General features: G+C 47.0%; 11 protein-coding genes across 27 annotated transcripts; 2 read left to right on the top strand and 9 right to left on the bottom strand.

Annotated features, from left to right (window-relative positions):
• Positions 1 to 15,057: 15,057 nt before the first annotated feature.
• rce1a (Ras converting CAAX endopeptidase 1a) lies at positions 15,058 to 20,820 on the bottom strand. Its single transcript, XM_067261361.1, has 8 exons — positions 20,551 to 20,820; positions 20,133 to 20,235; positions 19,758 to 19,841; positions 19,497 to 19,575; positions 19,065 to 19,232; positions 18,853 to 18,924; positions 18,658 to 18,720; positions 15,058 to 18,328 (listed from the first exon to the last, which is right to left on the bottom strand). Exons 1-8 carry the CDS (start codon positions 20,715 to 20,717, stop codon positions 18,102 to 18,104), a joined length of 963 nt encoding a protein of 320 aa, XP_067117462.1. The 5' UTR covers positions 20,718 to 20,820; the 3' UTR covers positions 15,058 to 18,101.
• peli3 (pellino E3 ubiquitin protein ligase family member 3) lies at positions 20,544 to 35,758 on the top strand. Of its 3 annotated transcripts, XM_067261358.1 has the most exons (9): positions 20,544 to 20,743; positions 21,429 to 21,682; positions 22,174 to 22,310; positions 28,106 to 28,306; positions 29,483 to 29,612; positions 29,913 to 30,014; positions 31,891 to 32,130; positions 34,719 to 34,907; positions 35,159 to 35,758. In XM_067261358.1, exons 3-9 carry the CDS (start codon positions 22,300 to 22,302, stop codon positions 35,756 to 35,758), a joined length of 1,473 nt encoding a protein of 490 aa, XP_067117459.1. In that variant the 5' UTR covers positions 20,544 to 20,743; positions 21,429 to 21,682; positions 22,174 to 22,299. The 3 variants fall into 3 exon arrangements, with proteins under 3 accessions (XP_067117459.1, XP_067117460.1, XP_067117461.1); XM_067261359.1 differs by lacking the exon at positions 22,174 to 22,310; XM_067261360.1 differs by lacking the exons at positions 20,544 to 20,743; positions 21,429 to 21,682; positions 22,174 to 22,310 and adding an exon at positions 20,797 to 20,951.
• Positions 35,759 to 37,718: 1,960 nt separating this feature from the next.
• Positions 37,719 to 44,367, bottom strand: rab1ba (zRAB1B, member RAS oncogene family a). Of its 3 annotated transcripts, none has more exons than XR_010879521.1 (6): positions 42,883 to 43,057; positions 42,686 to 42,781; positions 42,447 to 42,542; positions 42,176 to 42,307; positions 37,871 to 41,898; positions 37,719 to 37,835 (listed from the first exon to the last, which is right to left on the bottom strand). XR_010879521.1 is itself a non-coding variant. In XM_067261706.1 (6 exons), the coding sequence occupies exons 1-6, from the start codon at positions 44,096 to 44,098 to the stop codon at positions 41,704 to 41,706; spliced, it is 606 nt and encodes a 201-aa protein (XP_067117807.1). In that variant the 5' UTR covers positions 44,099 to 44,367; the 3' UTR covers positions 37,719 to 41,703. The 3 variants fall into 3 exon arrangements, 2 of the variants coding, with proteins under 2 accessions (XP_067117807.1, XP_067117806.1); XM_067261706.1 differs by adding an exon at positions 44,085 to 44,367 and having other exon boundaries at positions 37,719 to 41,898; positions 42,883 to 42,955; XM_067261705.1 differs by having other exon boundaries at positions 37,719 to 41,898.
• A 283-nt stretch (positions 44,368 to 44,650) lies between these two features.
• Positions 44,651 to 50,699, bottom strand: si:ch73-40a2.1 (tyrosine-protein kinase Mer). 4 transcript variants are annotated; one of them, XM_067261704.1, is made up of 15 exons: positions 50,568 to 50,699; positions 50,225 to 50,286; positions 49,150 to 49,765; positions 48,867 to 49,022; positions 48,384 to 48,710; positions 48,088 to 48,250; positions 47,653 to 47,744; positions 47,388 to 47,498; positions 47,187 to 47,267; positions 47,004 to 47,096; positions 46,767 to 46,888; positions 46,528 to 46,637; positions 46,092 to 46,251; positions 45,839 to 45,972; positions 44,651 to 45,294 (listed from the first exon to the last, which is right to left on the bottom strand). In XM_067261704.1, exons 1-15 carry the CDS (start codon positions 50,662 to 50,664, stop codon positions 44,958 to 44,960), a joined length of 2,661 nt encoding a protein of 886 aa, XP_067117805.1. In that variant the 5' UTR covers positions 50,665 to 50,699; the 3' UTR covers positions 44,651 to 44,957. The 4 variants fall into 4 exon arrangements, 3 of the variants coding, with proteins under 3 accessions (XP_067117805.1, XP_067117803.1, XP_067117804.1); XM_067261702.1 differs by having other exon boundaries at positions 46,528 to 46,888; XM_067261703.1 differs by having other exon boundaries at positions 46,528 to 46,888; positions 48,489 to 48,710.
• A 1,024-nt stretch (positions 50,700 to 51,723) lies between these two features.
• Positions 51,724 to 82,099, bottom strand: ehbp1l1a (EH domain binding protein 1-like 1a). Of its 7 annotated transcripts, XM_067261528.1 has the most exons (30): positions 81,780 to 82,097; positions 78,092 to 78,149; positions 77,620 to 77,715; positions 77,456 to 77,509; positions 77,054 to 77,232; positions 76,852 to 76,970; positions 76,309 to 76,368; positions 72,295 to 72,354; positions 72,063 to 72,183; positions 70,514 to 71,029; positions 65,643 to 70,310; positions 65,451 to 65,519; positions 64,998 to 65,273; positions 61,070 to 64,686; positions 60,883 to 60,955; positions 60,368 to 60,550; positions 60,042 to 60,142; positions 59,579 to 59,780; positions 56,570 to 59,134; positions 56,182 to 56,278; positions 55,921 to 56,087; positions 55,769 to 55,817; positions 55,163 to 55,672; positions 55,013 to 55,064; positions 54,534 to 54,589; positions 54,287 to 54,398; positions 53,987 to 54,086; positions 53,811 to 53,884; positions 53,292 to 53,406; positions 51,724 to 53,191 (listed from the first exon to the last, which is right to left on the bottom strand). In XM_067261528.1, the coding sequence occupies exons 1-30, from the start codon at positions 81,881 to 81,883 to the stop codon at positions 53,098 to 53,100; spliced, it is 14,547 nt and encodes a 4,848-aa protein (XP_067117629.1). In that variant the 5' UTR covers positions 81,884 to 82,097; the 3' UTR covers positions 51,724 to 53,097. The 7 variants fall into 7 exon arrangements, with proteins under 7 accessions (XP_067117629.1, XP_067117628.1, XP_067117630.1 ...); XM_067261527.1 differs by having other exon boundaries at positions 59,579 to 60,142; positions 81,780 to 82,099; XM_067261529.1 differs by lacking the exons at positions 64,998 to 65,273; positions 65,451 to 65,519 and having other exon boundaries at positions 59,579 to 60,142; positions 81,780 to 82,099.
• Positions 82,100 to 85,809: 3,710 nt separating this feature from the next.
• On the bottom strand, positions 85,810 to 87,683 carry kcnk7 (potassium channel, subfamily K, member 7). The gene is made up of 3 exons (XM_067261855.1): positions 87,290 to 87,683; positions 86,710 to 87,105; positions 85,810 to 86,535 (listed from the first exon to the last, which is right to left on the bottom strand). The coding sequence occupies exons 1-3, from the start codon at positions 87,681 to 87,683 to the stop codon at positions 86,201 to 86,203; spliced, it is 1,125 nt and encodes a 374-aa protein (XP_067117956.1). The 3' UTR covers positions 85,810 to 86,200.
• Positions 87,684 to 87,835: 152 nt separating this feature from the next.
• taf6l (TAF6-like RNA polymerase II, p300/CBP-associated factor (PCAF)-associated factor) lies at positions 87,836 to 91,957 on the bottom strand. Its single transcript, XM_067261547.1, has 12 exons — positions 91,872 to 91,957; positions 91,259 to 91,449; positions 91,086 to 91,172; positions 90,818 to 90,968; positions 90,659 to 90,709; positions 90,473 to 90,567; positions 90,092 to 90,166; positions 89,768 to 89,988; positions 89,502 to 89,634; positions 89,264 to 89,392; positions 88,689 to 89,167; positions 87,836 to 88,520 (listed from the first exon to the last, which is right to left on the bottom strand). The coding sequence occupies exons 2-12, from the start codon at positions 91,403 to 91,405 to the stop codon at positions 88,181 to 88,183; spliced, it is 1,908 nt and encodes a 635-aa protein (XP_067117648.1). The 5' UTR covers positions 91,406 to 91,449; positions 91,872 to 91,957; the 3' UTR covers positions 87,836 to 88,180.
• An 806-nt stretch (positions 91,958 to 92,763) lies between these two features.
• On the bottom strand, positions 92,764 to 94,388 carry cth1 (cysteine three histidine 1). The gene is made up of 2 exons (XM_067261782.1): positions 94,217 to 94,388; positions 92,764 to 93,994 (listed from the first exon to the last, which is right to left on the bottom strand). The coding sequence occupies exons 1-2, from the start codon at positions 94,223 to 94,225 to the stop codon at positions 93,047 to 93,049; spliced, it is 957 nt and encodes a 318-aa protein (XP_067117883.1). The 5' UTR covers positions 94,226 to 94,388; the 3' UTR covers positions 92,764 to 93,046.
• A 2,259-nt stretch (positions 94,389 to 96,647) lies between these two features.
• mta2 (metastasis associated 1 family, member 2) lies at positions 96,648 to 111,708 on the bottom strand. Of its 2 annotated transcripts, XM_067261427.1 has the most exons (19): positions 111,364 to 111,708; positions 106,883 to 106,950; positions 106,277 to 106,294; positions 105,942 to 106,035; positions 102,603 to 102,720; positions 102,128 to 102,191; positions 101,877 to 101,994; positions 101,414 to 101,516; positions 100,619 to 100,718; positions 100,274 to 100,462; positions 99,989 to 100,063; positions 99,756 to 99,814; positions 99,226 to 99,326; positions 98,845 to 98,984; positions 98,513 to 98,741; positions 98,302 to 98,391; positions 98,072 to 98,190; positions 97,498 to 97,640; positions 96,648 to 97,354 (listed from the first exon to the last, which is right to left on the bottom strand). In XM_067261427.1, the coding sequence occupies exons 1-19, from the start codon at positions 111,389 to 111,391 to the stop codon at positions 97,207 to 97,209; spliced, it is 2,004 nt and encodes a 667-aa protein (XP_067117528.1). In that variant the 5' UTR covers positions 111,392 to 111,708; the 3' UTR covers positions 96,648 to 97,206. The 2 variants fall into 2 exon arrangements, with proteins under 2 accessions (XP_067117528.1, XP_067117529.1); XM_067261428.1 differs by lacking the exon at positions 106,277 to 106,294.
• Positions 111,709 to 113,208: 1,500 nt separating this feature from the next.
• On the bottom strand, positions 113,209 to 133,213 carry eml3 (EMAP like 3). The gene is made up of 24 exons (XM_067261293.1): positions 132,849 to 133,213; positions 124,287 to 124,463; positions 124,072 to 124,183; positions 123,371 to 123,892; positions 121,381 to 121,497; positions 121,135 to 121,163; positions 119,329 to 119,364; positions 119,071 to 119,191; positions 118,571 to 118,720; positions 118,361 to 118,430; positions 118,145 to 118,255; positions 117,777 to 117,872; positions 116,719 to 116,853; positions 116,459 to 116,597; positions 116,105 to 116,256; positions 115,885 to 116,010; positions 115,653 to 115,784; positions 115,444 to 115,511; positions 115,174 to 115,262; positions 114,948 to 115,045; positions 114,692 to 114,779; positions 114,484 to 114,582; positions 114,189 to 114,319; positions 113,209 to 114,041 (listed from the first exon to the last, which is right to left on the bottom strand). The coding sequence occupies exons 1-24, from the start codon at positions 132,871 to 132,873 to the stop codon at positions 113,823 to 113,825; spliced, it is 3,042 nt and encodes a 1,013-aa protein (XP_067117394.1). The 5' UTR covers positions 132,874 to 133,213; the 3' UTR covers positions 113,209 to 113,822.
• A 188-nt stretch (positions 133,214 to 133,401) lies between these two features.
• Positions 133,402 to 136,559, top strand: ecsit (ECSIT signaling integrator). Of its 3 annotated transcripts, none has more exons than XM_067261497.1 (8): positions 133,402 to 133,499; positions 133,850 to 134,020; positions 134,172 to 134,583; positions 134,724 to 134,947; positions 135,073 to 135,130; positions 135,247 to 135,395; positions 135,589 to 135,694; positions 135,929 to 136,559. In XM_067261497.1, the coding sequence occupies exons 2-8, from the start codon at positions 133,871 to 133,873 to the stop codon at positions 136,237 to 136,239; spliced, it is 1,410 nt and encodes a 469-aa protein (XP_067117598.1). In that variant the 5' UTR covers positions 133,402 to 133,499; positions 133,850 to 133,870; the 3' UTR covers positions 136,240 to 136,559. The 3 variants fall into 3 exon arrangements, with proteins under 3 accessions (XP_067117598.1, XP_067117597.1, XP_067117596.1); XM_067261496.1 differs by having other exon boundaries at positions 133,429 to 133,590; XM_067261495.1 differs by lacking the exon at positions 133,402 to 133,499 and having other exon boundaries at positions 133,844 to 134,020.
• Positions 136,560 to 138,332: the final 1,773 nt, after the last annotated feature.

The following is a 138,332-nucleotide window of genomic DNA, read 5'->3' as shown; positions in this document are numbered from 1 at the left end:
AGTTTGAAGTTTTGGGTGGTCTCAAGGTTGGATATTTATTTCCACAGACGTATAAATACTTAGCTTTTACATCAACTTTACAGCAGGGAGGGGTGGCTCTAACTGCGTCACTGCAGAACTTCGAAACTGTTAATTTGACTGCTGACGCAGCCTCCTTCAGAAAATAGGAAACAAACTGCTGAGCTATTCAATTTGTTCAATAAGTCCATCCTACTGTCAAACTAAACAACAACACTGCTGAATGTATCAATCATTTGCATATGGCGGTGAATGTGGAGCGGAGTTGCCGTCCACAGGGGAAGCCAAACATCTCCTGATGAACATACGCTGGATCAAAGAGATGTTCCAGGATATCAAGGACTGTCACTGACGTCCCGACACTCATTAAAGCCACCTCGGGGACACTCAACTCATCCTCTACAGAAAGACCAGCTCAAACGTTATATGGAAGTTCCAAATATCAGGGTACACTGTGACAATGATGACTATTTAACTATCACTACCACAGTAGCATCTAACTACTACTTCAGTATGACCAATCTTCTGAATCACAGCGATCTACCGACCGCTGTTCCCTGACTGGAACAAACCTGGTTTCACAATGCTGGGTTTGTTGACTCTGATCTGATGCCATCAACGTGTGTGATGAAAAATCAACCTGAAGCCCCCTCCACACACACACACACACACACACACACACACACACACACACGGGTTGTACGCCGCTGTATCACCATGGCAACAGGGTGGCCATTCCTCTACACCTGCCCTGCAACTGCTGGAGAGCTGTAAGGAGGAGGAGGAAAACGTGTTTTTCTCTCTCGCTGCCTACTTAATAGGATACTGTTATACAGGCAGGGGGCCCTAACAGCAGGTGAGAAGTATATCTCGATGACACACCACCATATGTAGACCTGGACCTTCAGAGAGAAGATTTGCTGTAAGATGTGGCCTTTCTGAGCAGGGGAGGAGTGCTGTCAGTTAAGTAGGAAGAGAGAAGGGTGGAGGAACGGATGGTTGGAGGGTTAGTGGGATGGTCATAGGGTTAGTGGGTTAGAGGGATGGTTAGGGGGATGGTCATAGGGTTAGTGGGTTAGAGGGATGGTTAGGGGGATGGTCATAGGGTTAGTGGGTTAGGGGGATGGTCATAGGGTTAGTGGGTTAGAGGGATGGTTAGGGGGATGGTCATAGGGTTAGTGGGTTAGAGGGATGGTCATAGGGTTAGTGGGTTAGAGGGATGGTCATAGGGTTAGTGGGTTAGAGGGACGGTTAGAGGGATGGTCATAGGGTTAGTGGGTTAGAGGGACGGTTAGAGGGATGGTCATAGGGTTAGAGGGATGGTCATAGGGTTAGTGGGTTAGAGGGATGGTCATAGGGTTAGTGGGTTAGAGGGATGGTCATAGGGTTAGTGGGTTAGAGGGATGGTTAGAGGGATGGTCATAGGGTTAGTGGGTTAGAGGGATGGTCATAGGGTTAGTGGGTTAGAGGGATGGTCATAGGGTTAGTGGGTTAGAGGGATGGTCATAGGGTTAGTGGGTTAGAGGGATGGTCATAGGGTTAGTGGGTTAGAGGGACGGTTCGGAGGCTTCATATCATCAGTCTCCTCCTACCATTCCGTGGACATCATCTGGAACAGATGTTGATCCCCAGCGACCCCAACCCTGCCCAATTCCCCAACCGCCCACCCCCTCCGCCCCTTTCCAGAGGGCTCAGGTCTGGATGACGAAGAATGTCACATGCTGTTGGTGCGGAGGGACGTCTCCAGCTCTACATTCCCCTCTACAGGGGGCCCTGCCAGTCTGGAAGAAGAGGAGGGGTGGTGATAGTTAAGAGATAGGAAGGCTGTAGGAGGGGGGAGGGGCTGATGGTTAAGGGACAGGAAGTGGAGGAGTAGAGAGAGGGAGGTGAGGGGAAGAGTGAAAAGTGAGAAAGTGGAAAGTTACAGAGGTGGAGGAGATTGGGTAAGATGGAAGGCAGATAAGAGATTGGCACAAAAGTGGTTGCACTGTGGAGAGGTAGAGAGAGGGGGAAGGTGAAGAGGTGGAGAGAGAGAAAGTGGAGAGAGGAAATGTGGAGAGGTAGAGGGGGAGATGGAGAATGGGGAGGGTTGCTTGTATAATCATATATCTCTCTCTCACACACACACACACACACACACACAGGGCCTTTGTAATGGAAATGGGAAAACTCTCACACACACCACAAGGCCTTTGTAATGGAAAAAAAATCCTCAACAATGTCCGAGACTTTTGATATACATCAGCCATTGTAGTAGAGAGGAAATTAAATATTGCTTTAGAATAAGCTGCAGCCAAAACCAAGGCTGATTGAGCTGCTGTTTATTCTAGATTGAGGTGAGGAATATAAATTGTGGAGAATTGATGAGGGAGATGAATTACTGAGGAGAGGCAAAGCTCATTACTGACACCGATTTCCAAACACGTGCACATTTACCCTCTCCCCCGCACCCTCCCCCCCCCCCCCTCTCTCCCTCTCTCTCTCTCTCTCTCTCTCTCTCTCTCTCTCTCATGCACGCAGCAGAGTTGTGAGTTCTCAACATTGTCAGGTCAACAATATGGTGTTTCATAAAGATAGCCTCCCATGAATCTTATCACAGGCAGTCACTCTCGCAGACAGTCAGGGAGGTGTGCAGAATGAGGAACACAAGAGATTGAGAGAAAACAATACCATCTGTGATGGGGTCTGTCCGTGCCTCCCAGCGCCCTTACTCACCCCTCATCTCCTACAGTCCTTATCACCACATTTTTCTGAAGGGTCATTGATTTTGTACACCAACACTGGCAGTGAGCCAAATACCTGCCTCGTCTGACAACAGACTTCAGTCTTGTTTTGTTTTTCCATTAAGTGTTTTTTTCTGCTAGTGTCTGTGTGTCAGAAGTGTTGATAGTAAAACAAAAGGCCCATGGCAGGTGATCAACTTCATCTGTACACTATGTGTACAAGGGCTGCATAAAACTGTTTGATTTCATTTCACCAAATTATAATATGAATATTTGTTTTGATTGTTATTCAGCACTGGACATTATCTCTAGGCTAAAGGAGTTTCAATACTAGAGAGCTTATAGTTGTGTAGAAGCTGTGCATAGCAAATGAACAAAAACGAAACAAAGTGATAAACGAATCCATCGAAAAACGAGTGTGACTGAACCAATAAACAAAGCAGACAATGGTGAATATCCAAGGACTCCTGCTTTGCTCTTAAACCTATGCTGCATGTCTGCATTCCATGTCCATTGGAAAATCCACATCAGACTTCATTCACGTTCCTTTGATAGCAACTTTACATCAGGGCTTCGAGCGTGTTTGATTGAGTCAGGAGATTTTCACAAGATATTGAATTGCTCCAAAGCCAAGTGTGCTCAAAGGCATTTCTCTGTTCAAGAACTGTTTTGATATGTTCCTACTTAGGCATTTCCTTGTGATGTTCACTGGACTGAAGATCACCAGACCCCTGAATGACCTAATATTCTTCAAAACCAACTATTTAACTGAACTCATGTTTGAATTATAGGCTTTGTCTGCAGTGTAAAAAGCTGTACTAGGAGCAGTCTGGCCTGGGGAAACTAGATTCGAGTTTCTAGATTCTGTACTTATCTTTCGTCGCTCACTATGAACTGAAGAACAAAGGGATAGTCCTTGTAATCTGAAAGATGTTGGTTAAAAATCAATAGCGTGGGGTGTTACTGTTATCCAATTGTCAAAACTGGAACAAAGGACATTTCCAATGACGGTGCATAACACACACAGCACACGTTCACACACTCGACATGCTCTCAAACACACTGCATGCTCACAAACACAAAGACAGAACACACAAACACAAGCACTTTCTAAAAAAAAAAACGACACACCATAGTAATACAAACCATTCAATATCCAAGGAAAGGGCACAGAACGTGTGTGTGTGTGTGTGTGTGTGTGTGTGTGTGTGTGTGTGTGTGTGTGTGTGTGTGTGTGTGTGTGTGTGTGTGTGTGTGTGTGTGTGTGTGTGTGTGTGTGTGTGTGTGTGTGTGTGTGTGTGTGTGTGTGTGTGTGTGGAATCAGGTGGCTGAGCGGTTAGGGAATTGGGCTAGCAATCTGAAGGTTGCCGGTTCGATTCCTGGCTGTATCAAATTACTTTGTGTCCTTGGGCAAGGCACTTAACCCTACTTGCCTCGGGGGGAATGTCCCTGTACTTACTGTAAGTCGCTCTGGATAAGAGTGTCTGCTAAATGACTAAATGTAATGTAAATGTAAATGTGTGTGTACGGTGAACTTCACACTTTTTCGCGCATGGGGAAGTAGACCAGAGGGCCACAACAGCTTATGTAACATCGCTCCCTATGGTAGGTTGTCCGGGGGATGGGTTGGACTCGGTAAAGATTGATTCTCTCTGTAATGACACTGTTTAGGTTTGAACGTGATAAAGATGGTCGTGCTGAGCGGGTTGCAGAGACGGTCTCGTGCGGAGAGAGGAGCCGTCGGCTCTGATAACAAGGTGGAGGATAAACGAACGACAGCACACAGCCTTCCCAGCGCTCTGTGTGTGTGTGTGTGTGTGTGTTTGTGTGTACCTCTGTGTAAGTATGTTTGAGTGAGTGTGTGTTCTGAGTTGTCTCCCATCTCTATTATAATTCACAGTGTCCCTGTTAATTACAACCCAGGTAAGAAGACTGAAAGGGAGTAGGGAGGAAGGAGAGAAGCAGAGAGAAAACAGAGAAATGAAACTGAAAGAGGAATACAGATCTCCTTGACTCCAACACTTAAAGGAGTACATTAAGGTTAATCGGCACTGCAAATCAAAAGAGGAATTGAACATGGTCATTAACACATTTCCTGAGGCGCAGTAGGGGACCTCTGTGGCTTTCCAAAGGGGGATGGTGCAGCTCTGACACGGAGGAGCGAGAACATATTCTAGTAGGAAAGAAAAACAGAGGGGAAGGAGATCCACACAACAAGAAGTAGAGAGCGACAGATGAGTAATTGCCTGAGCTTTCAAAGGCCAAATTACTCCTGGCACGTTGGGGGACGGGGGGGCGATGCACGGTTCTCTCTGCTGAGGAACACAGGGCTCACCGAGACTGGGCCCCTCGCAGCCCCTTCCCTCTCCCGCGCTGCGGCCGTGATGAATGGCTTCAGGTGGGGGAGACCCCAGCGGAGATAAACGGCCTTCAGAGATAAACAACCACAACCGTTTGTCTGCTGCTGAGGCGGATGAAGAGCCTCCGGAAGCTGTGTGTGTGTATGTTGGTGTGTGTGTGTGTGTGTGTACGCGTGTGTGTGTGTCTTGGAAGAAGAAGGAGAGCGAGAGACAGGGACAAGGGAATAAGGAGTTGTTTTTTTTATATCTCAAGAAACATGTATCCCCTCAATATGCTGATTAACCCCCAACAGTACAGCTCCCCCTTTGCCAAGCTTGTGTTGGGAGTTTGTCCTCCTACCTCCAGGAGGAGGTGATGGTGAAAACAGAGAACAGTGACCCAAGAGAACGGTGAGGAAGTCTCTTGTAAAAAATTTCGTCTGTCATCTACCCAGAGGGAACCAGAGGAGGGGAGAACCACATAAGGGTCTTTAGGAGACCGTGAGGAGACTGCTCCAGGAGGCGCAACGGACCGCATGGTCAGGGCATTTACGGAAAACAAACTCCCAAGGCTGAGGAGAGGGATGTGTTGCATGAACAGTAAACCCTGCTAATTAAAGACCACTGTTACCCATGTGACCCATCCGATTTGGATGAGAGGGTCGGCTAAAACCACACAACTATCACACGAGACAAACGTGTTGTAAACTGTAGCCTCAAGCTTCTGCAAAAACCATGCAATCAAGCATTAGTTAATGACTTCAAATGGGACACCATATGGGTGAGTACTTGTTAAGGTAAACACTTAACAGCAGTTTCAACCTCTTAGGACTGTTTGTTAAAAACAAACAAGCAAAAAGCTACTTCGAATCCTTTAAGGTTTCTCAGGCGTTTCTCTATGAAAGTAAAACTCTCTCTAATAAGATGCAAGAAGTGCTTCACATGCTTTCTCATATGTTGTTTAAATTGACACACACACACACTCCATTCATGGGCAGCCCACTCAGACTCCTGGTTGAATTGACAAGCTAATACATTTACATTTAGTCATTTAGCAGACGCTCTTATCCAGAGCGACTTACAGTAAGTACATACAGTAATACAGAGAAATAGCGGGGGAGGGACAATTATTTCTCTCATATGTTGTCTGCTGTGTGTGAGTGTGAATGGGAATGAAAGACAGGAGAGAGAGAGAGAGCTTTTAGTGTTAAACTATGGACTTGTAACTGGAAAAATCACAAACCCTTTCATTTTCATCTCCATGCTTTATACCGAACAATCTTTTCAGCACACTTTTTCTCAGACACAGCACACAGCTCAGAAAACACACACGCCTACACACATGCAGGTACACCTTGACGTGCTGCCCTTGCTCCAAGTGTGTCTGTGTGTACATTTCCGTGTGTGTACATAAGAGCGTGTGCATCTGTGCTTGTCGATGTTTGTGAGTGAGTGTGTGTGTGTTTGTTTGAGTGTACTGCGTTCGTCTGCTGCGAGATGGACCCTCCACCAAGACGTGTACAAAGCGAAGAAGAATCCTAATTTCCTTTCCTGGATCCATGACTACACCAACTGCTCCAGTCAGAACACAACAGCCTGAAAGCATTTGTGATTAATGACGCCCATGCAAAAAAAAACACACAATAATAAATCTTCACCAAGGAACGGCTGAAGGCTACCTAATTTGAGTGGCTGTGAAGAGCTCTCCAAAACCCATAGTCCCAGTCCTATTTTCAGCCTGTAGACCCGAGCTCCTGAAAGACAACTTGAGCTTGAATGACAGCAAGTTGTTCCACACATCCATGAAAAGAGCCATGAATACCCAACGTATGTGACGAGAGCCACAAGTAGGCTGACGTGTGTGTGTGCGAGAGTGTGTGTGTGTGCGAGAGTGTGTTTGTGTTCAGGAGCTTATTTGGTCAGTCACGATGGCTTCGAGAAACAAACGGAAAAAGGACATCATGCCGCTTTGTTAATCGTCAAAACAACCCACGCAGAACGACGGTTCGACAACGCACTCCAGAACACCAAGGGCGCTCCTTTGCAAAGCCTGAGGAGAATATCCAGCCCTATAGGCCGCTGACCATAACCAAACACACCGTTTATCCCACTACAACTACACAACCGACTGTTCTGTCAGTACATGAGTGTTGTGTGTTACAGCAGCATAGGACGAATCACCAGCAGGGTCATTTCAGACAGTGTCAGGGACAGAGCCCTGACGAGGAGGCTGAACATGAGGTCAGTCCTCTGAAGGTTGCAGTAGAACGTGCCCTCACAGTGGAGGTCGAGAGTTGACCGCTCGTTTTCAGCAGGCGGGCGATCTCTGTGTCCTGTCCTCTCGCCCCAAACTCGGTAAACAATCCTCGTTGGCGCGGCAACGTGGATGGCTGACATAAAACCGCTGAGGGACGAGGTTAGGTAGGTGTTCGGCGTGTCGAGTTAATAGTATAGCCACTGTGTTTGCATTTACTGTCCTGTGTATTCATTGTTTTGCTCTGTGCGTTTGTTGGCACTTGAATTTGAACTGCATGTTTCACACTTTTTGGATTTTGCGTTTGTATTTTGTCACAGGGAAAGGTGGTTTCTGCAGGGGGTTGTTCCCCAGTAGGCCTACATGCATTCAGCCAGCGCCGTCTAGAAATCTTCAACTTTGGCGTCCAGCGCCGTAATAAAAGCACACGTCAGGTCGTCCCTCTCGTGGTTAACGTTCCCGGCCTCGTGGCTCATGTTACTGCCTCGTGAAGATGTCAAGGCCGAGCCGTCCTCAGTGTGTATACACGAGCCCTCCAGGGAACGCTGGAATGAGCCTCTCCGAGACCCCCTCGACCCCGACATCCCCTCCCTTCGTCCTCCTCCGCGGCCCCGAAGCGCTCCCGGCAAACCGTGACAACAGGAAGCGGAGGAGAAGTGCTTCCTGTTGACGGAGGGGGCGGGTCTGCGCTGGGAAGGGGAGGAGGGGTGTCAGGGGGAGAGACCACCAGGGTCATGTTACGGCAAACACTGCATAGCTTCCCTATAAATTGAATTAGAGTTGGGAAGGGGGGGGGGGGGGGGTTATGTCTAGAAGCGCATCAGAGCTGGCCTGCTCACTGGGAGCCCACACAGTGCTCTTTGTTAGTCTCCTGGCCGGGCGTTGACTGGTGTGTCTATCACAGGTCCTGGCTGACATATGGGAAAGGCTCCACTCTTAACAGCTCCATCTCCTCATCTTACTTCCACTGCACCTCGGGGTTCTCACAATTACCGTCATCTACAGTCGAAACTTTAAACAGTTTTTGTTCCGCCAGTGTAACCTGGACCTCTCGTCTAGGCGAGGGGGGGTGTGAGGGGCTTGCTTCTGCTGGCCAACCATGACCAAAAAGAAGGTTTTCCTTCTTTTTGAGAAGGTTCCCAGATTCACTAAGCAAAGCCTTTAAGTGGCCTTAAGCATGAACCTGAGGGAGGAGAGACAGACCAGACATTCCAGAGGGGTATTTGGTCCTTGTTGCCCTCTCCTGTAAAACAACCTGTGACCTTTAGAGACATTCAGCTGAGATGAACCTGAAGTGCCTCTCTCTCTCCTTCTGTCTCTCCACTCTCTCTGTACACAAACACTCTCTCTCCAAGCCCTATGTACACAAACATAGGCTCTCTTTCTCCCTCTCTCTGTACACAAACACTCTCTCTCCAATCTCTCCCTCTCTAAACTCACAAACGCTCCACCTCTCTCTATTTACACTCTTAGTGCCCAAACACTCTCTCTTGCCCTCTCTCTCTCCCTCTCGCTCGCTTTCTGCCTCCACACTATTAGTACACAAACACTCGCTCTTGCTCTCTCTGTCTCTCTTTAGTTCCCTCCCTTTCAAACCGTCACGTTCTGCGGTCGGGCCTGCGGAGAGCAGTCCCCTACAGAGTGGCACGCAGACAGGACGTGTGAGCGAAAGAGAGACGGGGTGGGGGGGGGGGGGCGGGGGGTGAGACAGAGAGAGTCAGTCCGTGCCGTCATGCAGTCATGGAGAGAAGGATTGGGATAGAGGTGTGGGTTAACCAAACTACCCCTGCGGTTGCAGAGAGCCAGGCGATGTGTGGTCCAATCAGCTGACCGACAGGCATCGGGACAAACTGCGGAGAGGACTCACGCGGAGCGGTAACACGCTTCAGCTCTCATCCAGAGAGTTTTCACCCGTCGGCGTACACCGTCGGGGTCGTGAGAAACGAAAGTGCCGTGGGGGACATCAGTCCCACTGGTTAGGTGTGATACAAAGAATCAACCAAAGCGAGAATCGTGACACACAGTCCAAGTTTGTCTCTGTCAGTGGTTGAGCTATGTGTGATGTCATCTATTCATCTCGCATGAATAGAGAAAAGATGTTATCCAAAGAGAGATACAGCACAGGAGACACCCTGCGCTCCGCAGTCAAACACTCAACCACCGAGCTACACACCCATCTAGTCCATGTCATCTGATGTAGACTGCAACACCGCAAAAGCCAAAAGGATGGGTAAACTGGCAAGCTGAAATGAACCCAGCGTCGGACGGAGGGGAGAACTGATTTGTTGCATGGGAAGACATCTGTGCTTGCATGCCCAAGATGTCTTAATTCCCCCCGGTGTCTGGTCCGTCGGCGGGCTCCGGCGCTTCCTCAGGATGGAGGTGGCCGGGTCAGCTCAGCCTGGATCCATCTCCCAGTCCTGGATCTGGTTACACAGCGAGCAGGTGTTGCAATGCTCATTAGTCATGATGTCAGAGACACCTTGTGATGGTGCGTGTGACGCTCTGCTCCTCACTGCGACAGAGAGAGAGAAAGAGAAAGAGAGAGAGTGAGAGTGACAGGGAGATAGAGAACGAGAGAGAGTGACAGGAGAGAGAGAGAGAGAGAGAGAGAGAGAGAGAGAGAGAGAGAGAGAGAGAGAGAGAGAGAGAGAGAGAGAGAGAGAGAGAGAGAGAGAGAGAGAGAGAGAGAATGTGTCTGTGGTTTTTATAGTTTATTTCCCCAAGCGTAGCCGACACACCAGATGTGTGTGTGTGTGTGTGTGTGTGTGTGTGGCAGGCCCAGTAGACCCATGTCTCCTTCCCAGCACACTGGTGTGACCTACATAGGGCCTCTAGAGGAGACGTGCCGTGTCATCCTTCAAAACAAACAGTAACACCACAGCTCAGGCAATATCCTTCCATGAGATGACTTATTGATAAGAAACCACACACACAGTCATGTGGGAACTTCAACAACAACCCTTCCAGCTCCCCTGAGAATCAAGGTGTTTGCCATTGGATACGAATTGGTTGGTCCAGCGCGCCAAGCTGTCAGTCTACAAGTGTTGCATAGTAACTACCTGGCTATGTTTCCTGGGTTTTCATTTGAACCAGGTGGTGACATTTTCGGATATGGAACATTAACGTTCATAAATTATTCTGACGCTTGCGACTGCAGCACAAAACACTTTTACGGATGTTTGGCAACAAACAGACGATAAGTGTCTTTGAGATGGAAAGCAAGGGAATTGTAATAATCTATTCACTCACACACCTGCATACAGACAAACATGCATACAAACACCTTTAGAAACATGCACCTTCGTGCCTCTAAAGCTAATTGTCTAAACCCGTTTCTGCTCGCTCTGCTCGTGATGGCAGATGGGAATCTCTCCACGACTGACAAAATAATAATCTAGGCCAGATACCTCCCTACTTCCCAGCCCGCTGAGGTATGGAGAAGAAGCCTTCTCTTTCCTCTTCGTCTCTTTCATTCCATGTCTCTTTCCAACTCTTGCTCCATCCATCCGTCTCTCTCCCTTGCTCTTCTGGACTTTAATTTCACTCTGATTGCCTCCATCCTCGGCAGAGTGAGGGAGGAAGCGACACACTTCAGCGGTAGAAGAGCTGCAACTAGCAGGTGTGCACGATTCAAGAGGCTGCAGGGGAGTTTGGGCGCTGTGCGAGTCCAGATACTGCAGTGTGTGTGCGTATGTATGCGGCTGTGTGGGTGTATGTGGGGGTGTGTGGGTGTGCAAGAGGAAAAAGGCGAAAAGTATAAAAGGTGGTGCAGTCATCAACCCATCCACCCACACAAGTCTTCCAGCTTCTGAGGAAACCATTAACTGCACAATACAGTCTTTCTGACACCGTTGTTAAGTTGTAAGATTCAGAAAACATGAACCTCATAGTAATCATGACCAGAGGATGTGAATTAATAGCAAGAAACTGAATCTCACCGAGTTGATAGAACAGTCCCTCTGAGCTGTGTCAATCCTTATGGACTGTGACAAGTGACTGGGTTGAGGTGAAATGCAGGAACCACAAAAACAACCTTACAGTATATGCAAAGGCAGGAGGAAAGCCTCAAGTCAAACATCAAATCAAAACCATTTCCCAGGACCAGCCCAGCCTATACAGAAGATGTATTGATTAGTAATCAGTCATAATCGATGTGAAACCTCAGAAGAACATTAGCATGTCAGTTCAGGTGGATTAACATTCTGCATGTCATACTTAACACAAAAATCCCTATACCAATCCAACATACCCACATGAATTCTCACTCAGTCACATCCACAGGATATAATGAGCTTTAATTCCCTGACAATTCGGCAAAAGCTAGGACTTCGAGTTCAATACCACACGTGCATCTTGAAAAGAACATAGGCCTATATGCAGGGCCGTGGTAACCTGTTCTAAGTGGGGGTTCAAGCGGGGTGTGGTAACAGGGCTTAGTTTGTAAAATTAGGTGCCGGAGCCCATAATGACCACGGGGGGCCACGACTCGAGCCATGCAATACATTTTGGACGGCCTTTTAATACAAACACGCGTAAATAGGCTACTTTTAATAATTGTTTTCAGGGATGTCCTACTCGCGCACAGTGTTATAGGCTCTGCAGAAGACGAACCTTTTTTAGCTGCCAAATCAAACTGTAAATAAGGAAATCCATCCGACTTACCCTTTTAGACAAGGTGAAATCTTGGATTGTATTTGTCCAGGAGGGCCCAAAGAACAGCCTGCTTGTCGTTGCGCAGCCAAAGTTAACTCCTACTCAAATAGCTATGGGTGGGAGGTTTGGTGAATCTTAAATTGCTTCGCAGTCCAGACAGTGAGAATGATTCCTTCTCCACCTCCTCGTCTGACGAGTTGTCATCCCACTCACCCAGCTCCAACCCATCTTCTCTCTCTCCTGCATCCACAACCGCAGCAGCTCCCCATTACCTTGGCTCCCTGGTTGCTCCTCAGCCGAACTTTGAGGCTTGTTTCTGCTCTGTTTAGGCCTTGGAGATTCAGGCCCTGGAGATTCTGAATGCTTCGTGTCTGCCAAATAAATTGAAATGATTACTCTGTTGTTAGAATTTTGTGATTTTCGGTCTTGACTGACATGGAACGGCGAACTACGAATGATTTCAATTAGCGCTTTCAAACTGCAAATCAAGATCAGCCGTTGCCCGTTGGCTACATGGGTGCATTTACGTCAACAAAGTACACTAACTACAACACAACCGTGTTTTAAACCATACATGGTTTTATTTATTTGTGTATATATTTCAAATCTTAAACATTGGCAAAATTGTAGGCTTAGGCTAAGTGAATTTGGAGGTGCGCGCCGGGGTCCCGGAATGCAAGAGCTATTTACATTTAGTCATTTAGCAGACGCTCTTATCCAGAGCGACTTACAGTAAGTACAGGGACATTCCCCCTGAGGCAAGTAGAGTGAAGTGCCTTGCCCAAGGACACAACGTCATTTGACACGGCCAGGAACCGAACTGGCAACCTTCATATTACTAGCCCGATTCCCTAACCGATCAGCCACATGACTCCCTATCAAAAGCTATCAAACTCAAAGTTCCTGCACAAGTTATCCACTATTAACCACTAACTGAATTCAAAATGTAATTAGAAAACGACCATTACCAACCAAGATGAAATGTTTACTTTTTACATGTGGTGAACGTGCAGGTGGCAGGTGCACCTCGGCCAGCACCCTTACCTCCCACGTCCTTGCATAGGCCTGTATAGACTCATCACGATCACCAGATAGGCCTAGTCAACATCATTAAGAAGGGTGTGAAGGTGAAAAATCTGCTTGCTACAGATAATAATCTTTTCTAACCCTCCTTCCCACAACCACAGCAGGTATTTTTCCAGTCGTGTGGGCCAAGGATTTGAGACCTTTTTATGTCAGGCTTTTCTAAGCGATCAGAGCCAATTAATGAAAGCTGAAAATTCTTCACGATTTGCAGAAAGGGGTGACAGAGATAGGGAGAGAGAGAGAAATAGATGGACTGTTATGGACAAGGTGAGGGTCAGAACACCAAAGGAATGAACAGAAGACATGAAGAAATGTGAATGATAGAATCATAACACTGTGGAGGATGGAGGAAGCCAGGTCGAGCAGTAAATAAATGCAATTGTATAGGCCTACAATTGAAACAAAAAACTGCTAGAAAAAAGCATGGGCCACATCATTTAGAAAAGTGCCATGACCACACAACTTTGTCATATTCATCCTTTAGAAATTGAATGACAATTGGCAAATTGAATGACAAACCATTTGTAGACTGATGAAATATAACCGTTTTGGGCTGCATTTGTGATCTTGTGGTCTAAACACTACTAGTCTAATAACACATTGATTTGTGTGGCCCAGATGACAGAAAGATATGCTTTTTCATTATTCAAGGGAATTGTATTCCAATCAGGACAAATTATTCTGGCTCCTGGAGTTACAACTTCTGACTGTGATCCTTGGCTTTTATTTTGACAATACCACCCATTCAGTAAGATACCACAATTCCACGATTTCTGGTTCCTGCTGGCACAATAATAAATAAGGATTTAAAGCAATGATCATGTGGTGTTTATATATCTGTGTCGTCGTCCCCCTCCACACACAGACACACAAACACACACGAGTGATTGTGAGTTCCAAATGTGTCCACAATCAATACTTCTTCCTTTCTTTCCCCAGCAAGTGTTTTCATCTCACCTGCAGAGTCCATTAACATAGAGATAGGTTGAGGACATCTTTATTGCTTAACACACTGCTGCACCCCAGGAGAAGTATCAAGCTGAAGGGCACCCGCCCCCATGTGGATGTAGACTAACGCACATTATATTGCACTGAGAACCTCTCCTGTGTGTTGACTTGAATAGCAGGGGCTAGATTTCTTATTACCAATGCAGGGGCAAATCTGTGAGGCACAGATTATAATGACCCTTAATGATGTTTGGAAGAGTGAAAATACTCATATCAGGTTAAGGTGTATTGTGAAAATTGGCATTTGGAGTTCCCTACAATTTAAAATAACATTGGACTCCACAATAATGTGTTAATTTAGCTTGCATCCAAAGTGATGTACAGGATGGATGCAAACCTGATCTGCAGTAAAGTGTTCTACCACTGAGCTATACCCATCCCCATGCTCTACCACTGAGCTATACCCATCCCCATGCTCTACCACTGAGCTATACCCATCCCCATGTTCTACCACTGAGCTATAACCATCCCCATGCTCTACCACTGAGCTATAACCATCCCCATGCTCTACCACTGAGCTATAAGCATCCCCATGTTCTACCACTGAGCTATAACCATCCCCATGCTCTACCACTGAGCTATACCCATCCCTTAACAGTAAGTTGGAAACATTCCTTTATTGCAATGCTTAGTAGAATCTGGGGACAGACAAATTGACATGTACAAATTGTCAGAATATGTACTGTTGGAATGACGAAAACCACAGTGCATGTGGATTGACTGTTCTTTTCACCGGTCTACATCTAGCAAGCAAGCGCCCTCAATACAGTGGTATTGACATGTAGGTAAGAAGAAAATGAGAAGACAAAGCCAGAGATCCATGGGGAGTTCTTAATCGGATTATCTTTAATCTGCAGAGAATCTTTCTAGTTTATTACCGAAACATTCCCACTTCCCCTGAAGTAAACATGTAAGAAACAGGTGGCAGGATTTAAAGCGAATAAAATGAATAAAAGCCGACACATAACATTAGTGCCAATTCATAAAACTTTCTCGTTTATTTACAAATTCATGACATTTTGTGATGTGATTCAAAGAATCCTGTAAAAGATTGTCATAAAAACACTGTCTGTTCAGTTGGTAAATCTCCAAAAAGTTGCATTGCACAAGATGTAGCAGAGACAAAACACGTGCATGCAATATTTTTACATTCAATGTAACCAAAATAGATTTGATTACAAAATATAGTATTCGATATAAACATCTGAATAATCCTATTTAACAAGCAGATTCATCTCATCTCGAAAATCTACAATTTAAATATTTTTCTCCTTTAGAGTGGTTTTACTAAAATAGCAGAACAATGCTGCTGGTCATATGGCTAGCAAAAATATAAATATTTTTTTTGTTACTCTACCATTGTATTTTTCACTTTCAAATACAAGTGTAGTATAGATCTACATTAGAGCTTAACAGATGTGAATGTTTGGCTTGAACGTTTTGGAGGACAGAAAAGTGTTTCTCTTTTCAGCAGAAGCAACTTGGGTTATCTTCTGAAATGCTCTGCAAACGTAGCATAGCAGCCTTTTCGCATTTCAAGTCAATGACAGGACAATAACAGTAGGAAGTGAGCCAGAAACAAGATGTCAAGTGACAAGTGACAAGTTTGAAGAAGAGTTCTTTCCAGATAAATCGGTGGTGTCTCCAGGAGGGGACAGAATTATGAGGGGGATTGTTCATATTCAACAATTGTCGATGGGTTTGCACCGCCCTAACAAATCCACACCGCTCAACTACAAGGGTGATTAGCTGTAAGACACCAGACAGGTAGTGATGGAGGAGAAAGAGTGTTTGTAATCTCTCCTCCTTCAGCAGAAAGGTGCACACCCACAGCAGCTGATGGCTCCACCTAAAATGGCGCCCAGGAGTCGACACGAGTGGCAGGAAACAGTTGGATGAACAGAAGATGTGAGTTACACTGACGGAAGGCTAATCAGGATCTTCAGAGAGAACACTCAAGAGACTGAAATTGTGGAGGATTGAATGTTTGCTGCTCAACATCCATCTTTTGTATCGGGATGGGACGTAATCTAGTCAAACGAGGGAGAAAAGACGAGGAAACGTTGATTGGTTTCAAAGTGATGAATGGCCAATGTCAGGAAACTAATAAACTGACTGATGAGCTCCTGAATGCTCAATGTTAAAACACTCTCCAGCTAAAGTACTTTGGCGCCCCCTATCATACTTTTTAGATAGGTACAGTACTGTCTCAGTAAGATGTCATTCTTGAAATTCCCCCCAAAAAGGGCCAAATACTATACCTATTACATATAATTTAACTAAACATTTGAAATACTGGCACAGCACTTCTACTGATGCCAACTCTTGGCAATAAACACGTGCATTCCTCACAACAATGGGCATTGTTTTCTATCTAAATTTCAGCTCTGCACTGAAGAAATTCCCTGATTTGGTCCATTTCCATCAGTAAAGTTATTGCTAAAGATGTCATTGTCCCTCCTTCAAAATAGACATATATGGACACTGGCAAACAGTGAGAATTCATGATGATAACTCAAAGTAACAAAACCGTTAAACATTTGCATACTGTTCAAGCAATGACTCGACCTACTTTGACATCACATTCACATACATTCAGTGAGAGTCAACCAATCTAGTTTCAACCTACACTTCACTTGTGGTCAATAGCTATTTTTACAAGTTCTAGTTCATATGTTCTTAAGCAAGAAAAGAGCTGTCATCTTTCCCTGACATGGGTTGTGTTAAAACTGAAGATCTTACATGTGAAGCACAACTACAAATGATCCATTTACCCTGCAACACTGAGTGCGACAGACTCCAACTCATTAACCAAATAAATAACAAATCCTCTATAGCAAGTCTGCCCTAAACGAGACAAAACGTCCTATCCAGTGAGATCAGTGGGCAGACAAGCAGAAGTTCTCTGTGACCGCGAGAGCACACTGGGAACACGGGTCTCACCGAGTTCAGCTCGACGCGCGCACGAGCGCCGAACGCGACGGAGACGAACACGTTCGCGGCGTCCGTACGGCGTCGCGTAGCAGCATGCGAGAGTAGTGGTTGCGGCGCGTCCTCCCCACACGCGTGTGGACCTGCACCTGAGCGTTAGGGATTCACATTGGCAGCGCGCCCCTTTCTTTCGCCTTTCACATTTCCCCTCCAAAAGCTCTCGTCAAAAGGCAGCTAAAGCGAAAAGGAGTATTGCGGAATGGAGATCTGTAGGTCATGGATTTGATATAGCACCCTCTGCCTTGTGTGTCAAATGCACTTTCTTGCAAGAACGTACACTGCTCAGGGCATAACATGAACGGAACGCATGGCGCAGTGAACAGGTAACAGTAATGTTGGATTTGTGATTACAGGCCACTATCTGCATATTATTTGGAACAGTTCAAAGGAATGAGAAACTCTTGACGGTAGCTTAAGAACGTAGTCGAGTAATGTGACATAAGCAACCACTTGGCATTGCAGGTAGGTGAGCAAGGCTGTGAGGCCAGCTTGCGGAACCGACTGAAAAAGATGAGAATTGTGCTGCCTGGGAGGAGAAATGATCCAGAGGTAAAAGAATAAACATCGATATGTACAGTGTATGCATGCCCACTATAAGGCCTAGAAACCTCCACCTAACTGCACCAGAAAACACCATGAGTATAGAAACATGCAGATGGATATAAATAACTTGTTGTTTCAGCATTAAACACATTTCTATAAAACACAGACTTATTTGACTATGGGTTTACACTAACACCTTGGCCTGATAATATAACCCCCTGTTGAGCACTAAGACCACACGTTGACTTACTAAGAGGTCAATGTGACCTGAACATGGGACATGGCCACCTGATACACCTACACAGCAGCAGTCAGCTAGAACTCACGCAGTCCTGACTGTCCATAGCTAACCTGACAACACAAACCCCAGAGGACGCCCCCTATTCCTAATCCCATTTGGACCGCCCCTCCATTCAGGCCAGGTGAATGTGGTGGAACCTTCCATTGCATGTAAAGGACTTGTCACGTCATTTCAAGTTTGGCTCAGGAGCAGGGGGAGCCCGAGGAGGCCGACAGGGTGCAGACAGGGGTGGGGAGGCCGTAGAAGAGGGGGTCGGTCATCGGGAAGAGGAGGAGGAGGAAGAAGAGGACGCCTAAGACGTAGCAGCTGAGCACGGTGAGGCGGTGTTGGTGCTCCAGGGCCGTGCCCAAGGCGGGGAAGCCCATGTAGTTACAGAAGGAGTGACACAGCACGGGGCCCACCAGGTGACCTGAGGACACAGGAGGATGGGTGTTTAGCACCGCACACTGGGGGACAACACAAAACAGGACTGGGTCCTACGCAGAGGGACAGCTAGTTAGCATAGCACACTGGGGGACAACACGAAACAGAACTAGTTCCTACGCAGAGGGACAGCTAGTTAGCATAGCACACTGGGGGACAACACGAAACAGAACTAGGTCCTACGCAGAGGGACAGCTAGTTAGCATAGCACACTGAAGGACAACACGAAACAGAACTAGGTCCTACGCAGAGGGACAGCTAGTTAGCATAGCACACTGGAGGACAACACAAAACACGGAAGGGAGACACCCTGACCTGTTCTGATGAAGATGAAGGCGGTATAGGCTCCGAAGACGGCCGTGTAGGAGAACTGGAACGCTGCAATGTCAAACACAAAGTCAGTCGGCAGTCCTTCAGACGGCTCTCAGCTGTGAGACACCAAGGGCTGAGACCTAAATGCCCAGACGGCGTACACAGACGACGTAGACGTTAAGACGGTTACTTCCGTACCAGCAGACAGAAAGATCCCAGACACGGTTCCTTGCCTGAAGCGTAGCAGCTCTATCACGTGATGAAAGTGGGCTGCAAAACAAAACACAACAAACATCAACACACTGACATACCCGAAGCGCAAACAACTCCATCTGAAGGAGGAAATCCGTTTTGCAACTTTTCATTTGAGCCTCAGCTGCACTGTGCTGGATTAGGACGGACAGACTCACCCACTCCGAAGAAGAGTGGGCAGGTGAAGATGGCGGTGGAGGGGCCGGCGCAGGGCACCAGCATGGGCAGCATGCAGGCTCGGAACACCAGCTCCTCCGTGAGAGGAGCCACCACCTGGTTCCTCAGCCAGCGCATGTCACTCAGACACAGGGCCCAGAAACAAGGGTCTGTAGGGGAGCAGGGAGGAGAGCCGGGGAGAGGGAGGCGGGCAGGAGGAGGAAGGAAGGAAGAAGAGCAGGAGAAGAGCCCGAGGGAGGAGAGCAGGAAGAGGAAGGGAGAGAGAAAGAGAGAAGAAACGGAGAAACCAGATGGGGCTTATTAGTACACGTGTGTGTTTGTACACGTGTGTGTGTCTGTGTGTGTGTGTGTGTGTGTGTGTGTGTGTGTGTGTGTGTGTGTGTGTGTGTGTGTGTTTATATGTGTACAGTTACCCAAGACCACTCGTATCCCATCCATGAAGCCCCAGGGACAGTCCATAACCAGCTGGATAAGAGGCCCAAGAAACAGCACCTAGCGACACAAACAACAATACTGTTCTCAGGATGTACATATTGTAGCTGTGAAAAGAGTTCATGGCAACAATCCATCTATATCTCCAGCACCTCATGTCACACGTATTTATTATGCTGTACAGTATATCAATCTACTATATTAACCTATCTATCTGAGTACTACTGTGGTGTGTGTGTTACCATGGTGAGCAGAAGAGGCAGCACGATGGCAGGGAGAAGACCCTCAAAGCGGACCCCCATCAGGGCCAGTAATGATGGGGCAGGCTGGAGAGGGAGGGACACATTTCAGTCATGTTCATGTTTACCTTGGCATTATGTCAGAGATTTCTATTTATATCAAAACGTTCAGAGCTTCTTATATACAACTGTATATAGAAATAGGCTCCCATCGTTGATGCCCTATAGCACAGATCAGTAGACAGGCTGAGAACATCACGTCTACATGGCAAACAGGAAGTGATCGCGCAATGAGTGCATAGTCTATCTGGAGATGAGAACCGAAACTCTGCAGTGGCACAATGTTCCGTTCATGATGTCACTGGCACTCATACTCACACTGATGCCCGTGTATTCCTTCCATGCCCATACAAAGACTGGCGACAGAGCGGATACGATCAGGACACTTGTGAAGCGCCGTTTTATCACGGCCGGGTGGTCCCTGCACGAGCACACACAGACACAGTTGCACGTGATGGATCACAGGCACACGTGTCAGTGTGGAAATTTGTAAACAAACCCCCCTTTACTGGGGATATCGATGAAATACGGCTAGTTAGGTTAGTTTGGTTAACCTAGCAATGCAATGCATTTAGTTAGCCAACTAATATATCTTAATGTCGTTCTGGTAACCTGAGCCAGTAAGTGCTAGAGCATGCCGCTTCCGTATTAGCTAGGCAAGCTAGAAAGCTTAAAATAGCCTGCTAAGCCAAGAAAGGGTAAGAATGGCCAAGAAAGTATGGTTTAAAAGGCTTACCTTGGCAGGTCACTTCTCCATACGTATAAACTCCCAACATAGGAGCAGGCGAGCAGCAAACAGGACAGAATTGATACCCAGCACAATCCGTCAGGAGGCACAAACTCGCCATTGCTGCTCATCGGCTTGGACACAAGATTTGGCGTTAAATCGTCATCCTCTACCATGGCGGAGGGTCTACACGAAGATATTAGTTAGTGTTGTGTTGAATCTTGGAACTCTTAGTGAAAACTGTTCTTTAAGCAAGCTGTGCAAAATTATTTGACGCTGCCAGTCGCTGTGTTTCGACGTCATTGCGTGGCGTCAGGCGCACACCTACACCTTAAAATGCTACTGGCTGTTTTTGTTGTTGTTGCCAACGCCATTATAATTGTTTGCAAAAGCGTTATTGCTCTAGTGTGGTAAAAATATATAATTTTAGTTATCATGCATAGTTTGTTTATGTATTCATACCATGTGTAGGATACATGTGGGCTACTGATATTATGCTGCTTTTATTGGCCTAATTTAAAATACTTTTAATTTATATAAGCTAGCTACATCTCAATTCTGCATGTCTGTCCACTCCAGTGACAGTTTACTAACAACTACGATACAACTGTTACACACCCTGGTGATGCCTTTGTATGAATAGATAGTATATTGTTGGATATTCATATCCCACTGTTTGGTACCTGATTATCTTTCCTTACAGTAGCCCAGTACTGTACGGAAACAAAGCGTCACGGGCGTGGGCGGGATCATGTAGGCGGAGCCAGTACGTTGTAGGAATCTGAAGGCGGGCTTACGCAAGAATCACGGAATCCTGACCAACCGCGGCGAAGCATTCATGTGGCCAACAGTAGATTAGTGTGACTCCACTGTTTTTTTTTTTTTAGGGAGAGCGCTAGAGAGAAATGGGCGTGACAACGGGGTGTCTGGACCACGACTAGTCTCCTGTAGGAATGAGCATCTCGCAGTCTCCAATGTACCCTATGACAACGGAGAGGCGATGCAGACTGATCGGTCATATGGTTGTTCCCTCAAACTTGCCTTCGCAGGTGGTGTTTTAACAGAACGGAGCCCGATTTTGAGGCCATACGGGGATTGACAACTCAAGGGAATTACAACCTCAGTCGGCAAACATCAGCGGGTATTTATTGATCTGTCTACCTGTCCAATTATTGTCCAAAACTGTTGGTGCTGAACACGCAAGAGAGTGATCTTGGTCTGGCTTGTCTGTGTTTTTATTCTTCGTACATTGCAGTCATGTCAAGAATAGGCTGCAATAAGTCTGTGCGTGTGCTTGCGTTTGTGATGATGTCTTAAATTGTAGTATTTATTTTCTGTGCAGTGGATTCCCTTGTGTAGCCTAGCCTACTCCCCTGCCTCGCACGTTGTGCTGTGGAGGTGAAAAGCTTTAGAAAAACAACTATTATTCAGTAGGCCCTATGTACATTGAAATATGCTGTTATGCTAATTAAGCACATAAACACGCTATAAACACTGCTCTATAAATGCCTGCCATAATAGCATTTTGATCCCATAGTTTTATCGGCATTAAACGGAATTATAAAGCTGTTATTTAAACACGTTATTTATACCAATATGGAATATGTTATTTCTCCATGTGGTATGTTGTAGGCAATCTGACAAGGCCTATATCGACTGCGTCTTCTTGGATAGCGATCAAGCAACCGCCTCTACACTGGCACTGGGAGACGCAATCCGCTGCAATCTGCAAGTTGAAGTCATAGGGCAGAAACAGCCATGATTATGCTGTAAGCAGTCAAGCGATAAGACAAATTTAGCACTATATACAATTGTATCTTGTTGGATGCTGCTTTTCTGTGATAAAAAAAAATGTATTCTGTCATACTAACTGGTTTTATTTGGGGAGGCAGTTGATACCCGTGTTGACGTGGATGATGATGATGAGGGTAGATGGCTCAAACTCCAGCATAGGCCTACTTTGAGCTCAGGATATCAAACGTCAAGTGCTTACTGGCCTATTTGTCAGTTTGGGTATTTTTTAGGGGTCAGAAAATACTAGATTGCGGAACGACAAGAGGTCAATAAGATTTAGTGTTGTCATTTTAAGAGGCAATTCTTAAAAAATGATTTGTGTCAAGATATGTCAGTGGTCTGAACAAACATAAGAAGACGAGAGACTCCTTAACATCGTCTGTCTTGCCCTGCGTTCTCTGTGCTGGGGACTTGCTGTGCTTGTAAAGGGCCATGCTGGGATTACTACTGGGTTCTCTCTGACTATTACCCGCCTACTGGGAACCTGTCTGTTTTGTTTTCATCTATCTCTCTCTCTCTCATGCATGCGCGTGCTCCCGCTCTCTCTCTCTCTCTCTCTCTCCTAGTACATAACACCAAAGAGCAAACAGAGAATAATAATGACAACTACTCTCCTCACAAACCCAAAAAAAACAAATACGAATCTCACTCAGAACTGATAATGAAGAGAATTATTAAAGGGGCTGTCTGCAGTTTCACAGCTTAAGCCTGCACGATGGATGCTTACTCATACAGGCCTCTGGGCATCTGTGACACAAGGGTTACAGGGAGGAAGACAGGAAAGGAGGGATGGAGAGGAAGATGGAGGGAGACGGAAGGCAAGAAAGAGTGATAATAATGAAGCGAGATAAATAATAAAAGAGCAAAGGAAGAGACGCAGGGAAAGAGAAATGAAGATGAGTCAGACTGTTTCTTGGAGTGTGTGTGGTAACGGATCCTGTGAGGTAACAAAGCAGCCCACCTGTGTGTCTTCTATAGTGCCAAAGGGGTCAACCGGTGAGGAGGGGGTGGCACTGACAGGAAGTGGTTCATCCATTTTAAAGTGTTTGTACAGTGTCCTAGGCCTGCATGGCATACATTTTACATTTAGTCATTTAGCAGATGCTCTTATCCAGAGCGACTTACAGTAAGTACAGGGACATTCTCCCCGAGGCAAGTAGGGTGAAGTGTCTTGCCCAAGGACACAACGTCATTTTGCATGGCCGGGAATCAAACCAACAACCTTCTGATTAATAGCCCGACTCCCTCACCGCTCAGCCACCTGACCCCGCATACACAGAACAAGCACGCCTCTTACTGAGACAAATATTGAATAAATAGTATAGTGCAATAGTATAGTGTTATGAAAGAGTTGCCTTCTGAAATCTTCTCAAACCACTTGAAGGTTTTTCATTTGTCCTCTCTCCATCCTCCCTCTGTCCCCTCCATCCTTTCTACATCCTCTCCAATCATTCTCCCTCCATCCTCTCCAATCATCCTCCCTCCACCTCCCCTCCATCGTCTCTCCATCCTCCCTCCATTCTCACTACATCTATCCTCTCTCCATCCATCCTACACCCTCTAAACCAGGCGTTCTCAAACCTTTTGGGGCCAGGGACCCCTTACAGGGGTGAACATTTTCCAAGGACCCCCCCATAATCATAACACCCATTCAGCATGCCCTTTGTGCTCTTAACTGGACACAATATGCTTGTTTTATTGGTGCAAATGGTCCCCATCTGTAGATTATAATATATTTTTTACTTTTTAATGATCCAGCACAATTTTCCAATGTTATAATGTAAATGATTTCACAGACCCCTTGGCTATGGTTCACGGACCCCACTTTGAGAACCACTGCTTTAAACTCTTGCCTTCCACTTAGTCCAACCAGACAGGTACAGCAAGGCCAGACAGGACTGCAGGATACTCACTCCATCACTGTAGCCCGACCACACACACACACACACACAAACACGCACACACATCGTTGTTCACAGACACGCAGGTGGGCTGTGCCATGGGAGCTACGAGGCTCTGTCTGTTCTAATAATAAGGTCACATTCAACCATAGTGGACCTCTCTGTCCAATAAGGGGCTAGAAATAGCCATGTGCAACTTGAAAAGAAAGAAGCTTTTACATATAGAGTCCTGTTTCCAGGTCAGGAACTGGATCTGAAATAGCTCTATCTAGAATCAGAGGGTTCACTTTAGAACAAAAGGTACTATACAGCGCAGTTTCATGAAGATCACAATGGTTGTTTTACAAAAGTTTGTGGGTAGCATTGGCAGGGACAAATATATAGGCAACCAATTGTGTGGTATTGTATAGTGTAGACATACATTTTTAACACTGACCTGATAGAATATAGACTGTAACACATTCATTACTGCTTTCCTTAGTTAAAACATATTCTGATGTAGCATCTTGAGGCTCTGTTGTACTTGCCTGCTTGTTTTGTGTCTAAGAGACTATATTCTATGGAGCTCTGTACAGTATGTGATCAGTGACATTCAGCACAAGATTAAAAAGAGACTCCTAGATAACAATAACACTGACTACTACAGGCAAGTGGGATACAAACAATAATTCAGACATGATGATTTGTCCCAAACTGTAATTGAATGAGCACCTCCAGCCATCTAGTTTATACTCAAGCATCTGAAAACTGGAGTGCAGATTACAAGAAATCCTTAAATGGTTGAAAATGGGGAAAAAAATGATGATCATGTTGTCAGGAACTCATAATTTATTCTGGAGACCATTTCCTGGCGTGTATATTTAGCTCTCTGTTCTTTTGTGGCACTGGATAGAGATGTTGCCTCTCTTTCTTTCTCTCTCCCCCTCACTCTTTCTTTCTTTGTTCCTCTCCTCACCCACACGCTCCACACACACGCTCCACACACACACACACACACACCCTTCCCCTGCAGTAGCAGAAGAGAGAATGGAGAGAGTGGATAGAGGGATAGAAGGATGGAGCGTGGTTCACGTGGAGGGTAGTGGAGGATGATGAATTTTGTTAGTAAAAACAACAGCATTATATATGAAACTGTGGACTTTGTGGTGCTGTCTGATATTGGCCATTTAACCTGTAAAATGCCACTATGATCGCCTTTGCTCTGTAAAATATGTTTTATTCCTGCTAGCCCTACCATGCAGTATATATATATAGAATGTGTGTGTGTGTGTGTGTGTGTGTGTGTGATATATATAATTCATTTCTCTTTGTCTTCCTTTGTCACAGCATCTTTTCTTTGTCTCTCCCTCCTCTCTCTCACCATGTCTCTATCTTTAACCCCCTTCCAATCTCCACCCTTCTTTCTATCTATCTATTGTCCCCTCCCTCCCTTCATCCCCCTCTCCACCCCCAGGATGTGACTGTGGGTTGATTAGAAAGTGCGTGGCCCAGAACAGGCAATCCATCACCCTGCCGAGCCCCTGCACAGGACGCGCATGCGCACACACAGTTACACTCACAGCGTACACCCCAGGCCCCTCGCCCCGCCCCACTCTCTGTCTGCCTCCTCCCAGCCCCTCTCTCCTCTTCCTGGTCAGTCTCTTGTTGCCTGCATGTCGTCTCTGCTGGAGGCTTCTTGTGTCTCCTCTAGGTCCGTCACATATCTGCAATGTCTGCATCGTCTCTCTCTCTCTACACCTCTTCTTTTCCTCCAAGCCCTCTCTTTTTCCTCCCTCTCCCCCTCCCACTCCTCTCCTCCCTCTTCTGTCCTCCCACTCCCACATCCACCCATGCCACTATGTTTTCTATTTCTGTCCCCTCCTCCTCCTCCTCCTCCACTCGTGAGGCCCTCCCTTCCCTGCCTCTCTCCCTCCTCCACTCGTGAGGCCCTCCCTTCCCTGCCTCTCTCCCTCCTCCACTCGTGAGGCCCCCCCTTCCCTGCCTCTCTCCCTCTTCCACTCGTGAGGCCCTCCCTTCCCTGCCTCTCTCCCTCCTCCACTCGTGAGGCCCTCCCTTCCCTGCCTCTCTCCCTCCTCCACTCGCTCCCCAGTGTCCACTCTCCCTCCTCCACCACTCCACATCCAGCCAGAAAAGCAGAGCAGACGTAATGAAATGGCGACTGCCTGCATGAACCGAGAGTCTGGCCACCCATCATGTAGTCATGAGGGGATATTCTCCTCTTTGGGACTCTATTAAAGGGCCCCCATTGCATGAAGTCTAATGTTCACATCATGATCCAATTGCCTGCTGGGAAAGGTAGTTCATATGCTGTTGGTCTGAGTACTCATTTGGAAGAGCTTTGAAGGCAGTCTGGTACAACCCCAAGGTTGTCTGGGGTCTGAGCCATAATGTGTTCACTAGGGAAAGAGGGCTTGGATTTGGGTGTTGTTTCAGATCCTATTATAAATGTTTGTGTTGTTTCCAAAGCTATTACCTTATTCTCCAAAGAAGGAACAAAGCATTTACTCTGGGTCTGTGATGTCATTTCAGTTCTTGCTACAGTGTAGGTGTCCTCGCCCACTCTTTATTAATAATAGGGTTTTGAATTAAACATTGGCAGGAAACCTAGCTTAATCTCTTTGCCAACAGAGACAGGCTTTTTAGAGATTTGTTTTTCCTTGTGTAAAATTGCTCATGTCAAAACATCGACCTGAAAACTCTCTCTATATACAACACACCATTCCTCAAGGATAAATGAACATTTCTTCTACTCTTTCATCATATATTTTATATATCTACAGCTTGTTAAATTAGGTCTTCAAGCGCCCACCTTAAACCCATGTGATATTATGCAATTGCTTTAGATTCTCATAAAATCATATTTTAGTCCAATTTGTTTAATGCCAACGGTTTTAATTTGACGGGCCTTTCCCAGCCGAAAGCCTGAAATGCCACAGCCATAAACCTTTAGTAGAAATGAAAACCAATATTGTTGAACTCGCTTCACCCGGGGTCTGGACACGGCATTCAGGGAAAGGTTGCAGCCCCCCTGGGGTTCGTTAAGAATCTCCGACACGACAGCTTGTCGATTGATGGTTATCTGGTTGTTAACTTTAAAAGCTTTGGTGAAGTGTGCTCCATTGTTTGTTCCTTTCTGGATGCTACAAGACTACCGTCATGTTTGCCAGCAGATGTAAGGCCTCAATCGGTTAACCTAGGAACAATGATCACCGTTAGGTCCATCAGAAACACAGTACTGTTACAAACAGGAGCCATCGATTCAGGCGTCTGTATTTTTGCCTCTGTGAAAACACAGTATGTACTCTTCTACGTACTGAATCTCATGTATACTGTCCTTGTGCTTTGTTGACTGGAACTGCAGAGAAGATGCGAGCGCTTCAGTCACGTAAAGGGGGACGCCAATTATAGCTGAGTAATGGCAACGGTAGACCAACCTGACTGCACACACACTGGTGAGGGGAGCGATTGTGTGGATCACTCCTGGATTTGATTGCTGTTCTATTTTAGGGGGTGCGCAGGTCTAAGGATAGCAGGGAGACACTAATTCAAAGCTCAGCTTGTTGTTGGTTTTATTTTCATGACTCGGCAGCTCGTAGTAACGACGAAGGGAGCATCACAGTCAATATGCTAATCCTATCTCCACGCCTACTGTACTGTTGTCGATCTGACTACAGGGTTGTTTGGTGTTCAGAGGAGAATTTGTGAGTGCATACAGCTGTTAACAATGGACTGTACTTTTTCGATCACTTTGGATTTGGTCCTTGATGCTTTCTCTCCTTCCCTCCATCACTCTCTCTCCCCTCTCTTTCACTCTCTCTTCCCTCTCTTTCTCTCCCTCTCTCTCCCCCCTCCCCCTCCCCCCCCCCCAGCTGTGAGCCCCCGTTGTGGCCGGTGGGCATGGTTTTGGAGGGCAGCTCGGAGGCCCTGTGTCCCCCCCCATCTCTGGAACTGCGACCGTCTTGCAACAAGAGCCAGCCCTCCCCCCCGCTGGGCTCGGCCTCCCAGCCCCATGAAGGCCTCTTCCCGGGGGACAAGGAGCCAGTCAAGTACGGGGAGCTCATCGTCTTAGGGTGAGACTCACTGGGGCTGGCTGGCGCTTAAATGCTTTTTGCATATCCTATGTGTGTGAGAGTGTGTGTGTATGTGTGTGGGGGGGGGGGGGGGGGATTGTGTGTCAGACTGCGCAGCAACAAACCAAGTGCCCTAAAGGAACAATAGCATTAAAGTAGGATCTGAAAATCTAAACCCTTGTGTGTAGAATAAAGCAGACCGGATGATCTACTGCACCTTTAAAAAGCCTTTGTCATGTATTTAAACCACAGACTTGAAACCATTGTCATATATTGCACCATGCCATTTTTGCACCTATGTCATATTTGCACTAAGCACCCTATTTGTATTTGTATTTATATTGTACATTATAGCTATTTTATACTTTACAGCTAGTTTATTTTACATACCTTTCCCCTTAGTATTAGTTAATTAGACTTTGCACCTTGTATAGTATAGTTAGACTTGTTTATTTAAGATGTACTCCTATATGTTGAATGTATGCACCTTCCTGACAAAGTAAATTCCTTGTCTGTGCAAACTTTCATGGCAATTAAAACCCCTCCTGATTCTGATATCCTTTAGCAGGAAGTCCACAACACTCCTTGCCCAAACGACACAGGCTCTAAGACCCTGAAGCTCAGGGATGTAAAGCTATCCTTCAGTTCCAGCAACCCCATGCAAAATTGTTCATTTGACTCCTTAACAAAGATGTCAGTCTGACACTGACCCACCGGGGAACCAGGCAAAAAAAAAAAAAAACTGAACCGCCACGAGAGAGATGAGGAGAGAGACGTCTCAGCGCGTGTAGACGCTGAGACGTGGAGAGAGAATCCCTGTGGTATCTAATTCACTCTTTCCCGTATTGATCTATCCGGAGATGGGTTATGAAAATGGCTTCGCTCTCCATCGATGTGATTAAGAGGGAGAGAGAGAGGGGGAGAGCATATTGCTGCAGACATTTTTATGGCCTCATCCAATCATGACATTTGCAGGAGACAGAAGGAAGCCAGTGATCATATATTGGATATGATCTTCTACTCAGAGCCCAATGTGGCATGGCAATCAAATCCTTTGGTCCAGGCTTAAAAGAGTAATTTAAAACCCAAGGTCTTTATAATAAACACAAATGTCATTAACGAGGCAAAATGCTGTATTCCCCCCTTCCCCCCCCCCCCCCCCGATCATGTGATCAGGCACAATGGTTCTCTGACCAATGGGGATAAAGGTCGCCGAAGAAGTCGCCTGGCGCTCTACAAGAGACCCAAAGCTAACGGGGTCAAACCTGACGTCATCCACAATGTTTCCACCCCTCTGGTGTCAAAGGTCAGTGGTCATATCCAACAGTATCACAACTGGTGGCATTTCTATAGATATACATTTTGAAACAGACAAAAGGTTTCAAGACCCTCACTAAAAATAAGTCGTTATTAAACTGGTATTTATAGTCTTCAACCAAACAAATGCAAAATGTTTCATCTTTTGTGAATTGGGTTGTGTATGTATACGTATTACAATAGATGTAGTAGGCTATTCATTAGTCGTTTTTAAACTGGCTGGATCTGAGCATGCTCTGTTGTGAGTGTGAGGGGTTCTTTGTCACCTGTTTTTTGTGTGTTTCCACAGGCTCTCAGCAACAAAAGTCAGCACAGCATCTCCTACACATTGTCCAGAAGTCACTCTGTCATCGTGGAGTACACACATGACACCAACACAGACATGTTCCAGGTCAGTATCATCCTACACAGGGCACGTCCTGCAACTCCTCGCTCCTGCATAGCGATGGTGTAGAAAGGAAGGAACTCGAGTTGGTCTGGCTGCAGACAGCTTTTTTTCGCAGTTATTTTTCTTATGACCTACCCACACCACAAACACACGCCTCACCTTGGGAACATGGCGGACAGTTTGTCACGCACAACACACACACACACACACATTCATACAAACCAACTCACCTTCCTCCTCTCTCACACAAACACCTACAACACACCCCCCAAGTTGATGTCCCAGCTGCTGAAAAATGTCATTTGTTAGCTGACGCCTCAGAGCTCCCAGTACTGCCAAGTCATGAGACGACTGGGATGGAGAGAGAGACATAGACAGAGAGAGGGAGAGGGAGAGAGAGACAGAGACACAGAGAAAGACAGAGAGGGAGAGACACAGAGAGAGAGAGAGAGAGAGAGAGAGAGACAGACAGACAGACAGACAGACAGACAGTCAGAAGAGAGAGAGAGAGAAATAAAACAAGACAGAGAGAATAAGACAGAGTGGGGGAGAGATTGGGAGTCAGGTAGAGCAGACAGTCTATTCCAGCTATCTATCTCTCATCCCTTTGATGAATGTAAGGCCCAACTACTGCAGACAGAAGACATGATGGAGGTTCTGTGCTGCGGTCCCTGTCTGTCTGTTTTCCTGCCTGTCTGTCTATTTTCCTGTCTGTCTGTTTATTTTCCTGTCTGTCTGTCTATTTTCCTGTCTGTCTATTTTCCTGTCTGTCTGTCTGTCTATTTTCCTGTCTGTCTGTCTGTCTGCTCTCCAACTCAACTGGCTGTCATGTCAATTCATCTATTTGGGTGCAAATAGTCCATCCCTTTTCACAAAGACAAATGTGGCAGGTGCTGGCATTGACCCTCAAGCAGGTCATGGTAATTTTTCATTTTCTGTAACAGAAAGTAATTGAAAAGACATGTTCATTTGAATGTTGGCACCCCTTAAATCAACTAGCATAGACAATCCCCTTGAAAGATGTAAAACCTTTTCACCCATCTCACAGGCAGGTAATGGATGGGAACAATAGCTGGTTGACTCCATCCTCAATCATCTACTATGGACATCAGCATTTCAATTGTTCTAGCCAAGGTAGCTAACAGTTTGGCTGAAGGCAAACGCACGTCTGTCGATTCTCTGCATACTTAGCACACAACCGCAACAACAACAAAAACATGTTTACAAACAGGGCAAATCAATATTAAACTTACCCAAGTACAACACAGAACGTTTCACGGCTAAGTTGTTGGTGTGAATCCAATATATTGTTTTCTGATGCTTTCGTTTGGTATAGGCACTTTCTTCGAGTTCATCTTCGATTAAGTTCAATTCGAGTAATTTCATTTCCATCATGCAACGAGTCTAGTAGATATTGATGGTTGAGGGTCTTACCAGCAGCCAGGTTTGTTAACAACAGTGGTTTAAAATAATTAGTTTGATTAGCATCTGCCATAGTAGCAAGCGTACAGTAGGACTAAACAAACATACCATGCTGCTTTGTTTATGGGTGGTAGTGACCGAAACTAACGAGGGCCAAAATAGATAAACACACACGCCCCCAAAACCAGACAAAAACATGCCTTAACAAGCATACGTTCCTGACAAATTGAGTGCTCAGTGATTAAAAAAAGAATAATAATTATATTGAGTTAAACTTTAACTTTCGTAACATGAAAACAAGGAAGGTGTTTTATTTGCGTCCGAGTGCAGTTTGAATATTAACAAACTTGCGGACCTTTTAACCAGGTCCTGTCTCAAATGACTTCCATCTCGACTCCACTTTACGCTGCTCTACTCTGTTATCCTCTACTGACACCCCCTCCCTTGCTCCCCACAGATCGGGCGCTCCACGGAGAGCATGATAGACTTTGTGGTGACGGATACAGCAGGCAGCAGCGGGGGCGGTGGGGGGCAAGGCCAGGGGGCGGCCGGAGAGGGGGGAGGAGGAGGAGGAGGACAGTCAGCCCAGAGTACCATCTCCCGCTATGCTTGCCGCATCATGTGTGAGCGCAGCGCCCCCTACACAGCACGCATCTACGCTGCCGGCTTCGACTCCTCCAAGAATATCTTCCTGGGGGTGAGTATAGAGCGCACGTGTGTGTCGGGTGGGGGGGTCTTTAGGGTGGAAGTGTGTGTGTGTGTGTGTGTGTGTGTGTGTGTGTATGTGTGCGTAGGTGCATGCACGTGTTTGTGGCAGTGAACAGCTTCCGGAGTGAGGGAGTGATCAGTTGCCCTGACAACTGGGGCAGTGACAACCCTGGGGCCAAGACACCCAGGCGATGATGTAATATCTGTGATGAACGTCACAACGTGTGACATGACATACTGTGTGTGTATGTGTGTGTGTGTGTGTGTGCGTGTGTGTGTGTTTGGGAGTGTTACCAGTTGACGAGGGGGGACTGCATGGTGATTGTATAAGCATGAATCATGCTCCTGGAATTGCTTGTACTGCAGTTTGAAGATAGGAGTAGTTAAGATCTGTGGACGTATAGTGACAGTTACACATGTACATTACATTTGACAGTATTATTCATTTAGCAATCGACCTGATCCAAATATACTCATAGTGCAAACACTGTAAAACGTCCAGCAGAAAATCAAAGACCAGCGGCGCATATAGTTTTATCAGTATTCAGTGGTCATAAATGTCAATATTTATAAGGCACAGTGCAAAACCACATTTCAGCTACCAGGCACGGCAAAACAACAATATCTCAACTGCATATGAAACGGAAATACATGGTGATGTTGCAGAGCTGCATACTCAGTCTCTGCGAGGTGAGCTGAGTTTTAAACACCTCAACAGTCACCCCCAATCTCTGTACCTCCTCCACCCCCCACCCCCCCCCACCCCCCGGGGAACCACACACTCATCTGCTCGAGTGTTTGTCCTCGTCTCTGGGAACTGGCTAGGTAACCGGCTGGAACGTTGCCCAGGCCCAGAGCAGACCAGACACCAAGACTCTCTTTGTTTAGAGAGATAAGACTATCAGCGGTCATTATCAAAAGTCACACGTCAGGGACTGCTGCTAGACTCTGCTTGGTCAGAGGCTCCAGAGGCCAGCGAGCTGTTTGGAAATGGATTAGAAACACAACAGAGACACACACATGCAGCCAGACCGCACAGACGCCGGAGGGGAAAAGGGAATTGTGGATTCAAGCTGTGGCAGCCTGTCGTCTGTGTTTGGTCGTGTACATGCGTCACGTGTGCGTGACGGTGTGTAGACGATGTGCGTGTCGCGGGCGGCGCGCCTTTGCGTGCGTGCGCGTTTTGTCAATTCTCCGAGCCGCCCGACGCTTTGTAAAGGAAAGACTGTACGAAGTGAGCAGTGCACAATGGAGCAGGCTGGCGTCTGTTTGCTCACCCATTGACACGTGAAGTAAGCTTTTGATACATGCTGGCATGCAGGCTCTCCTTCATCCCTAACCCCCCTCCCACACACACACACGTCACCCTCCATTTCCACAACCTGGAGGGTTACGCTGGCAGGGGGGGGGGGGGCGAGGCAGGAGTCCAGAGACTCTCCTCATCGATGTGAGTCAGGGACTCCAGGTCAAGGACAGACACAGTGTTCCAGACCTGCTAGTTCCCCTCACCTCCCTCTCCCCACGGCTCCTGATTAAAACGGTCACGGTGGCCATATTGTATTAGATCACAGGACTTTCATTTGTAATGATTTTTTAGGGTGGTGGTAGGGAGCTTGGCTGGCGGTGAGAGCTAATGCCAGCTGTGACCAAGGAGAAAATACGACTGTAGTGCTCTGAAACACGCAAGTCTGGAGGCTCATGACACTTCGTAAGGAAAGATGTCCCTCATGCATTATACATGACCCCAGGGAGAGGGGATGACACAAGCGGGGCACAGTGAGTCATACACACAGATAACGTCATGTCCCATGCAAGGCACCGAGGCCTGTGTCAACCTAGCAAGCCTCCCCATCCAGCTAAAAATACTGAGAGAGAGACAGAGAGAGGGGGGGGGGGGGAGAATGACCCAGCGAGAGAGGGAGAAAGAGAGAGAATGGCAGGAAAAGAGCGAGAGAGGACAGTAGGAGGAGGAGGACGATGACAGATCCTAGCTGCTGAGCTGTTGTCAGAGCGACGCCGGAGTGAATAACCTCAGCAGGGCTCCGGTGAACTGGCACACACAGAATGTCCTTGGCAGATCGCAGAGGCAGGCTGTGCAGCCCACTGTTGTTGTGGAGGTGTGCGGAAAGCACAAGAACAACGAGAGATCGTTTTCCAAACGTTAGGTGTAGCGCGGGCTTATACAACGTTGTGGTTGTTGCCGATCGTGACCGCTTAGAAGTCCACAGGTACATTCTGGGAATGTTGCATCGAAACTGCGCCTCAAGAGGGGCTTACACACTGCGTGTGAGAGTGTGTGTGTGATTCTGTGTGTGTGAGCATCTCAATGCTTTAGCTTGTATAGTACTCAAGTTTAGCCAGTATAGTAATCAGTTATACACTGCAGGGGCTAAATTTAGCATTGCGAAAAAAAAGCCCTGTTAGCTGTTTTATTCTCCCATCTCTCTCTCTCCTTTCTCCTTCTTTCTTTCTTTCTCCTCCTCCCTCTCTCTCCTTCTCCCTCTCTCTCTCTTTATTGGCCTCTCCATCACTTCCCTTGATACTAGTCTGCTTATGTGTGGGGGGCGGGTCTCTTAGGAGAGAGCTGCCAAATGGCGGACGTCGGACGGCTTGATGGACGGATTGACCACCAATGGCGTGCTGGTGATGCACCCGGCAGGCGACTTTGTCCAGGAGCCGGCACCGGGGGTGTGGCGGGAGATCTCCGTGTGCGGGAACGTGTTCGCCCTGCGGGAGACCCGCTCGGCCCAGCAGAGGGGGAAACTGGTGAGGAGGAGGAGAGGAGGTGGGGGTGTTTCGGAGCTAGAGTCTTGCTCGTCTGCTATTGGACAGGATGCCATCATGTGGAAAGGCAAACTTTGGAAAGCAGCTGTCAGTGCAGAAAAAAAGGACCGGAAACTAAAACGATTTCTTTTCGCTAAGTAATTGTGTCTATCTCTCTTGTCCTCCCCCCCACTCTAATACACTCTTCCTTTAAATCGGTCTCTCTCGCCCAATCTCCCCCCCCCCCCCACCAGGTGGAGAACGAGTCCAACACCCTCCAGGACGGCTCCCTCATTGACCTGTGCGGGGCCACCCTGCTGTGGCGCACCCCGGCGGGCCTCCGGCGCACGCCCACCCTCAAGCAGCTGGAGTCCCTGCGCCAGGAGCTGAACGCGGCGCGGCCGCAGTGCCCCGTGGGCTTCAACACCCTGGCCTTCCCCAGCCTGGCTCAGCGGGAGATCGTGGACAAGAAGCAGCCCTGGGTCTACGTCAACTGCGGCCACGTCCACGGCTACCACAACTGGGGCTACCGCAAGGAGAAGGGCCCGGCGGGGCCCGGCGGGACGGCGCCAGCCAGCACCGGGGAGAGGGAGTGCCCCATGTGCCGGCGCGTGGGCCCCTACGTGCCCCTGTGGCTGGGCTGCGAGGGCGGGCTGTATCTGGACGCCGGCCCCCCGACCCACGCCTTCTGCCCCTGCGGCCACGTGTGCTCTGATAAGACAGTGCAGGGGTGGAGCCAGATCCCGCTGCCGCACGGGACGCACGCCTTCCACGCCGCCTGCCCCTTCTGCGGCACCTGGCTGACCGGCGAGCAGGGCCACATCAAACTCATCTTCCAGGGCCCCGTCGACTGAGGGGGAGGCGTTGGTTGTGTGGTGTCGGGGGGTGGTTGTGAGGTGGGGGAGGTGTTTCGGGGGTGGTTGGCTGAGGTGTGTGAAGTGGGGCCTCAGAAAGACAAAGACTGACTGTCGATGAGAGAAATAATTGAAGGCCTAAGGAGAAAAACACTGTTGGACAATTTAACTTGTGGGGAAAGTAAAAAAAAGATGAAGTGGGTTGAGTGGTATTTGAGCTGTACTGTGGGGCGGGAGGTGGGGGTGTAAATAAATGCTGTTGAAATGAAACCTTGAGCAGTGTTTGGTGGTCCTTGGAGTTCTGTGGGGCTCCAGTCTGAAGAGCGCAGTGTAATTCAATATCCGAACGCCACCCAAACCTGTGATTCAGCTGCTTCGGGCATGCACGTGCCCCAGAACCTACTGGAACGCACCGTGTCTGGTGCCTGCTCGTCAGGGTGAGATGGATTTCAAGGTCACAGGTGAGGAGTAGAGGACCCACGCTCAGGGGGGAGGGGTTGTGAAACATGGCCCCTGGACTCCTGCACCTGAAACTCAGCTAGTCCTTCTTGACCCCTGTGTGTGAGCACCCCTCTCACTCTTCCTCTCTGTCTCTCCTCCCTCCCAGGCTCAGGACAATGTGTGCATGTGTGTGTGTGTACACCCTGAGGAGTGTCTGACGAACGCCCCAACTACCAGTCTGCAGCAGCACCATGCTATAAATAACTCAAGGTCACCGGCAGCCACCATGCAACTGGGGAGGGGGGAGATGGAGGGGGAGTATAGAAGAGAGAGACAGGAAGAGAGAGGAGAGGAGAGAGAGGCAGGGGAGAGAGCTAAAGGGTATAGAGGGGAGAGACAGGAAGAGAGGCAGCGAAAAGGTTATTGAGGGCAGTTATTGAGAAACAGAAGGGGAGGAAAAGAGGAGGGAGTGGAGGAAGAGAGACAGGAGAGGACGGAGGGGAAACAGAAGACAGGATGATCGAGAGACAAGGGGAAGGTTCTAGAGGGAGACGACAGGAAGGCATAGAGAGGGACGAAGGGTAACAAGGGCAGACCAGAGGCGGAAGCCGCTTACAGGTCAGGTCGTTGAGAATTCCGCATTTTAAGCAGAATATTTCGCTCACTCCAATCTGGTGGCCTCATTCTGAACTCACTGTAGTCTAAATCTGAACAGAGCAAAGTCTGATTCCAATCCAAACACCTACAAGCCAGGCTTCCGGGGTTCTTACGACCTAATCATGAAGGTGTCATAAAAGTCTTTGCTGCATTTCAGTGTGTGAGGCTGTTGTGAGGTTTACAGTCACTTTGTTTGGTGGTGAGAGTCTAACTGCCGACTCTGCATCCCCAGCCCTCCCAGGGATGTCTGCAGTACTTTATATTAGCCCGGAAAATAGCCTGCATTTCCCTGCACCATAAACTCACCTCCACAGCAATATTCAGTGTGAATGACTGTGCTCTCCGATCTCCATTCTGCGCGTCCTCCATCAACGTAATGTATTCTGATGCAGAGTGAGAGAGACTGCTTCAGCGGAGAGCAGGGATGCTCAATGGGAATGTTTATTTATGGGTGTATGGGGAGATGAGATGGGTTACGTACCAAGGACAGAGGAGAGAGATGACAGGCTGCTAAGCAGTGGGGGCTGGGGGAGGCAGGAGGGAGTTGGTGACCTCATGTGGTCCCTCCAGCAGGCAGGCAGGCAGAGGTGTTTGAGTCAGGTTTGAGGCGTGTCAACTTTGAGGTGAGTGTAGCAGGTTTGAGGTATGTGAGTCAGGTTTACGGAGGTGTGTGTGTGTCAGGTTTTAGGTGTGTGTCAGGTTTAAGGTATGTGAGCGAGGTTTACGGAGGTGTGTCAGGTTTGAGGTGTGTGAGTCAGGTTTGAGGTGTGTGTGTGCCTAGTCTTTACACACCCAAGTAGACATGCTCACACACATTCAGTCTGATGAGACCCTTGAAATACACACCACACTTACAAAAAGACAAGCTTCGAAACGTTGACATTGATATTTTTTATTTGTTTTATTATATATATATTTATAGTATGTACAGAAAAAAAACAACCCCAAGATGACCAAACTCAGCAGTGAGACGGAGCACCTCTCTGGACGAGCGAGGAACAGAAAGAGCAGGACCTCTCTGGACGAGCGAGGAACAGAAAGAGTAGGTGAACGACAGGTGAGCTCAGCAGCCAGGAGCTCGGTGTTAACAAACGCCTGTAAGTGTGTGTGTCTTTATTAAGCCATGGGACAGCTACACGTGTGCAAATGACATACAAACCCCCCCCCCCCCACACACACCCCTCCTTTTTTTCTCCAAATGAATACGAACAAAAAGTAGGGGAAAGAAAGAACAGACTCAAGCAAAGTTTCATCATAATCACATTCATAAGTAAGTCCCCCCCCCCCCCCCTTTGAAGTCCCACCCACAAAACCTCCGTGCCCCAAAGTCCTCTTCTGGGCCAGACACACTATTACCACAGTATAGTTCAATGAATATATTAAAATCAGTAGAATATCAAGACTTCTTGAACAGAAAGAACATTCAGAATAAATGCAGAATGGGATCCACACTCTCAGGTGCAAAACTTACACTCAGTGTGTCTGAGCTGGTGTGAGTGTTTGTGTGTCTTAGTGTGGACAGTTCCAAACAACCGCTTCGTTCGCCATTACTCACGTGAGATCCGAGGGAATGCCGGAAAAGCCGACATGTATTCATAAGCCCAGGAATGTTACACACTCTAACCCCGCCCCCCTACAGCAAACACCCCACACACACACCCCCCCCCCCCCTCCACTACTGTTCCCGCCCCTACCCAAGCAGTCAGCTGAGAACTCTGGCCCAAACACATCCAGACTCATCACACCTAACCGACTTAAAATTCCAGTCCCCTTCAGTCTTCCGTCACAAGGTTGCAAAGGGACGAGGCTGGGACTACATCTGTGGGGACACTTCCACAACACACAATGGATATATAGCGCAAAGACGACCAAGATCTAGCGTCACCTTTACATCCACATCCGATACTTATTTGTTCCCTCACACACAGGACCGGGCGGAGCGTTTGCGGCATCACACCCCTGGGAGTGTCCGCAGACTGGGGTCCGGCCGCATGGGGGGGGCAGCAACCCTTCGTCGGTTGTCTTTGGACGGTCAGTCTCGGAGGCTGAAATTGCACTTTGCTCACACACACACAGGCACAGCCTGAGGCCTTCAGCACCTGAAGCACAGCTGCTGAAATAAAAGTTCTGCGTCATCTCCCGACAGCCGGACCAGGAACCCCTCCCAAAGTCGGAACGAGATTTTCTGTATAAGCGGAGAGGAGCGGTTAGTGGAGATTGTGTGGATCCATCACAGTTAGGGCGACGGTTTGGGCCGGAGGCGGATGCAAGGGAGTTCATATCCGGTCTTGGAACCGTGACCAGTCAGTCCCTGTACACCACTAAAAAAACACCTTGAGGAACTCGAAGCTGCAGTGAAGGCCCTACTTCAGAGCCGAACACCACAACCTTTCCAACTGACTCTTAGAGCAGACCTCAGGTCTGGTGAGGGACTCCCCCTTGTACATAGATATGAACAGACACAGGTTCAGAACTACAATCACACACTCAAAACGCCCAACCCCAACCAAGCTGTCCATGCCAATAGGGAGGGAGACAGGCAACAAGCAGGTTCCGAGCCACATTAAGACAGGCCAAGCAAAGTGCACTCCTGCGGACTGAGGCTCGAAACCATCTGGACTACAACATCCTTCAGTTAGCCTTTACCTCCTCTGTTGTAAACTGTGTAAAACCAAAACCGACCTCGAAAACCAAAGCTATTGGGGCCATTGACCTTCAAGACGCAAAACCGAAGATTTGAGCAGAGAGAAGCTAGGGTAGCTCGTCTTTTCTCTGTAGTGTATTGACCCCATGCTATGAGGTGAGGGGGTAGGAGTTTTCGACCACATTCCTGTCAGGTTCCATAGGATAGCTATGGAGAAACAACACAAGACTAGGGTTGGGCTGGGGGAAGCTATGGTCGAGGGGGCCTAGACAGGACTAACACAGATAAAACACACTCTAGACTCCAAAAACGGCAGCTAATGCATTATGTTTCAACAGCTTGACAGTTGAAGAGCTCTAATCCACTAATCTAATATGATTGAGACAGCTCACCCTTCTGAAGACAGAAGCGTGACACACGAGTTACACTTAATCCACCATGTCGACTGAAGTGAGATCTAAAACACGTACTGCAATGCAGGACACACATGACAACAGCTGGGGGGGGGGGGGGGGGGGGGTCTCAACACCGTGACTGTGAATGATCACGGGTCAATAAATGCTGAGGACAGATGTCATGAGGACTCTTGCAAGGGAAGGAAGGGAACAGTAGCTTTCACCCCCGGTCAACCCTCAACCTAGTTCAGACCACACATTGAAATCCCAAACCCAACTTATAATCGGACAGCATTAAGCAATTTGTACAAGCTTTTTCTCGATTAGAAAACAAAATCAACATGAAATAAAAATATCAAATAAAATTATAATAAAACTGTAAAAGTATATTAAGATGAACACAGAATATTGCCAATATCTTGTGTGTCTGGTTAATTCATAGTTGAATATCGGCTTCCCAGCCTAACACCTCACCTCCCCACCCCACCCTGTGTCTACAGTATAACTACATCATGCTCCTATCAGTGTGTGTGTGTGTGTGTGTGTGCATGTGTGTTTATTGAAGAACCATCATACTGTAATATATAGTGTCATTTCTGGACAGAAAGACAATCTTGTTTTGTTTTTCTCTCCATTTTACATGTGAAATCTCTATCTTATGAACTGATGTAGACAAAAAAAAACAAGCCAACACCATATATTACAGCACTTAAAACCACCGTTCTGGTTTCCTCTTGGCTTCTCCCAGTGTGACCCCCCCCCTCGCTCCCAGATGGATGAATGGATGGAGTGTTGAAGTGATTCCAAGTCCAACCAGAAGCTCTCCTGTGCTACCAGGAGATCTGAGCTTTACTCTCGCCTTTCCCTGACCTCAAAAGCAGACCGGCTGTGTGTGTCTCTAATGCTGATTTCACTTAAAATAATGTGTGTGTGTAAGAGAGAGTGGGGAAGAGGGGGAAGGGGAGGACTGAAAGTGGGCATCCCTGCACCCTCATCAATAATGGCTGTGGTGAGTCACTGTTCTCCTGGCTCTATCTGGCATGGTGAGGCCTCTACAACTCCACTGTCTGCACCGCACCGCGTTGGCTGTTCATATTCCACAGCGGAAGAGTAAATAATTGTTACTACTGCATTCACAACGGTGAATGGTGACTCACACACACACACGTGACTCATTCTCTCTCCCTCCCTCCCTCCCTCTCTCCAGGGCATAGCCAGGTCCGATATGAAGACAGCCAACTGGATTATTTCTAAGATGCTGGGTGTTGTTGCTATATGGATGGTGAAGACATTGATTCTGCAATGGCAGACAGTGCCTAAAGGAAATAGAAGGGGGGGAGGGGAGACGGCAAAAAAATGTGTGTGTGTGTGTTACAGGTTGAGAAGGAATCAGAATCGAAACCTCCCATCATCCTGTTCCTCTCTACTGATCTCATATTTACTGTAGGTTCATCCTCTTTGCTCTGCAAACCCCAACCCCCATCTTGGCTCTTTCTCTTTCCAATCCTTCTCCAGTCCCTCCATTTCTTCCTCTACTTCTCCCTCTATCCATCCACTCGTCCCTCCCGCTAGCCCCTGCCTGGATGTCGGTTTTCCGAGTGATCGGAGAGGAGGATGGGGTGTGAAGGTGTGTGTTCAGTTATCCATCTATGCAGCTGGGTGGCTAGTGAACAGGGAGGAGTGTTTGTGGGGGGTGAGTAGAGATAGGAGTGAGGGGGAGGGAGTGGGGCTCCACTTTACACCCAGGACTGGTTGTGGGGAGAAGGGGGGGGGGGGGGGGGTTCCAGGGTTGCTGGAGGCAGGGTCCTTTAACAGCAGCCCCCTCCAGACTGTCGGACGGGGGTGCTCTCGATCTTCAGGTTGGGCTTGTCGCCACCGGCCGTGGCGCCGGGACCCATGCGCTTCTTGATCTCGGCGGCCATGGTCATAAAGGCCTGCTCCACGTTGGTGGCGTTCTTGGCACTCGTCTCCAGGAAAGGGATGGCCAGGGAGTCAGCAAACTCCTGCAGGGACACACACACACACGATGAGGTCACACGTCGACTGCTTGTAGTTTGCTGTAGAAATTCACCGTCTGAATCGAGAGCCAAGCTCAACACAAAAAAATCACGCCAAGAGGTGATACAAAGTTCGCCAACGTTAAATAACGATAGCGTAAGGATGACATCGCATTAACAAGCCAGAGTCCCATTTTTCCCCTCATCAAGACACTGTTACATATTCAATGCCTTTTACTGAATGTATCCTACGCTGTCCGACATCCCTCTGAAGCAGACATACCTTGGCTGTTGTGTAGTCCACCACCTTCTTGGTGGTGAGGTCACACTTGTTGCCCACCAATAGCTTGTTGACATTTTCGCTGGCGTAGCGATCGATCTCCTGCAGCCACTGCTTCACATTGTTGTATGACTCCTGCGGCACGCATCACAGAGGAAGGTTAGCGACCCCCCAGAAACAAGGAATTCCCAGCCTCGGGGAGGGATCCCTATTGGCTGGACGCGCCAGTCACCAGGACGACGAGAGAGGACTCTGGTCTCATGATGAAGCCTACCTGGTCTGTGACGTCGTACACCACGATGATGCCGTGGGCGCCCCTGTAGTAACTAGAGGTGATGGTGCGGAACCTCTCCTGGCCGGCCGTGTCCCACTGCACACCACACACAGGGCAAAAACACAGAATGGATCCAAATCGGACCCGTTTCTGCCTGTCCATGGATTGAGGCAGCCCCTCGGTGGGTTACCTTCTAGTCGCGTAGCCTACGGTGTGTGTGTGAGTGCGCGTCCACTTACAATCTGCAGTTTGATGGTCTTGCCATCCAGCTCAATGGTCCGGATTTTGAAGTCCACCCCGATGGTGCTGATGTAGCTCTCTGTGTAGGTGTCATCCTGAAGTGGAGAAGGACGAATGATATAGCACGACATCGGGTCTTTCACAGCACCACGAGCCAACCGACCCCTAAAATAGGTTCCCAACAGGCTTCACTTACTGCAAATCGTAGCAGGAGGCAGGATTTTCCGACACCAGAGTCACCGATGAGCAGGAGCTTAAAAAGGTAGTCACTGTAGTAAAAGCATGCAGCATTAGACCAAGGATTGGACATTCTCATTTATGAAGGCTTTGAAGGGATCGACTCATCATGGCTGTGCTGCTCTGTGGTTTGTATTACTTGTTGACTAAGTCCTGGGGAATACACAGTATTTAACTGATATGTGGTACTCTTAGAAATCTATTTCGAGTGGAGAAATACTGTTGAGTAACACTTTCGCGGCAACATTAACAGAAGATCATGTCATGAACTTAATTTGACAAACTGCACAGTGGTGGCGCAATGGCCGAGTTATTCTTGTGTCACCTGAAATCAAGACGTGTCATGTATAACTGCCAAACACTATCACTGTGTCACAACAACATACAGAGCAGTGTGTCGTATATAGGCCTATGTGGAAATACCCGATCTAAACTGCGCATGCATCGCGTACACTTTATTGTGATGTGGCGATGTGTCTCGCAATCACAAGCATATTCGCGAAAAAAACCACTTCCACAAGGCGATTTAACCACTTATATTAGATGTATATGGTTAACAAGTACAATGTTGTGATGACTGGCACAATATAAAGCAGTTAACTATCTCAAATAAACTACCCCTAGCAGGGTAACAATTATATTGCTGTCTAGCTAGCTAGACTTCCGTTGTTAGCTTGCGAGCTAGGCTAGGCTAATCGCTGCGCCGGTGGTGTGACGTTCCAGCACTACGTCCTATTTTCTCCGGTCGCCAGAGCACCGTGCTTGAGATCCGGTGACAAGCGCGTGTTTTCTCATTTTAGGGCCACAAGTCAGTGACAGATGCTAGCCATCTGATTTAAGTGCAATGACAACATGAACAAACGCCAAATTGTGGCTTTAGGTAAAATGGAGTCAAATTAGCAGTGCCTTTCAACCTGGCTAATGTGGTGGCATGAGCAGGCAATCAGCTGACGTTGGCTGTATAAACACATCTCGAGACTGTCTGTCACATTTCAAAGCAAAAGGCTTGGAACCTGTCCGCGCCCTGCTACTACTACAGTAGCGACCTAGCTAGCAATCCGACTGAAAATATAGGCGCTTGTTTCGACATGTCACAATCAGAAATGCAAAATAAAACGGTTACACTAATCACGATTTAGTCGGGGTGGTGGCTTTACTCACTATTCGGGATTCATGATTTGACGTTGGGGATGTGTTTTTTCAGTCGGCGAATTGTCTGTTCCTTCCTTCTCTCCTACAGCAGGCAAAAGATGACTTGAGAGTCTAGATGTCCGAGGCACTTGGATGTAAATTTGAGTTTTTTCTACTCCCCTTTGTCAAGCTGGTGTATCCTAACGTTGTGGTGTTACAGAAACTTTAAAGACATTCCTATTTTCTTCAAATTTGACTAATCAATTTTCCTTTCCTTTTTTCTTTCTGTGTCCGCTCCTCGCTAGAAGTATAAGATGGCTGCGCAGGTGCGGCAGTGACATCAAATGACGTGTCACTACGGACAAATCTAGAAGTGGATAGATGTTGGGATTTGTAGTTCGAGTTCATCAGTCAGATTGAGTTTACTATATTTGAAGTCAATCTAAACGGCCAACCGATTTGTAAAAATATATAAATTACATAATTCAGAAAAAAATATTGAATACATTCCCACATACATAGGCACACTAACATGCGTGTGCAAGCATTCACTGTAATTGGGGTATATTCTGCATTGAGTTGATAACAGATTTGAATCATATCGTGTTTAATTGTAGAGGGATTACAATAAATCATAACATATGTTTCCCATGTTGTAATTAATAATACTATTTCCTATAGAAAGGTCTACTAGAAGCAGGTGAAGCACAGCTGAACTCATACCCTCATCCAAGACCTATGTGGAATATCTTAGGTATTTATTCAACATTAGTTTGGAACGTGCAACCTTACACCATTATCTTTACAATCACAATTAACCATTTTCCTATCATATGTGTGGGGTATTGTCAGACATGTTTAAAAAACAACAAAAATGTATTTTTTTTTTATCAGTACAGCCTCCTATTCCCCCTTCTTGACAGCTTGCCCAGTCTGAAGCAGGTAGCCATCCTCCCCCTCTTCTTCCGTATTTTTCTTCTTCTCTTCATTGAGTAGAACTTTGGCAGACGTAGGGGTAGGCAGGTAAACATTCCCCCTCGCAGCATCATCTAGATTGGGGTTGTCTCCCTGGGCGCCCCCCTGGCAGGCTGCCTCCAGGCCCTGGTTGATGTAGTGGGCTTCCTGGCAGGCCTCCAGGACCGGCAGAGCACACAGAAGGACCTTCAGCCTCTCCCCCAGCTCCCTGAAACCAGGCCTCAGTGTAACGTCCCGCTGCCAACAGCTCTGCATCACCTCGTATCTGACAGGGAGAGAGACGTGTGTGTGTGTGTGTGTGGGGGGGGGGGGGGGGTAGATAGAGGGGGGGGGGTCGTAGAGTCGGCAATTGAAAATGGAAGAGGTTGAAAGACAATGAGAGAGAGGGAGAGAGAAAGGACATATGATTACAATGACACCTCTGTCCATGCCCTGTGTCCTCCAACCCCTGGTCACAGTGTCAATACAGCTCACATTGACTCAATTAGAAACTAGGCAATTCATATTTGGGGAGCAACCAGGAGTACATTATGTACGAACATCTCAGGTCGTCAACAACTCTGTAAGAGCAACCGACTGGAAATGAAGAGTTTTCACTCTGTAAAATGTAACACATCACATCTAGGCCAACTTTATGTTATGTAATGCTTTTAGTTTTGTGATGATATAACAACCCTCAAAGGCGAGAATGATAGTTTTGACTGTTCTTAACAGTCCCTCCTAACCCTACACCTCTCACTGCGCGCCAACACAAAGACTCTCTTGCATGAATTCATCTATAATAGAGTTGGAGTGAGGTGAGCACTGACAGCTTGGCGTCACAGTCTGGCTGTTTGAGCCTGTGTTCTGCCTCCAGATACTCCAGGAGTTCATGGTTGTGGATTCCTGGATAAGGAGTCCTTCCCCTGGATACAATCTCCCACATGGTGACCCCAAAGGACCACTGAGGATGACAAAGAGCAGGCAGACGGAAGATGAAAGAGACACACATGGATTGTTGGCATACACATACAGTCATTGACTTGTGCATTGGATAGCCCTTCGATAAGGCTTTGCCCTTACCACATCACTCTTGCTGGTGTAGATGGACTCTGACAGGCTCTCTAGGGCCATCCACTTGACTGGCATTCGGACAGCCACTTTCTGCCTGTAGTAGTTGTTGCTGTAGATGTTCTTGGAGAGACCGAAGTCAGCCACACATACATGTAAGTCGTCTCCCAACCTGTGACAGAATGTGGTTGAACTCGACTGTAATGTTAGCGCCTTAGCTTTGCAGCTTTATTACTGTGGCCTTGAAAACCCCCTTTCTTTTTCTGAGTCAATCTGTTGGGTTCAGAGATTTGCTCACTTCCTTCCGATACTGCCCTTAGCTGAATACAAATGGTGTTAGGACAGAGATGCAGTCTTCTTCTGAACAAGGAGGCTTTGATGTGTGATGCTGCCTGTTGCTGCGCAGTTCATTTTGATTGGCCTCACTGTCTCCCCCTGCTGGACTCACATGCAGTTGCGTGCAGCCAGGTCTCTGTGCAGGAGGCCATGGGAACTGAGATACTCCATCCCTGCAGCAATGTCAATCATGAAGCGTAAGAGACTCTGGTAGGGTACAAACTGGGGGGAACAGGAGAGGTCAATATCAAGATTTACTTTGACAATGACAATGTATCGACCATGTGTTTTTGCAAAGGTGAGAGACAGAGAGTGGGTGTGTGCATGTGCGCGTGCGTGTGTGTGTATCACCATGGGAATGGCCCCGAAGCGAGTAGCGACAAGGAAACGTCGCAGGTCTCCATGCTTCATGAAGGGCAAGATCACCAAAGGCACCGGCAGAGGGGAGTCCTGCTCCCGCTCCAAAGTGACCCCTGCAGGACAAAGACAGCAGTTACGCCCCATCTCGCCAAACACGAGTACTGCATAAGGGGGCTGAGGTTTAGGAAGTGCCAAGAAAAGTATTGAGGTGAATGAAGGGACTCTTACCAAGAAGTTTGACCACATTTTCATGATCAAAATGCTTCATAATTTCTGCTTCCTTCAGAAACTCCTCCAAATCGTCTTGGCTGTATATTCCAACTGCAGCAGCATGAAATGATGTCAGCGAACAATGGCAGAAGGACACTTTACAGAGACCTAAGGGATATATTTTATATAGTAACATATGACCTTTCATGGTCTTCACTGCTACTTTGATGTTGATCCCTTCCTCTGGGGAGAAGAGGCCTTCGTAGACAGTCCCAAATTCCCCTGGAAGAAGAGCAGAAAAACAGCATCTTTAATCAGCATCTTTTTAAATCTGGAGTTTCCAGGTGTAAGAAAATGAGTACATGAGCTCGTACTGAGTGAGAATTGTGAACAAAATCGTACCCTTCCCCAGCTCCTTGCCCAGGGTCAATTTGTTTCGATGCACTACGGAATCCTTCAGGCTGGTCAGGAGTCTGTCACTGACACTCTCCAGAAACTGAACTGCCTCAGGCTCTGCCCGGAACAAGAGTCAGGAGACGAAAGGGGTTGGGGTGATGGAACAGGTGTGAAACCAGAAACCGTGTTTTGTTTATCAACCTATGATAGTCACTTCCTGTCATTCGCATACAGCGCCGATTATTAATGACAGATTCGCTTTTTAAATCACCTCTGGTGGTGGGCTCCGGAAGGTCAAGGTGAACGTCCTCATCGCGACGATATGTTACACCTGAGTGAAGAGGCAGGAAGACTGGATCCTGCCTGCCAAAACAGAGCTTATGTTATTATTAATGGGAGTCAGGTGGCTGAGCGGTTAGGGAATCGGGCTAGTAATCTGAAGGTTGCCAGTTCGATTCCCGGCCGTGCCAATTGACGTTGTGTCCTTGGGCAAGGCACTTCACCCTACTTGCCTCGGGGGCAGGGACATTAGCTCTGGATAAGTCTGCTAAATGTAAATGTAAATTAATGGTATTGAATTGAACAGGATTAGGGTTACATTAGTTTACTCCAACATGTTCCCTAACGAGATAAAGCTGAGAGGTGGAACGCACCACTACAACTATCTACCCTAAGGCTTATAAACAATGTGATCTTTCAGATTTACCTGTGCTGGATGTTTTTACGGCGCAGAGTACACACAGCTGTCAAGACCAGGGCCAATAGGAGAAGGCCTCCCACTAGTCCGCCCACAATCCCCCAGGTAGAAAGGTCTTCCTGCTGATGCTCAAGGGGCCGAGGGTCACCAGTGACCTTCACTTCAGGAAAAACTTTCACAAGACATGACAGAAACTTAAGCCTTAGTTTCTGTTTCCTCTGAAATCATTTTGATGCTACAAGTGTGTTTGACGGTAAGCAAGTGTTGACTTCACCAGTAGGAACTGATTCATTAGCCTGACTCACATCTGTGAATGACCACGGTTGCAAGATTTGCTTCCAAGGACTGGTGGTCCGAGACTGCGTTCCACGCCCTCACTGACAGCTGGTAGTCATAGTTTGGGTTCACACCTGTGAGGTTGACTTCTGTGGTCGTCAATCGGGTTGAGGCCGATAGAGATGAATCCACGCATTTTTTCCACAGACCGTTTGTATCGCCCTCCCTCTCCTGACAGTGCACATCGTACATCACTTCCTGTCTCCCTCCTGTGTCGTGGGGAGGGCCCCAGCGTAGAGACAGCGTGGAGTTTTTCAGGCGCTGAACTGTCACATTCACTGGGGCGGAGGGACTTCCTGGGGAGCGACGATATATTTGTAACTCATGCCAGTGGTATCATCACACACAGAATCGAGTTAACCAGCTGATAAAGAAATTCACAAAACTGTTTCTACTAATGGTTTCATCCAGCTTTTTAGGACAGAGTATATATGGTGCTTGAGGTTTCTTACGTGTGCATCCCATGTTGTATGGGTCACTAGGCAACCGGATGTAGCCCTGGTCACAGACACACTCCACAGCACCCGCCCTGGTTGTTGAACTATTGGGTGGGCATAGACGACATTCTCCACTCTCATTGGTTGGCTTGTGGTAGCCAGCTCCACATGCTAAAATTGTTAGATTACAAAATAACTTAGCATACCTCAGATGCATTTACAGTACTTGAGCAGTTCTTTCAATATTGCAGTCAGAGATTTTCAATCTCACAATCTTTATTGTGAGATGTCTACAAACCTTGGCAGGTGGCCCCCACCCTCTGATGACCAGGGGGACAGATGCACCCCCCTTCCAGCGGCCCCCACACCCCATCCTCCTGGCAGTGCCTCTCACAGGGGGCCTCCTTCACAGCCCCCTCCACACAGACACCAGTCTGGGGCCCCGAAGCAGCCGAGGCCCCCTCAAACCGGACCAGGTCATGCACAAACCCTGGACATCTTTTATAGTACAGTCTAACAGAAGCTATGAAGACACAGTTTCCCGAAAAGGAGAACCTAAGATAGAAGCCGCGCTGTGAGAGCTGCCCAAGGTTCAAACCAACCCTGCGGTCAAAGTACTCTGGTAAATGCTTTGGCTCCAATGTGTCGGGAAATGCCTTCGACGTCACAAGGCTCAAAACATTCCGACCACTTTGAAAGCCGGACAGAGCTTGGGTTGTTTCAAGCATGTGGATCTGAAGGGGACTCGACTGATTGAGAGGCTCCTCTTCCTGGGCAAATGTGATGTCCAATAGCAAGCGGTGGGCATCCTTCTTATCAATCCATTTGGTTAGTAATGACCTGCTGCGTGCAGTAGTGCAGGCCTGATACATGGGGGCACTCTCTGAACCCACCTGATACGTAATCTCAGTCCACTGATGTAAGAAGATGGTAGATTAGTTGACTAAAGCAGTGGTCTTCAACCCTGGTCCTCAGGGCCCACTATCCTGTGTGTTCTGGATGTTTCCCCTGCTCCAGCACATCTGATTCAAATGAATGGGTTGTAATCAAGCTCCCTAGAAGCCTGATAATGCCCAGTTCATTTGAATCAGGTGTGTTGGAGCAGGAAAACATCTAGAACATACTGGACAGTGGGCCCTAAGGACCAGGGCTGAGGACCACTGCACTAGAATACTGGACATCACAAGATGGAGGACAATGAGAACAAATCGCTCCGAAACATGGAATGACTCGCAGAAGCTATGTTGCCAGTTGCTATGCTATTTGTTCATCTTTTATCCTAAATACCAAACAAAGACCTTGTAACTGTTTATTTTGGTCTTAAAAAGGGAGTAAGATTTACTTTTACTTTACTTTTAATGTATTTTACTTACTGCAGCTGAGGGGTTAGATTTCCATCCTGGTTTGTCCAGTTTCATAGAGTTGAACAGTTCCACTAGGAGAGAAAGGAGATTAAGGGAGGCATGGGCAAGAATTATATTTTTTTTGTGGGGGGTGATGTTATAAAATAAAAAGATCAGAGCACCATCAAAACCCAGTAATTGTTATGATAAAATGTAGGAAATCAGATAGGATCCTTGTTTGAAATCTAGCATAATTTAAAGAATTTAATTTAGAACAAAAATACACAGGCAGATACAGTTAACCTCTGTACATAAAACACCAATGACAAATCAGCCAATTATTGCAAACAACGTATATGAACATCTGGTTTACCTTCCTCTGATGTCTCTTGAGCGATGGAATACACAATGTATAACCATGACAAAAGTACAGTACACCTGACAGACAAAATTAACCACAAAATCGTCATTGTTCCCAACCGCGTTCAGACCTGTCAGTGTTCGGCATTGATTCAATGACAAAACATTACTGTTGAAAAAAGGAGGAAGGTTTTTGTTTTATTTTTGTTCCTGTTTCTGGACCTAATTCCAGTGACGTTGCCTCGCCTGCTATACTGAACCTACCCTCCTGAAGTAGCAGGAAGCCTTGAAAAAAAGGAATGTCGCTGCCCCAGTGTAATTACCCTCCAAGAACAACACTCACTCCAGACCTGATAAATTGATACAACCCTACATCAAATAGTTTCGTTAAACAGTTTTATATTCCTATAATATATGAGTCAGTTTTGTTTTATTTTTGATAACCCATATTTTAGATAATCTTTTAATGAAATATAATACATGTGAAATATATAATGGTTTAACTTAAAGGTATAAAGGTTTTCAAGTTCAAAACCATGCAATTTATATAGCAAACATCTATGGAGCAGGTGAAAGGATTAGAACACACACAATTATTACAAACTATTGGTCAATACACCCAACTTCTCTTTTCTATTTTTTGCTCGAGTCACAAGAATAAAAAAAGATTCTAAATACACTTGAGAGACAAGCAAAGTGTATATTGTGCAACTTTTTCCACTCGTTGAAAGTAAATTGTTGGTGCAGCATTTGTCATATCTCTAATTGAAAATATTGAAATGATCTTGTTTTGTTTTTATTTTTTTGTGTTGTGTTTTTAGGGACTACATATTCTCTACACTTGTATCAAGAGGAGTTTGCTCTTTTTTTCTTTTTACAAAAATCGAATCTATTTTTATATAGAGGAAAAAAATACCTTACCTATGCAGCAGACCCTTTCCAAAAGCATCACACAGGAGGATTTGAACCTGCAACCTCTTGATCTGCAGTGAAGTTCCCTTGCTCTGAACTACCTGACCTAAACAGTTAGGGATCTCCAAGACTGTGTTGTTGCTCTCATACAGTTCTGTTTAGTAGCTTTGCAATAGCTAGCCCACTAAAGAGTGAATGAACAACTGGAGTCATGATGTTTTGACAGTAAGGATATACTGTATAAAGTGAAGCATATCTAAGTCACAAATTATTCTCTTTATTCTCCAAACTTTACAAATAGTGCAAATTCAACAATAAAACAATTACAACTTTCCCCCAAAAGGCAGTTAACAAACTCAAACTCACACACACTCAAAACACCCTGGGAGTGATAAACATTACCACAGTAATAAGAGTAACAGGGCTGGGTATACAGGCTGGGAAATAACTTCAAACTATCTAAAACCAAAACAACATTACGTCTCACAGAATATGCCTAAACTAGAAGAAGTAGTAGAAGTATCATGGTTCCTCTGACCATTATTTCTCATACTGTTTTATTGTTCCTCAAAATGAAACTGCATTTAATGTTAGGAACTGATAAAGTTATTTGATCCAGTATTAAAATACTGTAGAAATTCAGAAGTATTGATATTTCAGTAATGATAAACCTCTTCTATTCTGGTTAAAGGTTTTTTATACCACAGTGGCATATTAGTAACATTGGACATCTACACTATACACTGTAACATTTAGAGTGTATAGTGTTTCTTATTCATACTGCATCATAACTTTTGTTATGACCTGTTTAAGTTACACAATACAAGGACAGGTTTAAATGCAAGATATCTGGGGAATATCGATAAATAAAACCAATAAATTAAATGCATTTTTTTCCGCTTGGCTGACTTTTGTAACTGCCTTTTTTCCCATTTCACCAAGTATCTCCTACTGTCTGCACAGTTCGACATACTGTAAAAAATCTTGAAACCTATAGCATTCCTTAGGCACATGTGTCCTTGTCTTTCTCAAGGGAAATTATCTACTCATGTGAGTAATTCTTTGGTATATTTGGCACATTAGGACTGTAATACCCTTGCCATTACATTCAGTGTAAAATGTTTCAGTTGAATACCTCAGTCAGCATACTGTAATAGTTCTTATACTTCAGTAAGGTGACCGGGCCTCATTTGCCTGTTTGAACCAACTCTATGCAGTCATAGATTATGTAACCCCATTTTATTGTAGTGTACTCACACACTCACACACACTCACACTTCATGCATTCACAATAAAGAGTATGTAACAACAGACACTTCAGAAAATATTAAATCCACACACACACAAACTCAAATAGTGTCAAGTGATTGATCAACAGTCAGAGACAGGCTTCAAAAGGGGATTCAACCACATGAGCAAGTGAGCATGTTTTGCCTCAGAACAGTAAGTATATTTCCTCAGAACAGTAAGTGTATTGCTCATTATACAGTAACAATACCTACACATGCTGCTACAGTCGTATGCTCTTGGAGTGTCAGTTGTACTCCATTCTGGCATCACTAGATAACCTAAACACACACACACACACGGAGTGGACCAGGGGACCATTCCCATTGCTGACACCAGTGGAATCACTGCACCACACACTTCTCCTTGCGCTTGTCTGCGTACTTCCTCCTCCTCTGCTCAAGGCCTCTCTCCAGTCTCTCATCCTCCTCCAGAGCCCTGAGTGCAGAGGGAGAGACCCGCTGTCACAAACTGTGCATGTGTGTGTGTGCATGTGCGTGCATGTGCGTGTCTGCGCGGGCGTATGAGGGTGTCTCACCCTCTCTCCTTGGCGTCGATGTCGTGAAGCAGCTCGTCTCTCTGGTTGACCAGGGACACCAGCTCCTGCAGCAGCAGCTGCTCCCTGTGCTGGTGGGCCTGCGTCTTCTGCCACTCTGGAGGGAACCACGCAGACCAGAGCGAGGAAACAGGACAGAGGGATATGAGATGGAACTCGTGAGCCGTGGTCGAGAGCAGAGGGGGATGAAGGGAAAGTGCTTTGTTTGATATTGGAATCCTCGGCAGTTATGTTTTTCAATAGATTTAGCCTTCCTCTTATATTTCTACTGTTTCTATATGAAACACCAATATAGAGTGTCATGTCTTGACATAGAAGAAAAAAACGGAAATGCTGTCCTGTAGAATCGGTTCTGTATCTGCCTGATTTAGGCAATAAATGTTACAAAAGTAGTGGTTGGAAAGAATAACATGAACACCCAGTCAACATTACTAAATAATCTTGGTTCCTGTTTTGGGGGAGAAGTTGCGAAGGAATATGAATAGCGTTCTTCGAACTTACCCTCCACAGCCATCATGTCTCGCAGTTCTTTGTTTAGCATCTCAAACTTCCTTTCCAGGTCCTGCTCCTCCAGCCTGCATAGGACCAGGTACATGGGTTAGATTTGAGAGAGTGTGTGTGCGTGTGTATATATGTGTATGTGCGTGCGTATATATGTGTATGTGTGCGCGTCTTACAGTAGCTGAAGGTGGTCCTGCCTCCTGATGAGGGCGTTTTTCTTGTTGACCAGCGTGAACCACTCCTGGATTAACCTCTCCTCGTCCACCTTGTCACTGCCTGTGGTAGCAGAGCCCACAGGAATACTATTTTACTCTACCAGCTCCACAACATACACTGTACCAATACAGCACATATTCAGGGCCTTAGTTCCCTCTCTCTCTCTCTCTCTTCTCTCTCTCTCTCTCTCTCTCTCTCTCTCTCTCTCTCTCTCTCTCTCTCTCTCTCTCTCTCTCTCCTTTCTTCCCTCTTTCCCGCACCTGTCTCCATCAGTCGCCTGAGTTTCCTCTCCACCACGTCTGCTCTGCTGTCGATGTGCTTCTGTTCCGCCTCCAGAGCCGACATTTCGCTCAGGACGTACTCGCTGGAGTCCTGTCAGTACAGTGACAAACGCACACTCACACACAAACCAAAGCTATATCCAAGGACTTCTAGAGCTGAGGGTGCTGTAGTTCTGTGTTAAAGTAGACCGGAACCAACTCATTTGTGGTTATGATGAAGACTGACCTGGCCATCCTCTGCCATTCTGGTCTCCTCACCAGATGCCCCCAGCTCTTTGCCTTCTGGGAAGATCACAAATGTAAACAAACTCAAAACTGGAGTCAGGAACAACCTTCAAAACAACACAGAACCCGCTTGGGCTCACCGTATAAAGCGTGTACCACTAAATAAAATACAACGCAACTCGCTAATGGGGATTATGGGAATTCATTTTAACTGGCTATTACAGAACATGAACATCTGCCAAAGTAAATTCCTTGTCTGTGCAAACTTTCATGGCGATTAAAACCCATTATGATTTATGATTTCTAATGACCGGAATGGTTTAGGTAATTTCTCAAAGGAATACAAGGGAGTTGAGTCATACTGCAATGGTTTCGATGAGGACTCCTGAGAATTACCATCATTACTCAATTCATTACTCATCATCAATACTGGAATATGGTACTTTTACTCTCAGGTACAGTAACACATAATTAACTTGCCTGTCTCTGATTTTCTCATAGCACCAGCACTCTCCTCTTGACCCGACGCAGCCTGGAAAGACAACACAGGAATAACAAGCGATAAGGCCGAGATATAGAGAGAACTTTAGACCAGGTTATGAGATGGAAGTAGAGAAAGATGTTTCCTACCTCTGCAGGATCACACTCCTCTGGAGAACTACTTCTCCTCTGAGACCGTCGTTTCTTCACTAGGTCTGCGTCCTTTACATGGGAGAATCCAGACTTGGACAGGAAGTGAGTGCGAGGTGGTGCCACTGGGGCCTGGGCACTCCCTGCACCTGCTGCACGTTTAGTTCTGGGAGGCGGGACCATGTCTCTATTGGTCTTCGAATCTGCTTCATCCTCTGCCGCAGCACTCCCATTGGTGTCCAGGGTTATCCCCTCCTCCTGGAGCTTCTGGGCGTAGTAGCGGGTGGCCGCCTCTGTGTCGACGCCCTGCCGGCTCTCTCCGGCCACGGCGTAGCTCGACTCGCTGCTGTTCTTCTCGATGTGGAGGACGCTCAGCTCCTGGCCCATGAAATACGTGCGGATCTGGTTGAGGTAGGTCATCACGATAAGGCGGTCAGGCACCGCCAGGAGAACCATGTCAGAGGGCTCCATCAGCCGAGAGATGCCCACCTCGGCAAAGCCATCGAAGGCCTGGGTGGGGGAGGAGATCGGGTGATTACAGAAGGACATGTTCTGTGGGGGCTCATGTAAAATATGATGGAATGGCACACATGCAGAGATAATCACCTTCTTGTTGTTGCGCTTGATGTCATATGGGTCAAGCATTTCAAAGTCTCTAAAGAATGAGAAGGAAATTTTACATTTAACCCATGAGCAAATGTTTAAACAAACACAGAATGCTCAATAATATTTTTTCAGAAAGCTGATGTTTTTCATACATCTTGTCTGGGTGGAAGTGGTGGAGGATTGCGCAGAAGGCCAGACCATTCCTCCAGGACGTGCTGAAGTTGGTGATCTTGACCCCCTTATGACCCTGGGTGACTTCCTGGCACCACTCCAGCAGAGACTGGCTGGAGGTGACCAGGCCTGGGCTGAACTCCAGTGCCTGAGGAAGCAACAACACATTCACTGGGTAATAACCACTCATCACTGACCATCACTCAGTCAACCATCTTATCTGTAAACTATTAGCAACGTACATCTGAGGTAGCAGCACTGTCTTGACGCTGTGGTGTTGACATCTGACCAGGCAATGGCGCAGCAAGACCCGAGGACTCTTCGGAAGCATCCTGTTGCCTTTAGAAAAGCAAAAAACACAGCAGATTTGTCGAGAAATATTAGCCTTCCCAGTTCAACAATGGTCAAGGAATAAAGTGTGGTCAAAATGAGCCTGAACATGATGAACTTCCATGAGCAACAGAGTGATCGCCATGAGTAAAATGGAAAGTTCTATGTTAGAATAGCGAGAATGAACAGAAATGCAAAAAAAAAAGGCATACAAGGTTTAAATGTACAAGGTCCAAAAAACACACTTCAGAGTTAGGTTAACCTACCTCTGTATTCCACATTATTTTCTACTTAACTTACCCTTTCTCCTCTAAGTCACTGGTAGCTACTGCTATTGACATAAAGCCAAAGTCCACCTCTTCTTCAACCCCCATCTCTTTACTCGAGTCTGTGTCCGTCTGTTCTGGCTCTCTGGCTCTGTCTACATGCAGCCAGTCCTCCTGTCCCGAGGCAGGAGTGGAGGCACATGTTGTTTCTGGGATGGCCTCATCTTTTTCACTGTCCTCAGTAACAAAGCTCTCAGTATCTGCAAAGGTCCAGCTCTCTGTGCTCTCCTCTAGTGCCCTCTTACCGGCCGTGACTTCAACTGAGTCTGTTGTCGGAGAAATGGTGGCGTTCGCTTGTTCTTCGGGAACATCCTGTGGGTCTACTTCCTGTTTCAACCCCGATGGGACTTGTACTGTAACAAACCCGTCATCAGACGCCTCAGTACTCGTCTCCATTGACGCTGAACTCATGACTTCCTGACTGGTTGGTTCTTCATCCTTCTGAGGCGGGATTAGCTTGCTCTCAGGTGCATCACTTTGAGTAGAGATGGGAGAATCCAATGGAGGAATCAAATCAGAGAAGGACTTAAGGCTTGTCCTAGGACAGGGCACAGGGGAGAGAGAGGGGTAAGGTTCATCCCCCAGTGTCCTATCCTGGTCTGACATTTTTGATGTTGAGTCTAGCGGACATAAAGATAGGGGGCTGGGAGCATTGAAGTCGTCAGGGAAAGATCCACTCAGACGTTTCCTTCCCCTTGGTTTTGGAACAGGAAGACCCGCTGGTCCACCTGCCGGGTGTGCACTCTCACTGCCATCAATCTGGACCCTGCTCCTTTTCCTGCGTAGGGGTACAACCAGCTCGTCGGGTGTCGAAGGGTCTCCAGGGGACAACGGAGGGAGGCTGCTGCTCCTGTCGCCATGTTGAGGGGGATCCAGCCCTCTGGAGGCTGAGGTTGCAGGTGAGCGTCCCCTCTCCCTGGGGGGCCTGGTGGCTTCATCAGCAGTCGTAGAGGCATCGGACAGAACGGGAGAGGTGACGTCTAGAGGTGGGAAATCATCGTTGGGGAAAGTGCCACTGAGGCGCTTCTTCACTCGAGGCATCGGGACTGGTAGGAGCTGTTCGACCTCCATCTTTACACGCGAGGCAGCGTCTTCTGCTGAGGCCACAGTTGGCTCATCTTCAACTGTCTCAAAGGTAGCCATTTCGGTAGAAGTCTGAGACTGTTTTACTTGAGAGTCCCTGAGTGGGTTATTTATATGGACAGGAGCTGTGGACTCAGCATTCAGAGCTTCTACAGTTGTGGCCTCTTCAGCACCATCTGATTCTCTTGATTTTGCTGAAGGACCTTGGGTTTTCTTGCACCTTGATGGGCCTATCATTCTGATGATTGAGAGTGGGGCAGTCTCCCCAACCCCTGAATCACTGTCTGTCTCTGTTTGGACAGGCTCAATAAGGAGATCATCTTGTGTCTTTGTTTCGCATGTGGTGGGAACTTCCTCTGCGGCAGACCGGCCAGAGATATCTTCCAGGTCATCAGATATCTGTGTTGGTTCAGGAGTGGCCTTTGATGCTCTCCTTGAGCGCACAGGAGGAACAAGCTCTGTTCCTGCCTCAGATGTCTTGTTGTCTTCGAGATGGGCTTTCTGAGAAGGTTCAGGGGTGAGACTCACCCTCCTCCTGGGAGGCTTGGGTGGAATCAGACCCATGGCTACTTGGACAGGTTTGTTCATCTCCTGAGGAGGCTCAGGACAGCTGGAGACTTCGGAAGCCGTTACGCCATGGGCCGGAACAGTGTCAGCGATGGTGTTCTCCTGGGAAGTTAAACTTCCTGGTTCATCCGCTTTCTGTTTGGGAGGCTCCGGTGTCAGGCTATCTTTTCTCCTCAGAGGCCTGTGTGGTGGGTCTGAGGATGGCAGCACAGATTCATCAGCTTTCTGTGGGGCTTCCGAAGGAACACTGCCATCTCTTTTCTTTACACGACAAGGAGGGACGAGAGAGTCGTCTCTCTGTGTTGAGTCTCTACCGCTGTCCCGTCTCCTCACCGGCCGGGATGGGACCACCTTGGTGTTGGCTTGAGCTACAGCACTTCCTGTCTCTAGAGGGAGACTGCCATCTCTTTTCCTCATCCTGGGAGGAAGGACCAACTCAGTAGTTGACTGTGCACGGACTGACTGGCCAGCGGCACCAATTTGTGCATCAGCACTCTGTTGAGGCTCGGGAGGAAGACTGGCGTCTCTGTTCTTTGTACGGCGAGGAGGAACCATATCGAGTGATGCACCGTGAGGATTTGTGTTGCGATCCGGAGTGAGGCTGTCTTTCCTCCTCAAAGGACGCAGTGGAACCATCGTTGTAGTAGGATTTGCAGTCTTTTCACCTTGATCACTGGCTTTCAGTGGAAGTTCTGGAGGAACATCCCGTTGTGGCTTCCTGCCTCGCTGAGGGTGTACAACGTCTGCGTGTGGTTCAATTGAGAGGACCTGGTCTTCAGATGATTTGTCTGAGATCATTTCTCTTGGCACTGAAGACGTCTCTACCAGTGACTTGTCTGTGGAGGGCTGAGTGGCATTAGGAGAGGCCTCTGTGCTTGTGTGTTGGGGGCTTAAGGATGAAAAAGAATCACATCAAACACAAATCTTAAATCTTAAAGAATTCCCAATCCATAAACGGCAACTATCATACGTGATTATAAACCCAAGTCCGTACCCAGGGGACGGGCTACAGAAGAAATCTCCCAGCAGGAAAGCGATCTAACTGCAAAACTCTTCATAATTCTCATAGCGTTTTCTCTCTTAACAAACATGCACACTCACCAACTCCCCACACTGCAACTACACTAAGCACACAGACATTGACCTGCACTGTGGCCCAGATAAGTGCCTTAGAATCACCAAGCAGCTTAGGGCTATTAAGACAGACACTAGATACAAGACAGTGAGCATTGATGAGCAAATCCAGAAACAAAGTTATGAATGTATAACACATTTGTACTCCACGCCGTGCAGCCACACAGTTCTTAGTAGGGTTTTATCCCCGGAGACTCACCCTTTGTCCAGAGAAGCTGATAGTTCTGCTCCCATTTCATCCTTCAAATTCTCTAATGGCCTCTCTGCTACCAAACCTTCAACACAACCTGACATCTGTCTCAAATCCTGCCCTGTGACTGCTGGTTTCTCTCCTACATGATCCCACGAGCCAGCCGAAGTCTCCTCTTCCTTTGCTACACCAAAGTCTTCTTTTGAGATCTCTGAAAGGTCAGCCGCAGTTAGTGGGGGCCATTTCTTCATACTACCCGGGCCTACTGCTCCAACAAAACCATCATCACTGTATGTGGTTGGTGATGGAGACTCAGATCGATCTCCTGCTAGAGTCCACATATAGGGTTCAGCAGTTGTGGGAAGATCAATGGCTATATTGGTTTGAACCAAGCCTTCACGGTGAGCTGACTCCACAGAGATTGCATCCGGAATGAGGGGAGAGGGATCTGGGAGAGTGGTAGAGGTACTACCTAAGTGGATCTCTGTTTCCACAGAGGATGAAAGGGCCTGGTTTGCCCCTTCAGCTGGAACGGAGCTGGAAGGCCCCAAAATGGACGCTACTGTTTCATAACTACAAGAGAGGGATACTAAAGTCAGGAATTGAAATCCTTAACAGGCATGCTATATGCTACAGTGTAGCATGTAAGGTTTCAATACTACAGATGATTCACACATCTGTCAGGAATTTAGAACTACTGATTACGTTATTAATGCAATGAAATACAAACAAGTAAGAAAAATGGAATTAACTGGTGAGTCTCTGAGGGGATCAACTTCACACCAATGGCCAACTCACCCTCTGTGGAAGACACCTACAATGGCCTGCACAAGGCCTGAGGGCTCCTTCTCTGTCTCTGAGTCCTCAGCTTCCAGCACTTCCCACTCTAAAACTAGCTCTGACTCTGTGCTCTCCCAAGACTTCTGCTTGGGATGGAATTCTTCTTCCGAAAGCTTCTCTCTATGATGGTTGCTGGGGACACTGATATCATATAAGCATATGCATATTGAGGACAATGTCTCCACAGATTCCATGCCACACTAATAACAGCGGATTAAATGCACTGCAGTCAAATATTGATACTGTAGATTACTCATGATGTTCTCATGTTCCTCAATTGAGTCTGCATTATTTGATCTAAACTATCTGAGCTTCACACACATCACCAACCAAACCATGCATTCTAAGATGTGTCTAGATCTACTATGCTATCGTTTATGTTAACCAGCAAATAAAGTGAGACAAAAAGGACCACCCTTATGTATCCAATTTCACTGCAACCCATGCATGGAGGCCTAGGCGTATTCACTTACCCCTTATCTACAGCAAGATCTGCCATTTCTCTCTCACCATCTTTCAACTTTTCTTCTACACGCAAAGTTTTCTCTACAAACCAAATAAATGAGTATGATCCAATGCAATTTTGAGGAATTACACAGTTTCAGAAATGACTTTAAGGTAATAGGAGCCAGCCTTAAAGCAATGGAAATCAGAGCTTACCATCTCCAGAATCTGAACCGCACGGGAGATCATTAAGGTGACCAGGTTTGCTTGTTTCCTTGGGGAGTGACGGTGGCAGAAGGGCAGCCATTGCTTTCGGTGGAGATATGGATGGTAATCCAGGGATACGACTCTCAGCTGGACATGAGGGTGCCATTGCTACCATATTCTTTATTTTTTCAATGTGTTCTGCTGACACGGATGTAATAAAGGCTTTCTTCTTTCTCTCTGGCTTCTCAAAGAAGGGCTTAGTAATTACTACCTCTGTATTCTTCTGATCGGAACTAACCATTCTCGCTGATGGGAATCCAGGAATAGCTGAAACATATGGGGCAGATGCAAGTAAACTTGTGATGTTTGGGGATCTATTTTTAATTGGAGCTGAAGGGAAACCAGGCATAAGAGTTTCTCTTGGGCATGATGGTACCATGAGCAACATACTGCTCATTGCATCACTAAAGGGTCTTTCCTGAGCTTGACAGACTGGTGATATGATGTCTAATTGCTTTGTCTGTGGCTTTACCCACAAAGGGTTTGATTCTAGTAGGCAATCTTCTCTTGGGCCTTTAGAAGTGGATGGGAAACCAGGAAGGCAGGAGGTTTTGTTGTTGTAGGGGACCAGACTCAGCATGTTTGGCTCCCTAGCTTTGGGATTAGGTGCAGAGGGGAAGCCAGGAGACCTGGCAGCTTCTGGACAAGACGACACCAAGGCCACCATTTCTTTCATGATTTCCCTGTCTTGTTTTGGACTGCCTACTGCAAAAACTGTTTTCTTCTTTTTCTTCTGAAGTTCTTCCCACAGTGGGTTTGGGTCAACAAGCCAATCCAAATGTTCCTCAGTGGTTGCAATGCCTGGGAGACTTGAAACTTTGGGGCATAAAGGTACCAGACTCATCATCTTGTGTTGTGGTGCGGAGGGGAAGCCAGGAATCTTTGCAGCATGTGGGCAAGATGGTACTAATGCAAACATGTTTTTGGAAGTATCTATGCCAAGTTCTGCTTCATGAATAACAAACTTTTTCTCCTTTTGTGGTCGCTCTATCAATGAACCGTGTTCAGTGACCCATTCTGCTTGCTTATCATATTTAAGCGATGGAAACCCTGGGATATTAGAGACTTGGGGGCAGAGTGGGAGCAGATTGACTATATTCGGTCCATAATACACAACTTTAGGATTTGGAACAGATGGGAAACCAGGTATACATGACAGTTTTGGACAGGATGGCACCAGAGCCAGCATTGGTGTCGTCATGTTTGCGTCTTTTTCAGATTTTTCTATCATTAGTGTCCTCTTCTTTGGTTTGTTATTCCACAACGGTTCAGTTTCTGTAAGCCATTCTGTCCTCTTAGTTTGATCAGATGATGGGCAGCCTGGAATAGTTGAGCATTTTGGAAGAGAAAGTGAAAAATTAATCATACTTGGCATTGTCCCAAAATATACCACTCTGGGTAGTGGGACAGATGGAAAACCAGGGGTCCGGGCTGCTTTTGGACAAGTTGGTACAAGGGAAACCATTCCTTTCATATCACGATTGCCTTTTTCAAATCCATCGATAATTAATATCCGCTTTTCCTTCATTTCTTTCTTCCATAATGGCTGACAGTCTGTTTGCCAGTCTTTACTGTTAGCTTCCTGAGTGGATGGGAAACCAGCCATACTGGAGACTTTGGGGCATGATGGAAGAAGGTTGGCAAGATTTGGTGCATAGTAGACTACTTTGGGTTGTGGCACCGAGGGAAAACCTGGAATACGAGCATGTTTAGGACAGGATGGCACTATAGCCATCATTGCTTTTACTTCATCTTTGTCTTGATCTGATCTTCCGTAGATTACAACTGACTTGACCTTCCTACGTTTCTCCCACAATGGATGAATACTAATAAACCAGTCTCTTTTAGAAGCCTCCAATGATGAGGCAAAGCCTGGAATACAAGAGGATTTTGGGCAAGATGATAGTAGGCTTAGCATACTTGGTTCACAGCGAACCAGTTTGGGTTTGGGTACAGACGGGAATCCGGGTATACGAGCCTCTTTTGGACAGGAAGGTACCAAGAGCACCATAACTTTCATCTGATCTTTCACCCTCACATCTGGTGTGTATGCAGTCACCATGGGCCTCTTCTTCAATTGCTTCTCCCATAGTGGTTCCTGATATGGCAGCCATGTATTCTTACTATCTCCATCAATGGATGGCATACCTGATATACTGGACACTCTTGGGCATGAGGACAACATATTAACCATACTAGGTCCATAGTAAATGTGTTTTGGTTCTGGTGCTGAGGGGAAGCCAGGAGTCCTGGCTTCTTTTGGACAGGATGGCACCAGAGCTGACATTCCATTCATTTCACCTTTATCTTTATTTGATATGTCCATAAATTTTATATTTTCCTTTGTCTGCTTCTCCCACAGGGGTGTATGAGTCATAAGCCAGTCTTGTCTATCAACAGCCTCAGTAGATGGGAAACCAGATATACTTGAGACCTTTGGGCAGGACGAGAGAAACGATCCCATATCTGGACTTTTTTCAAAATACTCTGCTTTGGGGTGAGGCATGGAGGGGAAACCAGCAGCCCTTGCTTTTTTTGGACAAGCTGGTACCATAGATACCATGCCTCTTGTCATCTCTCCTCCTTGGTAGCTGTCTATTGAGACGGTGCTTTTGTCTTTGACTTGTTTTTCCCAAAGTGACGCTTGGTCTTTTGTCCATTCTTTTGTATAATTTCCCTCAGTGGATTGAAAACCTGCTATACTTGAAACTTTGGGGATAGACAACAGAAGATCAACCATACTTGATTCTATCTCAGTCCTGCGCCGGGGCAAGGAGGGGAAGCCTGGAATGCTGGCAGCTTGAGGGCATGTTGGCGCTAAGGCAACCATTTCCTTCATAGCTTCCTTATAATATTTTAAGCCCTCTCTGTTGAAAAAAAGCTTTTCCTTTGGAGGTGCCTCCCATATAGGTTCTTGACTTATATACCAGTCTTTTCTACTAGCATCAGCAGTAGATGGCCAACCAAGCAGACCAGAATATTGGGGGCAGGATGGTAAAAGGTTTACCATACTTGGACTAAAGTGAACAGCTTTTGAATGAGGTGTTGAGAGAAAGCTGGGACTCCTGGTCTCATTATGGCATGATGACTTTGTATCCACCACGTGCTTCATGAACTCTCTATCTTCCATTATTTTGTCCAAATGGGATGTGGATGCAATGACCTCTGTTTCTCCGACGGTGTATGGATTGTTCCTGATTGTTTCATTATCTGAACACTCTCCATCGTAAAGTCTTGGGTAAGATGGCAGTTCATTTTCCATATAAAGCTCATGCTCTATTTTCTCTTCCCTAAGCTTTGGTTGCTGTGCAGATGGAAATCCAGGTATAGTGGCAGCATTGGGACAAGATGGAACCATGTCTGAAATTCCTTTCATTGTCTCCCTTTCTTGCAGTGATATATCCATTGCCAGTTCTAGAGCCTCCTTTGGAGGCCTCTCCCATAATACGGTCTTGTCCACCAGTGCATCCTTTAAGTGAGCCTTTGTGGTAGTTTCCCTGGAGGGAAACCCTGGTGATGTAGCAACACCTGGACACGATGGCAGCAGAGGAACCATGTTTTCAGGTCTGAGAAGAGGGGAAACTCCAGTCAGTCTAAGGTGACTTACAGCAACCAAAAAAAGCGATAGGACTGTGTCCACATTCTACAGCCAAAAACATTCATTCCACCCACAAGCATCAGCACGGAAGTTGATGCTTGATCCGTGAAGAAAGACTAAAGCGTCACTCGTTGCATGCTTTTGAGTCCAACAATATTACAACTGTACTATGATCAACAATCTGCGAATGCTGGAGCAAAACTATAAAACCATGCAGATTAAAGTAACTAAACCGGCATCACACAAGCAAACAGTGATTCTGGGGTTTCCCACACTTACCCCCCACCAGTGCGTGTGAGTGCATCCACTGTTTCCACTAATCCAGTAACCACCTTCGTCTCCCTAGCCAATATCGTTTCCTTTTTGTCAACATCGAAACCAGATTCTGACACAAATACTTTATCTACTGTAACATCCATGGGTGGTTCCCTAAAGGACACTATTGATTGACCGTCAACTAGGTTCAGATTGGTTTCCTTTGAATCTTTCTTAACAGCTCCTGTCATATCATACAATACTAGCTGTCCTTCTTGGGTTGGAGATGGATGTGAGGGACTGAAAGAGAGTAACATGAACAGAGGAACGCCATGAATATGATGAATCACAAAGTAGAAACTCAACATGCGTAAGGCAGTGATTAGAAATCCCAACACTGTCAGTCAGGTGTTGATCAGTACAAAACAGCCCAAAAAGCCAACAGCTACCATACATTTGCAAACCAACTTAACCCACCTCTCTCTGACAGTCAAGAATAATGGCATATCTGTGGGCATAGAGTGCCACATTCTGCAGTATAAGTGTCTGAAAATAGAGTCCAAAAGCAAATGTTTTAAACACTATACATTGACTGCAGGGAGAGACATGTCAGACAAATGCCATAATGCAGCTTCTAAGTTGTCTGCTATCCTTGTCCCACTAACTCACCCTTTTTCTAGAATGCCCACATCTTGAGCCTCATTTTGTGTCCAAAAGACCCCTTCCACTCTGAGCCCCTCCATCACTGAACCATCTTTTGATCCTTGTACTTCCTCTTTCACCACTATTTTGATGTCACTGCTTTGATGAGCTTTTCCTCCACTGTGGTGAGACATTTGGGTTTGTACAGATGACAGTTCAGAGACTGGGGTCTTGCTTGGGCTGGGCAGCAACATTGCCTCCATCCTTTTCTTGACATCATCTGGCACATCTTGGTTGGAATTAAAAGATCCTACTGATGCTTCTTTGAGGGACTTTTCTCTAACTGGCATCTCCTCTATCGACCACTGTCGAATCAGAGCCTCTCTTCTACGGTCTGTGACTGCTGCAGAGACTTTAGAACCATTCGAGCGGCATGATTTGACTGAAGCTGTAATACATTCATTTGTTCTGTGTTTTGGGGCTGATGGAAATCCAGGTATCCTGGCTTTCCTTGGACATGTTGGTTCTAAAGCCATCATGCGTTTACTCAAGTTTTTATCAGATCTTATAATATAAATAATTGGGGGTGTATGTATTGTTACAGCACTCTCTTTCAATGGTTTCTCCAGTAATGGTTTATTCCCCAATGGCCAACCCTTTACTCGACTCTCTACTGTAAGAGTATTTGTGGATGGAAGCCCCAGAACAGAAGACAACATAGGACATGTTGGTACAATATCTACCATACTTGTAAGCTTTTTTACATTAAGTTGTGACAGAGAAGGAAATCCTGGAAAGAGAGCAACAATTGGACATGATGGTACAAGAGACACCATAGCATTTCTCACGAGTTTGTGTCTGTAACAACTCTGTCCCTGAGATAGGGAAAATATCTGAGTCCTAGCTAATGTCTTGAGTGGTTTTTCCCATAATACACTCTTAACTGTGGGCCAGTGCTCTACTCTGACATCAGACCATGATGACTGTCTCGAAGGAAAACCAATGATGCAGGAATTTTCAGGGCAAGTTGGTGACAGACAAGTCAAAAATGGCTCTTTCTGAACAGTACTGACACAAACCACTTTAGATGGAAAACCAGGGATGGTGGCATGTCTTGGACAGGATGGCACCATACTCAGCATTATTTCTTTGTCTCTCAATGACATCTCAATTGGGTGAAACTGAGAAACAATCCCCTTTCTTTTAGTCAGTGGTTTATTCCACAATGACTGCCTGTCTACATGCCAACCAACCTTTGACATTTCCACAGGGTCTCTGGATGGTAAACCTGGAACTGTTGTATGCTTTGGACAGGTGGGTAAAATATTTAGCATACTAGGGGCTTTCTCAAGTCCAAAAATAATCTGAGGTCTCTGTCTAGACTTTGAAGGAAAGCCTGGAATAGTAGCATTTCTAGGGCAGGGTGGCAACATTGAAACCATAATTCTAACCATTGCTTTTTCTTTGAAAGATTGACTCGCCTGAATAACAACTTTTGCTCTTTTCTTTAATGGTCTCAACAACAAAGGCCTCTTACTGGCATGCCAGTGACCTTCATCTGTGTCTACTGGTACTCTTGATGGCAAGCCAACAACTCTGGAGCTCCTAGGACAAGTGGACAACAGGCTATGCATAACTGGAGTTTCTACTAACTTCAGCTGAGAGGGCAACCCTGGGATACTGGTCTTGAGTGGACATGATGGTAACATAGCTGCCATTTCTTTCACTAATTCTTTGTCGTCGTATGATGTACAGACATGTGAACACATTTTCACATTAACTTTATGTAATGGCCTCTCCCACAGAGATTCTCTCTCTAAACACCATACTTTATCTTCAGAATCAACAGGTTGTTTAGATGGAAAACCTGGCATCTGGGATGATTTAGGACAGGTGGGAAGTAAACACATCCTACTTGGTGTGTCTGCTTGCCTCTGGGGTGCAGAGGGGAAGCCTGGAATACGAGCCTGTCTAGGACAAGTTGGCACCATTGCTGCCATCCCATGAATGTTTTTATCATGAGTTTGGTAAATTGGCAAAATCAACACGTCACCTTTCTTTAGTGGCTTCTGCCACAGAGAACATCTGTCCACAAATATATCCTCATTTTTGACTGACTGTCTTGAAGGTAACCCTAAAACTCTTGCTACCTGAGGACATGTAGGCAAGAGGTATACCATACTTGTCTCTTGCCTTGGTGCAGAGGGGAAGCCTGGAATTCTAGCCTTACTTGGGCAAGATGGTAACATATTTGTCATATTTGTAATCTTTTTACAAGGAAAATATGACGTGTCCTCAAAGTGAAGCAATCCTGGCCTTTGTGCGAACACCTTGTTGAACAGAGACTCTCTATTCACTGGCCACTCAACTGCCTGTGCCTGGTCAATACTTGGCAAGCCAGGAACCCTCGATGCTTTTGGACAAGAGGGCCGTAGATTTACCATGCTTGGGATTTCAGCTGTCCTCTGGCTGGGTGCAGAAGGAAACCCAGGTACACTGGCCTTTCTTGGACAAGATGGCATCAAATCTACCATGTTTTTCCACATTTTTTCATCTTTATAGAAAGATGGAGACATTATTAACCAATCTTTTTTCTGTAGTGGCTTTTCCCACAACGCCCTTCTGTCCACAACCCAGTCTGTATCTTTGGATCCAACTGATTCTCTTGACGGTAAGCCTGGAACTCTTGCTACTCTTGCACAAGTAGGAAGAAGGTCAACCATGCATGGCTCTTGTCTTTGTACAGTGGGAAACCCAGGGATTCTAGTCTGCCTTGGGCAAGATGGCACCAAAGCGAACATCCTCACTATTTCTTCATCTTTACACTGAACTGGAGACATAGGAAGATCAAATAGGTAACTTTTCTCCAATGACTTCTGCCATAGTGGACTACGGTTTACAAGCCAAGCTTCATCCCTACATCTCCGTGGCTGTACTGAGGGGAAACCTGGAACTCTAGCCACCTTAGGGCATGTAGGAAGAAGGTTAACCATACTTGGCTCTCGTTGAGGTGCAGAGGGAAAGCCTGGAATGCTAGCTTGTCTTGGACAAGATGGTAACAGTTTGACCATGTCTTTCATGTGTTTGGCATTCTTACATAATAATACTTTAATCCCATATTGTGGCTTTTTATTCAGTGGCCTCTCGATGGATGATCTTCTCAGAGCATGCCAGTCAAGATTGTTTGACTGATTTTGATGTTTAGATGGTATACCAGAAACCTTGGTTATGTCAGGACATGAAAGCAGAAGGCTCACCATACTTGGTGTCCCAGCTAGCTTTTGTGGCACAGAAGGGAAGCCTGGGATAGAGGTCTCTTTTGGACAAGAAGGCAACAGCCTAAACATATCCTCATATTTACTCAGAACTGGAGAAGCAGATGGCATTAAGAAATCATATTTCTTCAATTGCTTCTGCCACAGTGGCCTTTTGTCAACAGCCCAATCTTCATCACTATACTTGACTGGGTCAGTCGAAGGTAAACCTGAAATTCTAGCTCTTTTGGGGCACGTAGGCCAAATGTTCACCATTCTGGTTTCGGGAATTGGTGCTGAGGGGAAGCCAGAAACACTGGCTTTTCTTGGGCAAGTAGGCAACATGTCTACCGTTTTCCTCCTCGTTTCAGCCTCCTCCATAGTGACTTCCTTATTCATCTGTAGAATACATCCTTCTCTTATCCTCACTGGCTTTTCCCACACTGGATGTCTGTCCACAATCCAGTCTTCATCTCTGGACATGCCTGTCTCTCTGGAGGGTACACCTAGAATGCTGCTTTTCCTGGGACATGTAGCTAGAAGGTCAACCATGCAGGGCTCTTGTATTGGGGCAAACGGGAAGCCAGGAATAAGGGATGCTCTTGGGCAGGATGGTGTCATATCCACCATTTTTGTGCACATTTCACGATCCCAATAAACTTTATCAACATTATCTAAATGTGATAATAAGGATCCTGACCTCTTTCTAAAAGATATCTTGACCAGGGGGTTTCTATCCACTGGCCAGCCAGCTGACTGTGTCTGATTTAAAGAAGGCAATCCAGGAATACTTGAAGCTTGGGGACAGGTTGGCAGTAGATTAGCCATACTTGGTGTTCCCAACATCTTAGAAACCTCAGCATTGGGCTCTGTATCAGATGTAAATACATGAACAGACTTTTCATTTTGAGAAGATGGGAGTAATGCTACCGTTTCTTCCAATTGCTTGTCTACATACTCTACATCTAAAACACCAAAGGAGGAAGGTCTCATAGCTGCCTGCTCCTTCTGTGAAACCTCCCATAAGGGCTTTGCATCCTCATGTAAATTACTACCCCGAAACTCAGCAGTTTTGTTTGGCTGCTTTGATGGCAAACTTGCTGAACTGGACACTGTTGTGACACATGGTGCCAGGTTAACTTTAAGAGGCTCCATTTGGAGTTCTGGGGTTTCCATTTTGTGTTGGGGTGCGGAGGGAAAACCGGGGATGGTAGCCACCCCGGGACTGCTTGGCACCATGGAGGCCATGTTGTCCTTGGATTTCTGATTGACTGGAGTGACTCTGGGGCTCTCTGTCAGAGGCCTCTCCCTAAGTGGGTTCTTGTCAAGTGACCCCTGGTCAGAGTGTGCCTCTGATGTTTTGGTTACTATTGTGGAGGGGAAACCAGGAGAACTGGCAACTCTTGGACAAGATGGAAGCAATGTGTCCACGCTTTCAGTTCTAAAGGGACAAGCACACCAACAAAAATATGTCAGGCCATGTGGAACACTTAATCTCAATCTGACTGTATTCAAATGAGAATACATACATCCGTTCTATATACATGTATACTGTATACATTAAGTCTAGAACATTGTTTACACAAGCTGAATGAGCATTACACATATGAGTTAGAGGAGTATTGTGTTCTATGCCACACTTACCCCCAATCCCTGGGTATGACTTCAGATTGTCCTACGTTTGTGGGAGCAGTTGTCTTAGGGACAACTTTCAGATCCTGCTCTTTCTTTGCATCTTTCCTTTCTGTGTGAGCAATGTCAGGCCCATGTTTCATAGAGTGTGAAAGAACAGTTTTGGAAGAGCGCGTCTTCTGTTTCTTAGAGGGTGGCTTCAGAGTGAACTGAACAGACTCAGTATTTCCTGAGGCTGTGCCAATCTGAATGGACATCTTGGTCATGTGACTTCTTGGTTTGACCAGTGGCTCCATGGCAGAAGTGAATGTGGGCTCAGAAAGGCCAGCCTTAGTCTCAGGTGAGGAGGGGATGGGACGTGTTGATGGTTTGGGTTTGGGTTTGGTTTTAGGTTTGGGGTTGGGGAGCACCCTTGTTGGCATGGCCTCTGCCTGATTCCTGACAGGTTTTGGCATCTCAAAATATGGGACTTGGGGGGCAGAGGGTGCTCTGGGGCTAAAGGGCAGCACAGAGGTCATGCTCTCAGGTCTGAGGGACAAACAGATCAAGGTCAGAGTTCAGGGATGGAGATTTATATCTCTATAGCAATAATCAAGTCAAAAGCAAGCTTTGACCGCCAAGTCTGATATAAACAACACAGTCTACACGCCATAACATGATGCTCATGCATTTCAACACAAGTATCACTACGTTTCTACTACAGCTAGCACAGTGCTGCCAACAAGCCTAAAACACCCTCCCTGTAAGAAACTCCCAAGGCACAAAGCAAGCAGTGACCACATCACATCTTGCAACATGACTTCAGCTACAGGAAACTTGCCACACAACAGGATGTAATCAACATTCAGGGAGTTTCCAAAAAGGCCCATTTGACAGAAATGCAATACACCAACAGCAACGCAACACAACTGTGATTATATACTGTCTAGATCTAGTTTAATGATAGTGTATCTATACTACTAAATGCCACAACAAAAGTAAATATTTACATTTGATTCATTTAGCAGACACTCTCCAAAACAACAAAGCGACATCCAAATAATACCAATAAATAAATTGATCTATTTACTCGTTATCTCATGTTGTGCTGAAGTCCACTGTGACATAAAACTCATTTAGTCTGAATTTTGTTTGATATTATGTTTTTAATGAGGTCATATTAACATTTTAGAGATTTCAGATGTCCTACATTTCACATTGTTTACAAACTTGTCTGTGCTCATATAAACCAGACCATGCTAGCCATTGTTAGTAAAAGGAGATGCTTAGGTTAAAACCACACCAGCTATTCCAAGCAATTTGACATGATTCCTCTAAACACACTCATACATCAGTGTATCAAAAAGAGTTCTTTATAACAAGAATAGTCAAAAACAGAATTTGGACCAAACACTGTATAGATGGTTGAAATATAAAGCTGATATACAGATAATCCACAACCACTGTGGATAGCTGGCTGCAATCAGCAACCAGTGAGCTCAAGTTCAGGTTTGGAGGAATTATGACCATGGATAGAGTGTTTAATCACATCAAACATCTCTGTTTACATTGATCCACTCACCCAGCAGTTCCCCTGACAATCTCCAATCCATACGCTTGCGGAGCCTCCCGCCTTTTTTCATAGGGCCTGGCCAATGGCGTCTTGTTTGGGTCTGGTTTATTACCGGCGTTATTGACTATTCCTGTGGTTAGGAGTTCTGAGGTCAGTGGCTGGAGAGAATCCAGAGGAGTTTCTCCTCCTCGGAATAAAGATGACACCTTTGTCTACTGTGGTTGAATTGAGTTCTACTCACCAGTAGGTGGAACATTTGGATACTCCTCTTCAGCCAGTGTGCTGAGATGTCTGTGAAGATCTGAAAGACCAGACACATGACTGGATCAGTGACCTTCAACAAATGCTGGTCTTGACGTTAAAACCGCTGGAAGCCAGCAACCGCTTCAATTAGTCAAGCTAGCTGGAGCCACAGGTTATAGGTGAACTCTTTATGTGTCCCTTGAGGTCTAGTACCTGAGTCAGGCTCATGGGGGGGAGCAGTGACAGGTTCCTGGGGGGTTATGGGGGACTGAGTCTGATCGGGGGGGGCACAGAGCATAGGAGGAGCAGAGAAGGAGAGAGAGGGGGTGGGGCGGGCTCCAGATGACGAGGTCACATGGGACCTTGTGACGTTGGAGCGGGCCTCACTAGGGAGGGCTCGGAGCCTCCAGTCAGGGGTTTGACCAGCAGGAAGGGAGGCTAAGAGGACGTGAAGGGAAGAGAAAAGAGTAGGACATAGGAAGAAGGAAGGAGGGGGGATGAGGAAAAGTTGGACGAAGTAGAGTATAAATGGAGGGCCGAGTAGTTTCCATAAGAATATCAGTCACCTGGTTAAAAACGGGATGTTTAGAGTGGTTAGACAGGCATTCTTACGTCGCTAACGTTTAGGGGGGGTGCAAAGTTTAGTGTGGAGCTTCAGTACCTGACTGGGAGACATGGGGCGGAGCAGGACCGGCGGCACATTGCGAAACACCGAGAGCAACAGGTGGGGATCCGGGGGGGGAGTCCCAGTATTGGACAGGGGGAGGGAGAGGGTCCAGGGAGGAAACGGAGGGAGAGGAAAGCGTGGTGGTGGAGGAGGAGGAGGAAGATGCAGGAAGGGAGAGAATGAACGACACCGATTCAGAAAACGGGGTCTGAGAGCCAGAGGGGGAAGGGACAGGGGTGGAGGAGGAGGAGGAGGAGGGGGAACGGGATGGGGATGACAGAGCGCAGTAGGGATGTTCAGCAGGTGAGGGAGGGACGCACCGGGGAACGGATGCAGGATGAGAAGGGGAGGGTGGGGGAAGGAGAGGTAGAGACGCGGAGGCTGAAAGCCCAGCTGGGGCAGGTGCGGACGGAGGAGAGGCCGAGTTCCACGGGGTCTCGATGCACTGCTTTTTCTGAAGGGGGGCGTTATCCACGGAGTCATGGGGGGAGGGGCGCAGGGATTTAGGGGAGAGAGCGGGTGGGGATAGGGGGGCCAGGGTTTGAGGCGATCTCCATTCACTCTGCCAGGGTACTGGGAGAAGGAGGGAGACAGGAAATGGAGAGATGGGAGGATGAGAAAAAGGAGGGATGGCAATGAAGTAGTACAGGGTGAAGGTGAAAAAGAGAGGGTAAAAGAGAGGAAGAGGGAAATGGTGTGGGGGTCATGTGCAGTAGAGAGAGGTGATTGAGATTGGAAAAGAAAACAGAGAAAAGAATCAACAGCAAAGCCTCGATTTACACCAGAGAAAAGTAGAATAGGCAGAAGGGACTTCCTAAAATGACATGTAATGACAGTGGTCCCGGTCACAATCATGCGATCTACAGCTCGTATATGAATGTGGACCCTGAGACGTTAAAAACACTATTCCAGATGCTGTACATGCCACATCTAACTATCCATCCAGACCATTTATAACGACCTGGAGAAACTCCAAGGTCTTTAGCCAATGGCCTATGCTGTACCTGTGTCAGGGGCAGAGGGCAGACTGGTAGGCCTGGTGAGGGCGGAGCCCGGCTCGGCCAGTGAGGTGAGGTAGGCTTTGGGGGCAGAACCAGGCTCCGCTAATGAGGTGAGGTATGCTTTGGGCCGGCGGAGCACAGGGAGGGGCTGAGCGCCGGGAGGGGAGGAGCCGGCGGAGGAGGGAAGGGCGGAGAAGGAAGGAACGCTCTGAGGCCTCCAGGCGCTGGAGCGAGCAGTCGCATAGGTCGCTGAGAGAGGCGGAAGAGGGGGACCAAGGGAGGAGGGGCAATGAGAGGCGGAGAAGAGAGAAACAGACAGATGAACAGACAGAGAAACAGATGTCGTGTTCCACAGTCAGTGGCTGTGTCAGACACACTACCTGTCTGTGGGATGTCAGAGAAGGAGGGAGGATGGAGGGGTGCTGAGGAGGGGGAGGAGGAGAGAGGAGAGGAGGACAGCCGGGTCAGGGAGCCAGAGAGGGACGACGGCGGCGTGAAGGAGGGGAGCACGCACACCGTCTGACCCTCGTCTAGACGCGCCGAGTCGGAGGCCGGGTCGCTACGGTGACCCTGAGCCTTCCGGGGAACAGAGATGGGCACTGAGAGAAAGGAGCAGAGCAGAGGGTGGATGGAGGGAAGGAAGGAAGGAGAGAGGGAGAGCAGAGTGAACTTACATCAGCTAGAAACAAGATGCAGTTGGACAAATGCCAAAAATGATCAAATATGTCGCCCCTCTGATTCACTGTGAGCTAGGGTGGTTGCTAAGGAAATGAGGCAACCGCCCCTAGAAACCTTTTGTTATAAACTCTGAAGGAGGCTTTTCAGTCACAGCGAAAAAAATTATTATGCTGGGCCCGTCGCAAGGAGCATTCTGTCCATTCTTGCTGGGGTTGGCTTGCATCATATTCAACCTGTGCTCTAAACCTATTCAAACAGTAGGGGGCGCCTCAGACTCATTACAAAAACAAACAACGGCTAACAGTCTGTTATCTACAGGGTACTCTAATCTAACAAAGCAGTCAGACCAGTCAGTTATCTACAGCGTACTCTAATCTAACAAAGAAGTCAGACCAGTCTGTATTTTTGAACGTTTGATATAAAACTAAGATCTTCCCTGAAATTCTCGGGATTAAAGTAAAAGAAAGTCAAACACTGAAGGTCCAGGTGAGAAAGGTTTTCAAGTGGTCCTCAATGTGATCCTTGAATCAATACTGTGAAGTCGACCCCCCAGTGACTCGAGTCTATCCTTGATTAGCCAGTCTGTCCAGTACCTGTGCCAGCAGTGGGCTGGAAGATTTTAGGCAGAGCGGGTGGGTGGGCGCGGGTGAAGGCGGGCACAGTGTAGGCATAGGCGGAGGGACGGGCCGGCTGGGCGCCGCCCGCTGGGCCGGCGGGGCGGGGCCGGGTAGGGGGGCCAGGTGGAGCAGAGGGGTCGGGGGGTACAGGCAGGGGGGGGCGGGAGAGGAGAGAGGTGGGAGGCACACCCGAGCTACACTCCATCTCTGTGATAGATGAGTGAGGGATGAGAGAGGGGGAGGAGATGGGGGATAAGTGGGCGATGAGAGAGGGGGAGGAGATGGGGGATGAGTGAGGGATGAGAGAGGGGGAGGAGATGGGGGATGAGTGGGGGATGAGAGAGGGAGAGGAGATGGGGGATGAGAGAAGGGTAGGAGAGGATGGAGGAAAGAAAGGAAGAAAAGAAGGAATAAAGCAGAACATCGTAGCGGAAGGAAGAGGAAGGTAGAATAGTGAACAAGACAGCAGGAGCAAAGAAAGAGAAAGGAGGAAGAATGAAAGAATATAAGGAATGGAGATTGACAGCACTCAGATACTCACTGCAGACAAAGTGCGTGAACCACTGCTATCAACAACCTTCTTCATTAACACTAACACTAGCTCTGCTATTCAATGAATACAGTTTGATAGGACAAACCAGGACAATCTGACAGTCCGTTGTGCACATATGAAACTGTCCAATCTTGTTTGTTCTAACTTTTATTTAAACTTATTGAGCATCATTTTGGAGAGACACTATTCTAATATGCCTTGTATCTTTCCAAAATCTTATTTTCCTTTGATCTGTAGAGAGTATCTGTTCCAGAATTAGGGAGCAATGTGGCAGTATACCATTATTTGAAACCTCATGAGATCAATATTCATCAGCTTCAGTGAATATAATTCATCAAACTAACCCAAATAAATGAATAATGGTTAGGAATAGTTTGAGAGTCAATATTCACAACACTGACCCACGAATATCCTCATTTCAAATAAATGGCTTTGCCCATGATTGAAAAACATAAGCACGGGGGAAAGAAGGAGTTATTCAGTTGATCTGAAATACCTGAGTCAAACACAGGTCTCCACGCCTGGTCGTGTATCCTTCTTGTTGGAGGAACTGGACCTTTCAGAGAAAAGAAAGGAGCGAGAAACAAATATATTTCATTCAGGTATAATTATCCATAGAACAGCAAGTAGGCAGAGCAAAAAGAGAACTGGTTTTCTAGGCAGCCCACGAGGAGATTTGGTTCAGCGTTCATTGAATTCAAAGTGAGGACATTTCAGATTCCTTTTAGAGCGGGGAGACTAGAGAGGGAGGGAACCACAGCGATGTATTGCACAATCCTTTGAAACCTCCACCATCGAAAATAGCCTGTCATCTGTAAACAGATCGAATGACAGTTGTTTACCTGTGACTGTGTCACCATGGGAGCCTTTGCCAGTGCTTTTGGACCTATTCAACTGCCTTTGAATCAGCTTCAACCACCTTTATAGCTTATGCTAGCTTACATGGTTGGTAAGAACTGGACATACTTGCGATGTAACGTCCTTTAGCTCAGTTCTGACTGTGCACAATGTCATAGTAATATCATAGAGCCTCAGGTACCTTGTCCAGTGCTTCCCCTCCGCTCCTCCTCCTCGTCACTATCGTTGAAATCGTCCAGATTCCCAATGTCACTCTGCTTCAGGCTCATCAGACTGGCCAGGCTCTGCATGTCCTCGTCCCTGTCGGACACAGACAGTCACTAAGCGCGTCCCACGCGACCGACGCGGGTGGAAAACGAGCGGCGGTTTCAACGAGCACTCACGTGGCCTTGCCCTCTTTGAGGAAGACGCAGGACATGGTGAGTTTGAGCGTGGCCTCCACCACCTTCACCGACACAGGCTTGAACTGCAGCGTCATGTCGTACTGGACCGGCGTGGCGCTGGCGAACTTCCTCATGTTCACGTCGGCCGACGCCAGCACCTTCCTGTGACCTCTCGTCTCCTGTGGGAGGTGGAAAGGAGACCTCGGGTCATTTCACTGCTGTTCTTTTCAAACCGAAAGGGTACTTTTTTTTTATCCAGTATGTTTTGTTCCCTCCTGATAACATTTGAAGAAGAATACACTCAAACTCAAACTTTTGTTGTCTCCCAGGTAGCCGAACATAAGGATTTGATTAGGTTAGAAAGACATCCGAAACGGATGTCAGCATCTCTCGCAAACTCACACTCTCGATGACGAATGTCCAGTCCTTGTCCTCAAATTCATCTGCAGTTGGTTCCTGGCAGATCAGATATTCAAAATAAGACACCGCTTTTTTCTTAGTTTTCAACCCATCTCAAATGAAACGAGGCGAGCGTGCGGCCTAGAGCGGAAGCGGCCTGGTCCTACCTTGAAGAGGGTGACGGTGATGTCCAGGCTCTCCGGCACCTGCCACACCACCACCCCCCTGTAAGGGTTCTTGATTCCTGGCTGCCATCCATGGAGCTGAGGAGGAAACGAAAGACAACCATCCTTTATTTGACTAAATGTGAACACACACACACGTGTGCAGGGAGTCCACCAGAGAAACGAGTCTCTGCCTTTTGTCCTTCCCTGTGCAGGTGGGGTTTCCGCCATGTTTTTTTAGTGGGGGGCAGACAGGCCCCAATATCACTCAAAATGTTTAGAGAAGAAGACTACGACGAAGAGGTGGAAGACAGAGAGGAGCTGTGTGTGAAAGAGGAAGGAGGGAAAAGGAGAAGCGGATGGAGGAGGAGAAGGAGAGAGTCCAGGGACCACAAGCAGCGCTGGGAAGGCTGACTGGATGAAACATTTCTACTTAAATAAATCCCTGAACCCGATAAACCCATTCCCATCATACCTTGGAGCAGTGCCGCCTATTCCTCCTGGTCCAAACCACCCTCAGTTTGTCTGGTTGCCTGAGACGGAATCAAAGACACTTATTATACGTTCACAATGATCTAGTATGTGTTGTCATCGCCACTGTTGAACGACCATGTGCTGCATTAGCACAAACACACCTATGTGCACATGAAACACACAAATATCTGTACAGTATGAACTTTCTCCATCTAACCCAGGGTAATGTACACTTAAAAACACGAGCACCTACGATATTCATACTACGTGGAAACTTCTGCAGTCCTGACAGGGCTGACTGCTTGAGTATCCCATTTCTTCAGGGCATGACACGTAAGGACATACTATGAATCGCATGGATAAACATGTGCTAGGAATTATTCTATAGGTCTGGTGCAATTACATTCTGATGCGAGATATTGTTCAAAATACATTTGTTGTTTGAGGTTCCCACAGACATGAGTTCCTCACATCCCATGTCAGACTCTTGAGTGTAAACAAACAAACACATCTGTCTGCTGCATAAACACAGTAGTGACTGGAGGCTTAGTCCTAAAGAGGTGCATCTTGTGACTCCACACACACACACACACACACACACACACACACACACACACGTACACACACAGGGATAAAGAATTTTCCTGTGGAGGGAAAACATAAACAATTGTGTGTGTACGTGTGTTTTACTGTTCATCCCTTCTGGTGTGTGGTATCCCCTGCTCTGGGTGTATGTTTGTGTGTGTCTGTGTACTGTGTTTGTCTCCATCATGCCTGAATATCCATCCAAGCTGCTGCTTGCATGAGACACTTTGGCTGGGGCACGTTTGGCTTCTTTTTTTTCAGTTTTGAGTCCTCAGGGCTTTATTCATGTAGGGCGCGGCCCTAGCAACAAACAACAGTATACTGGGATCAAGGACCTGCTTGTTACCTGTACCCTAAGTGGGTGGTTGCTAGCCAAACCTGCTCTATTCTTATCACGACCACCTCAGTGCAGGTCGGTCTATTGCTGTTTGGTCATAATTGTTGTTTCTAAACCACACAACAAAGTCACCCCCACGGTCTTGCCCTATAAAATGTCCTTTCAGGCCAGTACAGCCAGACGATGACAGCCTCTCAAGTTAATCTAATACACTTAGAGGAGATATTGTAATGTTAGGTGTTTTCAGCACATGGGCCCGCATGCGCGCGAGGCTGACTAAGTAGGAGCTGGATGGAAGGACAGGGAGAGGGGCTGTGGTAACACTGGGACAGGGCCTCTGGATCATGTTGCACGCCAGTTATAGCAGCTGCCCGGATTGGAGGGAAAGGGCATTCGCAGAAAGCGGTGGGGGCAAGGGGGGGAGACTGGTGGAGACGGAGAGGGGGGGGGGCTGGGTTTACCGAAATAAACCTGTTGAATTCTTAGGTAACTTGTGATATACCTACCACCCTCCACGCTGCGGGCCTAAATGTCACAAAATGAAAGTAGTTTCATTCTTATCCGCGCCATCCAAACCTGACGCCATGTTACGTGTTGCTCCGCAAACTTGCCCAGGTTGTGATGTGGGTCAACTGGAACGTTGAGTGCATTATGAAAAGACGCCGGGTTCGCCTTTGGAAGGTGTCACTGACCCATACTGCCTATAGGTCTGAGTGGTGCAGTTCAGGAACGGGACATTCTCAACCCCATCATGTGTACAGCGCTGTGTGTTTCAGCATTGGGGAAACACACACACGCGTCAAGGTTGAACAGGGCATTTCTAACTGATCCACATTTTACACATTCTTCCTGAACCAGAACAGCATAACGCTGTCCACTGTATGTTTTTCTCTCTCATGACAACAAGCTGTTGGTCTATTCTGCCCTAGGATGGTTTTCAAATTATGACTAGCTTATATCCATCTTGATTTACTTGCCTTAAAACACCAAACAGACGTTTTTTTAGTCTTGTTTTTTTTTTTACAAAAAACTGTGGCCAAGAGACGCCTGAGAACCACAAGCAACTCTACCAGGAAACATACTTGCTGTTACACTATCACAGGTAAAACTAACATTACGCCATGACACAGACTACTCATACAGTATATGGAATGCAGGCCTGTGAATGCAGGCTGTGCGCCATAAAGGATGGTCTAAATCACAAGTGTGAAAGAAAAAAAGGGCCCTACATTAGATTCAGGATGACTTATCTCGTCAATGAGACTGTTATAAACCACCTCAGATCCTGATGGTTCATTATACATAAAAACCAACCAGGAATTCAAAACGTATTAAGGCTAGCAAAACTAGTTCCTCGAATTGCAGGAAGAAAAGATAAGCACAGATACCCTGTGAGCCTGGGCTAGGAGATAGGAGGCCTATGCTAAGAGGAGTAATGCTAATGTAATTACTGCTACTCCCACTAGCCATCACCCACAGTTCGACTGAGCGCCACAGACCTCTGCCAACTGCATACATACCCTTCCTGCATGTGGTCTAACCCTATAAACCCAATGCTGGATTTGGTCTGTCTGACTGTGTGTGTTCATTCCCATGAATGCACTCGGATGCGAGTCAGCGGTCATATGCAGGACTTCATCCGATTCAGTGATTTGATTAGCGCATTACGGCATTACGTACACTGCACTCTCAGTTCGGCAGTCCAATACATGACTAATCAACTGCCTTATCCAATGAACCTCCATGTTAGCTTGAGAGATGTTTATCTCCTTACTTAGGTTCCAGAAACGCATGAAAGCTAAGCATCGATTGGAACCCTTTGGAACTGCACAGGCTACATCAATACTTCCCATCTGTTGATACTGTAATGATACTAAGTGGTGTAGGTTTGTTTTCATATGTGGGTGGGACAGCTTTTCAATTACTGAGCCCTCAAATAAAAATATATCTTATTAAAAGAGTTGGCACAGAGTTGCTATTTTCGAAAAGTGTATAATGTAAAATGTATGATGAAACCTACACCACTGAGAGCTTCTTAGACTTGGGAGTAACATGGCCCCAACACTGGTTTGGACAAAACTAGGTATGTCACGCCATCAGAATTCTATTGCTCCTCAGCGAGACCTTTGGGGGGGAAAGACACCCATGTACTCTATGTAACATAAGTACTTACTGTGAGTCGCTCTGGATAAGAGCGTCTGCTAAATGACTAAATGTAAATGTGAATGTAAGTAAACAGTCTGTATACAGACTGTTTACATGTGCTACAATGATTGTACTGAAGATAGGGACGTTCATCGTCGTTCCGAGCCCAGACACCTGCTGTAGGCTTTAAACCACGTTGACACCTCACAAATGTCTCGCTAGCAACAACAAAAAAGGTCTCTGAGTCCCTCGGATTTTCATGCAGCCAGGTGATAATTAGGATGGGAACATGCTAAAGAGTACCTATATAGCCGGTAAATGCGGAAGTGGGCACATACAAGAGCGGCACGCCTTCACCAAAATCGATAGGTCACAGTAATATTGCACTGTAATAAATCATAGAGAAAAATGTTGCTACTTACTACGTTTGAGAAGTAAATCGAGGCAAATAGCCCGTAATAAAATAAGCAATCGTATAGACTCAAATCTGCAGTTTATTTTTCCATATACGAAACTAAAACTGACTTTATTCTGACTCCAAAAGCTATACTCACGCTGACAAATATTTCGACTAGCATTATTTTTTTTAGATCTTGATAGTCTGAGGAGTCCATATTCTTACCATTTATTAGTGCATTCTATCATCAGCTCTTGAAAGGACGCCGCAAACTGGAACTTCGAGGCTTTCTTGCCGACTCGTTGTAGTCTTTTCCAAACCGAAGTCATATTTTACGTAAAAAAATTCTCAAGTACTTTATAAGAAACATTTGTTAAAATCCACACGGCTGTATTCTGTCCTCCTCCTCGTAGCCTACTTTGTATTTTGAGAAGACAGACAGCACTTCTCCGCCTGTAGCGCGAGTGCGTCGATGTCCCAATGACTGCAGTGTTCACATGTCGCAAATGTCAAACTGGCAAAACAAATGCATGGGGCGACAGATCTTCACAGCAACAGCCCAACTCCACGCAGCTGTAATACTTGGGTAATCAAACACAGTTTTGCATAGGCTACAATGCTTTATATAGTCACTGTTGATTCATGCTTCAATTCAAGTGTTTTTGTTTTAAGTTGAAGAAATGTCGATCATTGGTTGAAAACAGGAAAGCCCATTTTGTCCTTCTATCTTGGTTTTGCTTTGCCAGTGCAGTTGAAGAGGGGAGGGCGAGGATGGGAAGCAATTCATCTTTCAGAGTTGCATGCAAAACTGGCACATAAACACCTGAGGGGAAATTCAACATAGCATGTAGGCCTACACATTGGGTGTCAAAACACTACATAAGGACATTTCAGAATTTTCGCATTTGCAATGTCAGAGTAGCAACATGCTAGTTAAAAAGCACATAGCCTACTACTGAAAGCCTGTCAGTCAATGACGGGGACTTTTCCAGTTTATGCCAGCGTTTATTTATAATCGGTGGCCGACAGATACTAGCAGCTGGGGAGGTTTGAGGTCTGAGAAAGACAGTATCACTCTTTCCTTTCTAACTGGCTGTCCAGTTCTTACTAATATATAACATATCTATAGATATATTACCATCTAAAATGATGTCTGATCATATCGTCATGCAGCACTCAAAATGCATGTTTATTTAGGTTTCATTTATATATGTGGGTATATTATGTAGGCACTAGTGTCTAGACTGGGCAGGTGTTGCTAAGTACATCATTTGTACTGTTTGTGCTCAGTTCCCTGTTAACAGAGTGATTTTCCTAAATCTCCCTTCTGTGGACGTAACCTCCCTTGTCTGTGCAAGCACATCCTCCCTCTCAGCAGTTCGCCCAAGCAGGGTTTCTGCTGGGAAACAGCTGGATTTGGGTGGGAGAATAAAGGAAGAAATAAGGAAGAATGGAAGGGGGTCGGCACACCAGGGAAAACCAAGTCCTCTTTTAGCTGGTCACTTGCCAAAAGTCCATTAAGACGTGGTTATGTTTATCTCAGAAACTATTATTGGAATGGCATTTCTCTGCCTTGTAAGTACACATTGTACAGCTGCTTGTGTACAGAACATTCTATCTGGAAATTTACACACAAAAAAGAAAGAAAATGTATACGCTGAGATTCTTTCAAGCTGACTCCAGCTAAAGAACATGCTGGATGATTAGTATAGTATACTATGTCATACTATCTCAACAACCCACAGAGGTTGTTGGGATTAAAAGCTTGAATATTGGGGTCACAATCAGTTCAAATGGTATGAACTGGAGGGAAACTCCAAAAGGATGACCGGCCCATACATCAGTTTGAGGGAACGCATACCTGACAAGCTGCTCAAACAATAGCAGACTATTCTAGCCAGGCAAAGTGTTACGGTTACTTATCTTAGTCCAGACTCTGGTATGTAGTCAGTCAGACAGACGAGCATACATCTCTCTAATTGACACCTTTGTGGGTGTCTTTTTTTAGAGGAAGAAATCTTTCAGCAACAATCTACTTCCTGTCGGTTGACCACCCATTGGTTCTTACTGCTTCCTGTTTTCCTCAGAGGGTGAGTGACTGCCACCTGGGTTAAAGGATGTGTGTGTGTGTGTTGAGTGGTGGGGCACTTGAGGGCAGTGCTGTAAATCTAACATACAATGATGGATGAGCCAAAATGGCGGAAGAAAACAAGTTGCTTTCACCAATGAGTGACTAATCATCCTCTGATAAGGATACATAAGGTCTCATTGTGTGATGGTATAAGATTAATATGTGTAATGTTTTAGTCACACGGGTGGTTCAAAGCATCCTGTCAAACGGTAAATAAGGTCACTCAATGGTGGGAGTCGTCTCTCCCTTTCAAAGTCAGTCCCATTACTCACACGCTCAAAACTCAAGCTGGAAATCAAGCATACAAACTGAAAACGACGAGGACAGAGGAGAAACTGAGTTTCTCAACTGAAAAAAGGCCACGACGTGTCGTCTCTCGAGAGGACGTGTGGAGACGCTTGACTGGTCGACAGAGAGCAGAGCGTCCTCACCAACGTTGTCTCTCATAGTCCCCCGACCTTGATACACATTGTGTATATATAGACACGCTCAGCTACACACCTGCCCTCTGTCCATCAAAACCACAGAACAAGACAGCCATCGAGAACCCAGACACACTCTCAAGGAAATTTTATCAAGGTCACGTCAATGTGGCAACACACAAAGCTTTTTGTGAAAGACCCGGTCTTCTATGTACAATCACTACCATCATTATTCATACTTATTTAATCAAAAGACCGTGTATTTAAGCACTGAGAAATAGTATATCCCATCTGAACATAGCTCTGGCTCTACCTTTGGCCTTTGAATGTGGTACTATAAATCACAGGCATAGTCTATTGCATGTCAATAATGTGAAGATATGTCAACAACTAGCCACTGATCCTGGCCCATGGAGCTTGGTGATCCAGTGACTTGGCAGGGAAGCCCCTACTCTGTCAAAGTGACAGATTCTCCACCTGGTGCTAGGTCCCATGTGACCCCTCAGCTGGCTGGAGAGGCGACATGGAGACTGTGTGTGTTTGTGTGTGTGAGCAGCTTTAACGTGCCACTTAGGTCCACACATGCCTGTCATGATGACTTACCTCACAGATGACCTGGTTGACCATTTGACGGGTCTGTCCACTTCACAGTTGAAATGGAAACTGGATTTGAGGAGATTAAACCTGTGACTCAGCTATACACAAAAAAGGACTGATTGGATAACTGATATTATGTACAAACTCGATACATTTAGCATGATTTAAGAACATGTCATTCGTGGAAATGTTTCTCAATGCATTCAAGTGCATACTGTGTTGACATCCTTTCCAAATAATAATTTATAATGTCCAAGCTTTGACGAGCACAAAAATATCCCCTACTCTCAAACTCCCTCCTATCGCTTCAGTGCATTCACAGTCGGCTGCATCAAGTCAAAGCATCCTCAGAATGACCTAATAAGCAGCATGACCCAATACGCACTTCTGGGAATGTGTTTACACTGTTTGTGTGTGCCTGTGTGTGTGTAAGGAGGTGCCAGGGCTACCAGTACTGGGCACAGGCTGAGTCATTGTGGCCCAAGGGCCCCTCTCACACAAACACATCCATAGACAGTACATAGAGGTAGTACATAGAGGGACAAGAGCAGCTCTGACTCGAGCCACTGTCAAACCACAGAGCTGCACTCCTCTATTGGAACTGCAAGTCAATGATGTGAATGCCGTGGCAATAACTACATTTAGATTTAGTCATTTAGCAGACGTTCTTATCCAGAGCGACTTACAGTAAGTACAGGGACATTCCCCCCGAGGCAAGTAGGGTGAAGTGCCTTACCCAAGGACACAACGTCATTTGGCACAACCGGGAATCGAACCAGTAACCTTCAGATTACTAGCCCGACTCCCTAACCGCTCAGCCATCTGACCCCCTAAGCAACTAAGTCTACAACTAGAGCATTGACCACAATGCTATGCTACAAAGTAGCAACCAGCACATAGGGGCTTGTTACAATGTAGACAGTCCAGTAATTATCGTGTTAGCTTGTGTAGCCATGGTCAACAGTTAATTATGTGATTATTTGGCTTGACGAACACACTGGCATAGAACACTGTTATTGTTAGCACTCAACTGTATTTTACACTACAAGCAGAGACGACAATAGAACAGGTGCTAACACACACTTGTCTTAACCCCTCCCCTGTTATCAAACATGCCTGTACAATGATCTGTTAATCAAAGGGACTGTTAAAAAATTGAACAATCACACTGCATCAGTAAATAGGACAATTCAGAAAGATTGTTTAGCCTGCCACCTTGTGGTCATATTAATATAGATTCCCATCTGCTGAGAAAGTGTCAAACTGCTCCTACCATACTTTTGGCACCTTAAATGAGGGATAACATGTACAAAAAGGCTTTACTTTTTAAGCTGTTCTCTCAGTATGAATGGAAATAGACTGAGTCTGCACTTCAAAACAATAGCCATTGAAAAATGTGAAATCAACCCAAAGGAGTTCTAAGACAAAATAGCAGTGCCACTGTTCATATCCTTTTGGAGCTGATTGTAGTTTGTACCGGGTGTAGCATATCGGATCTATGTATCTGGGTCTGGAGAGGAGGTAGACCCAGGCTCAGAGGTGGAGGTAGGGTACTCCAGAGGGGGAGGGTTGGGCTGGTCAGGTGAGGGGATTCCTTGCTGCTCCAGGGGGTAGAAGGAGATGGTGGAGATGGGGAGAGAGTACTGGGGCTCCTCGTAGGAGCGTCGTGAGGGTCCACAGTCACCACCGAGCACCATCTCGTCCAGGTCCATCCCCCTGAGCTCTCCCTCCCTCGGGCCGGAGAACATCCGGAAAACCGCCTGGACCAGAGGCACCTCCAGGGCCGTGTCCCGGAACGCCAGAAGCACAATGAGGCCAAACATCAAATAACCTGGGGAGACAACACCAAAATCCATGTAAAAAAATAATAATAATACAACCAACGCCATAAGGAGACATTTTCATTTTCACTCAAATCTTACCACAAAGTACATAAAAAAACAGGTATGATCACATTATCAAGCATGTGTGCATTTGGAAATGGGATCTCTCTAGTCTGCCTCACAGGTCGTGAGCAGCTTGAGGGTCTCCCTGGAGCTCCGCTCCCAGCTGGCTCCCGGTGCGTAGCCGCCCTGGCCGATGGTGCTCAGAGTCAGGAAACAGAAGAACAGCGCGTCCAGGAACCTCCACTCCGTTTCCAGGAAGTAGAAGACCATGGCAGGAAGCAGGAAGAGCACCGTCGCTATGACGAGGGCCAGCAGGCAGGTGTGGAGCAGCGACGCCCGACAGTGGGGCATCCCCCAGTGGGTCTGGAGGTGGCGGACAGGACCGTGGGTGAGGAGGGGCAGCAGGAAGTCGGAGAGGCAGGAGAGGAGGAAGAGGGTCAGGGGGATGCCCAGGGTGCAGTAGAATATGCAGAAGAGCTTGGCCTCCTCTGAGATAGGGGTGAAGAAGTCGTACCCTGCAGGAGAGAGGGAGAGGGTGAAAGAGAGAAAGGAAAAAACAGAAAGCATCGTGCTGATTGGAATCAACAAGGCCCAATCTCGGTTTATCAGACTCTCTGATACGTTATCAGCACTATTTTGAAACACAATACCCTGTGTAAATATGAGGGCTCTTGTAAACATCAGTAGTTCTCGTCTTACCTGTAGTAGACAGAGTGACAATGACGAAGAACAGAGAGGAGGTGAAATCATAGTGAAGCTCCTCTCTGCTCGCCTCCAGGAGAGAAACCCCCCGCTGGTCAGTCGACAGCGCCTTTTTGAGCAGGTCGTCCAACTGACTCTCCTTAATGCACCTGTGCCCTTCTAGAAACCTCTCTTTCAGTTCCTGGACGTCGGCTCTCAGGGTCTTCTCCACGGGCATCTCTATGGCCATGAACACCAGCCCACCAAAGAGGGTGAAGAGAACATAGCCGAGAACGAGAAACCAGAAAGACCTGACACGGCAGAAATGCCGACAAGCTTCCAGCCAGCGGACCATCGTCGCTTGACTGGCCATCTGGGAGCAGCCTGGAGCCCACTGAAACCAAATAGCCATACTCACATTAACTATTCACCTTTAAATATTTAAGGGACAGGTCGGTATCCCATTCCTTTAGGCTATGAGAAATCCATTGGGTCAAAACAATGGAAGTAAAACAGTTAACCATCGACATGTGCTGATGTTCCAAATGTAGAAGAAAAGATGAGTGATATTGTAGCACCTTTTATTCCATGAAATGGAATATGTACAGGATTTTACATACACGTGATAGGAAAATAATAGTCAAGATACTGTTGAAGTTGAGCTTTAAAAGTTTTTTCCTTGCCAACTGCAATTCCACCCACTGGGCCTAATTCCAATATTGAAACATATTCGTCTCCTTCCCTACCTCCTTGGGACGGAAGGGTTCTCTTCTCAGAAACTGAGCTATTGGCTTACGGCTGTCTCTTGGTTTCAGTGTCAGTATACATAGGGCATGAGTCAACAACAAACTGCAGAGTAGCAGCTTAGCCAAATTCCATTTCCCCCTCTCCAACCACCTCTCACCTCTCTCAGAGGGGCAGGTGGAGGGAGTAATGAGAACAGGCCCAGCGGCGGACGGGCTTGCCCACCCTTCCGATGACAGGAAGTTTGTGGGCGTAGGCGCGTGGCGGCACGGTGGACTGGGGCTGGGGGCTGAAGCTGGTCTGGAAACGGCGGCCCTGGCAACGGCGGCCCATCTGCCGTCCACCAATGAGGAAGGAGAAGGCAGGGGGCCCGGCCTGGGGCGGGGGGAAGCGGGCTTTGGGGAAGACGTCGCGGGACAGCCCCGCAGAGCGCTGGCCTGGCCTGGAGGACGAGGAGCGGGAACGCTGGACCGAAGAGGAGGAGGAGGAGGAGCGAGCCAGGGACCTGGATAGAGAAGCACAACAAACAAACAAACAAAAAGACGTTTAAGGCAGGAATAGACTATGAAGTAAAAACACAGAGAATCAAGATAAATCATGAAGAACTTCCAAGACAAGCGGCGCAAACTGAAATGTTCGGAAATCAGAAGCACAGATGCAGATGCGCGTTTACCTCCCAGGGGCAGCCAGGCTGGGTGGAGCCGGCTCCGCCCGAGGACTGCCATCCTGGCGCGGGCTGATGTTCAGGTTGGCCGTCAGCTGCGGCATCTTGCGGGCGGTGTCCGGGTTGGCCGCTGAGCCGGACGGCTCTTTCCTCGTGTCGGCAGACAGGGCCGGGGGCGAAGGGGGGCACCCTCCCAACCCTGGTCCTGTGCTGAACCGGACCGCCAGACTGTCCCCGAAGAAGGAGTACAGCTCTCCGTACATGGCGGGCAGGGGCACGGCCGTCCAGTCCTCCCAGGGGCAGCCCGCCCCGCCGGCCTGGAGGTGGCTGGCGATGCCCAGGGCAGGCTCTGAGAGGGGCTCGGGAGGGGGGCTGAGCCCAGGGGAGCTCACCCTGAAGCCCATTCCACCACCGGAGCCTGGCTGTGCCGTGTCTGCAGGCTGCGACAGGGACAAGGCCTTCATCTTCAGAAGACGCTCCACTGCCACCTGGAGGGGAAGGGAGGGGGTTGCTGGTTGACACACAGTGGTAGCAGATGGGGTTCGTCCAGTCTTTTACTTATTTAAACCAGATGTTTTGCTCACCAGGATGGCTCCATAGACTTTGTGTCCGTCTGCTTTGACCTGGGCATTGGACACAGAGTAATCATCTAGTACAGCCTGCAGGTTTGCCCAGTATGCAGGTAGGTGGGGATAGAGCACCCGCTCAACAGCCTACACACACAAACAAATAAGACAGAGTTGAAGACATCAGACATCACACATATATATATATGTATATATAAAGAACACAGTGTGCAGGGATGACACAGGCGTGTGTTACCTTCCAGCCAAGGCCATGGAGCCCCACCACCGCCCCGTAGTGGGAGCACAGGGGGCGGACCGGGTCGGACAGAACCTTCTGGAGGGACAGCAGGATCTGGTGGTACAGACCGCTCACCAGGTCTCCATGGGTCCTATATCCACACAGCCATTCAAACAATGACATACAGAGGACAGTATCATCTCCAGGTACCAACTAGGCTAAATTGATCCAGAGTCGAAGGTTAATCTCAGGCTCAGGTCTCCCCCTCTGTGGCGCCGTCTCACCAGAAGATGTGGCTGAGGAGCATGGCGGCGTAGTCGCGCAGGGTCCAGTGGTCGTTCAGGGGGTTGATGGAGGCAGCCAGGGGCTCCAGGATGCAGTACATGACGCTGGACACCAGGCTGCGCACGTAGGAGCCCAGGTAAAGGTAGGGGTTCTGCACCAGGCTCTTCACCATGTGGAGCAGCCTGTTCAGCTGCTCCAGGTCATGGCTCACCGACTTCACCTGAGGGGAGAGGCAGGAAACAGGGTTTAGGCCAGATGGAACATTTGATGGAGTGACATGGTGTACGTTTGTGATGTTATGACATCTATTCAGTGTAACGTACCCCGCTAATGACATAAACAAAATACGGGAGAAGGGCAGCGATTTTGGAGTTGGACTGGAGATCCAACAGAGCCACCTATGGGAGAAACACAGGAAATGTTACAGATCATTCTTTCAGTCACCTTTTTATTTGAGGTGTGACTCTCAGTCACCTTCTTCGATAGTAACATACTATCAGATTGGGGTCAGATGGCTGAGCGGTTAGGGAGTCGGGCTATTAATCAGAAGGTTGTTGGTTCGATTCCAGGCCATGCCAAATGACGTTGTGTCCTTGGGCAAGGCACTTCACCCTACTTGCCTCGGGGGGAATGTCCCTGTACTTGCTGTAAGTCACTCTGGATAAGAGCGTCTGCTAAATGACTAAATGTAAATGTAAATATACCTTCATGAGGTGAGGGTCCTCTCCGAGGATAGCGCGAGTGATCTGTTGGTAATACTTCAGCAAGTCGTCCGAGAGAGTCTGCACTGCACTGGGGACTGTCAGGGAGACAAGACAAGTTTAGCTTCTCTCTCTCACACACACACACGTCATTCTGAACTGTGTTCAATCATCTCTTTAATCTCTTACCAGTTCCTTGTGGCTCCAGGTTGCCTTTCCCATCCAGGTAAGACACATTCACTGGCAAAGCAAACGATAACAGTCAAGCATGAACGCCTTTAATGTGATTGTAAGAGATGTGGTGATGCATGCAAAGGGTGAAACCAGTCATTTATATGACTTAACTACCTCTAACCATGGTCTCTGCACAACCCTTAGGTATGTTGGTGGCCAGAGCCAGTTCCACCAGATTGATGTCACGGTCTTCCACAAAGAACAGTTCCCCTTCCTTGATGGGCCGAAATGGTAAGGAGTCTTGGGCACCATAGCCACAAATAGCCTGGCAGATGACAACAGAGCACAGGAAGTTCGATTCTGACCATGAAAACATAGGTATGGGTGTGGTTACAATGAGATAAGGTAGGACACAGCAAGATAGACATGCAAATACTCTCACCTCCACATTGCTCCAGCGCAGTGCTCTGTTGAAGTCTTCAACGGTCAGTTTTCTCCTCTTTGCATGCCTCATGAACTGCGAGCTACTCTGTGCGGGAGCACACATACACAACATGTTATTTTCGCGATTTATGGTGTGACATCCATGAGATAGGCATCTCCTGCTGTATTTACTTGTGTGGCTTCCCTGAGCCGATAGCACACATCCTCAGCCAGAAGGGCAGCCACGTCGTCGGTGAGCTCCACTCCAGCGCTCTCCGCCATGAGTTTGACAGACTCTCTGGGCACCTCGGCGAAGCGCCTCTCCTCCCGGTCCGCCATGCTCACGGCGCCTTCCCGGTTGACCCGCAGCTCTGCTGAAAGATCTGAAGACAAATAGAAACTATCTGTAGCAAATGGATAGACTTTGCACACTACATTATTCGCTGTAGACAAATAGTCAACAAAATAGCTATCTGAGATAGGTTATTGCTTTCAACGTAAAATCGACGGTGCAATGACTCGTTGTAAGCTATAATATAACCAATAAAGAAGTTCGCATTTTACCAGATATTTTGGTAACGTTAAGATTTGGAAGAAATAGCTGGTGTAACTGGTGATCACAGGGGTACTGTAGCTAGTATTTGCTAGTAGCCTACATTCCCAAGCAACATTACTGTAGCTAGTTAGCTAGAGCTAACTACGTCTAGGACTCACTGTGTCTCATAGTTCATTTACAACCCACCCACCACAAAAGTAAACTGAGATGCCAGATTGTAAGGGAGTATCACACTGATCAATCACTTACCCGCTTAAGTAGTTGAAATTCAATTTGCTGGGAAAATACATTCAAAATTGTGCACAGACGTCTCGCTTGATGTGCACTGTTGACATGTTCCGGATAGAGGCTAGGTTTCAGTCATGATTGGTGCAATCGAATTTCACTCAAACATACGTCCCTTGCTCTCAACCAATCCCTCACCTTGCTGAAGCAGAACCCTTCCATCACTGTCCGGTCATTCAGTTGCCCGGTGTTGTAGTATCGAACTCCGTTTCCCCATCGGGATTGGTAGACCAGTACTTGCTTTTGCACTGTACTGCACCAGTACAGTGCTTTTGTGTAGGAAAAGTGTTGCTTGGCGACAGTGCAGCGGAGTTGCTAGGCAATTTTGTACTGATGGCGGAGACAAATCAATAATCAGTCAATCATTCAATGGCCGCATCCCCTAAGCCAAGTTCGCAACGGATGCCGCGCAGGCAACTGCGACCACCTCTGCTGGTGTTTGTACTGCCCTCAAATAAGGTCACTTGTCCTTAGTCCAACAACCTGGGTAGCACATGAGCGCCAGATGGCAATGCAGAAAGCAGGCAGTTTCTTGAAACACCCCATCCTCCTCCAGCCTGTCACGAATCAGGCATGCCAGGATGTCTGACTGCCTCCATGTTGCCTCCAACAGCTTGGTGAGCGTGCCTTCCAATAGTAGCCTAATGCTTCTTAGACTGGCAAGTAAAGCTTTTATAAGGCTCTAAGGTTGATAAGGTGGTGGCTGTGTACCAGTCCATACAGATCAAGGAGGCTGCCCTGAATAAGTCATTTTCCCCCATTTTCCCCCTTTTAAAACTGACATGGATTTTTAAACAAAACAAAGCAGTGAAACAATGGAATGTTAAGGATTCAACACTGATTTATTTCAGGCTCATATTAAAATGAAAACATTAAGTTAACAATATTCATAAATATCAACATTAATATTGTATAAAAAGTATCCATATGTACAAGTTAAAAAAAGTCCAATTTAAATTTGAACAAAAAGTTTCTGGGCCTGTGAATTTCAAGAGTATTTAAAAAGGTCTAAAATTCTCAGTCAAATACAATCTCATCCTGTAAACTGCTACAAAACAAAATGGACAAAAGATGCAATGGGTCACACAATTATAATATTAACTAAACTAGTTCATTAATTATCCCTTGCACTAGCGTGACTACAGGGCATCAGCCCCCTTATAGATGTGGTCTGACTGTTCCAGCTGTTGCAGGCGGAGCGCCAGAGGGAGCAGCAGGTCGTTGAGGTGCTGGCAGGAGAAGGTGAAGGCGTTGTGGGCCATGGGCTGCTCTGCTGGGGTGGTCAGAGGTGAGGAGTCTTCTGGGTCCAGGGGGGATACCAGGGTCGAGGTTGGCGAGGAGCAGGAGGAGGAGAACAGGGAGCCTGGAGACATGGCTCCCCCAGCCAGCTGAGAGGAGCTAGTCTGGCTGTGGTGAGAGCCTTTGACGGCGCTGGGAAGGCCGTGCTGGAAGCGACAGCGAGTGCCGTAGAGGCAAAAGCCAAAGCTGTTGAAGGTGCGACACAGGGCCCCTCGGGGCTTCCACTCCTGGGACTGGGGATGTGCCAGGGGCTTGGAGGGGACAGGCAGGGGGCTTCTCTCCTCCTCTGCACTGTCAGAATCTGGGGTGGCAGTTCCAGGGCCTTCGACGTGGATGAAGTTGCACCTCGTGCCAAAGGGACACACCCCAAAAGAGACAAAGGTGCGGCAGGCAACGTTTCTGCGCCTGCGGCAGGCCGGGCGTTGCTCCTTCGGGCTGTGGACAAACAGGCAGCGGGTGCCGTAGATGCAGTAGCCCGCTGTGTGGTACGTACGGCACAGCTCAGTCTTGTACTTGGGGTGGCGAGAGGGCATGTGGAGGTCTTGGAGACCATGGGCGAACTGGCAGCGTTGGGCATACTTGCAGGCACCAGTCTCAGCGTAGCGGCTGCACAGCTCCGTCTTGTAGCGTGTGGAGCACATCCAGGGGATCAGTGGCGAGGAGGGAGACTCGACCAGGGGCAGGAGAGACTCTGCCAACGACAAGACTTTACCATCCATGGTCTCCTCAGAGAAAAGGTTGTTTACCATCTCCTCCTCAAAGGGAAACATGAGCATGTCATCACTGGTCTGAGGAAAAGAACATGACAAAAGGAGTAGTGTTGGAGGCAGTAGACCATATGTTTTAAGAAAATGTTAGGCTGACGGCCATGGCAATGAGACCATGGCTTTATTGTCCCAATATTGTGACAATGGCAAAACTGACATTGCACATAACCCGCTCCAACACTTGAGAACATCTTAAATACACAACGTAAATTCGTATTTTAAAGCCATGTTCAAACAGCTTACCTCAAACATGATTGCGAATTGAGGATTAATCACCGGACTGCTTCTGGTATGTCCGTTATGCCTCTCCAAAAATGCGTCAGGCGCTGTTGTTTGGAGAGCAATATAATTAAAAGTAACCCTAATCTACAAGTGTATTAAGAAGCACACACCACGACGTGTACTACACCGCTTTGTTTGGAGTAGCACGCAATAACCCTCTGTATCCGCCACCTTTTAACTTGACCTAATTCCTACTCCCGCGTTCTCTTTAAAATGAGGATCAGCTGTGCAACGTTGAACGTCAGTGGCTGTACGAATTAACCAATCATGGCCGGAAGGCTAGTAGCCCATTCTATTCGAAGCAAGCCAATCCGGTTATAGGTTCGTTACGTTAATTTGTCGCAAACCAGTAGGAAAAGACCCCTTATCAAATTAGGCATTGTCACGGAGACTCGGAGCACTGGGCTCAATAAACAATGAATGCCTGATTTCAAACGGCAAGCTTACAGGGTACATACACACCTACTTTGTGTCAATTCTCACCCCAATCGCAGGAGATAAAGCTCACACCTGAGTGACGTGATAATTAAATACTGTCTGTTAAATAATTAAACGTGGTAATGAAATTGGTCTGACGTGATTGAAAAAGAAAATACATATTTTAAACCTCCTTCTACCAGCTTGCACCACTTATGATTCAGTAAATTCAACTATATGTTATATGACATTAAACTAAAAGGTTGCATTAGGTCTCCAACAGGAATAACATGTTGTCCCTTATCAGCTTTTGTTCAATGAAACAAATGCATTATCAGGAATGTAAAAAAATAACTAAAATTTGTATTATTTGTGACCAAATCTAGAGTTAAATAGAATGAGACAATGACAAAGACAGCCCTTATACGACCACAAAGAAAAAAAATCTTTATTTCTTTTCTTATCAAGATACATTAAAGGATACAGAGACATTGGAATAAAAAAACACTTGAGAAAAAAAGTTTTTAATTTTAGCATAATTCTCTCTCCAACTTACAAAATTCTAACCCCTCTCCCCTTGAATGTAGCCCTCTGTCCTGCCCCCCCCCCCCCCCCCCCCCCCCCCCCCCCCATCCCATCCCATCCCAAACCCACCCGTCGAAGGAGAGCAATGTTTACATGTACAGGATTGCAACCCTCTCCACAATTCGGAGTAATTACAAGCTTTCAGATTTTATATAAAAAACACTGAAGTTTCCAATAGGCCAGTCTTTTTTTCAGGTTAGTATTTGCTTTGCATTTAACACTTGAATTTGTTTTAGAAACATTACAAAAGCCCACATTGGGACCAAACGCGCTTATAAATCCATCATGTGACCCTTTCACTGGCTAATGAACCAAGCCTGAGGGAGAACGAGGAATAATAATATCCAATTTAGCATCGATTTCATCCATTAACCCTTTCACTCAAACAAGGGTAACAGGAAATAAAGACTCAAACCAAATCAACTCACTACTCGAGACATGACTGGAACTTCCTATCATATCCTCCTCAGCACATACTGCTGCTGTTTAGAAATAACACCATCCGTTAACTAGCCTGTAACATATGCCTGTGTCGTTAAAATAAACCCAAAGTCCAACAGTCAATTGTCATTTTGCTGTGGCCTAAACTAAAGTGGAGCGACCTACTATAAGCCTTCAGAGGGACAGGCATCAACATGCACAGGGAGAAAACAAGGAAGGGGGAGGGGGGGCCTCTTCGAATCAAGCCCCTGTCTATATGGCTTGTTTCTGACTCCTTCACTTAGACACAGCTTCATCCCCGTCATCACAACTCAAGTACCTCAAAGCCAACACTGTTCATGTCGCATGTATCAAACACGCCACAATTAAACTCATATCAACCCACCACTGATTGAAATATGTTCCAAACCTACTCATGAACTCTCCCAACCTGTTTACATACATAACCAACTATTTTATTCCCCTTCGAGCACAGTGCTGATGGTAAAGTACCGTTGCACTCCAATCCTCATCTTGTTGGGGGTCAAAATTAAAACGATACCCCAATTCTTTACATTAAGGCCCATAGACAGATCCACATCGGCCTCTGGCTTTTAAAATCAAGTGATACGGGTCAAGACCAGACTCGAATTGACTGGGATAATCTACTAGAGTTGAACAAATACTACTGCAACACTAAGGGTGGGGGGTAAAACAAAATAAAACCTTTCAGAGACAGTGGGGGTTCTCAGTCGGCTGTGGGAGGCAGAAAGACAGGGGAGATAGTGTGAAAGCCTTGTAAGGGACACATGATTGCAAATGGACACGTTTGAGGTATGGACAACAGACACGGACACACACCGAGCACTTTACTGCAACCTCTCCAATTTATGATGAAACATGTCAGTGAAGTTATCATCAAAATAGAACTTTCCAGATAAAGAAAACATGCTTAAAAAACCTCCCAAATCCCCCCCCCCCCCCCCCAAAAACCAATAGGAGCCGCCCCCTCAAATGTTGCGAATATTTACACAAATAAGATAGACCTGGAGGAAAAAAATAAAGTGTGCTTTATCACCATTATTTCAGGATGAGAAATATTTCTGATTTAAATTACACAGTTTAAAATATTAGCCAATAAAAAAAAGGGGAGCCAAACAAGGAAGCAAAATGAAGCCGGAATAAAATACTAACAAGCCCCAAAATCTGGTGCCAGCATGTCAGTGTAAATGTGTATGTCTCAAGATTTACATGTATTTGCGTGTCACTCGAGTGTGCGGGTGTGTGTGTGTGTGTGTGTAAATAAGCACAATTGCATTTTGGGGAAGTAACAGAAGATGAAGAAAAGGAGAACAAAATACAATAAAAAAAAAAGAAAAAGAAAAAAAAGAAAGAAAAAAACACCAAAAGAAAAGACGACTGGTATGGCGTGCGCTGCCTAGCAGAGGACCGGCGCGAGCGCCCTCCTACACCGTGTCCCGAACAGGCTCTGCCCCTTCCGACACCATGTCCTGAACAGGCTCTGCCCCTCAGTCCTCCAGGACGATTGGCTCGCTGGTGCTGGAGGGCAGGATGGGTGTGGCCAGGGGTCGGGGAGGCAGCTTGATCCGGACAGGCAGGTGCGGCTTCCTGGCAGCCCGGCGCATCTCAGACTGGGTCAGGTGTTTCCTCAGAGCTCTGTGGGGGCGGACAAGGAACAAAAACGCAGGTTTAAACCTTCAGCTTCTAACAGAATGTGTACCCTTCGAACAAAGACTAGAAAGTGCCATTGGTGCGGAAGGCCAATGAGGTACTTCGTGCCTGCGGTGAGGCGAACCCACCTGGTGTCTTTGGTGGCCACAAACACCACAGGGTTGGGGGCATCTCCCTGGTTCACCTTCTGACGCTTGATCACAGACTGAGAGGTGGTCCGCATTCCCGACGTGAACGGCCTCCCATTGGTGGAGAAGGGCAGCCCCGCTGCCTGTAACCAATGACAGAGAGAGAGAGGGGAAGAGCAGTGAGGAGGGGTGGATGTTTGGAGATGGAGCATCTCGGCTCGTGCTTTGGTGACGCGGCTTTGTTCTTGGGACACAGTGCAGGAGAGACAGATGGTCAGCTAAGCTCACACTGAGAACAGGAAAACGGAATTGCATGTGCCAAGCATGTCCGTTCCAGTAGCCAAGAGAAGGACTAAAGACCACAGAAGGACTAGAACACCAGTCTGTTTTTTGTCATGTCCGCCACCTGAAGCCAAAACATGCTGAACTGGGGGGGAGCAATATAGAAAGTCAGAGATATCCATTATGATAGGGAAATACTGTAAGTTTGGGGATCTGGAGATCATTGTGTGTGTGTGTGAACCAAGTATGTACACGCCGAGGGGGCGTGTGTTCAGGGGTGGGCTCTACTCACGCTATCAAAGGGCCTCTTTCCCAGCAGCCCAGAGCCCCCGCGAGGCTGATTGGCCTGGTTACGGTTGATAGGTGTCGGGGCCCCTCTGGGAGCCTTCAGCTTCAGGGGGGCCTGCACGGCTGGGGAGACAAGCATCACACATCAGGACAACTGACAAGCGGAGGACGTCGGGACTAAAGACTGGTGACGCGCGTGAAGATGTCGTCCTCGTCGTCCGTGACGGCGCTTACCCAGATCCTTCACTATGGTGGCCAGGGACGGTCGAGGGATGGACCTGTTCTTTATAGGGGCCTTGGTGGCTTTAGGAAGCCTGATCATACCTGCGGAGGAGGAGAAGAGATTTACCCTCGTCGCGACACTCGTCTGATCTAGAGAGCGAGTGAGAGCAGGAGACGGAGGGTGGGGGGGTGGTGTGTGTGTGTGTGTCCGGCTCCAACTCACACTCGGCCTTGACGGCGTTGGCGTTGATGGAGGCGTAGGGGCGCCGTGCGGCCCGGCGCGGCTGCAGGATGTCCGTGCAGACGCGGCGGGCGATGCGCGTCAGCTTGGTGGTCTGCAGGATGAAGGTCTGCCGGTTCTTGGCCAGGAGCTTGGCGCGCCCCTCGCTCCGGGTGAACGGGGACAGCCCCTGCACTTCCTGGCGGGTCATGTGACCGCGGGGGGTGGACTCCTGGACAGGAAGTGAGAGGATTTCGTTTTGGGACGTAGGGGAGAGCCATGTTGGGTGTGTGTATGTGAGTGCGTGCGCGCGTGTGTGTGTGTGGAGGACGTACGGAGCCAGATCTGGCCGCTCCCTCTAGCTGTGTGGGGGTCTTCAGGCCCCCGTACTTCTTCCAGTAGATCCAGCAGGAGGCGCACAGCCTGCACTGCATGTTGGGAGGGCCCCAGGCGTACCACTGGGCAGACTGGGCGGCTGTGAAGCCACAAGGGGGAGACACGTTAGCCGAGAATGACTAAATAGTAACGAGCTCATGTCATAGCTCCTGTGCGTCACACTGGCATAAATATCTGTGTGTAGAGAGAGAGAGGTAGAGGTAAAGAGAGAGAGGTAGAGAGAGAGAGGTAGAGAGAGAGAGAGGTAGAGAGAGAGAGAGGTAGAGAGAGAGATAGAGGTAGAGAGAGAGAGAAAGGAAGACGGACGGACTCTGACTCACTATGGCAGCTCTCGCAGCTGAGTCCTTTCTGGAAGCCTGCCGCCCCGTTCATGCCAGGCTTGCTGCCTGGGGCCATGATCTGGTTGGGGTTGGGCTTGGTGCTGGGGGGGGGGGGGGGGGGGGGGGGAGGGAGGGAGGGAGGGAACAGGTTCAGTATTTTTGACCTTGAGGCTGACGGTTCATTTAGACACGTGGTGGTGAGGACGGAATGACCCTGTTCCTTATCCCTCCAACACTACTGGGTTCTTGTCATTTAATGTGAATCTCATCATGCCTCTGATGTATTAATATTAGGCATATGGCTGTCAACATACTTATCCCCGTCTCATTCAATGCTCATCCAACCAGCTCTAGAAGACATTATCTCTCACTTTATTGCTCTGCCATTTTAGTCTCCTGGGAGGTTTTCCTAGTCACTGTTCAGGGGTTTATGTCCCTGGTTTAACATCTATGGGCTGGTGTTAAGCTCTGGGTGACATTGCATGATACAATGGCGCTGAGCTGGGAACTTGGCCCGGCCTGTTACTCACTATGTTGGGATGTAGACCTGCTTGAGCTTGCTGTCCGCTTCCGCCGCCTTCAGACGTTTCTGAGAACAAACATGGAAACAAAGGAATGAAAGTACCAGTATGGTTAATGTTAGTAAATTTACATTTTGCTCAGGTTACATTATGGAACATTCAGGTTGCTCGTAATGTGAGATGTGCGTGTGTGTGTGTCTGTGTGCGTGTGAGAGAGAGAGTGCGTGGGTGTGTGTGTTTACCTGCTGGATGTAGCGGTCAGTGGTCTTCCACATGTAGTAGAACTGAACCACGCTGGCTAGAGACTTCCAGGGCAACTGGGGACAAAAGAGGGGAAATAATCCATTGTCTGTGTGAAGAGGTCTGCACCGTCGGCTCAAAATCAAGCCCACCAAATGAACCCGATGATGGAAAGGAGTACAGGAAGAACCAGCTCCCACAAAGGGAATGTGGTTCGGGGTGAATTGAAATCCTGTGTTGCTCGTGTGTGTGTGTGTGTGTGTGTTTTATACGTGCAGCAGACTCACGAAGTCCTGGCGGATGTCGTTGAAGTCTTTGCCGTACTTCTCCAGCGCCTCTTCGAACAGCATGGCCTCGGAGGCGCTCCACTCCTCCATCTCGTCCCGGCAGAGCACCGGCCCCCCCTGGGGCACCAGTGTGGACATGGCCTTGGCCAGGTCGTAGCCGTTCTTCTGCAGAGTGTCCATGGCATGGAACTGCCGAGGGGAAGAGAATGGAGAATATAGAGACGGACAGAGGGAGAGAGAGAGAGAGAAAGACAGAACAAGGGGAGTGAGAGAGGGGCTTTAGCAGTTATTGTTGTGTCATGCTTCGCTGCGTGCATGTTCAGTGTGTGTGTGTGTGTGTCTCACCAGTGTGATGTCTCTGGAGGCGGCTGCAGCGCTCATATGCAGGCTGGGCTGGCGGATGGAGCTGCTGCAGTCTAGGGCTCGGGCAAACGTCCCTACGGCCCTGCAAGACACAACACCACCATCAGCACCTTCATCATCATCACCACCATCATCATCACCACCATCATCACCACCATCATCATCACCACCACCATCACCACCACCATCACCACCACCATCATCACCACCACCCTTCCCTTTATTCAACTTGAATCTGTACACCACAAAAAACAATCCTACTGAGAAGAAATTCTTTTTTCCCCAGCCTCAAGGGGAAAAAAGAGAACGATTCCAATTGGGATTGAATCCATCTGAGAGGTTCCGTCAAGTGGCCACTAGATGGCCCTCTAGCTTGACTCGACCAACAAAGGAGGGACCCACTGCATACATTAGCTCCATTCCCTCCAAAAGACTTGTGGAGAAAACCCAGCAGCGGGAGCCCTGGTCAGATCGTCTTCCAACACCACACCTGGTGTGCCGAGCCACCATCACTAAAGGAAATCATGAGCTGATTGTTCAATACAAAAACCTCCCTCGGGGTGGAGGGGCCGGGGGGGGGGGGGGAGGAGGGGCCGGGGGGGGGGGAGGGAGTTCACACCAGCCTAGTGGACATCTGCCCCACGCGCATCGCTCGCCACCTCTGACAATCCCCGGCATCGCCATGGCAACAGGGGCCAGGGTGGTAAGGTAACCAGGGTAACAGGGGTGGGCGTTCGCGAAAATGACTTGGGAGGGGGGGGGGGGGAGGGGCCTCACCGTGCCACCACCAGGAACTGGTCGATCTGGGGGTCTTTGAGCTGGTTGTCAGGGTCCCACACTTTGGTCTCCAGCTTCTCCTGCACGCGGCTGTCTGCTTCACCTGGTCAGGAGGAGCAGCGGTTACAGGGGTGTGTGTGTGACGGTGTGTGTGGTGGTGTCGGAGAAAGGAAGGAGGAGAAGAGAGAGAGAAAGAGAGAGAGAGACAGAGAGGGGAAGAAGGCCAACCAGACACCAATGAACTTCTTAATGTTCCTCCACCAGCAGCCTGGAGTGTGTACTGTGTCTGCCAGGTCTCTATTCAGGCACATCATTCAATCATGTGATACATGGCTTTGTAACAGAGACTGAGTCAGTACTTCAGTGGCAGTCCTTTAGGTGTGTGTGTGTGTGTGTGTGTAACAGTGTAAAAGCAGACAGGCTGGCCACCTTGTCTAATCCTAACCCCTCTTCAGACCCCCACCTTCAGCCAGCTTGTCTGGGATCTCAGCCTGGTACTTGGATCCCACCCGGATCTCCCCCTGGTCAGCCAGCAGGGTCTTCTGGACGGGGTCGAACACCAGCGAGTAGAAGAAACAGTCCTGGAGACACACACACAGTAAACTGTGTTATAACAAAGCTGAATGCAAAAACAAAATTACACGTTTTAAGTTATATGAGGGTGTTTAGGTCTACTAAGTGTATAGTTCTACTAAAGTATGTAACATTGCTGACCTCCTTCTCCAGGTACCCAGCCAGGACATCTGTTTCGTTCAGGAGTGTGACGTTGCATTTTCCTCTGAGGGGGAGAACCGATAAAGAGACACCAAGAAAGAGAGAGAGAATATGAGAATGAAAGACAAGAGGTCAGTATGAGGGCCATTGAGAGGTCAACCAGGTTCCCATCTGGCACAAGCTATCCCCAGCTATAATAATGCGACTAAACAAAAACATGTCGGTGGCAATCCTGTTAAAAAAACATTTTCCCATCATACCTCATTATCGAGAAGGGAGGGAGTTCGATGTCATAGCTGACCTCTAACGTGCAAATCTTTATCACACAAGTGGTGTAATAGTCTTCCAGGGTTCGATTCCTAGGCGATTTAACTTAAGGTTGCCTGTGCACGGCTGACTTGACGCCATGTTGCTGGTGAGGGCTGGCAGGTTAAACTGCCGCGTTAGTGACGGCTGCTGCGGCTCTGTCTCTCACCGTATGTGTGTCGCGGGGAGGGACTCAAACTGCCGAGAGAGGAAGAGCTCTCTGTGCTTCAGCTGGTGTTTCTGTTGTTCAGACACGGCAGGCTGCTTGGACTCCTCCTCAAAGTCTCCTGTCACACACACACACACACACACGCGCGTCATTTATTCGCCACGATGCCTGAATCAGGTACGGTTGACATCACATCATAAATGCAAACGTTTGATACCGACTCATTTATGAACTGCATTTCCTGTCATGTTTCATTTATTTATTTATACATAAAATGTGATACTTAACTACAAACTGTGGCCCATTATGTGACCACACCGTACAGAAAAAAAACATAAAAGTAATCTACTCGTCTCTATGGGAGAGACCCCCTTTAAATCGGACTTCACAGTCATTAAAACGATTCACGGAATAATCTACAGCCTGGCAGGGTGGAAATAAGGAACACTTAGATACAATGCTGCCTCCACCACATGGGCACCCTCCATACATCTGCCCTGTGTCGCATGTTTCGACTGCTAGATTGCGCCTTCTTAATTTTAGGCGGATGAGTAATTTGTGAGGTGGTGGAGAGGACAGGGCGGGGGGAGGGGGGAACGGGGCAGGACTCTATCGCTCCATCTCTGTGGACTCCGCCCCTGCACTCAGCCACAGGAAACCCTGTCAGCGAGAGAAGGGGGCGGGACCTCAGGCCACGCCCCCCTGCTGTTAACCCCTCCTGCCACCCCTACCACCCCCTCCCTCCTCCCCTCCCTCCCCTTGTCCGGCTAGTCCCTGCCAGACAAAGTAGGAAACCCTGTGCACCAAACCTGAGGCGCCCATCCCCCCCATCTAGCACCCCCCTCTCCCACCCACACACACACGCTTGAGAAAAAGAAAGCACACACACACACACACACACAGACATACAGAAAGACATATATACATACATTGCTCTCTCCCTCCCTCTGCACACGCACGCACACGCACGCACGCAGAGACTTCCCCGACAAAGACACAAGGCCAGTCAAAGTTAACCCCTTGCGTGCCGCGATCCTGTGGGACACATCAAGGGCCTTTTGTTCTGTGCAGCATGCTAGCCTGGGCCCAGGGATAAGGAGGGGGAGGAGGAGGAGGGGGGAGCAGGCGGGGGGTCTGGAGGGGGAGGAGGAAGAGGTGGTACAGTTGGAGAAGGAGAAAGGGAGAGAGAGGGGGAATCTCAGGTCTTGTATAACAGGACAGTGCCTCAGGAGGAGAGGAGGACGACGTGGACGAGCATCTCACTCACTTCCTGTGTGTGTGAGAGAGTGTGTGTGTTTGGAGGGAGAGGGGGACAGGAGTGGACCAGACAAGATGGCCTCTGACTTGGTCCCAAAAGTAGGACCTCAACGTTTTTAGATTTCTGACCCTCTATATTTCTCTGTCTCTCTCTCTCTCTCTCTAAACCCCCTTCACAACAAAGTGTCAGGCCTGTTCGTTTGAAATCTCTGAGGATGGATACAGCGCATGTTGTCCCTGTTCACACCCTGTACCTGTTCACTATAGGGTCATCAAATCAGAAGCGTTAGGACCCTAAGATAACCTTTTTTTCCACCCCCGTTTGTTTGTTGCGACATATTTTTTGTAACACATTTTTTAAAGAGGCAAATGCAAAATCAGAGGATGATAACTGTTAACCGAGCAGTACATCTCTGAACATGATGTCCCATGAAGCACGCTCGACATCTCGCATCGACACGTGTGGTGTTGCACGTTTCGATGCCCGGGCTCACTGACAGCCCACCCGTGTTTTACGCAGGGTTTCTTTAAGGGACAACCCTCCTTCTCTCTCTCCCCTTCTCCTCTTGGTTGTGCTGGTCTGAGCCAGTTGGAGAGGTGTGTGTGTGTGTGTGTTCCCCTGCAGGCCCCCAGAGAAGCTCGGAGACCTGAGCACGGTCGTGTGCTGCTGTGTCTGCGCCTTCACACACGGCCCTGACAGAAGCACTTGAGCAGGAGCGAACCCTGCGCTACGGTCGCAAACCTACAGAGCGCTCCACAGAAACGCAACGCTCTCTGGCCTGGGGGAGCGAGGCCCGGAAGGTTCCGTCTCCTTACCCTGCAGTCATACGCCTGCCCGTTCATGAGTCACCATAAGGGTCGCAAAATCCCCTCACAGATGCGAGCGACTTAATTTACGCCCAAGATTCCACCCCCACGAACGGCATCTTGGGTTAACCTAAAATAGATATAAATGTACTCGAGGTCACCGCGAAGCAGGCATTTTTTTTGTTTTGTTTTTTTACAGCGTAGGCATTTTTTTTGTTTGTTGATCAAGGCCTTACTTCAAATGAGGAGTCAAATGTGGCATCCCAGACGCTAGCGATTCTGCATCCATTTTGAGGTGTGAGTATCAGAGTGTGTCTTTGTCTGGAGCGCTGCAGCCCGGAGCAGAGAGGGGGGGGGGGGAGGAGGGGGAGGGTGGCAGGCAGGGGGTAATGAATGAATGAATCCAATCGGGGGCTCTCTAGTTCTTATTTCCCTCCCTCTTTCTCCCCCCTTGTCTGCATGCATGTCATTAGCAGCACATCGCTAGCTAAGCTACTTCCACACCTCGCGTCACCGCCCCCCCCCCCCCCCCCCCCCCCCCTCCTCCCGTGTCGTCTCTTCCTCCTAAAACGTGTCACTTGGGGGGTGAGGGGGGCTTTAACTCCTACCCACAGAAGACGACCGCCCTCGACCACGTTCGCACAGCCCGGTTCCCCCAGACATTTACATTTAGTCATTTAACAGACGCTCTTATCCAGAGCGACTTACAGTAAGTACAGGGACATTCCCCCGAGGCAAGTAGGGTGAAGTGCCTTGCCCAAGGACACAACGTCATTTGGCACAGCCGGGAATCGAACTGGCAACCTTCTGATTACTAGCCCGATTCCCTAACCGCTCAGCCACTTGACTCCCTCCCAGACGGCAGAGTTATAGCGCTGTGGTTTCCGCGGGCCGACGGTCCACACAGGGCCCGCGCGCCTAGCATCCCCTCCCTGCTCTGACTGGGATCGTAAACCTGTTCTACGCCGAGGACAAAGCCTGTGCTCCACGAGCCGCTAATAAAGCTGTGACCTCTCCACACGCATTCCATACTCTGACCTGCAATAGACTGTTGACTAAGCGCCTTCGCAGTGGAGTCATTACACTTAACCCCAGAGAACAAAGAGTCTAGATAGATGTCTAGATACACCGCCTGATCCAGGTAGCAGGGTCAGGGGAGCAGGCTGGTGCAGATGAGACTACAGATGGTGGCCAGGTGAGCGGTGCTGGAACAGAGGCAGTTGGGGAGTGTGTGTGGCGTGGAAGCCATGGAGGACGCCGGCAAAAAGTACTTACGTGCGTTGCTGTCGGCCAGGGTGTTGAGGTTGCCTGAGATGTCCCGCCTCCTGAACAGACACACCACTTTGGCTTCTACGTTCCCATTGGCAGTCTGAGAGAGAACGTGACAACGAGGGTGACTGACAGTTGTAGGCACCAAACCAGGTGACCGTCTGACAGTTTCCTAATCAACTCAAGAGGCTGTTGAAGACATTCGTGGATTTGCCATCTAATGAACGGATAACGTGGCCTATCTGGTGAACATGCAGTAGATGTACTTGGATGTGGAATATGCTAGAACTTAAACTGGGGGCTGAGAGGAAGATGTTGGGCGTGAGAAGAACCTTCTTTACCATTGGGTTTACCATGATCTAAAGAGAGAGAAAGCAGAAATCACACACCAAGGCCTGTCTCTGGGCTCCTAATCTGTGTGCCCCACCCACCCCACCCCCCACACAAACACACACACACACACAGCACAACCAAACACACAGACAGACTAAAATCCATCCCTCTTGTACGGCCATTAGCACTCGGGAAAAAAATGGAGTCCTCTCCTGGCTTGCCACAAACCCCTTCAATTTAAGAGTGTTACATAAATGAGCTTAATCCTGTGACTGGGAAACGAGCCTGTGTCCCACCCCGCCACGCTGGAGTTACGCAAGTGGCTCCTACAACTGCATCTCGTCACTAGTAGCAGGGCTAACTCGGTGCCTGGGGAAGACCAGGCAAGGAACAGGGCTCTACGTGAGTGAGATTGGGGAGGGGTGTGTGTGTGGGAGGGTGACGGTGTGTGGGAGAGAGGGAGAGAGAGAGATGGAAACCAGACCAGGTGTGGGTTAAACCATATCTAGCAGGTCAGGTGATGAATGTCCAACAGGCTGGAGGTGTCAGCATGTTTGTAGCAATCCCTGTGACATCACAGGTTAGCACGATGTAAAAGGGCAGGCCGTACTAACCTTGTTCAGCTCCTCTATTCTGCGGATCAGGTACGGGTTGCTGGAGGAATTCTCAAAGTATACGTAATCTGAAAGAGAGGGGGAGAGGCGGAATATGAATCGTGCAGTCAGCCCTGTGCGTTTGTCTCGGAAGCGGAGCTGACCTCCCGCGTGTGCGGGCGAGGGCGCATGTTCAGAGGCAAACCCCAGGTCCAGCGCGGGCGTGGAGTTCGGACTCGCAGCCGACATACGCAAACACACGGCGGTCACGTGACGCTGTGGTTGACGGCCGCACTCATCCATTACGGCGCAGGCTTGTCACAACTTTGGATTTCCATCAATCCCCCCCCAAAAACATAGCCCTCAACTAGAGGCTTCAGCTTTCAACAGCATGCCCCGTTTACGGCTAGCACTTAACCTCGGACAAAATGGCCAGTGTGTGTTCAAAAGAAGTCGCTACACAGACTGAAATCACCACACGACAACCATTTAGGCCCTTTGAAATGACCGAAGGACAACCCGTCAATATCTTAGCGAAGTACCACATTCCATCGGCCAGTTCAACAGGCCTCAGTGGTTTGAGGTGGCGGTGGGGGGGGGTGTATGTAACGGATGTTTACGTGCGCGTCAGCAGGAATGTGGTCAGCGAGGTGACTGGAAAATGAACGGAGCTGAATATACCGCCTGCTACAGGCCACTGAGAGCCAGAAGCGTCGTCTAGACAACACGGACACGTGCGAGACAGCAGTGACAGATCAGGCAGTCAGACCAAACACAGCCTCGAGTCACGCCACAGCACCTTGGGTATGGTTTCCCATGATCCAGCACACCGGCCTTCCTATGGACATCAGCTTTAGCTTGTAGTCCCCCTTAGGTGCATCACCACATCTATAGCGGAGGTAGCATGTGGGACAGGGGACAGATTTGTTTGCTCCAGTTAGCTCAGGGACAGCTAGAGGACTGTGGGTTGACCCCAGCCCCGTGGATATGACAGGCAGCCCACCCCTCTGCCTGCCCCTGGTTACGTAACATTACGGGGGGGGGGGGGGGGGGGAGAGAAACGCCAGAACCCTCATCCTGTTAGACACGTCTCTGGATAGGGAGAGACGGGGTGAAAATCAGCGAAGTCACGCCCCCCCACCCCACCCCCTCCGTCTCTCCAGGACCCTCTGTGTTCCCGCCCCCGCGGTGCCCCCGCGGTGCCCCGTGGGACTCATTAGGACACGGTGGTTCCTGGCTGGGGCTGCGTCGGAGGTGCAGGCTGGCGAGGAGGCTGGGGGGGGGGGGGGGGGGGGGGGGGGTCAACGGTCGGGGGTGGGGAGGACAGGCCTTTTGAAGGGAACGATCACAGGCTCCACTAACCTTCTGAGAACAAACACTCAGACACCCCTCGTTTGTCACATTACTCCAGACCCTGGCGTGCAAATGGTCCGTTTTGAACGTTTTGTTTTTTTAGACCAATTGTTCAATAAACGATTGGAAGTCTTGAAAGGGGGGAAAGTAGGGCATGAGGCAGTGGTGGTTAATAATATGCTTGTTGACAACATGCAGCTGGAGTAGCGCAGTGTGCTAGCTAGGTGCTAGAGGGTGGACAAGGCTATGTTAAGTATAGTCAGGGGCCATTTTGACAACAGCCCTAACAACACCAAAAAGACTGCAACCACTAATAGCTCAGACTGTTAAGACTCTGACAGGAACTTTTGAAATGATGGCAAGCATCGCACAGACAGGGGTTATCAGCTCTGTTCATACAGCATTCCTGCCCAGGGATGAGTAGACACAATAAAAATTTTACTTCGAACTGGTGTCACAGGGCCTTTACTCTCAGAGGAAAATTATTATCTGACATGTATGATGACTTGTCAATACCCCATGGAGGGCTTAGAAATGAGCCTTTAGAACCAAGAGAGACAATCTGAATGAATGATTGCCATTTTATCGTTACTTTCGACAGCAGCAAATACCACAAAATTCAGGATGAAAAGCAGGCAATCACCCAAATAGAACATCACGTGAAATTGCAATTAGTATTTTCTTTTTGTTTGTTTTCAGTGCCACAACCTCAAGGGACGCATCCATGCTAGGCTTGGAGCTAAAGTCACATTAAACGTCAACCAAAATCACCATCATCATCAAGTGGGTCTCAATCATATACCATAAACCCAAACGTCTCATTTAAAACCGATATCCGGAAATACAAATGGCACTGATTCCATCCACAAGACCAATATCAGAGCCATAAATCAGCCTGGCATCCATTACCCTGTTGTCAATAAGCTCCTCTGGCTATGAATTAGAGCCAGGCCTAGACAAAACCACAGTACTGTTAATGGAGGCAAACCCGAGTTATGACGTTTGTGTTTTTTGGGAAGGTAAACTTACAGGTTAGCAGTTTCTATCAAAGCTAGCCTGCATTTTCTAAAGATGGGGCCACAAAGATGTGAGGGTCCGCAGAAGGCTGCCTGCTTTTGTGGTAAACCACAGCCTAGCCCGTCTGCCCTCAGTCGACACTTTAGTCCACATTTGCCATTACTTCGAAATCACATCCAAGCACATTTCTAGTGCAAGCTAATGCAGTGTGGCCCTCAAACTGTCACAGATAAACAGCAGGTCTACAGTGACTGAGCAGAACGATTCTGCCGGGATTGAGTGAAGTCACATGAGGTAGTCTTGTCGAGGACTCTTGAGCCAAAACAAGAGAGTGCTGTACAGTCACTACAGAGACACAGTGTTTCAGTCCCCTGCGCACAACACTACATAGCATACATGTTACTTTGACCCAACACAGTAACATCAACATCCAATTTACCATGAAGTTTATTATAATACCCAGCGACACGCAACATCTGCCCAACCGATTCAACCCTTGCAGTGCCCAAAAATGATATCCGTGGTCCATGGTAGTTCTGTGATCATCTTTAAATGGGTTGGAAAGCAATGCATGTATTTATTTGTTTGCTTTTGCAAAACAACCAAACCATTTTCCCCATGGCTGATATCATCTCGTGTGCCAACATTAAAGCTCCACCGAGGGAGCGGCGGTGCATGAGGTAACAGGTCCTTAGTGGCGTGAGCTGCTCGGATGCTGTGGGTGCTGCTTCGGGACCGGCCCTAACGGCCACGCGCCACACCACCCGTAGCACCGGGCTACGGCCACGGACATCAGGTCACAGTGACCAAGAGGGAGAAGTGTGAAAATAGTAGTAAGGTATAATAAAAAATTAAAAAAAGGTTGAAACGTGCTTGTGTCCAAACTACACCATGTCAAGCTTTCATAAAGATTCCACCACCCAAAATGCCTATCAAGACTGGAAAGGTGTAGTAGTGTATTAGTAAATATCAACAAGGCCTAAACACAGCACAAGCAACAAATGTTAAATGTCACAGTCTGCACTTACTGAAATGTTGGAACTGCATTCAAGTAATGACCCAAGACCAAGTTATCTTTGAATTAGTTAAGAAATGCATGACTCCTAATCTAGTGTTCCAGCACTTGTTTACATTGATCCCCAAGACACAGGCAACATCTTTTACAAAGCGCTGTTTAATCACTGTGACCCACATCCAGCAGCTCTTGTGGGACCTTACACAACAATATAACAAGAATGTGGCATGAGACATAAATACCTCCGAATTTAGACAAAAATTCAGACGTGTAGAGAAAATTAAGTACCAAACTTGGCTTCATGTCACGAATAACATAAAGTACGTTTATTAACGTTACCATGGATGCAACAAAAATACTCCACAAACCTGGGATGTGGACTGAGGATCATATACCGCCGGGCCATCTTGAAAACGCACGTTTGCCGGCTTTTTAACATACCCATGATGATGACAGTAGCAAGCTAGCTAGCTAGCTAGAATACTGTCTAATAAAAGCTAAACTTGCACACTACGTATACCCAATTCCAAAGCAAACAAATGCATGAGGCTGCCAAACAGCAACAACATTGCAAAACATTAACTAAAGCCTACAATCGTATAGGATAGCGCTGCGCTACTGTGCGCGATGCAGTCTAGCAAGCCGCTACCATCGTTCCGGATTCAACATTCAATCCTCTGCTCTGGACTAGTTTAGCTAGCTAGCACTACTACATAGCATTAGCAAGCAAGCTTGGTCAAGTCCGTTAGCGTGGATCTAGAAAGTTAGCAAGCCATTCATATAGGCTAGCCTGCTTACTTATTTGACTTAATCAATAGTGCATCTAGAAACTAACTACATTACATAGGGAAGTTAGCGATCAAGTGCTACATAGTTAGCTCACTAGCTAATAGATTAGCCAACGTTAGCTAGGCTACCTAGCAGCCGTGTTGCATTTGCCAGCTCGCGGCTAAATTGCTAGCCTAAACTAGCTAGCCAACGTTAGCACGTCGCGGAAATGCTTTGCTAGTAGTTAGCTAGCAAACATAAACCAACCATCATATAGCGTTAGCTAGTTAGCTAGGTTGCTAACAATCACGTTGAAGAGGTGTGAATATGTGTGTAAAATAAGACTTACCTCCGACTCGGTACATGTTGGCCGCCATTCTCTCGTAACCCGCAACAAACACAGTTCCAGGGATTCCCCCCTCTTGCGTGAAAAATGTCGATCTGAAGCTATTTTATACCTGCATTTATCGTGGACCTCCCCCGCCGTGAAACAAAGCCGGGACCCGGCACGGCAGCCAAGCTCTGGCGGGTAAAAGTTTAAAGTTTCCGTTACAATGTTTTGGGGGTACCAAAAATATAGTCTTTGTTTCAGTCCGTTAACGACCTCCCTGTGCCTCTTCCTCACTCACTCACGCATTCACACTTGCAGGCATGCACACACAGCCCTTGATAGCTAGCCTGTCTCTTACTCCACTCTTCCTCCCATCCTCCGCTCCCAGCTTCATCCTCCTCTTCTTCACCTCCGCTCAGTTCACACACTCAAACACACACACACACTGCCCCCCCTCGTTTGCAAACGTCATCTTCGGAAAAAACAATCCGAATACTCCGGCATATTTACTACACGCACGCACACCTGATACTAACACACACTTACCAATAGAACATAATGATTTGTTATGACCACACTTTCAAAGACACACAATTAACTTAAAATACTAGGGCCGACAGAAGGCATGTCCCATGCTTTAGTAATAGCAGAGCACAAGGCAGAAATGCCTCAATGGGTTTCCTTCTCGTATTTGCCTTCATTTGCAAAAGTCACAAATAGATGATAGATAAAGAATATTTATTTCCTTTTCATGCCCCTAATGGCATGAAGGCTGATGCTGACCATGTCACAAAAATGGAAATGTTCAGAATGACCTTGTGTTAGTCTACACTGTGTACATGACAATAAATCTCTTTGACTTTGGAAGTACAAATGCATTTACGATGAGAAGCCTATAAAACAACGTCTAAAAACTACTTCATACCACCTTGTGAAGCTATTCTGAAAATGCATATCAAACGAGTAAAAATTTTAAGTGTAAGGCAGTATTCTCACATTGCATTCAAAATATAATTCTATTTTCTATTAGGCCTGGCCTACTTGACATTCACATTCAATTTCTAAAACCGTTTACTTGTGGGTATTGCCGGGCAGAAAATCCTTGATAGATAAACTACATTATGACTGACAAAAGTAGCCTAAATATAACTTCAGTAATAATACTGAGTAATATCCATGCAATGCAGTGTGTGCTAAAGACAATTATTATTAACATAGCCTAATTGTTGTATTATCCTGCAGGCTCAAAAACTGACGTGCAGAATGATATAACTGACGCCAGCAGTTATTTGCACAATACTGCCCTCTTGTGGTAAATGTGACATCATACAGTTTTAAGAAATCATAATACGGCAATGGTGAGAAACGTTTATAATTCAGTATTGATACACACACAAAAAGCGACGACATTGACACGACCCATGCAGAAGTATCCACCGATGAAATGATTCTTCTGCATTTTCCCATCCTGTTATTGATGTGGCTGATCACTGCAGCCAGGAGCAGTGATCAGCCACATCAAGGCGACTAAGTCCAAGTGATCAACTCACACCTTGCCAGGGACATGGGCAAGAGAGCAATCTGTTCTGCATGTTTATTTTGGGGTTATTTGCGGAGGAAACCCTTGTGAACACGGTGAGAACATGTTCAGGATATAGCCCACCTGTGAATTGAACAGTTCTCTAAGCGGGAATCGAACCCACAACCTTCTTACTGTGTCACCATGGCACTTTACAGTCAGGCACATTACAATGCGATGAACAAATCAATAATTTGTTATTACAACTTAAATCAGAAGACATCCATACTCTTTAAGACACTTAAAAAGACGTACCCTTTGCTAAATAAAAATATATCAAATGCTCAGGATTCATACAATGTTTTATTCAGGCACTTTAAGATTATGTGGAGGCACACAGGAAGTGTAAAGACATTTTAGAGTTAAAAAGTTTGATAAAGGACTATGACAAATACCTATCCGTAAAGCAAAATCATTGTGGTCATTTACACAAAGTTATACAACTTCAAACGAATACTTTGGAATGTAGAATTTGACTTTGTCATAAAGATTAGGATATATAATGGCAATCCGACATAAAAACACAAAAACATTGACCTTCAATTATGTCAAAACTGGAAATTCACAAAAGGCAAACAGAATAAAATATATTCTGTTCTGGCAAAAGTTACGCATGTATCTTTATGTCATAACATGTGGCTCACATTGTACAAATCTATAATTTTCCTCTGAAATGAGAATCCTGTAGGTTAAGGACCTGTGTCCATGGTAACCCTCAAAGTAAGACCCAAAAATCTGGATCACATAGTCTCTCCTTTTTCTGTGTCAAGAGTCTCCCACTCTCTCTCTGTCTCTCTGCCAATCTCTAATCTCTCTGTCAATCTCTCTCTCTCAAACTTCTCTTCCACTCTGTAAACAAATCACTTTCCCCCCCAAAAACGTTCCTGTTCTCTCATCTTCACGAGCTAGATTCGTGGGGGCTGGAGGAGGCTGGGGCTGAGGCTGAGGCCGGGGCTGAGGCCAAGCGCTCGCTGCTGTCCCCCGTCCCTGCTCTCGTCACCCTCCACTGGAGGATGCAGGTGTCCTTCCCCCCAATGGAGAGCAGGTGTCTGTCACAGTGGGTGAAGCGCACGTTGGTCACGTGACTGCCGTGGCCCTCATACCTGTGACTCGGGGCCTAGGGACAGGAGGCCATGCGGAGAAACGGATATTCAGCTTGGTCCATGTAGCACGTGTCATCCCCTTTATCTCACTATTTATCTGTGAATGACGTGATTCCGACGGATGCCATAGTGTGTTTTGTTTGAGTGTGGGCGTGTCTGACCTTCAGTTTGGGGCAGGGGTACTGGAAGAGGTGGACCTTGCAGAAGTCGTCGGCCACGGCAACCACCCTCTCGCTGTGGGAGCGGCAGAGAGCGTTGATGTCTGTCCCGTCCGAGCCCTCCAGCCACACACCTGGAACACAGCCAATCATCAACATCAAATTCACCCTCGTATCAAAGGCAATTCAGCATAGCTACAGCACAAGGATCTACTCTCCACAACCATCACGGCTGCATTGTGTTTTTGAAGGGTCGTTTCGTTGTCCTGGTGGTATGGAAGTGTTAGTGAACCCTTACCCATGACGTGGAAGCCTAACACACAAGTGTAGGACGCCCATTCTCTGTCTTTGCTCTCATATCGATTCCTCAGCAGCTTGCAGCCCCCAGCCACTTCCCCTGGGGAGAAGGAGCTCATTTAAGGCTGATTAAACAGACCGTTGTACAATTTGGATCTTAACACATAGATGTAAAGACAGTAAAGATAGATGTTCAGACATTCACTCACAGTACAAGATCTCGTAGTCGCCCGAGTTGGACATGATATACTTCCCGTCTTTGGACCAGTCAAGGTGAGTGATGAAACTAGAGTGACCCTGTTTTGGGAACACAATAAGAGATATTGCATCAAGTCACTACAACACATTAATGAGGTAACAGGCAGACAACAGGGAACTGTCTGTGTAGGACTGGTAGGAAGTACATGGGACATCTTTTATGACGAACCCACATCCAACCACAATCTCCCATCATGCACTGCTCACATTGCACTTTCCGAAGCGGGTGTAGCGCCGTCCGGACTCTGTGACCGTGTAGATGTAGATGAAGTTGTCGTGGGAACCCACTGCCAGGAAGCTCCCATCTGAAAGAGAAGAAGAAAGCGGGGCGTGTTCCTAAAGGGAGACCAAACAGCGCCATCTAGGGGTGGAGGGCGTGCGGCATGCTGCTCGTTGCTCAAGACAGAAAGGTCAGCGAGCGGGGGACCCTGACCTGGCGAGTATCTCATGACAGACAGCTGCTCGTTGCCATCGGTGAAGTCGGAGACTACCTCTCTCGTCTGCATGTCCAGCACCAGCCACCTGTCGTCAGGAGTCAGAGAGGGGTTGTCACAACGAGACCGACGACATCAAACAATCCTGCTGTTACTCACTCAGGACGACCACCACATCAGCAGGAAGGCAGGTTCTGTCACAGGTAGTGATTATTAGAGGGATTGATATTCATACTAATGGATGACTTGATAGTCATGGAGGGTCTTACCTCCCAGTGCTCAGGCCAACAGACACGACTGCCCCGTTAGGACAGAAATCCGCACAAAGTCCGTACTCCTAAGATAAGATAGTTGATGTCATCGATCATGTCACAAACCATCAAATCAGGGCATCCATTTTTGATCAAAAGTAAAGTGTTTCTGTGTGAATGTGGGTGTGTGAGTGTGTGTGGGTTTGACGCTTGTGTCATTGTGTCACCTCCAGTGTGGTGCACCAGTCCAGTTTGTGTTCCTCGGTGTTCCACAGGCACACCTGTTTGTCATGGCCGCACGTGAAGAAGGTGTTCTGGGAGGGATGTGTGGCCAGACCCCACATCTCATCCATATGACCCTGCAAGGTACACAAACACTCACTGTTAGTCTGCCTCTGTGTGTGTGTGTAAACAAAACCTTGTCATATTGTTTAACACACGAGTCATCATGATGTGTACCTGTACTATGGCCACAAATCCGTCTGAGAAAGTGCCTCTCAGTATGGCATTTCGGGTTGTACCAACTAGCAGCTCCTCCCCATCAATGTCCGCAAGGGTGCGGACCGCACCAAACATCTCTGGAATCTAGAGAAACAGAAGTACGGAATTAAGACCGAATCGAAATAAGATTGCAGCTACCACACACACACACACACAAACACACACACACAGGTTTCACCTCACACTCTCTCTCGGGCGCCAGGTCGGCACTCCAGCGGATGATCTTGCGGTCTTTGCCTCCGCCGCTGAGCACAGCGCCGCCCTGCAGCATACACAGGGTGAACACACTGCCCTCGTGAGCCTGAGTCTGCCGCATGATCTGAAAGGTCTCTGGAGCAGGAAACACACCACAGGAAGGAGAAAGGGTCACAAACAATAACACAGTCCGGTCGTTGCCGGGATGAAGACGTCGGTGGAACAGAATTGCAGGATTATACACAGTAATACGAAAGTACATTTGTACATTTTACAGACTAGACATGTCAAATGTTCATCCAGCTTCAAATAAACGTTTACATGGACAGAGCCTCACCTTTGGCTCCTTTCCCCAATGTTTTGACATCCCCTGGAGATTTGCCCCAGGTGAGGATGTTCCCATCAGAGTCACCTGTTAGCACGTCTCCCGTCAGACTGAACACAAAACACTGGATGAACTTTGGCTTCTTGTATTTCTGCCGGAGAGAAACAAACAAACGTCGCCTGAACGTTCCAGAGAAAACGCCAAACTAGCATGAGAGGCGTTGGCCTTTAGTTGCTGGACAGCGGGTCTTTGTTTTGGAGAAGTTCACTTACCCCGAAGATGCCCTGTTTCTTGGAGAGGGAGCCGGCACTGAGAGTCCAGAAGTGGACGTGAGACTTCCCACAGGTGATGATGTTGCCGCTGTCGCTGGGGTTGAACTCCACAGCAAACACAGCCTCGTTAGTGCTCTGCAACACCACAACACACACGACAAGAGGAACACCTTTACTTGGAAGTTCTGTTGACATGACGGGTCTTGTCTACAGTACAGTACAGTACAGTAGAATACCAGTCTACATTGAGGGATGGGCATACAACACTATGCAGTTATACAGTAAAGACACTCCTAAATCACCGTTTATGTTAAGCTGTGTGCTCACAGTATGTGGTCTGAAACCCTCGCACTCCCAAAATGGACTGGTGAGACGCCCATGACAGATGAACCTTGTGCAAACCAAGCTATGATAATATGACAAGTCCAGCGTCTGTGCTACAAACCTCTTTCAAAAGAGATAGAAAATGATCTCATGCATCCACCCGCCTATGTAAAGCTAATCTCCTGGTCATGCACATTTATACATACATAAAAAACACACACACACACACTGTACAGCCCACATAGCAGAACCGCTGGACAAATTCACAGTCTAAAATATTTACACAGTTGCCATGACAACCCCGTTCAAATTGCTCTCAGGGAAGTTGAGAAATTTGGGACAAAAGCCCACGATAGAGCCGGTTGATACCTCGGCCGTACTTTTTCTTAATCTCCACAAACAGACCTCCTTTAAGAGTGGCTCCACAGACTCCCCGTGTAATGTAATTCTGGCTTTAGCACTTCCTACGCATGCTAATTCTAGTTCTGGCTCCCAGCGAAGACACATGGGAGGAAGATTCCTTTCTGACAGCATGAGGGGAACACTTGATATCAGACACCAGACATTCTTTTATCTATATGTTCACAAACCACAGATTCCCTGGTATTCCGTGTGTGACCGTGTTTATACGTTCAGTATGTGGGTGTGTGTATGTACAGCCTGTGTGTGTGTGTGTGTGTGCAGACGTTGAGTGTGTGTGTGTGTCCAGTATGTGCACGTGTGCATGGCCATACCTTAACCTCAGCATGCTTGGTGCCTTTGGCACAGTCCCACACAGACAGCATGTGTTCGTTGGAGTCATCAATCACACACAGGTAAGCTCCAGAGTCCTGCAGCCCAGACAGGCAGAGACAGGGGGAGGAGGAGGAGGGAAAGGAGAGGAGGAGCAGGAGGGAGAACGAGTGAAAGGGCAGATGGAAAGGCCATGCAAGAAAGTGACAAGGACACAGAGAAAGCGAGCGTCGATAAAAAGAGAGAGAGAGAGACATGTCAGTGAGTTCATCATCCGTGGACATGGCCTGCTGACGTGCTCGACGCGCGTGTCGGTGCGTGTAGATGGGAGATGCTGGCGGTGAGGGCGAGACGGCAGGTCGGGACTCACGGCCGTGGAAAAGGCCACAGATCCCACGCCTCTCTCGAAGGTGCCCAGACCGATCTGCTGCAGGGTCACCAGCGTGGACGAGTCCCAGATGTGGACAAAAGGCTGCAGGGGCTGATGCACACGCACACGCTTTTAATGTACAGTCCCATAATGACCTTGGATCAACATGAAAGGAGAGCCCATCCTCCTGTCAAAGTCCCCCAACTGACCCCTCACCTTCCCATCTTTGTCCACGCCGGCGGTCTGTCCCGACGCCACGCGCACCTTGTCTGGATGGATGGTCAGACTGCGGAACACATCACAACAACACCCCTGTGAGCCTCACACCTGCCTGGAACACAACACAGGCGTCCGTGTCCGGGGGCCTGGAGGTGGATGAATGCTCGGCCAACGCCAGGGCTCCTGGTCCCTGCTGCGGCCTCTCACCATCGGACACAGTCGGTGTGCTTGCGGTAGTGGCGCTGGGTGCGGGTGTTGACGTGGTACAGCACCACCACGCAGGCGATGAAGTACACGGCCTCCCCCGACGGCAGCAGGTACAGGTTGGCCCTGCAGTCTCGGCCTCGGTAACCATAGCTACAAACCCCGGCCAGTCAAGGTGACATCATCCTTCATGCATCTCATTGGTCAATCGGGTCTAGGTCAGTCATTAGGCAACAAGCAATTTCACCCCCAGCTACTTCCTCTAATAGGTGATTTATGGAGGGCGTACACTGTTCTCATCTGCCTGCACTGAAGATGTCGGTTACTCAAGGGCACAGAGAAACTTTGGAATCTGCCTGGCTTTCATGGCACTGATCCATTTAGTTAAGCACTGTCAAATCAAATCAAATGGTCTCATCAATAATGGCTCAATTAAAAAAACATCTCTCTGTCGCTGAATCACTGCACCAGTGCTTTTGGCTCATGGGCAGGGGGAAGGATACACCCAATCCAGTTCCAGTTTCTCAGCGGGCGGTTCCATCTTCAGATCTTCGTAGTTCTGTATGTTTGAGGGGATGTACATGGTGATTGGTCGACCACGGATGAACATCTTAATTGATTGACCTGTCAGCCAATAAGAATAGGAATTGGAGACGAGAGACAAAACTGAAACATGGATTCATATTCCTTTTCCGAGTCATACATGTAATATTCCATACACTTTTCGTTTAAACACACATAAGGAATCACATATTTGATACCTTGGCTGTAGGTCGCCCTTCTCGATCCTGGCGAACCTGAGATAGGTGAATGGAGAGAGAAATGGGAAAGAGAAAGACCAACCAGAAAGAAAAAACGAGAGAGAAGAAAAAGAGCAGAGAGCAGAGGAAGAGACAGGGGAACAAATCAACACCAGGATCCTACGAGCTCCAAATCACAGCTGATTCCGTTGTAGTGGATCCAATACTGACATGATGGATCCCGAGGGATCCATTCGGAGCGCTTGGGGTGAGATCTGTGAGCACAGTTCTGGGTGGGGATGCAGCTCAGCCCCATCACCTAGAACACTGGTATCTAACTTTCACGTGTGTGTGTGTGTGTGTGTGTGTGTGTGTGTGTGTGTGTGTGTGTGTGTGTGTGAGCGGTCATCCACTGGTATGCAAACCGGGGGTGGGTTGAGGTGTCATTAGAAGTCTGCACGTCAGAGAAAGCATCGTAAAAGACTGGGTCCATGTCTCAAGTCACCGTGTAGCTCATATTATCTGCCTACAGCAAAGCATTTTACAATGGTGTTCTAAAGTGGGTCTCTGGGTAATGGATAGCACTACAAAAAAACCTGATATCATCTCACATTAAAAGTCCTGTGTAATCTTTACGGAGCCTTGGAGATGGACGAAGAGTAAAAACTACGAGCTAACTCTTGCTGAACTTGGTTTGGCCCAGAGAGAGACAGAGACAGAGTGTGTGAATGAGAGACAGAGAGTGTGTGTGTGTGTGTGAGAGAGAGAGAGAAACTGGCATAAGATAAAACGTGAGCGACAGTGAGATAGAGAGAGAAGTTAAGCCGTCCTTTTGGGGAGGACTCTGCATCCATCATCCAGTTAGGGGAGTCAGAGTGGCTAACCACAATGGATGTGTGTTTCCACTGAGGGAGGAGCCGTGCCTTGGGGAACCTCCACACTAACAGAACCTCCTGTGTGAGTCCAACCGGGACAGCTGCGCTCGTAGAAAGAAATGACAGAGAAAAAAAAACCTTCCTTGAGATCATAGCATGTCGGACGGTATTTTCGTATTTTCGGTGTGTGTGTGTGTGTGTGTGTGGGAAGAACGGCGATGCACTCGGAAATAACCCAGAGAGGCGAAATAAGCCAGAGGGTTTGAATAACCGTGCAACGCTTCTGGTGTCCCTCTGCTCGAAACATTCTTATGGCTCGACCTTAAAACAGCACAGTAGCAAAACGTGTAGCATTTGTAGCTACTTCCTCATGAGCGTCCTTGTCTACAGAGATCGGGCCAACCCTAAAGCTCATTGTTCACATTTCAAGACCATTAAGCTGCTCTGATAGGCGAACCCAACCGATTTTACGCCAATTGAATCCCCATTAGGGAGGACTGGTCAAGAAGACACAGACAATCATAGAGAGGGTGTCCTCGATCAGCACTGAGCTTTGAGAGTGACTCCCATAAAAGCCAACCGCAAAAAAAGCCAGTGGCTTTTAAAAGCGACAGTAAACCGCAAGTGAAGGCTTTACGCTGCATTGCTGTCGTAGGAGTTCTGTATGCGATCCAGTAGTCCTAGGGTTTGAAACGGTTCCTGCATGTGGCTTTGAAGTCATACGCAAGCTTGCTGGAACTGGCATGGGACTTTTTGTTGGATGAAGAGGGAGAGAGAAAAGAGGGGAAGAGAGAGAGAGAGGGGAGAGAGGGGGAGCAAGAGAGATAGAATGGGGGAGCAAGAGAGATAGGGTGGGAGAGAGGGAGGGAGAGAGAGAGTGGAGGGGGTAGAGGGGATGAAAGAGATAGAGAGGGGGGAGAGCGATACAGAGAGGGAGAGAGAGCTTCACTACCTGCAGTGGAGACGAGGTCTTTGGCCCGGCTGTGAAAAGAACACAACCAGATCTGTTATGCAGGCAGAGGGACATCACGAAGATCCCAAGACTTTTCATGGGAATGGAATTTTATTATGTGCAGATAAAGGCCCCTTGTGTTCCAACGAGTGACTGTTCAGTGAAATATGTGACGCTTTCTCCGATTCGAGTTTCCATTGGAAAGTGGCAGTGAGTGATGTCTGGCTGGGGGAAGGCCTGTCTCACCTCTCCAGACTGGGGGAGCGGGTGAGGAGGTTGGCCGAGGACGCGGCCTTCTTGTCCAGTCGTTTTTTGGTCTTCTCCTGGGTCTCCTTAGCCAGTTTTTCACTGTTCCTGCGGACCCTGCACGAGGAACGTTGAGTTGAACATCTGTCTGCAGATGGGTTGGATTTACATGCATACAACAAAATGGCTTCCACACATCACCACATGCGACTCCAAAACATACAAACGCATGCGTAGAAGAAGACAAAGACATACCACAGGCCCAAACGCGCACGCACACAGACACTGATTCGTTGCAAACATTTGTCTCTGGATCGTTAGGTCCCAGAGCAAGTCCTTCCTGTGACACCCCACCCAGTTTCCTGAATTTGATGAGTAACACCGAGCCAGCCCTGATCTAAGGTGATTTCCTTACCAGGATGCTCATGGCTGGCTTCAAAAGGAAGGCTGACCTAGAAAGTTAAACCCAACCCCCTCCTTTGGTAAAATGAAAGCCACCAGATAACAGGGATCGAGTACATCGAAAGAGGGGAATTCCAGTTATGAATTTAGTTTATAACTATGAATTTGCAGTTAGTACCACTGCTTTCCATGGAGTGGCATGATAGAGTCGAATTCCTCATGAGCTGAAGCAGATGCTATCAATCAACAAAAGCTATCTTGCAAACCACAACAAGAAAGAACACAATATATACACAAGAGAAATTTTGAAATAATTTTGTAGAAAGAATAAGATTTATGATTTTTCATTTCATGCAGCAAAGCCCCAGCCTGGGAAACCATTGGGAACCTGTGTGCTTCTACTGTTCATCTCTGAAGACATCTCTCTTCCTACTACAGACAACCAGAGTACTGGCCTAGCTATGTGATTGGACAAGAGTTTCAGTCAGGTGATTTCTGTATTTACAGTTTGACGCGTGATCCAAACTGTGATTTAATTTTGGCTTCACCCATTGACACCCACACGCCTTTGCTCAAGTGGTTTCTATCAAAGAGAGACTGTTTGGAGGAAACAAACAAGAGCATAACTGTCAGTCTGGCTTCTCAGGAAGGCAAAGGGCAGCAGAACCCAACAGAAATCACAACCCTCTATCAACACAGACCCTGAGGAGTCCACATGCAGAAAGTCTTGCTGTAAGTCGCTCTGGATAAGAGCGTCTGCTAAATGACTAAATGTAAAAATGAAGCAAACCACTGATTTAGTTGGATAAATAGGTTAGTTTAAACGACTATTCGATCAATAAGTTAGCACAGAGACTGTTACTTTGTTAGTGACTTCACTTTTGCATCTGTCAAACCCAGCTGTGGAATCCCTGATAACAAACAGACTCAACACGGAGCTAGTTATATCATGTCTCAAGACGAACATGAAATTTTGTGACCCTAACAGCCAAATATCTTTTAGCTGGATATTTCCTTTGTGTCGTATTGCTTGGCCAGTTGGAAACTATTGTACGTGTAAATGGCACGTCAAAGTAATGTTGACATGGCAAAATACAGCCTGCGCCCCCTCCCCGATTATCCCTGCGTTCCCCACCGCTGAAATACACAGTGGGGCTGCTGAATGCAACAGGCCTCATACTTTCCAGTCTGATCCTCTCTCTCTCTGTCTTTCTCAACCTCTCTCTCTCTTGAACGTGTCACTAAGTGTTGTCAAGCATTATGTGACACTGGGCTCTATGTTCCCGATCCCACGTATTTAGCCCCTGTTAGGTCCATGGAAAAATCTAAGGCTCTCGATCAAAACAGACATCATCCCCCCCAGTGGGTTTCCGTAACACAACATAATTACAAACCTGGCAACCCACCCTTGATTGACGCACGAGCGTTAGGAGAGCATGATTTTGCAGTGTGTGTGCGCAAGTGTAACAGAAACGACAGCGTGGTTAATTTCCCTCCAGAAGTCATGCAAATCGGGATGGAGAGACAGGGGTGAGGATTGGGAGACAGACGGAGGACGGGAAGGAGAGGGGGGGTGGGGAGAACGCACAGAGGTTTCTTCTCTCCCGCCAGGATGGTGGACAGGGGTCCGGCTCTGGGGATGGGGGCCTGGTCCTTCGGGGGAGCCGGGGAGCTCGGGGAGGGGGTCTGGGGGGCTGAGCCCTGCTCCTCTGGTCCATTGGCCTCCTGGAGAACATCTCTCTGGAGGCTCCTGATGGTGGTGGGGTGGATAGGCTCCTCCACCAGGGAAGAAGCCCAGCTCAAGTCCTTCTCTCTCTCCCTTCCAGTTTCGTCCTCTCCTTCCTCATCCTCCTCTTCCATACCCTGGATTCGGTGCAGCTTGGCCCGGGCCCCCTCCAACACTGACCCCCCCCCAGGGAGGGCGTCCTCCAGGGACAGGCTCTGGGTGGCTCTGGTGAGAGCCAGGGGCACCCTGTCCTGCCCTGGGTCCTGCCCCAGCGCAGGAGGATCTGTCTGGGTAGAGCTGTCCAGAGTGGGGGGTCTGGGCCTTGGGACTGGGGATACGGAATCACCAATGTGGCCATTCTCACCATGACTGTTAGTCACTTGGCTAAAGAAACATGTGCAGGAGTTGATAGATAGGGAAGTGAGGGGAGAAAGTCAATCAAATCAAGACATTATTCAAATAAAAAACAATATTTCCTGACAAGAACGGAAATAAACAAGGTTTCCTTAGGACCTCAGCTTGAATAAACAATGCTTTATTGATATAGACGGACAGTCTTGTACCTGGTGTTTAGGTGTCGTAGTTCATCTGGGGCTGAGCTGGACGACTGTTTACGACCACGGGAGCAACCTTCGGAACAGACCTGGTTCAGGACCCGGGCCGCGGCTGGGTTCACTGGTGTCACACACGCGCGCGCACAAACATTATTATGACATACTGTGTTCACTCCGATAACTCAGAGTGCAGCAACCTGAGGGATGCTGTCCAGGAGCCCTACCTGCGATCAGCTGCTGTTTCAGCAGAGGGATCAGCTGGTCATGGACACGGAGCCTACGCAGCGCGTCGGCTAGTGATGACTTCAGCAGCGTGATCTCGTCTTCCTGCGCCTGCAGACGGCCCTCCATCATGGACACCCGGTCTGGGAACTCAGCGCTGCTGTCTGCCGACACATCATCTGAACACACACCAGGACAACCAATCAGGAGTTAGGGAGGGAGTCATGCCAAGACAACATTGGTCAAGACTAATAAGCGGTAAGGGTAATAACAGTCTTTCCAGAAGTGGATTTTTGTTTGCTGTGGACCAAAACAGTCTTCCATTTAAAAAACCACTTATGAGAACTTTAAGATCCCCGAATACCATGGTAATGTGATCCCTACATCCCACAAGAATGTACTCAAAAAGAAAGAACTCTGTATAGAGAGAAGGTCCTCTGGCAACCTACTGATTGTAAACCCAACCTTAATGCTAGCATCCATCACTGACTCCAACTTCAAAAACAAGAGGAGAGGTCCTGAGAGTCTTGTTTATTTACCGAACATTACAGGTCTTTCATGTGCTTCACTGACATTTTTCCACCACAAAAAGCAAGCGGGAGATATCGGGATGGCCATTAGTGGAGAGGATTTTCCACATGTTTCTGCTTTTCTACCACCTTTTCGTCAATTAGCGGGATGAGCCTCGCAAATGGGAAGCCTGGAATGTTTATTATCACGTGGTGTTTAGCTGACGGATTTTAGAACAGTTAAGTGGGCACAGATTCATAGAGATGGGGGTGCGCCCTGGGGTGCACGTTCTGGTATTGACCACAGGAATGACTCTGGCTGATAACATCACCTAGGGGATTTGAAGATGTCAACATCAACAGCTACCATTGGTGCGTCACAATCCTCAGTGTGCGTGCGTGCGTGTGCGTGAGTTACAAGCCGCATACCACGAGACAGTGAGCAACCCTTTAGGCTTTAACTTCCTGCTTTAGTTAGCCACACAGCTTTATAGAGAGACTGTGGCTGGCTTGGTAAATTGCTATGCAGCTTGTATCACTTCATAGAAAACTTCCCCTCTCTGTCCTGGACATGAGGTACTATGGTAACAATTAGGCATATCCTCTGTAAAAAAAAAAGAAGGTAATTCTGGACCAAAACGACCAACAGCTCATCCAAATGAAGACAGACCAACAACATGAAGCAACTTTCAACTGTCCCTGTATCAATCTGTGCCTATAGCAATGCTATCATTCGATATCAACAGAGAGGGTACGTGTTGGGACCAAAGGAAAGCATTGTAAAGTAGAGCTACAACTATGAATCACTATAAACCATGAAAACATGCCTGAACAGCTCTGAGTTGACTGGCCTAAGGGAGTCTCATCTCTCATATCTGGCACAGGGAGAACAGAATGATGCAATGCAAGCTACCAGGCATAACTGGCTCTGTGAGAAGGGCTTGCTATGTGTAGCAGATCAAAGCTGTCACTTTCTTTACCTAACCTTTACCTGTTTCCATGACTCTTCCACGCGATTCAGTCCTGTTTTCACCTTATCTTCTTTCTCATCACTCCTCCTTCCTTCACGCCTTGCAATATCTCCTCCTCTGATATCACCCCTCCCCTCCCTTCTCCTCCTCCGGTCCTCTCGGGATTATGCTAAGATTTGGGATCTTATCATTTTTACTTTATGATCCTACACTCATAGCTGTGAACTTTCTCTCCACTCTTAACCCTTCTCTTGCTGAGGGTGGTAGTGTGAGAGGTAACAGTCAGGCTACCAGACCAGATTTCTCTGATCATTACAGAGTCTTTGAGGAGGCTCGTTACCCTGTCGGAGTGGGGAGGAGAGGGGAGAAGTGGGGAGGAGCAGGGAGAAGGAGGAAGGGAGGAGGAGAAGTACACTACTTCTTAACTGCCTACTGGTGAGTGGGAGAGGCATTTTTCAAACCCTTTTGTGCCTGGCTGGCTCACGAGCAAAAATAACACTTTAAATGATTGTGCAAGAATCCGGTGGGCAAGAAAACATGCAAAACAGCAAGAAGGAAGTCAGTTCAGTTTAACGACTTTCCTTGGATGCATGAACATATCTTGTTTTCGCTTCAAGGCAATTCACTGTTTGCCGGTTCTGTTTTCAAGAAGAAGAGAGCTTCCAGTGCTTCAAACACGAGGCTTTGTCTAATACCCCTAGACACACACACTCTCTAGTGTGCGCATGCAGACAGAAACACACACACACACTCTTTGGACCAGAACCATGACTCCATACACAATGGGGTCTTTCAGGGCTGTCTAAGTCTGCTGTCTGCAAAGCTACTCACTGGACAACTCAGACACAGCAATAACACCTAAGGAATAATCCTGAAAGTTATGTGCAGGACATACATTATCAAAGTACAAGAAAGCAAAACAAAGTACAAGAAAGCAAAACACAGAAACATATTCTAATATGCAGACAGTGGTGGAGCAGTGGTACACAGTACATAAGTAATCTGAATATACTGTGTTTATATCTGGTTGAACTGAATGAACTTGAAATCATTAGTCAGTCACTCAGTCAAGATATACACGTAATGTCACCTATAGGAGTCTATCTGGAGGAAAGCTAAGTTACAGTCCGGTACGCCATTTTGGGTCATCAGTTACCACACCGCCTTGTACAGCTGAACCATGAGCAGTGTTTCAACTGAAGGAGGATGGACTGGAGGGGAAGACGCATAAAGACAGCAGAGATATGTCTTATCACAGACGAAACACCTGACTGCAACTATTGGCAGAGGGAAAAAAAAAAATATTCTACACTCTACCGGCTTGCCATACAGTGGAAATATGCCGTGGAGATAATAGAGCTGAACCAGAGAGGATGTGGCGGACTGGTGTTTACAAAACTAGATGGCATGTAATGGATGGGATTCAGCTGTGTTGAAACAAGATGCATTTCTGATCCACCAGGTTTACAGTGAAATCTTCAGTCGGCGTCCCAGCTTTTCATCCAAACTCTGCTGACTGGCTCAACTGTGCATGAAGTATGAGGTTCAAAACCTGTGGTTGAATTCTGAATTATAGAGATATGTAAACCGGGTGGGCCAGAGATGGAGCTTGGACAATGGGATGCTGCACTGGAGCGCCGGAAAGGTTCAAATCAGTTCTTGATTCAGGCACATTGTGAACTGTCTTCCTTCCATTTTTTCTCCCTTTCTTGCACCCGCACGCATGTTTATGCCCAGACACACTGACGCAAAGTGCAAGTACGAACACACACACACACAAATGCTCAGACATGCACACGCACAATCATGGTCTATTAAGAATGACTTACTTCCCACCTTGGGCACCTGGGGTACAGTAGTCCCGAACACACACACAGACACATGCACACGTCTGCACCACATGAGTAAACACAAGCTCCTGTGGCACTGCCATTCCTCCAGTTCCTGTATTTCACCAGGAAAAGGGATTTAGCTATGTGCACAAATGACTCACCTGCAGTGAGCAAACATTAAATGACAGCATTATGTATAACGAAAAAAATCCTAGTTCATTTCAGTCTGTGTTTAGCTGTATGTATAAGGAATGAAGGAAGGCAAGCAAAGCCTGTCTAAGTAAATGGAAATAAGTAACAAACTGAACACAAATATGTCACAAATCTCATGAGGAGAAAAAGTATGCGTAACATGTGTCAACTCTGACCTAATCAAACTGGAAACAAATCAACACGGTCATGGGGAATGTTAACATGATGTTGCAACTGTTGCTAATGCTTCCATTAAAACTGTTGCCGCTTATAAAACATGAAATAAAGACCTCAATTTCAATGTTTGTATCTATAAAACCAGGAGGCTAAGTAGAGGGAGACATTAAATGCCAAAAGGAATCTGGCAGATTTCATGGTACAAGCGGGTGTGGTAGCTCCATTGTGGTTGTAATGAGCATAAACACTTGGGTGAGAAATGTAGCCATACAAAAAAACATGCTTCTTCTAGACTCGTCATATCCACAAAAAGAATGACAGTGATATCATTTCAGGAAGATCAAGGTTGCTCTACTGCCACATACACAGAATCCTAGGATATTTAGACTAAGCCAACTGCAGTCCTGGACACATGAGGAACTACTTAGGGCCTTGTGTTGTGGACCAGTTGTATGGGGAGGGTTGTGAATGTCCACATGTGAAGTTACCGATGCAGGAAGGATGTCCAGCAAGTCAAAAGAAAGAAGGGCACGTTTCCTCTCCTTAGGCCCAACAAGAAGGCACTTTAAATAGTTTGCTCATGCTCTCGTGAAGGTAGGAAAAACACACAACACACACACACACACACAGCAGAAGAAACATATGCATGCACTTACACATTCAGACTGTCTGTATGTCTCTCTCACACACTCACTCACCCACACGCTCACACACACACACACACACACACAGGTCTAGTACTACATCGCCTTTGTTTCTTCGTACATACCCTTCACGGTGAAAAGCCATGGTTGGTGGCGACGTCAGAGGAGTTTGGCAGTGGAGCCAGCAGAAGAGGAGAGCAAATATCCACAACATTCACAGCAGCTGGGCTGGGAGGCCATGCCAAAAACAGCTTCCCCGTTTTCTCGCTGTCTTTTTCTTTTACGCAATTAAATCTGAATCAGTCCACACTCCCTGTTGCGTGCAAAGACATATTTAGTGACAAACTGACCGTTGTAAATGACTCAATGACGTGTTTACTGCATGTTCTGTGAACTGCAACTCCAACACGGTCGAGACAAATTGATGGTGAGACAAATTGGCGTTGAATCAATGTTTTGACAGCATTGGAAGCCTTATCTCAAAGACACATCACACCCGTGTAACATCATATCCAACAAGATCACTCAGAAGATGAACAGTGACACTGGTGAGGACGGAAACAATACAACAGGGCACCGATCCTGCATTGGTGAGTGCAGGCTTTCAGTCTCACTGTGCCTCAGGTCATCTGAGGTCCTCTGGGTGGTTGCATTATCAGGCTACAGCCGAGACACCACACTGATTGTTTTTCCAGTTGGCAAATGCACAAGCTGCTACCTGTCCTGTCTAGTTGGGAGGATATTTATATCTATTTGTTTTGCATGACAACAGTCATACTGGAGCTGGACCCCTTCTAAGTAGTTTCACTCAGTTCATAATCTCATTGCTTGATCTAGACCGAAACTGAACTGATAGTATTTTAAACCCTGTAAGACCCCTGGTTGTAAAATTACAACGTCACTTTTAGCTCTCTAACTGCACTTGTTTTGTTTTTTTAAGACCACATTTACATAGCCAATGGGTCTATTGTCTTGCCTTGCAATGCCATTGGATAAATGTGGTCTTTCAATAAAGAAATTAGCAATTAGAGAGCTAAAAGTGACGTTGTAATTTTACAACCAGGGGTCTTACAGGGTTAAAGATATATGCTCTTTCCATAGATAGTATTTTATAGTATAGTAATTGAATACTAATGCAGATACGTCTCATGGTTTTTCAACATTATAGTATCTAAAATGGAGAAGTTGTGGTTATTTCACAAAACAGACTTGAATAGTCAGCAGCAACAGCTGGCTTAGAACCACCCTCCCCTCCCAGAGTCCACCCCCTCCTCTGACGAACCCTATCTTGTGTAAGGAGCATCAACCCCCACAGAAGCCGTTGCTCATCTCTGATTGTCGCCGGTTCCCTGTTCCAGAACGATCTCAAGCAACAACATTACATCCTGTACGCCTTGTACCAGCGTGCCTTGTACGCCTCTTTCGTGGTTAGGATGCTGTTGTCATAGCTTGTACATCCTGAAACAGACAGGAGAGAAACAGGTTCTCCCTCCCCCACACAAGAACAACATGCATACTGCTATTGTCTGACTACATTGTGAAGGCGTGAATTTCACAGCGCTCCATCTCCACACTCGACTTCACTGATTTCAGTTCATGTTAAGTGGCCATGTGATCGAGCTTGAAAGAGTCAAAGCCATAATGCTGACTGGCTCAATTTCTAGGAAATCACCATTGAGGTCTCATGAACCGGTTAGATCTCTTCTGTTGAAACAGCATTGATGTTTTTAGATCTCATGCCGAACAGACAATGATAATATGTTGACAGACATGGTATGTGGGGTAAACACACAACCTAGGGGATAAACAATTCCTAATAACCTTATCCAACATCTAGGAGATCCGGAGGCAGCACTGCAGGGTTCACCTCTGTGTCACGGAGATGATTGATTTTCATGTCTGACTAGATCAAAGGAGAGATATGCAAGACCATGCTTGCTCTGGATAAGCATATCAAAGCCATGAGCTATAACTGTGGACTACTTGTTCTGACATAAATCGCTGTGTCATCTCGCTGTACTACGTCAAGCAATGCAAGGAGGAAAAGATGACCTTGTAATAATTCACATCCCTCCGCAGCCTGTATTGTTTAATACATTTAACACGTTCCACAAGGGGATTTAAGTATGATGCCAACAGTTCTCAGAATAACAGACCAGCAACATTTAAGCTAGGAGCAAAAGTTCAATTACTCACAAAAACACATCAGTCCAGACAACAAACATCCTCTCAGACAACACTGCTGTGACAGGAGAGCATGTTAGTGACAGGGAGCTCTTGTAGGAGGTGCTGGTGATTTGACAGACAGGAAAGAGAGAGAGAGAGAGACAGGAGGATGAATGATCTATTGACACGTTACTATTATGACCATCTTTCTGACTGACTGTTGTGCTAAGTGGATGACACCATACAATGAGGATGACATAGTTCAGTTGTGCTGCCTGGTCTGGGGGCAGTTCTGAGGTTTAGGAGGGGTTAAGTTGAACTGAACTCCAATCTGTACATAGGAAAACCCAGGCCTACCACATCATGAAATGCAGCTCTTCTAAGAATGAGACGGCTCCTTGTTGGTTCTGGCTCTTGTTGGTTAGTTGTAACGGTTTCAAATTCTTGTACTCGCTGTGAAATATTTTACTGTTGATTGTTTTTTCTACAGGTACACTCTTGCACTCTTGTGGGGAGTTTCATGTTGTTCAATTGTAACTTGTTTAACTGCATGCTCTTATGGTTCTTCCCTTTGGCACTTATTTGGTTTTCCACCATGTATGTTTCATGTTTTGGCTGCTCGCAATGTTTGGGGCTATCTCGTTGTTATGATCAGTGACCTATGCTTTTGTAAAGCTCTCTCTTGGAAGTCGCTTTGGATAAAAGTGTCTGCTAAATGCATAAATGTAAATGTAATAAATGTAAAGCACACTACCCTGAATCCTCACCATGTCCAATGCTTAGGGTCACCACATAGCACCTGACCCGGGGTCTGCCAAGTCAAGACACAGTGAAGGAAAAGTGCATTATTTCAGATGCCGAATAATATTGTATGAAAATGACTTAAAGATGTCAAACAAATGCATCACTAAAGGAGGATGTGGACCGAGGCACTTTGTACTTCAGAGAGGGTCTTGTCTGCAGATGCTACCGGGCTCCTCTCTGAGAGGTATTTACTGTTCCCCTGCTCCCTGGCGTTTAACAAGACGCTAAACACAACATCAGCACATGAGGAAGGACAGCTTGCCCCTGCAGCTGTGTAACAATAGCCCCATTGTGCTACAGCATTATAGACCCCATTAAAGTTTTCATTGGAGGGGCATTGGTAATCGTTTCGCTGTGCAAAATGGAGGGGGGCATAGTTTAGATGCAACAGCCACATACTAATTTATGTGCTACCTCAGAATGTGAAGAAATATCTCGTCCTTAAAACAATCCTAAAATACTGATTAAATGCAGAGCAAATATATATATTTTGCATACATGGAAACATGTATACGAAGTTTAAAAAAATACTTCAATATATTAATACGGTTTAAAAAATGACATCATTTTACAATGTTCAACTTCATGGTGGTCCAACTGCAGAAGTTGTAGAGTTCTGACAGGCTTAGAAATGCATGGCACTCTGGCAGGCAGAAGGCTGTAAACTATGCCTTTAATTAGGATATATCAACTGACAAATACAAATTTGAAAAGGCAAATTGTAATTTACATTTTATCATGTGATTAACCAACCTAATAAATTTGAATGCATCCACATTTAGATTCTTTGACATGGTTCAGTTGTTGTAAAACAATCTTGTCTTCATATCGATCACAATGGATTTTGAATTTGATACGTGTTGTTACTACATACAAGAGACAGTGTAGCCTTTCATATAGCATTCTCTTCTCACGACGTTCTAATTTCACCTGACCCACAATCTAAAATAAGGAGTTTTGGTGTCAAGTTGCATTCTTACCCATCTGTCAATCAGAGAATTTATATACCCTGCTTTAAAGTATTATTTCGTTTCAAAAACCAATTAATCTAATACCTGACAGAACAGACGATACACGTTCCAAATCCGTGACAAGCAATGTGCCATTACTATAAAAATGAACTTTCTAAAAGGTTTTCAAATTACAAGTAAAACACATGTCAAATCTATTATTAAAAAAACTGAACACGCCTACATAATTATTTGCTCTATAGATGAACTTTTCGTAAAAAATTGCCCGTTGAGAACTGCATCTCAAAACTCAACTTACCCAGACTATTTGTAGAACCATCCATGGTCCTATGTTGAGAAGTGTTGTATAGTCTTTAAGAGTGAAATTTGTTTTCTGGTGTATTTTCCATTCTGACGGATCCTGTACTTTGGAGCATGACAGTTAACCAAGAGCTGCTCGTGTTGAAGCAGTTCCTTTAGAAAAGAGGGGATTGCAGGGCAACGTGCAGTTATCACAGAGGTTTCAAAAAAGCACTACAACACTGTAGGAATCCAGGAAATAGAGCATAGAGGAGGCAAGTGCACAGCTGTAAAATGTCACAAAAATATTTCTGTAGAATCTGAAGGCAAACAAGTCATCTTTAGGAAAATGTTTGCTTATGAGTATGTCTTGCTTAGCATCTATGATATAATGTTTTGCCAACCGAAACGTATAACTTTTTCGGTGGTTACACCCCCTGTCAACCGGTTACACTGAGAATTTTGACAGTAATTTCCGCCACCTTCTGGCATAGCTGTAAACGGCACCTTTTTCTTTATGAAGCCGGAACTCAAGTATGTGTTTCTTGTTCCTATTAAACTAGGGGGACGAAAAAATATTCAGAACCAGGAAATGCAGCCGTATCCAATATGGAGGTACCCATGAGTTTTGAAGGAGACTTGTTTCATCGTCTCATATTCTTACTGTAAGGCAAGTATTGGAAGTATTGGCAATCGAATATCCCTTATGCGTAAAGCTGTTAAATCATGCACACGAGCCCACATATTGCTGCTAAGACAAGGTAAGGAGATACCCTGCTATCAGAGAGTAGTGATTTCTATGTCATGCACTTGGTTTTCACTGACATATTATTGAATGAAACTCATAAACGAGTGAATAAGAAATTAAATAAATCCATATAGCTAATTAAAATAAAATAAGTAGCCACTAGCTAATAGATCTGAAACAGCAAAATACATGTATTGATAACAAAGCTTCCCATCTTGGCATATACATGCAATGGGATTAAATCAAATGTCCTCTATATTTTTGACATGCAGGATCAACACTACGCATTTGCAATGAACTGCGCTCGCTGTCTACTGCGGCTGCATAGTTTGGGCTTCTTAGCCCCCTCTGCCAGAGCCTCTTTCCAGCACACTGCCTTGATCCAGACATCCTCAGTGCATACAATAGCAACAGCCCTAATCCCACACAAGACTAATTGTCAGGTAAGAAACTCATGTTTTACGCTCTGTTAACATAGCCTACTGCTTGTGCTGGCATTGATTTAATTACACTTAACTTGAGCAACTGTCATGAAATTAGTTTCCGTGTTAGATCAGATATGTAGCAGAGAACGTTTTTTCCTGTCTCTACCAGACACGGAGGCATTTCCATGGCAGCCCAGCATGTGCAAAGAACCAGCCTATGACAACAGACCACGGAGAGGAGGAGGAGGATGGCAAACGGAAGAACCGGTCTCTGGTAACCCACGACGACTTGTTTGAGAGAGCCTCCAAGGATGCCAAATCCAAAGCTACCTTTAACAGAGTGGTGGAGGTCTTCACAAGGAGGGACATTCGACGGAGGGGTCACGTAGAGTTCATATACGCTGCCCTGAAGAAGATGCAGGAGTTTGGTGTGGAGCGGGACATCGCCGTGTACAACAAGCTGTTGGATGTGTTTCCTAAAGAGGTTTTCGTGCCCAGGAACTTCATTCAGCGCATGTTCAACCACTACCCCAGACAACAAGAGTGTGGAGTACAAGTGCTTGAGCAAATGGAGAACTATGGTATGTCTTTGTGTGTTGAAGCGACACAGTGACGATGGCTATTATTTCTTTTCATCCCAAACCATTATCATCCTACATAATTTTACGACTATTATTCCATATAACTAATCACTATTATTCTCCCTACAATGTGGCACCAGGGATCATGCCCAACGTGGAGACGAAGGTCCTGTTGGTCCAGATCTTTGGGGAGAAGAGCCACCCTATCCGAAAGTTCCAGCGTCTCATGTACTGGTTCCCCAAGTTCAAGCACGCCAACCCCTTCCCCGTCCCCCTCCAGCTCCCGGAGGACCCCCTTGACTTGGCACGCCTCAGTCTGAAGCGCATCGGCAACGACCTCGATGCCAAGGTCACCGTCTACCAGGTACCCGTTTACCAGTGCTGTAAAACGGCGTCTGTCTTCACTCATACTGATTCACTGGTCTTGGGGCTTGATGTTGTTGTTGTCTGTTTTGCTGGGCAGTCTGACCTCTTCTGTCTCCCGTGTAGATGCCGTCTACGGACATCTTGGAGACGGGAGAGGAGATCACACTGCCTCACGTCGTAGGTAGGCTACACAATCCCACTTCTCCACCTCCCAGAGGCTTTTTTTGTTTTTTAACAAAAACAGACTTACAGTTTGCAGCTTCTCTCTTCTTTTTCGGCTTCTCTTCCCCATGGCAGGTATCCAGAGCCCAGACCAGAAGGAGATGCTGGCGAACCACAACCCCAGCAAGCCAGTGTTTGTGGAGGGACCCTTCCCCCTGTGGCTCAGGAACACATGTGTCTACTACTATGTGCTGAGGGCTGATCCCCTGCCCCCAGACGAACAGGTGGGCGACCCTGGAACACTGTGTAACTGTCAGTAGATGGGATGATGAATACTTGTGTATATTTTATTTTATAGGAGGTTTCCCCAGAATTACAATCCGTGCATATAGATTTCTTATCCACACAATGGGACATCGAAGCTACTGCTGAAGTATGTTAGCATTGCCAGCAGTGTGAATGTTCTCCACCTGACAGGTTGAAGAGCCGTACGACCCAGAGAGGTGTTTTGATTACCCGCTTCAGTTGGACCTGGACCTGGACAGGGACATGGGGGATGATACCAGCTTCCATGTGGACAAAGGTGTGTCTATAGATACTGTGTGTGTGTATGTATCTGTGTGAATATATAGACACGCACCGTATATACATATACAGTTTGGTAGTCTGTAAACAATGTTCGTTTGTTTGAATTCCCTAACACTTTCCAATTGCATACATTCAGAAAAAGAGGATGAAGGGAAAGGCAAAAGGTGAACAATGGTATTCAGTGTTGTCCTTTACCGTGAGTCAGTGTAGAACGTGCTTGTCCCCACAGTGGAGGAGGGCCAGGTGTATGCCATGTGCATGTCGGGCCAGGGAGACCAGGCCACCCTCAACCAGTGGATCTCCGGCCTCCAGGAGGCCAACCCCATCCTGGGCCGCATCCCCACCCTCTTCCGCCTGGACGCTGGGCCCAGGGAGCTCCAGGGGGTGGTTGACCCTGATCCAGGGCACGGCTACGAGGCTGACCCAGAGATGGATGCCCGTCCCGGGGAAGAGAAACCAGGGTCGGACACTGTAGTGGTGGAGGAGGAGGAGGAGCCTGGACGCAGACAAGGACTCAAGCAGGGCGCATCAAGACTATGAAGGGGAGCAGTTTGAGAACATGTATCAGCGAATACAGTTAGACACATTTTAAGAATACCCCACTAGCAATCTTACCACTGATACCATCATCATGTTGATCCGCAAATATAAAAGGAGAATGTGGCCTATACAATCTGTTGCTATAATCAGTTTCTTTCCTGTAGACAAACGGAAGTGCGAGCTTAAGCAAATACGGTAGATATGCGTGTCTACCCTGCTGCTGTTCAAATTCACATGTCGCTTTAAGTTATTCCCCTTAGAGGAATTTTAGAATTTGCACTGTGTGTGAAGTCAACAATAAATTTCTCTCAAGATGTGAATCGCTGTATGACATGAACAGTTATAATATGATGCATAATACAAATATAATGCAGGATACAGTATGATTGTTCTATTTGTTACCTGAGGTTAGCCGTGTTAAGGACATTTCCATATGTTTGCTCTACAAGGGAGTACAAAAGGCAAATTCTATGTATATCAATACATACTTCAGAACCCACAGAAAATACTCCCTAATCTGACCTGCAGCTTCAATTCACCTGTACTTACACAGGCAAAAGATTCCCTAAATGTTTACTCAATCATCCTCCTCATATCATCCGTCTAAAAATATTGAAACATCTTTTCAGGTACAAAAAGGTTTTAATAGTACCGAAAAAAAGGCAAAAGGAACATTCCATTTTTAAACAGATGACCAATGAATTGATTCAAGAAGTACATTCTCAAAAAACACATTTGTCAGATCATTTACAGTTAACAATGGCTATACATGATAAGGTTTAAATAACATACATTCTGTTTAAAATGCATTTCTTAGCCCTACAGGCACAGTTGAGTTTTGTGCTGAAGTGGACAGGATCTTTTTCATGGGGGGTTACAAAAACAAACTAGGAATGTGTTCCGTTCTTCGATCACTCAGCCTGTAAGGACTCGCTCATATACTAGCAGGCCTTTGGATCTGGCATTTTGACAGAAAATATTCAGATCTGTAGCATCTGATTGCTTATAAGGTATAGGAAAAAACATGACCGTTACAAATCGTAAAACAGTTCCACAGACTGATTGTTTAGACAGACATTTGAAGCGATTGTGTACACAGAAAATATGGGAAATATAAAACTGTAAGAAGAACAATATCATAGCTTGATAGGCTTATTGTTTTAGGCAATCAAATAATATGTTGAAAGGGTATTGGCATTTTTAACATAACTTAATATTTTGTGTAATATTTACAGTGCAGACATACAGTACAGTTTTCTAATCATTCCAATGAAATCACAATTACAAAAATAATAGAATGTGTCAATGAGGGTTCTTGTAACCCTACCCCTTAATAATCATTACAGTATAAAGTTAAGAGTATACAAAAAGTTTCAAAGTATGTTGAAGATTCAGTGTTGTGGGTACAGTGTGGCACATTATTGGCCAAAAAAAGAAAGTTATTATTCACATAAAATACCCTCATGCAAGAACCCCATTGTTAGGGGCTAAAAGGAAGGTCTTGGACCTGACAAGCAATTCTTGCAGTAAAAACTTTGTACAAAGTCAAATATATCTAGTCAGACATGTTAAATACACATGTTCAATAAAATGAAACTATATGAAGTATTTAGTAAGGAAGAAACAAATGAAGATCTGTTGTAGTATACCAGTCCATTTCTAAGACAGAACCCAGAAATAACAAGATGCAACTGCTAAGCACAGAAGGCAGATTTCCAGGTCAGCTATTTGCCCTTAGGTGTGATCCTGAAAGAGTACAGGAGGTGTACACGAGCATATATTGTTTGTGTACTTATTGTGTGTGTGTGTGTGTGTGCGAGCATGTGTTTATCAGTGAAAGATAATGAGGTAAAACTTGTGTCTTGTGGTTTTGCATTCCCAACAGTTTCAAGCTGACCCCTTGGGGGTGAACAATAAAAAAAAAATAAAAAAAAAGCATTCATGTTTTCTGTTCCTGATCTTGTCTCCTTGGTTGGTGAATGCTGTCGGACTGTCCTTTAGTCGTTTGTGCTGTCAAAGCAGATAATTAACTGATTATTTGTGTAAGTAACAGATTACTATTACTGACACACCCTGTCACATCGCATTCTGTC

The sequence above is a fragment of the Osmerus mordax genome, chromosome 23 (assembly GCF_038355195.1).
Source record: "Osmerus mordax isolate fOsmMor3 chromosome 23, fOsmMor3.pri, whole genome shotgun sequence".
Taxonomy (NCBI): Eukaryota; Metazoa; Chordata; class Actinopteri; order Osmeriformes; family Osmeridae; genus Osmerus; species Osmerus mordax.
This window is presented reverse-complemented; position numbering and strand designations above follow the sequence as displayed.

Coding starts and splice junctions, on each gene's coding strand:
- rce1a (XM_067261361.1), bottom strand. CDS start 20,717: ATGGTAGAGGATGACGATTTAACGCCAAATCTTGTGTCCAAGCCGATG. Junction 20,236..20,550: donor TGGAGAAGTGACCTGCCAAG/GTAAGCCTTTTA, acceptor GTGCTCGTGCAG/GGACCACCCGGCCGTGATAA. Junction 18,721..18,852: donor TGGGATCTTTCTGTCTGCTG/GTACGGAAGTAA, acceptor TTGACATTGCAG/CGTTCCAGTTCTCCTACACG.
- peli3 (XM_067261360.1), top strand. CDS start 20,878: ATGCTACTGGCTGTTTTTGTTGTTGTTGCCAACGCCATTATAATTGTT. Junction 30,015..31,890: donor CCAACACAGACATGTTCCAG/GTCAGTATCATC, acceptor TGCTCCCCACAG/ATCGGGCGCTCCACGGAGAG. Junction 32,131..34,718: donor CCAAGAATATCTTCCTGGGG/GTGAGTATAGAG, acceptor CGGGTCTCTTAG/GAGAGAGCTGCCAAATGGCG.
- rab1ba (XM_067261705.1), bottom strand. CDS start 43,002: ATGAGAATGTCCAATCCTTGGTCTAATGCTGCATGCTTTTACTACAGT. Junction 42,308..42,446: donor TGTACGACGTCACAGACCAG/GTAGGCTTCATC, acceptor TGCGTGCCGCAG/GAGTCATACAACAATGTGAA. Junction 41,899..42,175: donor TGGACTACACAACAGCCAAG/GTATGTCTGCTT, acceptor GTGTCCCTGCAG/GAGTTTGCTGACTCCCTGGC.
- si:ch73-40a2.1 (XM_067261702.1), bottom strand. CDS start 50,664: ATGACGATTTTGTGGTTAATTTTGTCTGTCAGGTGTACTGTACTTTTG. Junction 47,499..47,652: donor TCCGGAGCCCACCACCAGAG/GTGATTTAAAAA, acceptor TGTTCCGGGCAG/AGCCTGAGGCAGTTCAGTTT. Junction 47,268..47,387: donor GGGCAAGGAGCTGGGGAAGG/GTACGATTTTGT, acceptor CTCTTCTTCCAG/GGGAATTTGGGACTGTCTAC.
- ehbp1l1a (XM_067261527.1), bottom strand. CDS start 81,883: ATGACTTCGGTTTGGAAAAGACTACAACGAGTCGGCAAGAAAGCCTCG. Junction 56,279..56,569: donor AGTGACTTAGAGGAGAAAGG/GTAAGTTAAGTA, acceptor GCTTTTCTAAAG/GCAACAGGATGCTTCCGAAG. Junction 55,818..55,920: donor CACTTCCACCCAGACAAGAT/GTATGAAAAACA, acceptor CTCATTCTTTAG/AGACTTTGAAATGCTTGACC.
- kcnk7 (XM_067261855.1), bottom strand. CDS start 87,683: ATGGCTATTTGGTTTCAGTGGGCTCCAGGCTGCTCCCAGATGGCCAGT. Junction 87,106..87,289: donor TGTCACTCTGTCTACTACAG/GTAAGACGAGAA, acceptor TCTCTCCTGCAG/GGTACGACTTCTTCACCCCT. Junction 86,536..86,709: donor CCTCAAGCTGCTCACGACCT/GTGAGGCAGACT, acceptor TTGTCTCCCCAG/GTTATTTGATGTTTGGCCTC.
- taf6l (XM_067261547.1), bottom strand. CDS start 91,405: ATGGCGGACCGGGAGGAGAGGCGCTTCGCCGAGGTGCCCAGAGAGTCT. Junction 89,393..89,501: donor TCCATGGCCTTGGCTGGAAG/GTAACACACGCC, acceptor TTGTGTGTGTAG/GCTGTTGAGCGGGTGCTCTA. Junction 88,521..88,688: donor AGCCTGGCTGCCCCTGGGAG/GTAAACGCGCAT, acceptor TTCTCTATCCAG/GTCCCTGGCTCGCTCCTCCT.
- mta2 (XM_067261427.1), bottom strand. CDS start 111,391: ATGGCGGCCAACATGTACCGAGTCGGAG. Junction 101,995..102,127: donor CTGGGTACCTGGAGAAGGAG/GTCAGCAATGTT, acceptor GTGTGTCTCCAG/GACTGTTTCTTCTACTCGCT. Junction 100,719..101,413: donor CAGTTCCTGGTGGTGGCACG/GTGAGGCCCCTC, acceptor TGTGTCTTGCAG/GGCCGTAGGGACGTTTGCCC.
- eml3 (XM_067261293.1), bottom strand. CDS start 132,873: ATGGATGGTTCTACAAATAGTCTGG. Junction 119,192..119,328: donor AAGGGCGACCTACAGCCAAG/GTATCAAATATG, acceptor ATTGGCTGACAG/GTCAATCAATTAAGATGTTC. Junction 114,042..114,188: donor ACCCCTGCCCCAAACTGAAG/GTCAGACACGCC, acceptor TCCTGTCCCTAG/GCCCCGAGTCACAGGTATGA.
- ecsit (XM_067261495.1), top strand. CDS start 133,844: ATGCAGGATCAACACTACGCATTTGCAATGAACTGCGCTCGCTGTCTA. Junction 134,021..134,171: donor CACACAAGACTAATTGTCAG/GTAAGAAACTCA, acceptor TGTCTCTACCAG/ACACGGAGGCATTTCCATGG. Junction 135,131..135,246: donor CACACTGCCTCACGTCGTAG/GTAGGCTACACA, acceptor TCCCCATGGCAG/GTATCCAGAGCCCAGACCAG.